Genomic DNA, 144,179 nt, shown 5'->3' on the forward strand with positions numbered 1-144,179 from the left:
TGGCAATCATTAAGCCTCAGAGCAAAGGCGGAATGATTTCCTGGGGTAAAGTCTTTTGGGAATTTTTGTGACTTTGTGTGTGTGATTTTCTCTGACCAACGAATTCTCAAAGGAGGTTGGGTCAGTCGGGGCACTAACACAAGCTGGAATGTCCTGCTTAAGTGTTCTCGTTAAGACGTTCAGGACTGCAGAACAGAACCTTCTGGGATTTAACACAGGGGCCATTTCACACCCAAACACTGCAGCTAGAGAAAACCAGAATGTTGACCAACAGAAAATCTATTGTCTGCGCTTCAATGCGAGCTGTTCCCCCTCTTCTGTGCACCAAACAAAGCGCTCACCAAATGCCATCAGAGTGTCTAAAACGATTAAATCGGGACACTTACTGGAAACAGGCGCTGTGCCATGTGTCCTGGACCACTTTCATGTGAAACGAGTCTTGGATTTGCCCTCCGCAGCCCGCACACAAACACTCTTCTGTACCTGGAAGGGAAAAAGCACCTTCATTGCATCTTTCACGGTTGATTTCAGCTCTGATAAAATGTAGAGGGAAAGTCCAAACAAATATGAAAATGAACTAAACAAGAGTACGACACATTAGCAAGAACTGCATAAATAAAGTTACTTGAGGATGAGTCGGGACATTAGCTTTTCCTCACCTTTTTGTTCCTCCATCTACTCCGAGAGCGTCGTCGATATTCAGAAACTTTTACAAAGTTTTCATGCTGCAGGAAGAAAGATACGATGCGCCGCTCGGAAGTTTCATTCCTCCGCGGACTCCCAAGCTCCAGTCCCGATGTTTCCGAGCGCGAAAAGACACCAACAACAACACCGAAGCTCTTTAAGAGTTCTCAGAGTGAGCGAAGTGTTTTTTGGACGAAGCTGCTTTCTTGCCGCTGGGAGGACAAGTGACGTAATGCGGTCTGAATTCCTGTATGGAGAGCGGAAGAGCCGCAGCACCTGGAACGCAGCGCGAGGCACATATCTGAGGAACGTGCGTCAGGGGTGCCATCTAGTGGCAACGTGTGTATGTTACAGCAAGGAAGAGCTCATTTCCACAGATTGCTGAGAGCTGCAGTGGGAGCGTCTCAAATGTCTCCAATGGCTCCTCTCCTCTCCTCTCCCTTCCTCTCCTCTCCTCTATGGATCTTATGAATCATCTTTGCGGAGCCTGGGAGGACTCAGGGGGAGTAATAACAATAATTAATTTGTAGGTTCGAACAATTGGTTAGTTTTTTCAAATCAAATGTCCTTTATTTGTATAGCCTAATATCATATACAATGTCTCAAAGGGCTTCACAGGCCCACAACAAGCCCAACAACAGCCCAGAACTCTCTAGGAAGACAGGGATAATAGCCCAAAAACCTTGTAAGTGAAAAACGTATAAGGAAAAGAGAGGGAGAGGCAATTCAGACTCCCTTTCCTCGAACGACCAGGTGTTCAATAGGAACCGTTGGAGGGTGAAATGCAATACGGCAGAAGATGAATAATACCAGTCCTGAGAGAGAGAGAGAGTGTGTGTGTGTGTGTGTGTGTGTGTGTGTGTGTGTGTATGGGGGGGGGGGGGGGGGGGGGGGGCAATCCAGGCTCCATAGGCCAGTCCAATAATTCATTAAACAAAATGCCATTTTGTTTGAACAAATTGATTAAATTGTTCAAAGAAATTAAATCATTGATCCAAACAAATTCATTGGAATGAAATGTCGTTCCTTTGTTCACTCCCGGGCTCCATGCAAATAACACTCTTTTTGACTTTCTAGCTTTCTTCTATCAAACAGAAGACAGAGATACTCTCCACAGCCATATGTATTGAATGAAATACAATGCTATATCTCAATATTCAAATATCAATGGTGATCATTTCAATTCATTTACCTGATCCTGTTTCTGTGCTGCTCTACTCACTATCGATTTGGCACTGACCCAGCCTTGCTTGAGAGCACTTGGGCAGACAGGGCGTCCCAGTGGTCGCACATGCACATGCTTGGTTTTGCCACTATATACCGTATATATACACAATATCAAGAATGCATTACCTGGTGGGATCCATTGGGTTTACTGTAATTACCTCCTTTGGCAGCAATAACCTCATACAAACTCTTCTGGTAGCTGAGGAACTGACCTGCACAGCATTCAGTAGCCTCTCACACACAGACCAACAAGGAGCAAACAGAAAAACAAGGCATAAACAAAAACATACAGGCTTATACACAGCCAATACTAATTTCAGGCATTATTTTAAAGGCATTATTACATTAAATCATTAGCGCAGTTACACTGAAAGACGCAGTAAAAGCAGTGATAGTAAAACAAAGCAGCACCTCAAAGTTTCAGGTTCAGAATTCAAGTATTGTATTACCAAAGTGTATTTATGCTGTTGTGGCACAATTTGGACTTTCCAGACAAAAATGTTATGAGGCTCTTTTGTCTTCATGGGACAATCCTTGGGAAAAGCCTTTCTATGTAACAGATGATACCCTCTACAGAGAAGAGCATGTTTATGCCTCAGGTTACAGCCTTACTTCAAAAGACAGTATCCAGATGATCTCACCTTCGTTATGAAGCTTATATAAATGATGCTCTGATCGAACCTTCTGTATTCCTTTCTGTTCCACAAATACTATTTTGCATGATCAAACATACCTGGTAAGAATTAATCAAAAGGGCAAATAGTACAAGACATATAAATGTTAAAATGTGAAATTACACCTTTCACATTCAAATTAACTAGTCTGTCTCATTCATGCATTCATACACACACTCACCGACCAATGGCAGAGGGACACACATGCTCAGCAGGAATAGTAAGGGGGTTCATTGTCATGCTCACCTTTAACTTTGACCCCATAACTTTGGACACTGTTATATTCTGACACAGAGACTAAACTGGCAGCAAAACGCGTATAGGGGAAATAGCACCAACAACATTGGTGTGCCATCTTTAAAGCTTCATGTTTTAATCAATGACAGGGACATGTGTGTTACAGATGTATTCGTGGAGTACATGGAAAGGGGCACAGAGAGAGTGCCCAGCACCAGTGACATAACTGGACATTGCTGCAAGCCGGCAGTGAAAAATAAAATCCGGACATCCGGTTTAGAATGTTTCTTCAAAATAAAAGTACCAGAGTTAGAGATGTGGAGTCAGCTGCATTTTCTCTCCACACAAATCACTTCTTCGGGTGGTGGGTCTACTCTACCACAAAACTCACACTCTCCCTGTCTGACATAGGAGCTCTTTGAAATACAGTCTATTCAAATCAGATTTAGGCAGTTTGTTGGTCAGGAACAGCAGTGGTCACATTCAAATAAACAAGAAGGCGAGAGATTGAGAACATATCGTCTTTTGAAAATATTCTAGAAGCAGAACCCATCTCACACAAACAAGGAGACTGGCCACTGTAGTTGGACAGTGAGTATGTCTGTCCGTCAATACAACGAGCGCCGAGCATGGGGTATGTTTAGGCAGGACACACATCAAGAACAGGACACACTCAATCATGCATACATAAACTGTCATAAACATCATCTGGAACTTCTGCTTCTTTTGAGGAAACAGAGTAAGTGTTGCATTCTTTCCACAGCTGAGATCCTCTGACAGCTGTCAATAACAAACCACAGTGTCCCTGCTTCACAATACAGACGATGATATGGGCTATTTAAAACAATCTAAGGAGCGAATAATAATCCCTGCGACGAGGAAAAATATGGGTATGGATATCTTGGGGCATTCTGCAGTGATATACAGCAAATTCCCGCTTTAAATGTTCAATATCTCTTTTGCTTTTATTTTGTAGAGCCCATGTATGTGTGTATGCCTGCTGTGTCCGTCTGTCACATTACATAAGGAGGAAGGAGGAGCAGGCCTTGTCGGCTCATGTGGCTGCTACCCGCTTATTGAATGAGTGGTAAGTGTGTGACAGCCGCACACGCATCATTAATTGTATTGGCAATTAAGCCGAATATACCGAGGAATTCATACGTTGCGTCTTTTCACACAAGCCTCGATCGGGGCTGATTCGACTTGATTTGTCTATTTGAATCAGAGAGTGTTCTGTTATTTTCAATCTTCTTCTTTTAGTGGAAATACGTTGTCAAGGCACAATGGGGGTCGCGGGCGAAAACGATACCCACAGTAACAAGCCTTGTTGCGGGGAGAGAGACAGCGATGGGAGAGCGTCACATGTGAGGAGGAGCGGGCATGCAGGCGCCGAGAGACCCACATGGAGCGGCCGCCTGGAGTTCATCCTGGCATCGGTCGGGTACGCGGTGGGGCTGGGCAATATCTGGAGGTTCCCCTATCTGTGCTATAGGAGCGGCGGAGGTAAGAGGGTGACAGGAGCAAGACCCCCCAACATGTCTATACACATTCTCACAGTAGAATATGATGTAGACGCGTCAGAGGTTCATCAAAACTCTTCCCAAACACGATGTATAGGTGATGGTGTTAAAGCAGCTGTTGGGGATGTTTTGGACGCACAGAGAATGTCGTCACCTGCGTTAAAAAAAAGTTGGTGGGAGATCAATGAACGCATCACCTATAGGTTATTATGGGGCGTTTCGTGAAGGATCATCAACTTAATGGGAAGGGTCATCTTTAGTAAGTGGGTTTCGGGTCTCAAATCCATCATTACCGCATATGATGATTCTAAGTTTGACATTGAAATTGTATTGAATAACGTTGCTCACAAGGAGACGATTACCAGTTCTCAACCGTCCTTTGTTTTGTTTTTGTGCTGTGTCATGGTAGGCATAAATGATTTAGCTGGATCTATTGTCTAGCTGTAAGGAAAAGTTTAAGTTTTCACTGTATAAGCCATAAAACTGACAAAACGTACATAATTACTAATTGATATGGGCCATGCCAGATTCATAATATATAGGAGTACATGGGGAATTAAGGTATAAGTGGTGAATAGTTAAAGTTGCCCTTTAAAGCTCTGACAAGGGTTAAACCGATCGTCCTTTATACTTAAGGGTCTGGCTAAGCCCTTAAAACCCTTAAAGACGGTTTAAAGGTAATTAAACCCTTTAGAGAGGAAGGGGAAGTTAAGAGTTGTAAAGTGGTATTTTTTGGCATTATTACACATTCTGGATGCACTCTGGACGGACCAGGATGTAAAAAAAAGGTGGTTATTTGCTGTCTATATGTTCTTTTTCATTGTTCCCATTCAGGTGCCTTTGTGATTCCCTATATTATTATGGTGTTCCTATGTGGCATCCCTCTGCTCTTCATGGAATTTGCCATTGGGCAGTACACACACTTAGGGCCGGTGCATGCTCTTGCCAAAGTCTGTCCACTGTTCAAAGGTGAGTTAATCCTGTGGTCAAATATTGGCATACTACATTGGAAAATGTGGTCTGGTCTGTGTAAATCAAGAGATAAAGGAAAGTCAAAACCAGTCAAGTCAACTTGAACTTGAACGGCTGCGTGTGCAATAGGAACTTTGAGAGAGAGAGAGAGAGAGAGAGAGAGAGTAATGCTTTGTCTGCCATTTGTTTGGTGAAAAAGTAAATCTGTGTGAAAAATGAATTGTTATCATATGATCAGTTGATGGCTGAGAACTTTCAATCAATTAAAATGTCATCAAATAAAAGAATTGAAAAATCAGAATCGATTACGTGGAAATCAGAACCGACACATTTTTCTGTCTGTTTAAATGTGTTTATTCACTCGAATCATATCAGAGCTTTATGATGATGGAGAGCTGTGCCTTCATATGATGGCTGTGAATTAGACAAGAGCCCAGCCATCAACAATCAAACACTCATGGGTGTGAATTGAAAATGCTCTCTGTCCTGTCTAACTTCTTATTTTTCTCCATAGTTTTCTTATCTCCTTAAAAACAGAGATTATCTACCCGATCAAAACGTAGGGGTCCATCACTTGATTTATCGATCATTTCTTCCTGGTTAATGCTCTGTGCTAAGCAGGTAGTTTTTCTCTATATTCTTCTGAATCATTTCCCTGTGCCTATTAATTCAGTCTGCTGATGTACATATCAGTAATTTTAGTGCCGACCAATAAATATACTTTATATGCTACAGGATGCTTAATCATACTATGACTCTACTGCACTGTACAGGATTATCATGGTCCTGTAGTCACATTTGCACATTGTTGAATAATTTCATGAGGTTGACAATTTCAAGGTTTGGATAGAGGTGTTTGAATGTTTTAATCAACTGATCACAAGGTATTTGGTGTACACAGACAGTGATCAATCCAAACCAACATTTTTACAGTTTCTAAAGTTTCTTCATTCGCACAACCATATAAAGGTATAGTATTGCCAGACAGACAGATGTTACAGTAACTGGTGAACCAACAGAAAACTGCTTCTCAAGAACTAATGCTAACTTTCCAATGTCCACACAGATGAAAGAAGAGGGGAATATGCCTCTTCATCTTTTCATGTTTATTGCACCTGTCAGGGAGACATTTATAGCTCTAAAATCCTTTAAAGAATTTGGATTTTGGGGACTTCAGCAAATTTCTGCGAAAGCTCAACCCGAGAAAAGGATTAACAAGCCAAGATAATTGACAACACATGTGCGGTCGTCTAGGGACTGTGCAAATTCTGAGCTGGAATCTTTACCCGAAAGCAGACTGGTCACATTACAGAACATGTTGTATAGGCGCACAGTCAACGTAAGACAGAACGATTGATATCTGAATGCAAACAAGCCATGCAAACAACAGCAATATGACAACAGACGGGAACAGGTGCAATAAATTGGCGAGCAGCCATGCAAAATAGCGTAGATGAGCGGTTTTCACTCCCTGTACATCATGAGTATCTCTACTGTGGCAGTCAAGGACCAGGATTGGGATCCACTACCTTAGATGATGTTACAGAAGGAGAGAAAACTGCCCTCTAAACAGTGTGAACTAAGTGTTGGTCGTGAAAGTGAAGTGAAGTGAAAGGTCGTACAGGCAGGTAATGAAGTCAGATGTCCTGTAGGACATCCAGCAGGCAGTTACAGCGACAAGTAGTTCTACTTGTCGCAAACATATTTCTATGATTTATTGCTTCCTCTGTCAAGACAAAGCTGTAGGTTTATACAAGTTGGTAGTAGCAAGTGGTAGTGGTTGTTACCGTACAACTGAAGCGCAACCTTGCCAGATAGGTGTGTAGAATTATAGCATTACATTACGATCATTTGGCAGACGCTTTTATCCAAAGCGACTTACATTCGTTACCACCCTGCGCAGAGGGGGAGCAATTCCAAAGCGACTTACATTCGTTACCACCCTGCGCAGAGGGGGAGCAATTGAGGTGTTCGGTGCCTTGCTCAGGGGCACCTCGGCAGGGACTCGAACTGGCGACCCTCCGGTTCCCAAGTGGGAGCTCTACCCACTGAGCTACTGCCTCCCACTTATAAGTACAACAAAAGAATGGTTGTGTTCCATGGAGCATGCACAGTGGTTCTAACTGATCCTGGAGCTCAGTGGGTTAACATACCAACCATCCGTGTTGGTTTGTTCACAAAGCTGTTTTTCAGCATTCTACCCAACTGCAGTTGCGTGACATTCCAGCATTTATCCACTCAATAACTTTTTCTGGTAAACATGGACGAGCAAGCCACTGTTGACTGACGCCGTAACGCACTTAACATGTGAAATTACTTGTAATTTTACCTGATATGATGTTGTCTTCGCTTTGACTCAGATCTTCATTTTACATGTTGAGGAAGCAGTAAAACATAGAAGTAAATATGTGAGTTCCTATATTCTGTAAACAAATCAGCTCGTTGCTGTAACTTTTACCATTAAGGGTGTCTCGAGTCCACAATCATGTTGTCAGAAATATTATATGGCGGCACTTTATTATAACTTTGATATCAGAATATTAAACATTTTTTAGTTCTACATTTCAATCTTTCCAGAAGCACAGTTTACTATAGAGAAGCTTCAGGGTGGCTTTCCTCCATTTGTAACATCTCAGACTTGATCCATCTAACTGAAGAATGAAAAAGCAGCAAAGCTGTACATTTTAAGTGAGCTTCTGTCGGACTTCCCTCTGGAGGAGGCAGGTAAATCGAACAGCAGAAACAAGGAAGCTGAGGAAGCAGATTTTATATGTGGCATAAAAACACACCATGAAAACTGAAAGGATCAGTAATATGAAAACCTCACACCCGACCTCACAATCACAGGTCAAATGTCACAGTGGAATTTTGAATGTTGCTCCCCGGAAACCAAAGTTTTAGACTGATTATTATTAAAAATTATTGACTACTATATTTAACATATGGTAAACAAGAGCAGGTTAAACATATATGTGATGTTAGAGTGTCATGTCTGCAAAAACTCTCTAATGTGTCCTCTCTCCCCTCCGTGTCGCTCTGCAGGTGTGGGCGTGGCAACTGTTGTTATCTCCTTTATCTTCTCCACTTACCACAATGTACTAATGAGCTGGGCACTCTTCTATTTATTCAACTCCTTTGGCGCAACCCTCCCATGGCAATCCTGTAACAACACCTGGAACGCTGTCCTAAACTGTTCCACTGGTTTCCCAGGAAACGCCACGCACCTGGAGTCATCCAGTCAGCAGTACTTTGAGTGAGAAGTGTTAAACAGAAGATTACATGATGCCTTTTCAAAAATCCATGATATTTAATTATATTATATTTAAAAATACAATAATAGGATACATTTGACTTTGTTCCTCCAGTCACAGGCTTCTGGAGAAAACCAATGGCATTGAAGACAACGGTGGCCTTCGCTGGGAACTGTTTGGCTTCCTGCTTATGGCCTGGGTCATCGTGTATTTATGCATATTCAAAGGAGTCAAATCCACAGGCAAGGTCAGTGCAAGAGAGCAGTGTCTGCTTATGGTTAATGTATTTCCCAGTCACTTTTAATCCTCTACTGTGACAACTTGTTCTCAGAAGAGATTCATGAGTTAATGTTTGTAGCCACAGTTTTCCCTTAATCACATTTTACACAGACATGATGTTTCTCACTGAGAATCTAAGTATTCAAGTTATTGCTTCCTATCAGGCTGCAATTAAAATTACAGGAAATTCCACCAAAAAGTGTTTGTAAGGTTACTTTAATGAAAATTCAGACTTGGATCGTTGAAGGTGCAATCGATGTGACAAGGTATCACACAGCACTAACACAGATTACCCACTTACTCACTGATAAGCCTCTGCTTCCCATTGTGTCACACAGGTTGTGTATTTCACCGCTTTGTTTCCGTACTTCATCCTTTTCGCCCTGCTTATCAATAATGTGCAACTGCCTGGAGCCAGAGATGGTATCCTCTACTTTGTGACGCCTGTCTGGAGCAAACTATTTGAAGTTAAGGTGAGTTGGTAGCAGCAGCAGATTCCAGAACAAAGATTGATGAAAAGCCAAAAAGAAATTGATCGAAGATGATGATGATGATGATGATGTCTTAGAACAGCTTAGAAGTTTTGGAAAAGTTAGAATAAATAGTATCAAACTTCCAAGTCCAGTAAACCCCAGATCAGCAGTTTATATATTCCAAGTCCCAGTTTCTCTCCATCTAACCTTATCTTCACCACAGGTTTGGGTTCATGCTGCTGCCCAAGTGTTCAACTCCATTGGAATAGCATTTGGCTCCTTGATTTCAATGGCAAGTTACAACAAGTTTAACGCCAACATTCTCAGGTAAAGAATTTATTTGTACCAACCAGAGACAGTAATTGCGAAAATAGGGATAATATAATGTAGCACATGGCCACACAATTGTAAGTCAGACTAAGTAGCTTGATTGTGGAATTTATTTAGGTGGAATAGGCTAATATTAAATATAAAGCGCATGAAGCGCACATATTCATATCGCTTCATCTGATGATATTGTTCATTGGATATGAGACTCAAGTTATTGTAATTATGGCACGGTGTCACCGCTCCTCTTCTGTAGTTTGCTGCAGCTCTGATAGAAAATTAAAAACTAGCCTACACATTTTGTGACTGAAAAAAATAAGATGTGAATGTTTCTTGTGTACAACAAACCAAGGGCTCATTATTGGATAAACTCTGTTCCACTGTGAAAATGCCGAAAACTTCACGTTCTGGATTTCAAATTTGTTTTACAACCATTTCTCTGGAAGTAATGGATTAGTGTTAAATGAGATAATTTTACTCAGCTGCCTCAGTGTTTGACAATGAGAGCTGTGAAGAAATCCATTATTTTGTAGTCCTGTTTTCTCAGGGATACTTGGATTGTGGCGCTCACTAACTCCCTCACCAGCGTCCTGGCTGGCACTGTGATCTTCTCAGCTATTGGGTACATGGCTCATATACACAACCTGCCAGTGGACAACATAGCGACAGATGGTAAGTGTTAAGCCTGGGAATTCCCTTTTATGACTCTTTTGATTTGTCTGTTTTTACATTTCATAATATGAACATAGACATTGTGGATATGGGATGTGATTAGTTAAATATTGTTGTGAGGATGTTTGACAGAAGTATAGATGAACATAGAGACGGTACCATTGACCAACCAAGGCTAAAATGAGCCTATCTAAGCCTAAACTACTCACTCCCACTGTGCTCAATCTAAGTACGCTTTTAGTCAGGATTTAAAGATCGTAAAAGACTTTGCCTCTTTGACTGGAGCGGAACGTGACACCTCCATTTCCTTCACATGCTATGTAATAAGGTGATAAGGGAACATTAATCCCAGTGTGGGGGCACTTCTCCATTTTGAGTGAGTGAGTAAATGAGTGAGTGAACCTCTCGCTTCCTTCAATAATTTAGGAGGTGAGATCAAGTCTTAACACTTACGGGTGTTTAAGCATGAGATTCATTCTTATTTCTAAGAATAAGTGCAAACCTAAGTCAATCTCAAAATGTCACAGATTTTTAAGACCAATGTTTTAGTCTGAGAGGGTGGACCTTATTACAGCGGCAGTAATAAATAATGTTTAAGTTCGAACTGATCCAAGTTTTATTTAGCAACAAAGATAACAATCTCATTGTTGAGTTGGACACTTTGTACCATTTAAGGCTGGGAGACAGAGACGTTTCATATTCAGCACATGTATAATGTGTAAACCAGTGAAAGACAGAACTTCATGGTCTCCAGTGTTGGCAGTGATGTGTGACGATGGGGTTTTATATTACCCGAATGAAACTGACAAGAGGTTTGGCTACAGTGACGTTATGTTTAAAGCAGTTTTGCCAATTACGTGATAAAATATTCAAGACACAGGCGTACCCTAAGCCAGGTGATCTGCCGCATTGCACAGAAATCCACACCTCTGAAGTGTTTCCTGTTCGGCTCTAAACAAGCCGTAACACTGACGGACACTTTTATCCCTTCTGTCTGTTCACTTTTGTCAGCATTGATTTTGATTTGTGTAGTGATAACGGAACACTAACTGTAATCTGTCAGCCTTGGCAAGGACGACTATGACTTGCTAATCTGTTGCCAGTAACTCATACACTGAAGGCTTTGGAAAACACTTAGTGACAAATTACTTGGATGGCTAATGATTCATCCAAACTTCAATTTTTTAACATAAATCCAACTGCTATGAATTAATGTGAGCCTTGTGACAACAGTACAGTAACAAAATGTTTACAAGCATACTAGCTTTACATATTGGACTCATTTTTAATTGTGGATTTGTTCTGAAATTATTTCTTTGGTTTCGTCTACGTCGATTGTTTTTTGAGCGCCTGACCTTTGGTAGACATAAAGCGTCATTTATTATTTATTGACCAAAGAGCTTAACAAAGGATTCTTTGGCCTCGTCATATTGTTCTTCCATGAAATTGTACCCTGTGTTGCTCAGCCCCTCTAATCTTACACCAAGCCTTATCTTATCTCTGTCTTCTGGCTGGGATTGTGCACGCTATCGTAGTAACGTTACCGTGTTTGTATGATGTTTCAGGTCCTGGTTTGGTGTTTGTTGTGTACCCGGAAGTCCTCTCTACCATGTCTGCCTATCACTTGTGGGCGCCGCTGTTTTTTTTCATGCTTCTGTGTCTAGGTCTGGACAGCCAGGCAAGTAGCCATTTGCTGACTGTCACAAACTGTGCCTGTAATGCTCTGGCTCTGTGTGTGTGTGTGTGTGTGTGTGTGTGTGTGTGTATTCACTGGATGTTTTGCATGTGATATGCAATACGTGTTTTGAATGTTCTGCTGACAGCGTGCAACTATGAGCAGTCAGTGTCAGTTGTCTGTCACAAGGAATCTCAATCCATTTATATGGAGAATATCTGGATATGACACAGAGACGGAGTTGGCAAAATACAAATACAATAAAAGACCATACAAAGAAAGTCTGCTATATATAATATAACCTACTGATATTATTGAAAAGAGAAAAATACCATAAATTCACTATTCAGTATGCACAACAGAAAGTAAGTTAAATTATGTTTCTAAAGTTTCCTCTCAGTCAGTAAGTCCATGAGCACAATAAACTCTGATTAAACTATAATTATTTTTTTTTCTCACCCAGAAGTCGACATAAATTGTAGTATTCTTATTCCAATTAACTACATTATTCAACTATAAATGGATTTATTCCGCAGGCATTTCTGAAGTGGGCTGACTGACTCTCATACTGTGATTATATCCGTGTATATTACTCACATTTTAATCAGAGTGTTGAATGCGTGTAAATGTGACTTTTGCTCATTTTTACATTTCTGCTTATGCATTAAACCTGATAGGAGTTTGCTGGGAGCACAGCTTGAGATCGCAAACTACATGTTACTATTTCTCTCTCTCCTCATCTCAAACATGTTAACATTTACATTGTGTTTTGGTATTTGTGTTCCTGGCACAACACAGCTCCAACACATGCTGGTAATACCACTTTCATATATCATAATTGGTTTAATTTGGTATGACAAGAAAGACAAATGATCTCATATCAGTTCATGATTAGACACTCAGCACCATCTGGTCTGTGTGTATCATTTTAATATTTGGAATTCAGGTTTTAGGAGTACAAATATTGGCCATGATTGAGTCACTGCAGCAGTGAGGCACAGACCTGATGACTTACATATGGTTCTTCCACAAACGACCCATGCAGCTCATTATTTTTAATTATTCCACAAGTCTGTTACCAGCTTAAGTGATGCTGCCAGTAAGTAAGGTGTTCTCACTGTAATTAGAACTACGTGTGTGTGTGTGTGTGTGTGTGTGTGTGTGTGTGTGTGTGTGTGTGTGTGTGTGTGTGTGTGTGTGTGTGTGTGTGTGTGTGTGTGTGTGTGTGTGTGTGTGTGTGTGTGTGTATCGGGTGCATTACGTATCATGTTATTTTTGCTGCAAACTCTCAGCTCAAAGTAAGCAACGTGTTTAAATGTTCCTCTGACTTACAGTTTGCCACAGTTGAGGTGGTTGTGACGTTCATTAAAGATGAGTTTGGCTCCAGGCTTCTACCGTTCATAAAGAGAGAGGAGCTGCTGACTCTGGCTGTGTGCGTGCTTTGCTTTCTTCTGGGGATTCCACATGTAACTAAGGTAGGCACCAGTGAAGCCTTGTTACCCGTCAGGGAAACATGCACGAGGAGGCTCCAGGTGACGGTTTGCTAGTCATCTTGGTAATCCTACACCTTTCCCTCTGTCAGGGAGGCATCTATGTCTTTCAGCTGATGGACCACTACACAGCTGTGGTTTCTCTCATGACCCTGGCTTTCGCTGAAGTGGTAGCAGTCTGTTGGGTCTTTGGTAAGATCTACTGAAAATTCTTATGTGTCATTTTTATTTATTTATTTAGTTTTGGGCTCAGACCAGTTAGGATATACATTTTCACCAGCATGTACGTCCTCCCTAGGTGTCATTTCCCTAGGTGTGGCACCCTCAACAGGTGTTTCTCATAAGATCTCCCTAACATGCTCTCTAAGGCCAATCACACTCTAATCCAGTCACCCGAAGCAGCCATTCCCTCTCTAGCTCCCCTAAAACCTAAAAGGCCTTGTACAATGTACTGCACCACGCATTTTCAATAACCGCTGCACAAGACTTGGGGAGTTATCAATGCTGTTCGTTCATGGAAGCAATGTCTTTGTCCGTTAGGTGTCTCGCGTCTGTCTGTTATGATAAAGACAATGCTCGGAAAACCACCCAACATCTATTTCCGTGTCTGTTGGGCTGTGCTCTGTCCTCTGTTGGTGCTGGTAAGGACCATTTTAACTGCCTTTAACTGTCACTTATTGACTTACCTCAAAATACCTCATTTCAGAAGAATTAACCCTTTCATGCACGATGTCCACTTGAGTGTAGTCCACTGTAGTGGACATTGCGCGTCAGTGACTACAATTCATGCAAGAATTTTTCTTCTTGAAAATGTTTCATCTACAGTAACTTTTTAGGATATAAATAAATGTTTTCAGATTTTATTAGAATAACTTAATTATAATTTATGTATGTTGTAATGTTTGTATCAAAAAAATTATCATTTTATTCATTGATTTGTTAAATACACACGTTTTCTGTTTCTGTTCCTCAGATGCACAATGTCCACTTAAGTGAACATTTCAGTAACTCCTTAAATAATTGGTGTAAAAAAAATAAATAATAATAATTTGTTCTTTTTATGCCTAAAGATAAATAAAAACACTTGGGAAAAAAATCCTGACTGGGGCTTTCATAATTCGTGCATGAAAGGGTTAAGGATTAATGACGCCTGCTTTACTATATGAGTAAATGCGATGTACTGTATATGTTCTGTGCAATGCTACTGTATGTACTTTTTGATAGTTGTTTGTACTTTGTTTTATAATCAGACCTGATGCATGGTTATATTGTTACTCTTTTTCCTGTAGGGCATACTGATCACCAGCATCATCCAGTACAAACCTGCTCACTATGGAAAATATACATACCCGCTGTGGGCAGAGGCTGTAGGCTGGAGTGTCTGTCTGTTCTCTATAATGTGGATCCCTATAGGAGCCATCCAAGAGATCTGTAACAACAAAGGCACATTGCTACAGGTGAGTAAGACACATTATAGATGCAACAGGCGTAATGCAATTCTTTTTCTTAAGGCTTGTTCCTTATTTGTCTTAGCTTGAATTCTACTTTATGGCTCTGTCTGCCTGTAAGGGGATCAAAAATCTACACGCGGACATTTGATTTGCTGAGGATAGTTTCCCAATTTAATGAGTGGAATTTAATTTTGACCTTGATTTGCCTTCTTCAATCTGCAGAGACTCAAAACAGCAGTGACTCCTACCATAGATCTGGATGTAGAGGGTCTGCTGTCAGAAAAGCAAAAACTAAACAACACAGAGTCTGAAACCTTGTTTACCACAAATATATGAGCAGAGATTTAACCAAAACCATCAGTGTGTGTATATGTATCAAATACTGAAATAAATTGGGGGGCTTTGGGAAACAGGGTATTGTAAACTATAGATATAGAATATGTTGGTTGTTGACATGAACAGTGTTAAGTTGCTATGATAGTAAGTAAGAATTTGTCCCATATGTTCTACCAAACAGATCAGAAAGTAAAAACCTGTGGGCCATGTGATGTTGAGGATGCAGGTTTTCATTCAAACCAAAGATTATACACAACATCTTTTCCTCTGTGGTGGATTGTGTGTTAATCACTGACGTGTCCAGTATTTTGGAATCTTAAGCAGAAAGATGGCTCCCTGTCTGCCTGATTGACATGTTTGACATGTTGGTTAATTAGTTAATTTACCAAATCATATATTTATCTTATTTTTATGAGCTTACATCATAAATTATGTGACGATGAAGTCAGAAATGATTTTTGTAACATAATTGTAACGTTTTAATTATTGCTTTAAGAAAAAAGTCAGTGCTTTTGCTCCCATATAAGCAATTTCTGTTTAGTGCCTGCACATAATTGTAAATAGATTGCACTAAAACAACTGAACCTGATCCATGAAATGAGGTTTAAATTACAGATATTTAAGGTCAGAACTGCAATACATTTAGTGTTTCTTTGCATTTGGTTGCACGACTTACTTACACCATTGTGTACATAGTGTTCTGTGCACTGTGTGTAATACAAAAGGGAGCATTCATTGTATATAGGGAACAGATAGACGTGATCAGAGCACCAGGTTATTATTCTCTTACCAACTGATACTGTGCTGTAATGAAGGTGAAATAATGTGTGCTTACTTGCTTTCTCCCTAATTTAATCTGTGACATTTGTGAAGTGTCTTGGAGCTGGGAACTCACAGAGAGCTTTCAAGATAAGTAGTGGTGCCTTTGATCTTCTGCCATAGAGCTGAATTGGGCTAATGAGAGCTGATAGCCTTTAGAGGATCTCCGCTTCCTCAATCTGGTAATTTTCCATTTAGTAGTTTTTCATATTCTAGTGCACCAAAGCTCTTTATCTTATGCTCGTCTAGAGTTCACTTCCTCTTCTCATATGTGTGAGCCAAGCTCCAGGAGGAATTGAGTGACAGTTGTTTCAACTGGAAAAGTTGGGTCATCACACAGTGTAAGAACTGAGGTAAAAGACCAGATTGCATGTTGCTGTTGTAGATTTCCCAACATGGTGTGAGAGGCACCATGTTGGGAAATCAACAGCCACAATCGTCAAGTGCCTTTGATGAAAGACCATATGTTGAGATCTGTATTAAATTAGACAAAGGAAATGCAGCTAATCAAATTTAATAATTTACAATATGCACAATGCACCATCTCTGTCTTAAAGTATCACCTACTTGAATGTCGAGGAATACAATTTTAAAACACCAGTGCAGTTAAATAGGACAGTTTAGTATCTGGATTTTTTTGAGCAATCTTTATTGCGGATTTTGGGTAAACAGCCTGAGTCACATGCTGGAGGACCCGGACTAAAACACTAAAAACTAAAAAAAAAAGAACAACATACAGGGGACTAATCACAAGTTCCTTTTCTATGGCAGAACTCCTTGTGTTCAGCTGCTACATGATGTGGTCATAATGAACCCTGCTGTCCCTGAAACTTTGCCATTACATCACTTAGCATTTTGTGCAGTATTTGTGTACATTGGTGTTACAGTAATGCTCACAGTCGCACAATCAACAGCAAATTGTGGTGTAATGTCTTGAATAACACCACGTAGCACCAACAACTTCTAGTCTGCCAATGAGCTTGAACAACAGCTCACACAGCAAGAATCCCAAACAACAGGTTCAGCAACCTTTCATTTGATTTTACAGTAATTCATGGCACTAACATAATGTCAGACTAACAAAGTGATGTCATATACTACAATGATGCCATGGAATTAACCGTACTCTTTCTAATATACAGTATATTTGTTTTGACATGAAGGTTGCCTGGTGCCATTTAACTAGCTGTGGACTTCACATGACATCGTTCATGGAAGCATCAACATGGAATTATAGTCTTTAACAGACTATGCAGTGGTACCACTTAACACTGTCCCAGGCTTGATTATGTTATATTATAAAATTACAGATTTTAAAATTTGTCTTACTGTATTCATTGCATATCTAGCTTTATTTGGATTTTGATCGTATAACATGCTGTATTTACGCTTTTTTTGTTTGTAAAGATTGCCTTATAAAGTCACTAGATGGCAGCATAGCACAGTAGGAGTTCAACTTCTTTGCACATTGGCGAACAGAACAGCTTTGTTTCATCACTCCTATGAATGATGCACTTGTGTTTGTTGTTTGTTTTTTCTATACTTGTAAACTAATTTGAATAAATGCTTTCTCAATGACTGATCTCATGTCGTATCATTAGGATGTAATAGGATGTGTGTGCATTGCCAAAGAATTTTGTGGATGCTTTGATCCAAGCCGTGTGACTGCACCATCAGTCGATATGTGTGTCAGAATGGATGGGGCCAGCAGGGAACTGAGGCACATATCATGGTGCTGTTGGTGCAACAGTCAACATGCTGAGCTACAGGAAGGCTGCAGGCTAAATACAGTCAAGCCAGAGGACAAATTTGGATGTTATGCTCAGAGGTTCAGAAGTTAATTAGACACTTGTTGTTGTGTACTGCAGCATCCAAGGCAAAAGCAAAAGCTAAATGTATGTTAATCAATACGATCTTCCTGCAAGAGTCATGACTAAACATGTCATGGGCACTAAATTACCGCTGGGAGCATTGTTTGATCAATACGCATGGACAGAGCAGCCCGCAGGCCAGTAAATTAATGGTTATGCGTGCCCGATGGGAAGTGTTTGTCAGCCTGAACGGGCAATGAAGGGGGTGATGTGTGGCTGTCTGGCGTCTGTTCTGGGGCGTGAAGACATGTGCATGTGCCAGGGGAAGCCAACCAGTTAAAAGGCAGCTCAGCCTCGTGATGGAGCTGTATGAGCTCCTGTCAGGCAGCAAATTGTGCAGCGAAGCAGGGGAGTGAACAAAGACATTACACGAAGAACGCAGACATGTCTGATCAGCAAGCAGAACAAAAAGTGCAAAAGAACAAGTGTTAAACAAGCTGTACAGCCTGTTGAAGATAAGATAATGAATAACAGGAAATGAATCTCATCTCCCCACTCAGTTAGCAGCAGCAGCTGTAAGTGTTCCAATGTTTTTTTCTCAAGATGGAAATATTCAACATGTTCTGCTTTGGCTGTTTTAATGTATACCAATCATACAAATTGCATTTTAAAACATCCACTGCATTGCATTCACAGACGAAGCGGTTCTTTCCTCCATCATTCATGCCTCTGATGGATTTCATTCCTTTCGCGGCTAACAAACTCAATAAACAAATTGAATTAGTTGGACTTTAATGGATGCAATATATCAAACATATGAGCTGATGATGATCACTGGATCAAAAACATCCACAATGCCCTGAGAATATGTGAATAAAACCACAATTCCACATTGCAGAGGAATCATTCTTCAAATTTCTGTCACAGACGTCCAACATACTGAAAAAATAGAAGAAATTTGTACTCGCTGTGTGATAGCTCACTCATAATCTGTCTGATGGTTTTTTTGGAAGGCCCTCACAGGTTTTTATGTAACCGTTCGTGGGCATGAAAGCAGCTCATTCCAAACACAGGCGTGTGGTTTTACTCCCTGCGATCCTCAATTTGTCCACCATCTGATTCTTCTCTCCGGTTTCACTCTATGCCAATAGTTTAAAGTGTTAGTGTGTGAATATATGCAGGGTAGATTAGAGTTCAAGGTGGATGAAATTGTGCTTCATCTTGTGATGGTTTAAGAGATAGCATGATGGATTGAATAGATTAGGTAGATTCCCCACATCATTAACCTAATGATTCAACACGGAGTTCCTCCCTGAAGATTGACAAACCTAGAGATAAGATGCAAACACTTGTGGCTGTGAATTCCTGTGTGAAGGCGACGCTCTGGTTGCTGTTGCTGACAGTCACACATAGCTGTCACCACCACATATAGAGATGAGATGCATATCAAATGTGTTTGAAGGGTAAAACACCCAGAGCTGCACTGTACGGCAGGAGACATTGACATTGACGTTGATTTGAAAGACATAAAAGGGAAGCTGCTGTTCAGTAAAAACACTATAAATAGTTTCACATGAAGAAAACACAGGGACTGGGGCAATAATACTGCATGTCACCTCCATTAGAGAGCATGAAATGGAGTTGGCAACCGAAATGGACAAGCCGCATTTTGCCAGTGCATCACCGTGAATTATGAATCAAAATATACAGGAATTACAAATGTAGTCAATTGAGACTGTTCAGTGGATGAGAGACACACACACAAACACATGCACGCATGCATGCACGCACCCGCGCACACCCACACACACACATACACACACAGACCAGCTCATTCACATTCATACCGGCGGGTAATTTGCAGTTTCCAGTTCGCTCATGACTCTGGACTTTGGGAGGAATCTAAGCGCCCACGGGCAAAACATGCAAACTCCACAGAGAACACACGGTCGCATTTTGTACATCAGTATTCCACATTAGACTGTTTACTGTGGCCGACCCGGTGTCAGTGGGTCTCAGCGACACCAATATTTTAGCATACAAACATCATTTAGATGACTACATGAGGTGCATGTAGATCTGTTTGTTTTCTGTCCAACGGTCGACAATATATTTATGTATTTGTGCATTCATTCCTCTCATTTTGTTGAACTCCACTCCTTTAAAACCATTTAGAACACGCATGAGTCAAAGTAGGGCCTGTGAAGTTTCCAGCCTGATTTGTTGTTGGTTTTGATGTGCGTTTAGCTGTCGCTTCTCTCCGCAGAGCTGGTGTGTTTTGGCTGCGTGTGGTGGCAGTCACCTATGGGGAACACGTTTCCAGTGCAGTCTTCACAGAAAACATGTAAAGCAAAGGATCAAAGGTTTCTATTTACAAAGCAGAGGGCGAAGAAGCAAGCTGCTGGTGGTTTGATTCCCGGTGGTTTGGAATTCATTCAACCTGTATTGTGTGTTGATGCTCTTGATGAGGTTACAAGGCATCCTTTGTATTCCGTGGATGCAGGTTTCATCCAGTATATCTGAATAATCATACTTCTTCATTTATGTTTTCCGTGACAACTAATTAAAATGCTAATTAATATATCTTGGCAACGATTCATATGTAGATAAGAGCGTTTGAGCCTTGGATACGACAGTGCACCCCGCCGCACGGCTGCGTTTGTTTAATGAGGATTTGGGGGCTTCGCTTTCTGGCTATTTGGAATGCGCATACATAACAAGCCTGTCCTTAAACACAGCTCGCCTCCTGCTGGGTAATGAGGCCCCAGCTCACAGCGAGGTGGCCTTGCTCACAAACACCAAGTACTTTTATATCCTCGTGGGGTGTCAGTTTATTGTTTATTTCATGGGGTCTGTGTGATCATATTTCTCCCGGGAAATGTATTTTCACAAGATACAAACTCATCACACTTCAGATAAATTCGGGCAATAAGACGTTACTGCGTTGTGGAAACCTATTTATGCTTTGAGACCCACACATTAAATAGACGTCTGAGTAGCGTTCCTTTAATAGGGGATAGTGCTTTGCCCCGTACAATTGTTTTTAATGAATTGACTGCTTATTAATATTCATTCAGATTTGGTAGATGCATGTTAACAAATCCCCTGACTGAGCTTGAGGTTGAATCTGGGGGAGTTTGCGCTGGCGTCTGAGCTGATTGTACTGAATATGCATGAAGTCCACCGCTCAGAACTCAGAACTCAAGGCTTTTCTATATAATGACTCTCTGTATACTGAGCATGTTAATGTTCTGTCTTTGTGTATGCGTAGGAGGAACCTCCAGGGTGGGAAGTTTGGGATTTTGGATGTATATAGCTGTAGAAATGCATGGAGTCAGTCGTTTGTCAAACCCTTTCCTTTTTTGGTCTCGCATATTTTCTTCATTTATGGAGGCCAGCGGTTTGTTTCCCACACACAATTACAGAATGTTCCCTTTTGATAATGAAATCAATTTAGCTCTACACCAGAATGGAGGAATAAACAGGTTCTTCCCAGCTTACCTAATGAGCTCCTTCAGAAATCTCAATATGTCTGGTCTGCTTTCATAAAGCTGGCAGGAAATTCAATTTGGCCTGCGGGTTGGTGAAGACCCTGCTCGCCTTACTACATTTGCACTCCTTTTAACTTGAGGGTGATGGTGGTTTTGTGTGTGTGTGTGTGTGTGTGTGTGTGTGTGTGTGTGTGTGTGTGTGTGTGTGTGTGTGTGCTAGCATGCCTTTATTCAATTTAAATTGATTCTTCTACCACACTATCTTTGCTCATTCTGTCTTCTTCTTACCCGAACAATTTTGACTTCCCCTTTAACTTCTCCATTTCTCTTTCTGTGCCATCAATTCTTGTTTAGCACAAATGAAAAACCTTTTGAAACTCACAGCACATAATAACTTCCCTTTTTTTCTTTTACAGTTGCAAATATGCTAATCCTGTATGCTTAAATAAAAGATTACATTTATGGGATTTATTTATTTATAAGAAATATTCTTTATTTAATCTTACTACACTATCCTGGAAAAATCCAGATATTTCAGTCATTGCAGGACTCTCGCACACATCATACTACACGTCCACTCCCTTTTGTACGTATACATTACATTACATTACGATCATTTGGCAGACGCTTTTATCCAAAGCGACTTACATTACATTACCACCCTTCGCAGAGGGGGGAGCAATTGAGGGTTCGGTGCCTTGCTCAGGGGCACCTCGGCAGGGGCTCAAACCGTCGACCCTCCGGTTCCCAAGCGGAAGCACTACCCACTGAGCCACTGCCTCTCTATGATGTATTACGTATGATGCTATTATGTTAAGGATGCAAACTCAGGCGATACCTGACCAAAAATATGAAGCCTCCTTTTCTTTCCTTTCAAGAGAAAATGCAGAGAAAACAATAAAGGTCCAAGAATTGACCCCTGTGGGACACCTCAAGTCATAAGATGGATTTGAATAAGTCTCACTTTTATGTTAACATATTGCCACAGGATATCTGTGTGAGCGCTGTGGTTAAGTCAAGCGAACCTTTGAATGAGACACTCAATAAATGCACATCCTCAAAGATGTATTTTATAAGATGATGACACAGATTGAAGTGAAAAGACTCTTTGCCAGCGCGGCGAGAATTACAGCTGCCTACAGATGCACTCTAAAAGACTTTAACAAACACACTTTATGTACTATTCTGTTGCCCTATCTGCTCATTCCCCTTGATAGCACCATGTTTATTCAAGCTGTACTGTTCTCTCACATATTCTCACACATAGACATATTCTCTGTCCGGACATCCTGACCCAGCCTGTCTTTCTAACCTGTCACTCACTTACTCTAGCTATCATTACAGGCAAGCTCATGTTTCACTCTAGTTCTCTGCGACATTTTGCCTCAGACATGAAAAAAATTAAAAATGGCAGAAAATCTAGTCAGGGGCAAATGTTTGTGGCCTGTCAATGTGGATAGACGCAAGGTCAGTGACTCTGCATCAGGCAGTGGAAATGAAGGGGCTTCTTGGATCAAACAGCAAGTCGAGTTGCGTTTGATGCCATCTTTCTCGACATCCAAAGATATCTATTGTCAAGTATGATTAAATCCATCAGCATCATCAGTGACACCAACCCAGTTTTCAGTGTTCAAAATCTCTGCTAAGCTCTAAAATGAATAATAGAGCCGACAACAACGTGCTACCAACTCACTCTGTCAACATTAGTATTGAACTTGTCCAAACAGACACAGCACCTAAACTGATCATTACTGATCAGTTTATGCAACATGTCTGTTTGGACAGTTGAACCCAAAAAGTAACGTTCTTTCTGTATTGAGGTCATCTGAAATCCTTTATGGTGACATTGACAGAGGGTGGCAGGGAAAGAGAGTAAGGATGTCGCTGAGACATATTACACCAAGAAGTGGGTCAACTCTCATGGGCATGCTCAGAATGGATGATGATGACACAAGTGAGATGCCATTTGACAGATGCTCCAACGTCCATATTTTTCATTCGGTGTAAATAGACAGGAAACGCCAATACAGACTGAAAAAGAAAGTGAGAAGACCAAAACTGTCGTGACTTTTATGAGTCACTGAAAGCCATTTGAAAATTAAGAGAACAAACTGAATGAAGTTTATTGGACACCAGAGTGTGTGTGGGTGTGTTTTTGTGTGTTTTTTCCAGCGAGCTATAATTATCAGTAATGGGCTGGTGTCCTCGGCCAGGCTAAACAGTTTGACACCCTGCAATTTCCTGAAGAGACTCAAACCAGCATTTATCAGAATGAGTGTTTGTTACACAGCATTCAAGGGCAAACAAAAGCTGTGTGTGGGGGGGGGTGGAGGTCGGTGGGGGATGCACTAAAATCTAATTCCGCTGTCTATTGGTTTACTCAGGAGTTGGCAAATGTGTTAAAGTCAGTAAATTAGTTTTGTGTAGTGAAACAATAGAGCCTGGGAACACTGGAAATAATTAGAATGTATTTTTCCTCAGATGTGGATAATGCTGGAATAGCGCCCGGTTACGTGGATTTATGCCAGAATTGACTCTGGAGGAAAGAAACTTCGGGGGAGGCGCTTTTTAAACTTAAGAATGTTTATGTGCGAACTAACGTGAATTGTCAGTGTAGCACGGATATTGAGAATGATCTGTCTGAATCTGCATCTCGGATCGTTTAATGGTAGTAGCTACATCCACAGGCGGTTTGGAGAGAAGTTTAACAACGGCTGCACTGGCTGCAGACAGTCTCAGATGGATCCTAAAAACACGGGTACGCAGAACATATTCAGCTTCTGAGGAGCTGTAGTGATATTTGTAGTAATACTTGCAACAGTCTCTACTCCAGCAGCAAAATCTGATGGTGATTTTTTTTGACAGAATGAATATATCCCATTATCTCTTGCTTTCTCTTGCTCACACATACATAGATCTCCATGCATTCAAACACACACACACACACACACACACACACACACACACACACACACACACACACGCACACACACACACACACACACACACACACACACACACACACACACACACACACACACACACACACTTCTCTATAATTTTCCTTTGCCTTTGTTGTCACTCATCACCCAGGCTGCAATCATTAATAATACAGAACAGGCGTCAGTGCAGTCATAAGAGAGGAGGTGGAGCTTTCACTCTGCCTGGCAAGTATGAAGCGCTGGAACAAAGCCGCTTGAAAGCCTGGGTCATGTTTTAGTCATTCTGGTACGCCTACAGGAAATAAGTAACCAAGACGGAAGCAGCTGGGTCTGCTCTAAACTTTTGCATAGTATTATTTGAAGTAGTAGTAATAGAATACAGGAATTGTAGAATGTTCAGTCAAGCTCCTCAAACAATAGTGGACACATGACGCAACGGTGAAAACACACAGAAAGGACAAAAAGTCTCTAGCGACTGCCTGGGATTAGGATGAAGAACTGGTAGCACAATGCAGGAAATGAGACTGGTGACTGAAACGTCTGCGTGTGAAACTGTGTCACCTAGTTCTAATTAGAGGGGAAACACAGCAGAAGCCAAAGGATCAAATGGAACTCAATGAAAAAATCATTATTTTTTCATGGTGACTGAAAGATGGAGGTCCTCTGTAGTGCCACAGGCTGCAGCAACGACATTGAGATGCTTCTTGAATAGCAATTACAGCGTGTAACATTTAGTTTTCTTGTTTGGAGATAAAAGTAAATTTCATTTGTTGATTGCTACTGCCGGGGATTTAAGTTGAATGCTTAGGATAATCTCATTATTAATTCACATTTCTAATTAATTCAATATGCCCTTTAATAATGCAGGCTGTATTTTTTCATAGTTCTCAGAGAGCCTGTTGCATTATTAAAATCAGCTGCCTTCACTGGGGTTAAGAGACGATCATTCTACTACCTCTGTAAATCCTAAACCTTCATTACCTGCTGCTACTGGACTGTGATAAGAGACAGACGGGCCCCAAAGCTGCTTTCTTTGACTCAGCAGCCTAGTTTACATGGTAAAGCATTCACTGTTAATGTGGACATCTCATCACCATCTGTTTCTCTACAACCCAGTGTGTCACGCTGTCTGAAAGATCGTTAATCATATTTCACAGCGTCATGTGTACGTCTACTGTCACAGATCTCCCACAGTAACAGTAACACCATGTATGGAAGAGGCCGAGTTCAGTTCAGGTCAGGATTTTAGATTCACTATACTTTGTTGAATACACATTGAATATACATAAACATGGAGATTCGTCTTTGGCACATCAGGATGAATCCCTGTACAGAGACATGCACACAGTGAATACAATAATAAAATTGATCAGATAAGTTCTTCCGTTATTTGCCGTACGTCGGTTAATCAATGCTCCACCATATTGCTGTACATCACAGAGGAAGGAAGCCGCAGGGCGTGAGAGGGAAATGCTACAAATGACTCTCTCAGACCAGAGGTGGTTGTGAAACAGCAACAGAAGTGAGAGAGGATTAGCAGCAGAGACACTGTGGCACTTTCATCATTGACACCATGACTGTCATCGCAAAAACAAGCTCGGGAGTTCTTAGAGTATTTTATTGTTCTGTGTTTTGTCTCTTAATCCCTGAGGCGGCGACAAGGTAAGAGCAACGATAGACTGCATGAAGCCACAGACGAACGTTTCACTTATTGACAGAAGGAGTAAAGCTGGATTCTGTTTTCTTCTTTTGCTTTTATACTTAAGATTGAACAGATTTAAAGATGACTGTGTCACAAATTTGTGGAACTGAACAATCGTGGTGATGTTTTCTTGCAGGATGGCAGCGCAAAAACTAATCTTGTAACATAGGAGTGACAATACTCAACATTTTCTAGAATAGTAAATTGTTAGTATTCGTGAAAAGCAATCCTTTCTTTCTTGGGATCTTTCTTTCCGTTTGCCTCTAAAACTGGAATTCAACTACATTTATCGATGACGTTAATCCTGCATCAGAACTTGTAAGGTTAATCATGAGTCAGACACACACACTCCTCAATATAAGCCAACAACACGTCATGTTTGATGCGTCAGAAAGGGGGAGGTTGGTCAATCTGAGGGAGGATCTCTGATTGGTCCCTTGAGGCAGATGAGAGAGCAGGCACATAATGAATCACTCCACCGATCGATAAACACGACACATGATTATCAGCTGATAGACACGCGAAACCAGCATAATCAGCAATATCCCAGTGGAAAATGAAAACCCGGAACTAAATCAATGAGTTCAATTTGGTATTCATGGTGGCACTCCAGTTGTATTGATACAGTTGGGTGATTAGTTAACTATGCACATTAGAGTTACAATGAAACATTTTACTTTACTGATTTTATTGTGTTAGGAGTAAAGATCTCAGTAAATAATCATTCTGTTTAAACATATACAAACAGCTTCTGTGTATATCCGTGTGTGTCTATGTGCTTGTTCCCAAATACAGCTTGTATCCTCCTCCGAAATGCAGTTTGCTTGTGAATAGAAAGGTTTTTTTGGTTGTCGCCGAGCTGTTAAATGATTTTCACGAGCTGCTCGAGTGTATTGACGACAGCAAAGCATCTTGGGGAGACAACACATTCTGTTCGGCTTGTGGCTCTCTGTTACCAACGTGCACGTGAAATAGAAACACCGTCTAAAAAAAGGACGTGCCTTTAAAGTCTTCACAGGAAACTTGGCTCTCAGCGTGATGAGGTAGAGTTACCGCTCTGACAGGTCTTTGTTCCTGCCGTGCCTGAGGCCACGTCTAAGTTCCCAAGTGCACTTTATGGGCATCTGATTTCATGTGACAATTAATGGTGGCTTGGAGCTTCAAAACACGCTGTGAGACAGACACAAAGCCTCTGTGAAGACGATGGTGGTGTCCATTGAGAAATGTGAACCTGCGTGTTGCTCAGTGGCAGAGGCGCGCATGTCTTCACAAATATCAGGTCTCTGCGGGAACCTTTTCTTATAATTTTCTTTTGCAGCACAATGGCTGTTGCGTAACATTTTAGCTGGCATATCATAATGGAAAGATGTGGTGCGACAAACAAGTAGGCACCCTATTTTTCTTTCTATTTGAACTGTGGCTCTGGTGGAATTCTCACGAGGCTCCGTTACAGCACAGAGCCTAGATTAGTCTCTCGGGTGAGACGGCCCTCTGAATACAAATAGGTGATGCGGGGGGATTATGCATAAAATTCTCCTTTGATAAAATTTGACTTTGCTTTCTTGCTTTGTACTTGAGAAATGTGGCGCTGTGCTGCGTGCAAAAGATATTGCAGTGAAGGAAAGGCAAGATGTAACAGTACGATTTCCCATGTGTGGCTGACTTCAGATCATTTGTTGAATTGCTGTCTGTTCGCACAACGCCCATTTGTCAGATCATGACACCAAGCAGTTGTTTGCTGAAAGATTAAATCGGTCAGACTGAGGAACACTTTCTCCATCCTCCTCCATACTGCCGCCAACAGAGCCCCATGAGAGAGAGACGACTGTACACAATGAGCCCATTATTATCTGTTTACTTCTTTCTTTGCATTCGTGGGAGAGATAAAGCAGCGCCGGCCAACACGCCACACACACAACGCAACTGCTGGCTTGTGATGTAGATGTATGAGGGGTTGACGTGCTGCGGCCTGGAATTTTATCTCCTGCACCACATGATTTAGCCTTCGCTTCTAACCTCAGCCACAATCCAGTGGTGTATGACCCCTAATAGTGTGTGTTTGTGTGTGCCAAATCTTTCTGAAAAGACAATAGACAAAGAAATGGTGCAGATGTTTTGCAGCTGATATAACATATGACTAATTTGCAAATGTATGAGCATTATGCAGTAGAACTGTTTATATGAGTACTATTTCATGGAAATCTCTTATCAGATGAATTGTTAGGAGAGTCCCACAGAATCATTTGTGTTACCAGTGTTTCCTGTTGTGCCTTCTAATCCTCCTGGGAAGTTCAGACTTCCTCATAGGAGAGCCAGAGTAATGATGTAATGTGTTGTTTAGTGGCGCAGGTCTAAACGATGAGGATACTGTGGGGAATTGTGCACATTAGGGGTTGTAATTTCTGTTTTTTATACTTGAGAAAAATGATACAAAATAATACAAACATAAATGCGAAAATATATAAATATTGGAATTTTATTTCTTATATACTGAAAAAAAATTATAAAGATAAATACCCTTTCCCATTTGCAATTACGATTTCATAGGGATGATCAGCTCCAGCTCATGATTATGGTACTCTAACCGAAACCCTTCAACCGACAAAGGACAAGACTTGACAAAATCTCGCTGCTAGGCCGACCCAGCTTTGATGACCCCTAGGTCGCATGATTTTCATCATTTTTTGGATGTGACTTTGGCTGATTATCTGAGACATTTTTTTCCGTGGTGGATCTTTATAAAATTGTCTTATTCAGATGAAGTGAAAAGGATTTTATTTCCTTCTGCATAATGAAAGATAATTATATGCTAGATGTGAACATCATTGTACTGCTGTCTTCAGAGTGAGGTACAAGACGCATATTTATAACCTACTTAACCATTCAGACTTGTAGTCAGTGACCTTCTGCATGCTGTATCTGTTAAAGTCGGGGCGTTGAATTCTGAAGTGATGGAAGAGTTATGGAAATGCTTGGTCCCCGCCAGCCCAAATACACTCAAGGCTCTTTTTAAACATGACACTCATGTACACTGGCGAGCAGATTTACAGAGTGTAATACATTTCTGAAAGTGGCTTTATGAAGCTGCTGTTTGGACACTGTCCCGTCCTGCCTGGATGATTCAGCATGAGTGATATCACCAATGCAAAGTGCTGAGGTCAAGAGTATGCCTCTAAGTTGGAGTTTCTTGCTGAGTCACCATGTAGAACAGAGTAATTGTTGGTGGCAGCACCATGGGCGGCAGCACAGACAGCATCCAAACCCAAAATCATGCTGCTGAAATATGCACAGTCATCTCTGTAGTGTCAGCACACCATTCCTTTAGGATAGTGCAGCGGTATGCCTGTAATAACTGCGTGGTGCATTCAGGGTGCAGGTGTTGGCTCTATAAGGGACCAAGCAGACATTGACTAAACAGAGGAGTCTTTCATTAACATCTATTATTTCAGTTAAACACCACTCCCATACAACAACAACACCCGGAAATGGAGATTCTGAATGGAAGTAGAAAATTCGGACGTTTAGTAATTATATGTATTGTTCCTTTTATATATACTGGTACAATTATATATTCAAGTCAATTGAACACTCAAGCATTTCAGTGAAAAACATTTATGAAGTGAGAATAAAGCCGAATATATAGCATTCAATTCTATACAAATCCATCAGAGTATATTGGAGTCCCTGAATGCACCAAAGCCCCCTGCCCTTTATGTTATTGGTTCAGGTTTTCTCATACAAGCTGTGAATCCCTCTCATGTGTGATTGCATGTCAAAGCACACATGTTTTCTATAGTATTTCATTTCCGTTTGTGTGTATGTGCAGACGGGCTTGCATGTGGATGTCTATTTGTGTGCATGCCCTTTAAAGATCTGTGTAATGCAGTTGCTCTAAGCCATTGATTTAAAAGTCGTGACTGTCAGGGATAGAACGATAAAACTGATTGAAGAGCACAGTTTACACACAAGGAGATTTGCTGTTAAAGAGAATGGATGATCATTCCAATCTGACACTGGGAATACTGTGTGCGGCACGGATGCATACGGATGCAGAACATCTGGAGGTGTGTTTGAGAGGAGTGGAGCAGGAGCGATGCTAGTTTCAAAAAGGTCAAATGGAGTAAATGCAGAGGATCAAATAATAATAGGAGTGGAGAATTATTCAAGACCATATAAAAAATACAGTGAATGATACAAAGAGAATGCAATGTGTTGAATGTTGTGTTTTGGTCCAAAATAAGCAAAAATACAACAACCACTGAGAACTACTGTGACTGTAGGCACACATCACATCACCTCTCCCTCTCTCTGCATCTTTCACCCCGCAAACACACACATTCATATCCACTATAGCATCCCCTATAACAATCTCCTATATCTCAGGGCCACACGCACGCACACGCACACGCATGCGCGCACACACACACACACACACACACACACACACACACACACACACACACACACACACACACACAGCAATAACATTCTGAATGCATGGTAACGCAGAATCAGCTCGGCACTGTGCAGACCTGATGATTAAACTGTAGAATACTTTAACAGTCCTAACAATAATACTGCACATAATAAACCACTTACCACATTCTGCCAACAAGCTGTGTTTGCGACCCTTCCAATGTTCTGTCATGTAGTCACTTCCACACATGTATGTTGTTGTGAATGTGCTAATTTGCTTTGGCGAACTGATCTGCACTCACCACGACATTAACATGCAACAATAATAGGAATACTGTTGTAGACTTAATGCTCAGTGATGGGTTACACAGCTCTCAAGGCTCAGCTCAAGAGTCTGGTAATTGATTTTCATACTGTGCACAAATGAATGGAAAACAATAGCTGCGGGAAAGAGGGGAAAATGGTTTGTGGAGATGTAAAGTATACACATCACTTATAATTACAGTATCTAGATCAAACTTGAAAAACATATTCTTATCTTCTGTCCTTTAACTCTATATTTGATCTCTTTGAATTTAAATACACAATTGAAGGACGCTTCTTCATAACAAATGACACAATTGAAAGCCTGCGTCCTGATCCAGGAAGCTTACAGAAGCTTACTGAAACATGTGGCTGCATTAAAAACTGGAACCGCTTCAAATCTGGAACACACACTGATGTTCCAGATTGTTTGCTGCTCATTTCACAATGTTGCGGACTCAAACCACTAAACGGGTTCAGAGAATCACCAGAGGATATGAACATAGCGAGGTTTTTTGGCATTGAGAACGTCAGTATAGGGAGTAACAGCCTTTGTTTTGCAGTTTTTGGGTGGATTTTCTTTATTTCTTTACATATAAACGACATATCACACCGTCAAGCGCTTTACATACAATTCCTGTCACTTTCTAGCTAAACTGAACCGATTCGACGCGGTGCTTCTAAGCGCAAACTCGCCTCTCCAACTACCCCATCATTGTGCATTGTGAGTAAATAACGCCGGAGCTCGCAGCGGTCGGTCCGTGGGAGTGTTGACCGGGTCAGAGCGCTGCCGCGTCGGCCGGGGAAGCAGCGCGAAGAGCGGCGTGCGTCTCGCCTCCTTCTGCTGTGTCTCTTTAAGCACAGCAGGCAGTGCTGTTGGTCCGTGTGTGTGTGCGGGGGGAGAGGGAGGAGAGGGGGTGAGAGAGCGCAGGACGCACGGAGCCGCCGCTGCCTCTCCACACACTCCAACTAGCCCTTCTTTCCACATCGGGACGAGAGAGAGAGAGAGAGAGAGAGAGAGAGAGAGAGAGAAAGAGAGCGAGAGAGAGAGAGAGAGCGAGAGCGAGAGAGACAGAGAGCGAGAGAGGAAGAGAGAGAGAAAACACACTCTCGCCTGCCCACGCAAAACACCCCACACACATCGGGGCCACTCTGGAGCTGGACAGATGCGAAGGAGAGAAGAAGGGAAAGAAGAAGGTCCAGCCCGATGTGAAGTGCCGAGGCTGGAGGGCCATTATCATTATCAACACCGGCAGGAAGCGGAGCAGCGTGCGGGGGGCATCTACGGACGCAGTGCACTAGATTATTGAACAGCGCTGAAGGTATTACGGACTAATAGGGTTGTGGAAGTGACGCTGATGCTGGTTGTCCGGGTGAATAAAACAGCAAAAAGCAGCTCTTTCCCCCCTCTTTGGCTGGATGACCGTGCAGGATGAGGAGCGTGGAAGAGGAGATGACCACCTCTCCTTCCTCTGAGTCCCGTCCGGTGAAAACTGCAGAGCCCGAACCGACCGAAGCTCTGATCTCCACTCAGGTCTGAGGTAAGAGGAAGCAGAGGGGGGACAGGGGGAGGGTGGTGGGGAAGGGGGGGGGGGGGGGGGGGGGGGGAGTCAGTGCACATATCGTCATGGATCCGGATCCGGAGGGGGAACATGAGGGGAACATTTCTTTGGGGTGGGTTGGGGGGGGTGATGCATGCAGGATCCAGTGTCAGTAGCGGGAGGATGTTGGTCACAGTGGTTGTTAGAGAATTCACTACATCTAAGTCTCTGACCTGGATATTGCAGGTAAACATCAGTGGGAAAAGTAGACCGGATACTCAGAACCCCCCCCTCCCCTCCTCCCCCAGCAGTCTGCTAGTCATGTTTAATAACGTCAGGGACCATTTTGTGCTTGAAAATGTGTTGCAGGGTTTGCCCACTTAAATGTTTGTGTTTGATCTGCCTGCGTCTCTATAAGTGCGGAAACTAGACTCAGTGACTTAATCTAACACTGCATTGTTTAATCCCACTTTATTGCTCTGTTGGTTTTACTAATCCTCGCCAGATGTTGCAGATCTGCATTGTTTCCACCTGTGGTTAATGCAGTGATGGAGGCAGAGTTATGGATGGTAGAGGAAGAGGGAGAGGGAGAGAGAGAGCGAGAGAGAGAGAGAGAGAGAGAGAGAGAGAGAGAGAGAGAGATGGATTGAGTGTGTGTGTGTGTGTCAGCCTGTGGCCCCAGAGAGTGAACGACTTGCCAGGCTCCTGCTTTTCCCATTTCTGTGTGAAGTCTCTTGGCTTCATTATAACCTCCCTGCTAATTTTTAACCAGCGCTCCAACTCAGCAAACACACTGAATCCAAACCCTCCTCCTTCCTTTCTTCCTATAGATGTGAGACAGATGTAATTCCACTGTTTCATCTGGATTTTCCCACACTCACTTACTCGTGACTTTAATTACAGTTATTAATTTGTCTGAGTGCCGTCTTTACACACATGCAATACATCTTCCCCGTGCTACTTTTCTAATTGTCATATGGTAATTTAATGAGCTGATGACTTCTCTCTTCGACACTATGCAAATTCAGCATCATCCGGGCCTGCTCATTGTTTCTGATGACCTCAGTGTGCTGTAGATCACTGTATCGAGCCGAACGCTCAGCGCTGAGAGGAGAAGAAGACCATAACGGTTGTAAAGATTGATCACAAAGCTGTGGAAATCAATTGATTAACGGGGACTAATTGCTCATTCTGCTGCTATTTCAGCACATGGCACCACAGTAAATAAAAAGCACAGAGTATGACAGGGGCTTGTTATAAACCGCACACCGCACAGAGTCTCACTTCATGGCTCCTGAATCGAGACCGAGCAGGACTGATCGATACAATGAGCATGACTGTCAAATATAAAATGAAGTCGCCCTCACTGCGTTAAACCTCAATTTAAGCACTTTGTCTTATATCATTAAAATAACGAGCTTTTAGCAGTATAAGGTAGAAATCATTTAAAAGTCAAATCTCCTTAATGTGTGTTGATGCCAGCAGTGGCTTTGCCGTCCCATGGGCTCACTTTCCCTCAGGCAGACGGGAACAGACTTCAGACAAACAAGGCAACAGAAGGGATCTGTGCCAAAATGCTGCACTTCATATTTGTGCTCTCTTTGACTGAGAGGGTGCTATTCACGAACCGCTGGGACTCATGGTGTGTGTTTGTGCCGCAGAGCTTGAATACTGAAAGACAGAAAGAAGAAGAAGTTCCTTTTAATTTGATGTTGAATTTTAGAGGAGTTTATCGGAGGAGAGCTCTGTTGCAAAGGAGAACTTCAGAGGGCCTCAGATATGAAGTTGTTTTCTGAAGCAACGGGGTGCCCGTCAGCAGAGCGAGAACGCTTTGAATTCCTCCAGAGCTTATCTCTTCATCCTCTTGGCGACCTCTCAGGGACGAGCCATGGCTCTCGTCCAATGGCTGAGGGCTTTGAAGACCTCCAGAGAGAGGAACAGACAGGAATTAAGAGTTTGGATCCTCGCTCTTGTCTTACTCGTGGAAGAGCACATATCACTGGTGTGTTGCTGCTGCTGCTGCTGCTGTGTGTTGGTTGGTTGGATGGTGCACTGGTGTCTCCTTATACATCATCATCAAGCAAGGATGTCAAGAACCTTGTTAGAACCCATACAAAAATAGCTTTGGCATTAAAGCCTGTGCCGACTTGGTCAGTGATGCGTTGAAAATGTCAGTGTTTATAGCGCCTGCAGTGTGCATGGAGTTCAAAAGCTGAACAGCAATTTCACAGTCAGCGGCATTATATGGTAGTTTTATTGGTGTTTTACAAGATCGTATTTCCACTTTACAAATACAAGATGGTTTTAGGAAAAGAATCTTTAAAACTCCCACAGTGTTACAGTCACTCAGGCTAAGCAGTGGGTCAGTCCTGCTGCTTGCACCATGTCAGACAGCTTTTCAGCTTATAGGTGGATTATGCACAACACCGGACCTTTTCCATATAAGAATCACAGCCTGAACAGGTGGTGAGTCAATCCTCCATCCCAGACATCTGACTAAGCTTGGGGGAACCCCAAACATAAACTGAGCCTGGAGTCTACAGGTTCTATTTAGAGATATTTATGGGTCACATTGATTTTCGGGGGATATTATGACTGATATTACATAATGATTCGATCCAGGTCGTCCGTAGCAGGAGAGGAGTTACCAATGAGGTAGGCGAGGAACTTATAAATCCAGAACCTAAACTCATCCTGGATGCACCAAATAGTCTGACCTGTGGGAAAACACACCTTCCTACCAAATGAGCGCTCCTGTTTTTTTGTAGTACAGAATGTGAAGGCGAGTTTGCAGTCGGTCCACATACAGTTAGTAAAGATCAAAAAAAGGCTAAATGGCCAATTAGGTGAACTCAGACCTGCTGTTTTGTCTTTTCTTTCAAATGGAGGCAGACACCCTGCTGGGAGCACGCCTACCTTTTAGTCCAGTCCAGGCTTTGTATTTGATGGTGTATGTTCAGTGTGTGTGTGTGTGTGTGTGTGTTGGTGTGTAAGGTCGCGTCGTCGTGTACATGAAAGCTTTAAAAATATGGCCTGTTCATGGACACAAATTTTATGGGGCATTAAGATATCCTGGAAAATTCAGAGCTATTTAATCTCCGCAATGAAAGTGTACGTGAAGGTGAAATTGTTTATTTGGTGCAGTAAACCAACAGCGTGTTTACATTTAACAATTTAAAATCCCCAGAAGATCCCCAAAGCGCGTCGAGATCAGCGCATGTGAAGGAATGAAACAGAATTTAACTGGATGGTGGAGTGAGTTTCCCCAATAAATGGAGCACGATGGCAAACATCTGTCATTACCGCTCCAGTTCCGCCCGAGTCCCAGAAGTATGCACTTATGTATCCGATCCGGCTATATTGATTTAGTCATTTATGCTGTCAAAAACATGGACTTCACCACATATTTTAGAGTCATGGAAAATACATATAGGTGTCTAAATGACAGTATGAACATTTATCAAGCAAACATGGCAGTAAGCAAGGTAAATATGCTAAAAGCGGAGGAGGGATGGGGGGGGGAAGCTGAGCCCAAATGTTGGCAACATCGCCTATATGCAGAGATTTTGAAGCGAGAGTTTGTTGCTTTGAGCCGAGCAAAGTGGTTGTAAGGAAAAAGGAAGCTGAAAAAATCCTGTAACACACAGCTGAGAGTTGGATTTCTCTCCTCTCAATTCCACTCAGCTGCCCTGGTGGAGCTATAACTACCTAGAACAGAACAGCTTTATTCAGCAGTAACACTGAGGTGCTTTAGCAGCTGGATAAGGTCACTCGGGGTCTCAGGTGTGGCGTCAGTTCACCCAAACTCTCTGTTTGCCCTCTGGACTGTAACTGAGTCCGAGTCACACAACTGTGTGAACGTCTGACACTAAATGTTCAAGAGGGGGGCCGAACGCTCGACTTTGTGTGCGTGTCAATGAGACACAGACACGAGGAGAGAAAAAGCCATTGAACAAGAGCAAGGAAGAGAGCGTGAAAGTGCTTGAGACAATTTAAAATGACGAAGATAAGGAGGAAACAGAGACCATGAAGGCACATTCTCTGCATCTGACCTTGAGACAGTGCCAGTCAACAAGATTAGCACATCATTGCCGTAATTGCTCACCTTGAGTACCGGAGCCCTTTGTCCTTCCTTCAACTTGATCCCAGCGCCACAAAAAGGCCTTTGTTGGTGTTAAACTGCTCGCAGTCTTTTTTCTAAAACTGTGGCACCAACAGTCCTCCACCTGGAAACAGCCAAGCCTGTCAACACAGACGTGCAGTTCACTGACTCCACTTTTCCCAAATTGCAGCACGGAAGGCCTGAGTGCTGCCTTGTGTGGTATTCCGAGAGTCATTTATGTAAAACTCAAACCAAACACGCATTCATTCTCATAAATTAATCCCCACATTAGACTGGTTTTCAGTCTGAGTCAAAGAAAAGGGGATAACGTGCAAAGAAGTAGTCATTTGACAGGGAGTCAGTGGAACAACGTGAGAACATACTTCTCTGTATTCCGACAGCGCGGTGGAGAAAAAGACAAGGTGTACTTTAGAGCGAATGTCGTGAGATTTTGATAAGCTCAGCCCTAATAATACTCCAATACAGCAGCTGGAGTCTTGGTGATGAAGAGGCAGACGGAGTGGAGCCCCCTGTGGGTCTGACAGCCCGTGTAGTCTGTGTCAGGAGCGCCTTCTGATCTCCTCTCAGCGTGCTGGTCCCTAATTGGGCTGTCACACACGCTGGAGAAATTTGTCAGGTTGCTGTGAAATGAAATACTCGGTCAAATCAAGATGTGCATCCCTCAGACTCCCCAGACCGGCAGCCTACTACTGTGATTATCATTGAATAACAGGATATGCAGCCGTGGAAACAGAGGTACTTTTGGTTATGTTCTGTTGGGAATGTGCCATTAAAGGGGAAATGTAGCGCATTCTCATGATAGTTTTGCAGTCAGTAATTGCATCTACTGGGATTGTATCTGGGAGAAGTGTAGCAGTAACCAAACCTTGTCTATTTATATATACACACTTAATGCAAGGACTTGTTATTGTTCCGCGCTCAGTCCTACATGCTGTTCTATTAATTTTCAACAGTATCGACATCAAACAAGACGAGTCCCTGACTTTCCCCTATTATCAGCTACTTTTTGAATCGGGTTAGCAAAGCAAACACATTAATGTTCTCCCGTCCACCAGCGAAACTGTCCGTGTGACGGTTGGACCTGTGACACAGAGCAAATGAAGCGTGTCTGTGAAGCCACAAGTCAGTCGCTGTGCGGTGTCAATCCTCCTCAGCTGCTTTCAGGTTGCTTAGGGGGATGACTCAGCACGAGCTCCCATTCAGTGCTCTGCTGACTCGGGGTTCAACTCTCTTCTCAGTCAATTAAGAAGCATAAAAGAGGTCGCGCTCCGAGCGGAATGAGGCCACAACACTGGGCGCATTTGCTGTGAGCCCCCCTCCCCATAATGCATGATTTCAGGAAGCATTACCCACCCTATAACCCCACGCCTGAGCCTCCTCCAATAATGGAGAACATAGAGAGACAGTCAAAGTTTGTTTTCTGTGTAAAGCTTAAGTACATGCAAGTATAACTCAGAAAGAGTGTGTGAGAACACAGAAGCTGGCGATCTGTGCACAGCCCACCCCCCTGCTTTCTCTCCGCATCCTTTGTTTTAGCATTGTTGTTCCATGTTGCATCAGAGCAACACTGGAATTCTCCTGTATGTGCACGTCATATTTTATTCATGACAGAGGCTGCAGCACTGAGACTCGCTCATTCCTGCGAAACCAAAGCACGGCTCGGCAGCTGTCATAAAGTCTGTATTCCAAGATGCAGCCTCCCCCACCTCCCCCATCTCTGCTACAGCACACGAACACGCACACACACACACATGCACACACATACACCCACCCACACAATTGCATACTACAGTGCTCCCCCGCGCTTACACATAAACGCACCATCAATTCAGAAGTGTCCATTTTCCAGTTTCATTTGATATTTGGTTCGTGTGGCAACTGTTGTCAACAGTTTCAGTAAGGAGGCCCTGCAGTGTAACATGCAACATTTCAGGAACCGTAGCAGAAAGACACGGTGGTACTCAAATCATTTTTTTAAGTGAAAGATCAAACACCAAAATGGAACAATAGAAGAAAGTAAATGTGTTTTAGCAGTAAACTGCACTCAAGTGTACGAGGTAAAGGGTTTGCTTCTTGACTTATTGTCATCGTGCCATTAGGTTGAAACATAAAGAACAATTCTCTTTGTAAAATAGTGTCATATACGTATTTTTTCATATACAACATATTTGAATTTTGAACTTCTATCATGCTGAATTGGAGGTGTTACATCTGCAAAGTCACTTGTAAGACTACGTACAAACAATAAAAACAACATTTGAAATGAAATGACTGAAATAAAAAAACAGTAAAAATTGGAAACACTCAAATGATGCAAAAGAACCTGAAAATGTGCTTAAGTACAGTGCATGGTAAATTGTTCCTCTACAGCCACCACAGAAAGCACAATGAAAATGCTTTCTCAAGAGTTTTTGCACGTCAGGGAGACTGCGCCGTCAGATTGTACAGTCGTCTACTCGGAGCTCCAGCTGTTATAGTGATGCAATTTGATGGTTGTTGAATAAGAAGGAATCAAGCCTTCCTCTAAAACCTCAGAGTGCATGATCAACAATACAGTACTGTCTACCACAGGTTTCAACATGGTTTTCTTTTTTTTGTTGCAATTTGTTTTTATTGAAGCGGACATTGTACATGACATTGTGCATACAGGTGTAGGATATTTGGAGATCATTTGTTTATAGAGAAAGAGGGGAAAGAGGAGAGAGAAAGATAGAGAGAAGGGAGGAAGGTTGTGTTATCCCTACTATTGTTGTTGAACTTTATACGTAGATCCTGAGGTACAAGTTGAACATGGTTTTCTTTAACAGATAATGAAGCAGACATAAGGACCCGATGTTAACTGCATCAACAACGCTTGACTGGAGTTAAACACATCGAGCAATACGGACTGTTCTGATGTTCTTATTAAAATTGCAGAGATGTGTTGACGGCGCACCTGTGGTGCTGCTGGCCCTTTGCTGGCCGATTTGCGTGATGCTGACGTGGTCGGTGGTTCACTGCACAATTCGCGAGGCAAGCTTACATAGCACGCACCCTTCCAAATGAGTGCATCCAGCTCACTGCATCCAATTCACAGCCTGCGTGATTGTGCACATTGAACAGCTAACGAGTGTGTGTACAACAGCACTTACAAACACAGCTCTCATGCAAAGCTTCTGCGTAAAGGACATAAGCAACCTTAGATACTTGAATGCGGTGAGGGATCAATCAGTGATGTTCACTGCATTCCATGCTTTGTTTTCAGATGAATTGTTGCCGTCTCCCTTTTTATTTGTACCCAGCACTTTCCTATAACCTGCCTCATCTACTTTTACCTCAGTTAGTGACGACTGTGATTTACCAGACACAGAGTTACGACAATTCACAGAGAATGAGCATGAAATTGTTGGATTTAGCTGCGGGGTACATTTGGAGGTGGTAGAAGCAATAATGACTCCGATTTAATGCATGAGGGTGCGTTTTGTAAGCGAGAGAAAGCAACATTTGTGTCCATGAGCTATATTAAACCGAGGTCTATAGAGGATTTGGTGTGTGGATAAATTCAAATCTCTCGTTGTTTTTTAGCAAACTGGTAAACCAGGCAGAAAGCCCTCCTTTCTCAAACCTGACACTAAACTCAGATGTCTGCCAGCTTAGTTTTTATTGATCCCCACACATCCATGGGGAAATTCATTCCTCGCGTTTGAAGCCTCGTAACTACTAGGAGCAGTGGGTGGCTATAGTGCAGCGCCTGGGAACTAATTTCAGGTTTACAGCCTAGTGCCTTGGTCAAGGGCAATGGCACATTAACCTAACGCTGGACCACTACGTCTCACACTGGTAGCTGGATTCCACAGAGGAAAAGCACACAAACCCACACAGAACTAAATGTATCTGGATCTAACATCCCACACATGCCAGATTCAGGTAAGAATTGAGAAAGGTTCAGCTTAGATGGATTGGCAAACACATTGAAGGGGCCATGTCGAGAAATTGTATGGAAATCATTAAAATGGAACTGTTTTAGTATTCCAGCACACAATCAGTCATACAAACAAACATGGAGACATGACCTCCACGGTGCAGGCAAACAGGAAAGCTTCATCACAAGGCTGCAGGAAGATTGAATTCACATTTTCGTTCTGTTTGAAGGATGTCAGATTGTTTTTGTGTATAATGCTGTAAAGTGCAAGAGCACACGCTGAATTATTTATCTTTTGTGCTTGTTTTGGAAACTAATATTGCAGTTAACTTTGCTTTATGATGAGACAAGTGTCAACATGTCTAAGCTGTATTATCTGATGGGATCTCAGCATATGGTGCCATGTGCAGGATCATCCCTTTTACTCCAGACATCTTTACCCTCAATACCTCTAATCCTCTTTTTTCCTGTCCATGAAGCCTGCAGACTTGAGTCTCAAGCATATACTTGCTCAGAGTCTTTAAAGTGGTTAAGTTCTCTGCTGAATGCAGCGATGGAGGGCCTGCAAAGGGAATGATTTTCTGGTTGAAATGGCATCACTTCTGTTGGATTAGCCGCTGAGAACACACTGTGGCTGCTAAAGGGAGGAAACAAATGGTTGTATCAAGAGGGAAGTGAAATTCTGTCAATACTGATCACTTCTAATACAACCAACTTCATTCTGACATGATCTCATTCCACCTGAATGGCTCATCAGGGGATTTCCTACATGGTTCTGAAGCACATATTTCCACTCAGGGTGCCTTTGGACACTTAATGATTCCAGGCTGAGCCATTATTCATTATATTGCTTTTAGAATAAATCTGAAACCTTCATTTCTCTCCTCTCCCACAGTGGGTTGTCAGAGTAGACGGTTAGCTGTGGAACAACACAGCTGGAGGATTCAGCTTGGTGTTTTAAGGACTCTTGAGAGTCAAGAGGTGCTTGTTTACTTGCGGAGCTTGAATCTGTGACCTGCAGTGGAAAGTCTGTCTGCTTATGCAATGCACCAGTGTACGACAATCACTTTCTTTGTATTTGCTCTTTGTAATACAGGGAAGCTTCAATTCCAGGACTACAACTATCAGTGTACACGATTATGAGGGGATGATGCTGTGTTCTGTGCCAAGTGAACATCATCATTTTGGCATTTTAAAGAAGAAATGCTGTTAGACCAGTTGGTATATTATTGATTTTCTGTTGCTAGCAGTAGGCCAAAAATTTGAGTGGAAAACAAAGCGCGCTCATTAGACCTAGGGCCGAACAAGCCCAGACAACATTTGTCTCATTCTAATAATGTACTGGCCTAGAGAGAAAGGAACAACTGTAACAATAATAGGACTTAATTGCTCCATTTGTCACAAGAAACGATAGTTGTAAAATCCAGAGCTGGATCCAGGCCAGATCTGAATGGTCAATAATAAATATATCTTCCTTTTTAAACTTGTTTTTACATCGTCTAAAAACACTGTGGGAAAACAACCTGCCTCATCCAGCTGCATTTGTTGTTTCTCTAATGTGTTTGTGTTGTGCTTTCACGGTTCAACTTAACGATTTGCTCTTGCAAATTGCCCCAAGTTGCATACGGAGCCATCTCTTATATCCCTCCTTGCCCCCCCCCCCCCCCCAACCCCCCACCCCTCCTTCTCAACAAACCAAAGCTTTGCTGAAACCCTCTGCAATCCCTTCTTAAGTCTATTGGAGCAGAAAGGACCAAGATCCACAGCAAAACCGTGCAGGGAGAATTCATTTTTAATTAAAGCAGATCTTCTATGCTCAGTGAAGGTGGGAGAGGAGAAGGGGAAAAAGCTTTTTCCTCTTTAAAAAAAAAGCCCCGCAAATTCTGTTCTTCTGAATGAGGAGCTTTGTTGAGGTTGGATAGTGGAAGACATCATTTGATCTTCTATTGACAGCGCCTCTGTCACTAGCACTGCAGAATAATTACTTCTTTTATGGAGCCATTAGAGGACCGATTCAAGTGATTGTTCCTCAAATATCCCTCTATGTTGCCGACTGGGATGTAGGAGTGGCAGTTATTGAGTCCCTGAACCTCACAGGGTAGGAATCTGAGCTATTTCTGCCTGTTTTGGTGCTTTGTGGTGACACATCATTAGTGCCTGGAGTGTCTCTCCCGTTGGCATCAGTGCTTCTCTCTCAGAAAGAGTGAAAGTTTTCTCTCCAATTTCCTTCCCTCCCCTCATTCCCTCAGATTTTCAGATTCGCAAACACGCCATATTTGACTATGACAGCATTCATTTGCAAGAGGAGCAGAGAGTGCCGACCCACATATTGTGAAAAGGTTTCGTCTGTCTCTACCTCTGTGCGCTCTGTGTCCTGCTCCGTCCATAATCACAGTGGGGGTGTAATTTATTTACTCCTATTCTCCTCTTAACGATGGCGGCTGCATATCCCCACATACTGGGACATCAGTCTGTCGATAACAACACTCCAGCTTAACAATATTGTGTCCCAGCTGAGGAAGAGGATTATATTATTTTTAGACCCTGTAATTTACCTCTTCCCTTACACAGTAAAAGGTTTCCACTGAGCGTAATGGACCGTTCAGTATTATAAGGATTACAATAGGCATTTTTCTTACCATCCTGGGCTTAATTTTAATCTTAAAAGAATGCGCTTAAAACCCTTAATGTAACTGGTCTGTTTGAAGCCAAAATCATGGTGTTTCACAATATACTAGCTTGGGATGTTTGTCCCAACAGCACCAAAGCAAGAGCAAAGCAATCCACTGTGACCGATCTAGAGCTACTGTAATTCTTTATTGGTCTAAAGAAGTAAGAGGCTTTACTTTTTTCTTTTTTTTTTAAATGGCATCAAATGAAAAATCCCTTCAAACTTTTGCCAGCCCGGTTGCATGTTTTATTCCAATGCCAAGTCAAGTTCATTTGTGCAGCTCAGTATCTCTTAGATTAGATGAAAGAAGCCACGGGAGAGCAGAGAAGTTCGGGTAAGATACAGCCTCAAAATTGTTTCATAGGTCAGGGGCCCCTGTCGATCACGGGCCCTTAGAGTTGTCTTTATTTCCCCATTCCCTTTCTTACACACAGTGGGAAAGAGGATGGGAACTACTAAACTTTGTTATTTTTAAAACTAAAGCAACCACAGCAACTTTCATGCCCTTTAATGCCTTTAATGCCACTAAAATAGATTTAGTGTTGGAGCTATAGGCTGTGTGACATTTTAACTGTTCAGTTTATAACAGAAGGTGGGAGTTGTTGATCTCCAGGTGATTTTGTCATTTATTCATTCTGCATTTTAAACCGGCTGACTGATCTAGAGATGTTCAAGTTTTATCTACCTCAGGTCATATTGTGTGTGTGTGTGTGTGTGTGTGTGTGTGTGTGTGTGTGTGTGTGTGTGTGTGTGTGTGTGTGTGTGTGTGTGTTTGGGTGTTTGTGTGTGTATAGGCGATGGTGCAGAAATGTATTCTCACTTGTGTGATATAGTCAGATCCCCACTGTGTGTATGACTAATTCATATGGAATTAAACACATATTACTCTAAATGATGCAGTACCGTGGATTAGTTGTAACCAGCATACATCTTAACTACTGTGTTGGATCAAGTCACAGTCACAGTCTGCCGAATTTTATCTATTACAAAAATGTAATTTTCATCTTGGATGGTTTGGGAGAAAATAATTAGCATTTTAAAGCAAACGTCTTGTTAAAAGTTTCTTATCCTGCCGTTATAATCTTTCATATAGAGTGCTTCTCACTCACATCTTTGCTGATGAGTTTCCTTTGAGTGGCCACCAGCAAATAATTGAGCTGGGCACTGAGCCAATCCCTAATGCAGGCACACACCGGGATTAAACACCGGTTTAATTAAAATGGCTGGCATGAAAATAGGAGCCAAAACAGTAACACACATAATGTGGTTACCTTTGACAGACACACAGCAGAGGAAAATGCTTTGGAAGTGTCATTCTGTTGTTATTGGAGGGAGCCATGTTCACACGCACGCCTGTTTTCTGGGGTCATGCACTTTTGAAAGCTGCCATCTGCAAACCGCTCGGTGCTCTACAGAGGAGGAGGCTCGAGCGGCTCTATTTGGCACATTGCATTTTGACTGTATGAATTACACTGAAAGTCATTGTCTTATTATTATTTTGCCTGGTACATTGTTTTTTTTGGTGGTTTGTTTTTTGCATTACAGCAATTACGATTTATTCTTGCTTAATATGTTACATGAATACCTGAAAATGTCTTCTTTCTTTCTGGTGGTCTGGTGTATTCATGCATCAGGACACTTTACTCAGAAAATCTTGCTGTTAATTTAAAAATAAGCAAGGCCCGTGTTATCACCAGGGAGGAGTGTGATCTTTACTTTGATTTCATTTGACAACCGCAGCTAATGTGAGCTGGCAGGCCAAAAACATACCAGGAGAGAGGAAAGAGGGGCCCCGGGGTGAGGGGAGGGTCAGGGTCGCTGCAGCTATGCTTTTAACCCTTTTTCTGCAGGAGAGTCCTGAGTTTTTAGTGCAGAGCTGTTGCACCTATAGGTCCAGTGTGCACATAACACACAGAGGGGAGGATGTAAAAAGATCGACGGCGAGAGACTGAAGCGACTCAAATGGTTTTCTCTCCTGCTGAGTGCCAGTGCCAGTGCACCGGATACCCTCCTGTTCCTGGCGCGGTTAATACTGATGATTTTAGTGCTGCAGTAATGTGTCTTTCTGACCTCAGCACTGTCTTTATTGTGGACCAATAGAGCCCCTGCAATGACACCGCAAAGTTGATTTAGTGGTATTGTGGTTTTTTCTCCTACTTTCACATTGTGAAAACACAGAGAGGAAAGCTGACTTCAGAATATGGGAGGATACACTTACATCTAATGTATCTCAGCTGGTGCTGCCTGCAGATTGTAGCGGTTTCAGAGCCTCACCCCGTTTGACATGAAAAGAGCTTTTTTGTTGGCACTGGAAATACTAAGGAATGGAAATTGAATACATCTGCAGAATGGTCTTGCTGCGCTACATATTTCATCCATTCAGCTGTGGGAAAATATCCACCCCTGTTCACCTTCAGTCCCAGAACAGGAGATAAGATGTAAATCAAAAACATGGTTCTATCCTGTGTCTGATTTGTGCCACAGTCTCACTCTGTTCACTCTTTGCAGAATGTACGCCGTTAGAGGAGCCTTGTAGCGTACAACCGTCACTACATCGCCTCACAGTTTAGCTCTCTGTAATGATTCCCGAAGACGACTCTTTGTCAGCTCACCGTAAGCGATGTTTCAGAACCTGTGCTAGCAGAGCCTTTGCTGCCTGCTCTTCCTGTTTAGTGGGTCCCAGAACAGATATGAAGAATATTTATGGTTTGACTTTCGGAGCCTACAGCACAAGCTCAGCTGCTCGGCAAAGATTAACTTTGATATTTCCTCCCACAAATCTGATCTGATTAAATATTTGCCAGCTCATTTAATATGAGGGTGAAATTAATGGTCAGTCAGTGAGTTCACATCCACTCCATTTGAGTAATTGCCATGATTTGACTAAAAGACCTCTATGGCACATTCTGTCCCTTGCATCTCTGCTTTTATATAAGTGCCATACCTGAGTCATGCTGTTATGAAGTTCACCTGCTTTGGCTCTTAGCAACGCCATCATACTGTGCTCCTCATGGCTATAGGGTTCCATATAATTGCTGTCAGATCCTTTCACACATGTGACATTTGAACCTGCAATTAGTCATGAGTAGACTCCAATTTAATTTTGAAAATTGTGGAGGATATAAATAATAAATACAGAGGAGTAACCTATACGTGCCTGTGTTGCACGTTGTGTGTGTGTGAATAATGTCTAATATGCAAGATGCAAACGTTAGTGTCGGGTCATTTTCTCCACGCTATTCAAACACTGTGTGCGGTTGCAGTATCAGTGTTGCGTTGATGTAAAGTGAGCACTCACTCACAGGCCCAAAATGCTGTTGTGCATATTTGCTCGTGAACTCAAGACCTCGGCCTCACCCGGTGTCCACGCAAACATTTTTGGGACTAGATCAAAGCGTTCTTCAGGCACTGTATTGAAAAATAGCTCTCTTTCCTCTGGAGAAGGGTGTGTAGAGTTGACCTTGAGCGAACACAGGCTGAGGAAGATAGATGCCAACTCGCCCGTCTCTTGACCCATGACCTTTGTTGAATGTTACAGCGAAACCCAGTCAGACAAGGAACTGCTGCCTTACCAAGGTGAAGGTAAGCTCATTATTTCTGTCATGGTGAGGAATCCTTGACCTGTTAGACCCTCCAGCAATCTCACACTCAATCAACCCGTCCATCATCTGTTACACCACCACCATCCTAGTGCCGTACTTGAGGGTTCGATCAGGACCTGCTTGCAGGTTCCCAAGCAGCATGACAGGAGGAAATACTTTCATTTTCATTTCATGGTCAGGTATTCCAGAGGCTGTCAATGACTTAGGGACAGGGTCAACAGACACGACATCCCATGGTGATTGTCTTACAGAACTGAGTCTGCTGAAAAGTACACTTTACCTTCCCCACATTCATTTCAGGGTCACAGAAGGTCTGGCAATCAGAGTCTTCTGATCCTTCTCCCTAATTTTACCATCCCCCAAATCAAGCAGATGGCTGGAGAACTCCTTTCCAGCCTGCCAGTCCTCATGTTCACCTTCAGCTTGTGTTTGTGCTTGAGAGGATCAAGGCGTGGAAGTTAACAACTGGGAGTATCTGTCTAGGTAGTCACCAAATAGGACAACATTGACTTCCTAAGGTTGGTCAGACTCGATCAGTTGTGCCTGAATTCTCTCCACACACTCGACATTAAAGCGCTGGACACTGAAGAGCTCAACCCAGGTGATCGATCTGTTCTCTTTGCTAATCTCAGCTACTGAGGACGGATGTACCTTTGATGGTACAGACAGAATTTTGGAAGATTGGGATCAGGATCTTAAACCTTGAATGAGCAGCCCTACCAACCTCAAGGTTCTGAGCAGCAAAGCCTGTACAGCCAACACACACCAGAGTACCATGCTCTGCCCTTATCTTAGCTGACATTACCTCAAAAGTAAAGGTCTTTCTGTAGCCTCCAGGTGAGTTCAGAATGTCATCTGTCTTGTGATTTTGTCCTCTTTTGGTGCAAGCACTACCACATAAACAGCCTCACAGAGTTCCTTCTGTTCGGCGTCCCGATTAGGACAAAGCAACTCTACGATCTTGTGTGGAACCTTTCAGACATGAAGATTTTGACAGCTTTTTATCCTCTGTCCTCTTGGCTGTGGCATGGCATTGCACTTGGACAGACTACCTCCCATTTGTGATTGTTCATCCTCAAGCGCTGACAGCATCTGATGTTTGATAAGATCCACATCTACATCACCCCTAGTGCATCTCTGCACACAGCATCTCTTCACGGACAAAGTCATCACTGAGCTAGTCCCAGAATCTTTTAAAGAGGTCCTGGGGTTTGGCAATGGAGGATGATAGCAAAGGTTTCCGTGACTTTCATTGAGGATGCGTCGCTTGAGACCTCATTTGTTTATCTGATGCCATGTTGAGGATGTGTCGCTTGAGAACTCACCGTCATAGCAGTAATCCACTCTCTGTTGTCCTCAAGCAAGCCCATGTCCTGAGCTGTCTCGTTGAGAGTCTTTACTTATTGCCCTCAGACATCTTAAGGTTCTCATAGCTCTGTGGGCCCCTGATATAAGCAAGTAGAACCTTCAAAAGGAATCTCTCTCCCTGGACAACTGCGAGTTGCATGTTCTTCCTATCATCGTGGGAATCTGTCCTTCTTTTGGCTGCCTCACTCTCTCTTTTTTTAATCCCGCTTCTGCTCATTCCATGTGTCGTGCTCTTGAATCTCAATATACAGCTATTGCCTTGCCTTAGGGTCGCTCCTGTTGAGCAATGAGCACAGCACTGAAGTGTCTTTGGCTGCAGCCAGGGCCTCCTTTGCATGGCCTTCGCTGAAGACAATATTCTGCTGACCCAACATTGCTGTATTTAGTTAGACCTTGTCACCACAAAGGGGAATTTAACCTCAACACTATTGTGATTAATATCTTAACAATGTAGAGCTTGTTTGAGTCAATATCAGATTTTTACCGTCAGGGCGGAAATTGTTGTGTAATGTAAATGTGATATTTGCAGACTGCAGGAGTCAACTTCTGTTGTTTATCGGGCGTCAACCTGTAGAAATATAATAATAATAGAAGAAATGATAGTATTGTCCTATCTGAATCCTTCCAGAATAGAGGATGTTCTTCTCTTCATATTTCATTTTTAAATATGGCTGTTAGATCGTTGCATGTATTTGTAACTGAGCATTTTCTCATATGAATCATACTGAAACAGGCTCAGACCGATTTTGATGCAGAAACTCGTCCTTGTCCTCTGTAGAAGTCAGATCAAAATGGAGGGGCAAAGGTTTTAGCCATCAAGAATGTTGTGGCCAGATGGTTGATGCCAATTAACAGAATATGATCTGTTTCTCCTTGAGGGTCCCAGACAAACCAGAGGGTAATGTGGAGCTGAGGGGATCCACAGAGGCGGTGAGGTTTCAGGTGACGAGTGCTCTGCAGATTGTTCTGGGGCAGACGGGGAGTCAGAAGGGCGAGCGTCTTGTCAAAAGTTCTGGCAAGTTCCCTGACCCTGCAGAGTGTTGCGTTACCTTCCCCATGTGTAGCTTTTCAGGCTTGTCCCAGAACAGAGGGTCCTTTGAAAGAGATCGCAGAGGATTCAGAAAGTGGCGATTCAACACTCCCATTGAAATAAGTGACAAATTATAGGGGGAGTTGTTTCATTCTTAATTTAAAATCAGGCACCGTGCAGATTCAATGAATTTGCATTCCTGCCTCACACTGATATAAATCATCATCACCCTGGATCATCTTGAATACTAATTTTTGTTTAGTTTGCATGTTTCTTCATACGTTTAAAGCTGTATTTGTGTTTCTCCTCTCAATTTATCAGAGCTCAGAGCTTGCTGGAGTGTGAGTGACACTTTCCGCTACATTTTGCCTGCATGGTCACACAGTTGCAAAATTTCAAATGATTCATTCCATTTTTTATTATAGTTTCTTTGTTTTTCTGTCCTTGTTTTTGCCACTTGTGTATTTCTGTCACACGGTGTGCAGACAAATGACATGACAGGATAATTCCACTTGCTTTTTAATTATAAATTGGAATTCTATGAAACAACACCGTAAAAATGCACCTTGATTTTACTTTCTAAACATTGTTGAAAATGTGTGACTAAACATCGGAAAGCTTCACAACAGAAAACTGTGTTTTTATTGCATCTGCTGCACTGTTTCATCCTTTTGTACCCTGCCGCCGTTTCTTTATTTCCATGTGCAACAAAGCTTACTCAGGTGTGGACTTATTCCTCTGTTTTCTTTGTCTTTTTTTTTCTTGTCCTTCTTGCAGATGGCGAGACACACCCTCTCTCCCCGCTTGTCTCAGTGAATAGCCCGGCGCACAAAAGCGGAGGGTTCTCAGCTCAGCCTGTAAATAAAACCCTCTTCCCTCTGCACAGTGTGGGAGAAACTAACACTGTGGCTCTGGTGTGGCAACTCTGTAGGCTGATAACTGGACTGAAAGCAGTGTTTAGAGATCACGTTCCTCCTGGAGCCGCTCACCTTTCCCGCTGTGGCCCCAGAGCAGGATCTCAGTGCTGCCACGGGGGAGCATAGAGACACGATCCCTTGCACCACCAAGTGCACAGGTGTCTGCCTCATGAGACTGAAAAGGCAAATATGAGGATAAACTCACGCGATGGTTTAGACGACCTTCCAGAATTGGATTAAGATGTTTTACGGACATTCCCTCCGTTTCAGTTGTTTCTCTTTGGGAGCAGGCAAAGCTGCTTTAGTTTCTTCTACTTTATGACTTTTCTCACTGAGGGAGGGTGATTGAGCAGCAGGGGACCGCAGCATGGCCAGACCTCTGCTGAAGATACAGCGCTATTTCCGCCGGAAACCTGTGCGCTTCTTTTCCCTCATCCTCCTCTACCTGACTGCTGGGAGCCTGGTGTTCCTTCACTCTGGCATTGTTGGGGACAGCGGACCTGGACCCGGCAGTGGGACCAGAGATAAAGTCGTGGCACCAGAGACGGGGAGTCGGGCATCGGCGCCAGAAAGTCGGGGACTTGGCATTATGAGTAGGGTGTTCAAGGAGAAGCGGAGATCAGGCCGCAGGTATGGTACTTCATGGATGAAAAAGACACCACAGGAGGGCCATGAGGTCGTGCGCAGGGGGGGAGACTACACTAACAACTGGAACCGAGCACTTAAAGGACGCAATGCCAAAGACACTGATGAGGGAAGAGGTGAGTTTTACTGGACTTTACCAAATAACTATTACTACAAGTGTTTCACATTAAAATGTTAAAGGAAACCTTTCCAACCATGTTAAAATTGTTAATCATGGTAAAATTAAGTTTGTAGACTTGTTCAATCATTACACATCTGAGCTGACTTGATTGCACACAGTGGTAGAATTATGTTGTTGCTTCTCTCACAAACCAAATCATCATACACAGTTAGTGTAATGGTACAATGCAGTACACAGATAAAAGTGTTTAAATAAAATTAATGCTGCAATGAAAAAAATCTCAAGTGAGAAAATAATCACAAAATGTTGCAAAACAATTACAATGTTAATAAGAAGTCGTTGTGAAAGAGTGATATCTCATTCATTATTATTATTATTAAGACACCAAGATCACATTTTTATTGCTGTAGTTGGTAATTATAATATTCCACTCCAATTTCATTTCAATTTAAATATTCTACATCCACCGGAAAGCAGCCGTTCTTCCTTCAACACTTCTTGTTAATGTGAATTTGATTGAGACTAATCTCTGATTACAAACTGCTCCATTATAATGATTGAGAATTTGTAGTTGTAATTGGCTGTGTTGCAAATCTCTAGAGAGATGATGAGTATGATTAAGTCCCTTGTTTTTTCCCCTGAGAGTCCTTCGGAAAGTCCCCCACCGAGCAGCTGCACAGAAAGTGAGATCTACCAAGCACATGTTCATCAACACTCACACTCTTAAAATGTTAACTGCTGGCTTGCAAATGACGGATGAAAGATGAAATCATGTCTCAAAAAAACACCAGCGTGTGAGGACTGGAAGCATAAAAAAGAGAGATAGCATTTGTAAGACATCCAAAATACAATAAGACATCATTTGCTCCCATCTGTCAGCTGTCAAATGTTCCCTGAACCAAATCCTACAGTCTCAAATATGTATTCATCCTTACGCCTTGTGATCAGGCTCACTCCAGTCTCCTCAGTGCTTATAACGCTGGAGGAAACACAGCAGAACACACTCGTCCCGCCCACAGATTCTGTAAATAATGTAATTAACATTCAGTACATTACATACATTATCAGGAAAGATTAACATTCGCTATTGAAGCCTTCTTAATTGGAAATAATCACATTTATTCATACCATTTCCAAATAAATCATATATGGCCGGTGTCCTTGAACACACCTGGACCTTACTGTCAAAATATATTTTTACTGTGGTTGTGTGGGAATCTGGTTCATCCAAACCGCAGAATAGCAACAAAATCTAAGTTGCTGGGAGTATGAAAATAATTGTGCGTGATCCCTGTTATATCTGTGTCAGTGCTGTCAAAGTATTTTCTGGGATTTGCTCCAACCCCTATGAGCCTGAAGAGGATCCAGCAGCTACAGCAAAGTGTGTGTGTGTGTGTGTGCATTCTAGTGCAGCCTAATGAAGAGCTATTTCTTTTTTTTCCCTACGTAAGATTTCGAAAACAAACATGTTGACACTGTACATTCCACCCAAGGGTTATCTGATTAGATGAGGGTCTCTCAGTCTGGCATAGTCTTCCTCTTCCCTTCCTCTTCCCCTCCCGCTCTTCCTTTGTTTAAGCTCTAACCTCACAGGACATGATGGATAGTCATTAGTCACTTCAAAGTGTTCGTTTGCTCTCCTACATCCAGCAACACTCATTATACAACAGCCTCAACCATCTTCTGGACCCGGCCATGTTGGGAATAAGAGACCCCCCGGCCCCCCTCTGCACCTCCCCCTCGTGCTCCAAATGCACGTATTCCCTCTTGCTTGCTCTGAAAATTCATTTGGAAGGAACATTGCGGCACAAGATGCATATCGCAGCACATAAACCCATTCCCACAAGGTTGTTGTAGAGTAGACCTCTTCTATATTAAACGTGTTTAGAAATAGATCGTATACAATGTGCTTTTTAGCTGCATCCTCTGTTACTCTCCTGTTCCATCCGCTCCTCTATCCTTCACCGGTTCATTGGATTGATTTGAATGTTTTATGTCATATACATGAAAGGGCATAGCAACATTCAAAGTGTAATAAAAGTGCAGATGCATTTCAATGTCATAAAGCAGATTATTCCAGCTCAACAATAGTTAGGGGGGAGATTACTGAGTCCTCCAGTGCACCACATGCTGTTCAAATGCAGGCCTTTAAACCATAACAATTAAAGTAATACAGCACGGCTCGGACTCGATGCTTTCTCCATTTAGCTATTAACCGGGGACTCAGAGGGGGAATGGCAGAGCGCAGATGGTGAGAGGCTTGTTTGTCAAAGGTAAAGCAGAGAGGAAATAAAGGCTGCAAGGTTCTCTGTGTCCCTCAGTGTCTCCTCACAGTGCCACAACCCCACCCCCATGTGAAAAATGCAGATGAGTGCCACTACAGTTACAGGCCACTAGAAGGGGATGTGTGTCTTTATGAATAAATAAAGATTCCTGCCCTAGTTTGGGCTCCGACAATGTTACTCCACTGGGTAGTCTTTCTAAGGAACACACTGTTGCCGCACGCAGACATTTTATGTAAATGTTATGTTTTGAAATTGAAACTCAAACTCTCATTTCAGACGCATCCTTTATCAAACAGGATGTACCGTCGGGGTGTGATGTTTGACCTGGGATGTGTTTCGTGTCTCTGCACTAATTTATGTTTTACTGTCTCTTCCTCAGCGAAGTATATTGGATGCTACATTGATGACACACACAAAAGAGCACTGAGAGGAGTTTCCTTTTTCGACTACAAAAAAATGACCGTTTTCCGTTGCCAGGACAACTGTGCAGAAAGGTATGACAGCCGGGGAAAAAACAACCATTAGCAATCCCTCTGCCTTCCTTTTATTTCCTCATTTTTACTGTCAGCCTAAGAAATACTTCAAGTGAACGCCGTAAATACGAAAAGCTGACTGTGATAAAAGTTAGTTTATCATTTTTGCTGTTTCATAGAGCTCGACAGATACGACCAAGGAAAAGATTACAGCACACGCGGCAGAGAAATGGTTTAAATGATGAAGAAATGTTATCATGACGTGTCCAACAGAGTCTTGTTTACAATACAGCAGTGTGTGAGGATCATATCTATACTGAGCAGATGGCAGTGTGGAAGTCTTTAGAATATTTTTCAACTGTGGCATCAATTCATATACATTTGTCATAACGCTCTTTACAAAGTGGAACGAAAGGAATCTGAGCTGATAGATCATTGCCAGACTTTTAAAACTAATACCTGCAGTACTGTTAAAAGGCACGTATGGGGATTATACATGAAGCGATGGGCCTTCTAAAGGCTCCCTCAAAGCTTTGTCACCTGTTTCTTCACACCATGTCCTCCACCCCTCCTACCTTCGCCCACTCAATTCTCCTTTTTCTCTCTCTCTTTCTCTGTCTCGCTCTCTCTCAGAGGAATACCTCACACAGCTCTACTGCATGCATTAAATTACACCCATCACTGATTCGCACATAGCCGTGAGGAGCTTGTTTTCGGCGTTTCTCCCCCCCTAGCCTGTCCACCTCTCTCTGTGCCGAGGGTTAATAAAAACAGACAAATAAATGAGGGGCAACAGCACATAGCAGCACATGGAGGGTTTTGGGCTTGATTGACATCCCTGGGGATTTGGCCCGTGTGAAGGGTGTGTTAGCCTTCTAATTGCATTCGAAAGGCCTCTTGGGAGTCAGATTCTTCTTGAGGCGACAACAAGCAGTCCATAAGCGCGAAGAGGCCGCGTTTGATGGATTCAGTTTTCAAGTATACTACATTGATTTGTAATTGGCTTTGCCTCAGTGCCTCAAGGTGTGTACAGAATTTCTCATCTTCATCAGTTGTATTGACTAAAGGTTGCCCATGTTTAATTTCATTGAGTATAATTATAGAAGTCATCTGCCTATAAATGTATTTTTATTCTTTATTGTTTTCTGCTTAATACATCACAGTCCGCCCACAGACTGATTTGCCCTGTACAGGATACTCGATTGAACTTTGTTTTCCTTTGCTGATGATGGAATTTTTTTTTTCCATCTTTCGGTGTAGAGGTTACATGTTTGCGGGGCTGGAATTTGGTTCAGAGTGTTACTGCGGTCACAGGATCCAGGCCCCCAACGCCTCAGAGAGTGAATGCAACATGGAGTGCAAAGGAGAGAAGAGCAACCTGTGTGGAGGAGCCAACCGACTGTCCATCTATCGGCTGGAGCTGAGCCAGGAGTCAGCACGCCGCTGTGAGTCCCCACTCAGGTCCAACAAAAAGCTCCCCTGGGCTTCACAGGGACCACATGCAGGTCCACACACACACACTGACAAAGCTGTCAAGGGAACACATGGCAGCTGTTTGGAATCACAAGTATTTGCCGTGTTTAATTAATAAGACATGAATAGAGATGTCACTCTGTAAACTCATATTCCTGGCGAGGGACATTCTTTGAGATTCTACTTCAATCCAAAAATGAAGCCGTCTTCGTGTTTGGAGGGATTTGTTTAAATTTTTGGGGGGTTAATGCCATAGTTGGGAGCAGACAGCTCTGTTGTGTTTACTGTTCCCCGGAGAGCTGAGCTACCTAGTCCAGCCAGTCGTGGTCTGCATCCTAAATACGCTCTGCCTGCCTCTGAAAACTGAAATGAAGGAAGGAAAGGCTGATTATCAGAAGTGGGCAGGAGACATCAAATCCCCACTGCCAAAGTGGGAGATTTCTGTGTGTTGCTGTTGTTTATTTAAAACGAGATTCTGGCTTCTTGTTTTCTCGTTTTTTTCCTGCTTTGAAACAGCCAACCGGGCCACAATAAGAGGCATTTTTTTTCTCTTCCACACTTTCTTCCTCTCCCTCTCCTGATCATGAGTGGCCGATAGATATTTTAGTACTCTTGCATCAATTCAACTCAGATGCCTCTCCTCGTCCAGTTCAGCGCTGTTTTTTTAGCGTTTTCATTTCTCTTTTTCCATCTTTCAGACTGCTGAGCACAGCTGTAATTGTTTGTGTTTTCACCTATGACCCTCATCTATCATGTGAGTCCTGCTGAGCGCATAAAACAGGAAATGCAGGGAATGTGTTAAAGTGGCCCTATGGTGGGTTGCCACTTACAAACCATTATCATCTGATTTGGCCAAGCATTTCCAGTAAATCATGACTGCTGTGATTGCGCTGCATACAAAATAGGGTATTGTGCAGTACTATTATCCTTTTGTTATTCTTGGCCTACAGTGCTTTATTTTTACACACGCGTGTTAACATGTTACTTGACTTCTAAAGCTCTTGTGTGTCCTTGCGTGCAATAGATGGTGAGTGTACACACATGAGTGCTGCTCGTTGTCTTGTCAAAGGCAGCACAAAAACGCATTTTATTATTAAGATAAAAGGAATTGCCTCGTGGAGGAAAGGAGGGATAAAAGACAGGAGGGTTAACCAGACTGAGAAGAAATGTCAAATAAAACATGGTGTATATACATGGTTACTGTTAATTTACTTGCTGCATTATCCTAATGCCTTTGAGCATGACATTATTGCATTCAATAAAACAGTGCAGAAATATGTGTTGTGGATATTGGCAGCGTTAGCTTATATCGGACTCTATGGTCCATTTGCATTTTTTATTCACCGTTTCAACAGGCAAGCTGTCTTCATCAGTTTACCTGTCAGTGTAAAAAGCTTCCAGTGTTATTGATGCTTAACATTTCACAGTCTGTTGACTGCAGAGACAGCTTCATATGGATCAACATGGCTGTCATGTTGACAGAACGAAATAAATATGAAATAGATGCTCATAGGTTTTTCGTCACCAGTGGGACCATTCAAACAAACCAAAAATGTGGCAACGTAACATGAATGGGTTCTTTTTCAGGATAAAGTCAAAAGTAATTGAACGGTAAAGCTGTGAATAACATCCTCCACTCAAGGAGCGCTGGTTGTTTCAGGAGAGAGATTCCCCAGATAGGACATCACTCTTCTCCGCTGTGATATGTGATCTATAGCAGAGCAGATTGAGCTTGTAGTGTTAAAGGTCGTCATCACAGTGCAGGAATGTGAGGAGCCCCTGTAGCGGTGGTATTGGTTCAGTCCACTGCCAGGTCAGGGCCTCAATAGACTGTAGGAGAGCCCCGGCGGGAGCTCTTCATCAAGGGTCAGTGGAAAGAGGCCAAGCTGATGGGCGTTGTGCTCAGTATCCATGAGAGTGGAGTTTATATATAGGTCTCCTGTAGCATTCTCATTTGTTCTGTCTGATGTGTTTCAGATGGGAGCGCCATTTTCAAGGGGTGTTTCCAAAGGCCTGACAATGTCACCTTGGCACTCCCATACACCGCAGTCATCCAAAACATGTCTGTGGATAAGTGTGTTGACATGTGCACGGAGAAGGTGAAGGCTGCATTCTTTCACAGCAAATTTATTTCTACATGCACACTTCTGAGTCTCTAAAGGCCTTCTTCTCTTTGTCCATTTCCTGTCCTTCAGGAGAAATCTCTGGCTGTCCTCGCTGGAGATCGATGTTATTGTGGGTTCCCGACTTCTCTGTTTTCCCTTCACGAGCTGGAGGATGAGGACATGTGTCTTAACCGCTGTCACGGGGAAGAGTTTGAGAGCTGCGGAAACGAAGAGTACTTTGTGGTGTATCAGACTCAGGTTCAAGGTGAGGAGTGGCGGCTCGCTTCCATCCACATCATCCTGTGACATCCCTGCACCACAGGCTGACATACGCTCATATTTAAGCACTAGTTTATGGGAGGGAAATGCCATCCTTTTGACTCCACTACGCTCATGTGATTGCTGGATTTACTGTGTAGATTAAAGTTTTAAATGAATTAATATTGGAAAAACCTGACATATTTTGCTCAATGACACAATCCATTTTAGCAGCAGAGTTTTAGAAAGGAGCAAACAGTTTGATAGGTTTACTGGAGTGCAGAGAGGCATGTAATCCTTCTTCTGACCTGGAAAGCATGATAATCCTCAAAATTGAAAATACAACGCAGTGGTGTTGTTAGGGTAGAACCATGAGAGATAACCAGTGGGGCCCGAAATCTCAGTTTGTCCCTTCCAATGAGATACATTTTGATTTAGGTTTGATTTTCATAATTCCTTCATAGTATTTTCATTATGAAGCCGAGCAACGATGTGCATGTGTATTGTTTTTACTGTTTTCATGAGACTACAAGATCATTTTCTTGAGCATTTGAGAAAATTAAACAGTGTTATGTTGTTTGCTGGAGATTTTTCCCCAAAATCTGGAGAAAACATCTCCTCAGATGATTATTGCAGTCAGTGTCAAGCTCTGATTGAACAGAAATGTGATGTGCTGATTAATATATTCTTCTCTTCTGCCATTGCTAATTCCTGCAATGATTTTACTGTGGCTGAAATATCTGCATATTCTTTGGACATTTGTTTGACCAAAATGATCTTGTTGTCTCTGGAAAATAATAGCAAAAATAAAGATATTATACATGTTAACAGGTCACCACAATGTCACCAATGAAATAAATCTGTTAATACTGGTTCTGTCACTGCACACGCACACATACACACACACACATGAGCAGCCACTGGAGTGTGTATCTAGTGTGTAGATGCGTGTCTGAGCTCAGTTCACACTGTGTTCACCCTGTTTCTTTTTCATAACCTTGCACAAACATCGTGGTAAGCAAATCTTCCCGAATGCACCAGAGAGCTTTGACTTGAATCAGCAAAACTCAGGGAGCCGTAAACAAAATCTAAGTGTAACGCTGTGAAGCTCGTAGCAGAAAGCAAGAAAGCTTAGGAACTCATTTAAGGTTTTATTAACCCATCAAAACACTGAAAGCTGTGATTGGTCGTTTTTGTGATGAAGATGAGCCATAATGTGAGTATCTCCTTTGACCTTTTCTGTTATGGCCTTCTTCCTTCTTTTAGCCACAAACCTCCACTGTTTCCACATCAACATAAACTCAAATCCTCCTCTGCACCATCGTCCTTTCGAAATGCTATTAGGCAAGAAGTGACTGGACTCAGATCCTATCTAGTCACAGACACATCCAGTATTAGTCATGGATCTCTGCCACATACTTCAACCCTATGACATCACATGTTTAAGCCTCTGCAGAGGTACAGTTAGAAATGTGCAGAATACTATGCTGTACTTTGATCTGTACTCAAAAGGATGCAGCTCCAGTGACAAGCTTCTGTCAGCAAAAAGAAAAAATCCCAAACAAATCAATAATCCTGCGTGTATGCTCTTTGTGTATTGCCCGTCAGACAACCGCTGCATGGACCGCCACTTCCTCCCAACTCGCTCTAAGCAGCTGGTGGCCCTCGCCAGTTTTCCCGGAGCTGGAAACACCTGGGCCCGGCACCTCATCGAGCTGGCTACTGGCTTCTACACAGGCAGCTACTACTTTGACGGCTCCCTGTATAATAAAGGTACGCGTTCAGCATTCACCTGGCACCATTCTACCTCCAGACTCCTCCAGACGTACAGAGCTCTGGGAATTCACGCCTCATCTCTTGATAGGATTTAAAGGCGAGCGAGACCACTGGCGGAGCGGGAGGACGATCTGCATTAAGACACACGAGAGCGGCAAGAAGGAGATCGAAACCTTTGACTCCAGCATCCTTATGATCCGCAACCCCTATAAAGCCCTCATGGCTGAGTTTAATCGCAAATATGGCGGCCATATTGGGTTTGCTTCACAGGCACATTGGAGAGGGAAAGGTGAGCTAATCTCTATTTAACATTGCAACATTGTTATTATATTGCATTCTACAGTTTTTGGTCTATTATTTTCCTAATAATGACAGATGAACTTTTACACCGCTGTGCTTTTGTGCATCATTAGCATTGCCTACGTGTCAGGTTTCCAAACTGAAAACTGGAATCACAACATCCATAACAACTTCCCATTGTCGCATTTCACAATTTAAGTATTAACTTGTTAGTCTAAATATGCTCAATACTAAATATTTGTAGTAGCAGTAAATGTCTGTGTGAAATGACTTATTTCACTCATGAGTAGCCGCAGATGATAATACCTTGATAGATATTAGCTGAAGATGTGCCTCATATTCAGATTTAATTCATTACATTCATTTTTAGAAATTCCGCATAATATTATAAAACTGACAAAGAAACCGAGAACTGTGAGGGAATGAGTGACAGGTCCTCATTATTGCCTTAATGACAGAAGTCATCAACATGGCTTTCATTGTGTAAATGTTGTCATCCTGCAGCAGCCTGGTGACTGAGGCTGAGCTGTTGAGTAAAGAAATGAATTGCAATTAGCCAACTAACCACTGGTTTACGCCTCTCCCCCTCTTAGTCGTTGCATCTTTTTCCTTATGCTTCATTTAATTTGCTGCATCAGCACATACAAATCTAATTATTATTCTGCACGGATCCCATGTGCTGTATGTCTATCATAGGAAAATGCACTGAGAAAAAAAACCAAATCTTATTCGGACACATTTCTGAATGATTCAGTAGCTTCTGTATTGATATTGGACACTTGAACGTGCTTCTTTCATTCATCCTTTGGTGTCTATTGTGCCATCAGGCAGATTGTGACATTTTGTGCTGCACCCTGCGTCACCTTTATATTGTGTCACCATTTTCAGGTGTCAGCACAAATTAATCTACTTAAATTCCTGGCGGGCCTGCTCGGTTGATAGAAGAGATTTTTCGGAAAGGTCACGCGTAGAATGTAAGGAATAAAATATCAGGTCATGTGACTCAGACTTCATGCCTGTTGCTAAGACATCTTTATATTTCCTTGAAAATATACTTTTCTAACTACATCCACCCACCATAGTGTGACTCTGTAACCATGGTAACTGGCCCTGTCTTATCCATGAAACGTCCCTCTGACTTTTTCTGTGGTTTAATCAATTTTTTGCAGAGAGAGCGGTGAGGCGGTGCCCAGCAGTTGTCTCTCCCTCTCTTTGTGAAAACATCAGCACATTTGTCCTGCCTTTTCCAATCACTGTTTATTTGCTCTGTCAGAAGCAGATGATGCCATGACACTAGTAAGAGGAAGTATTTTTGACAGCTGCCACTTCAAATATGGAGACAAGCTCCCAGTTTGAGAGCGAGCATGACAGTGTGCACGGGGCCCAACATGAATGATTGGAGGCACTGACTCCTGTCAGGTCTGTGCGGCTCAGATGACGCTGCAGACACTGACACCTTCTAGTTTAGCCTCCCTTCAGCCCGCATGTCTTTGTCCGTGTCAGTATTATCTTACACAAACCCCTTTATTACCACGTTCTCAGGTTTCACAGGACAAACCTCTAATGAATAACATCATCTCCACTACATTTGACAGTCAGTCAAACTGGCAGCACGGGGATGTTTTCGCAATTATTTGAGTCTCACGATATTTTTAAAGCCCAGTTTTTCATTTAGTGTGTCCAGAGAGGTAGTTTCTCAATATTACTATACAGCCAGTAATGCTTTCACATTCAGTCCATAATATTCTGTCCTGTTCTGGTGCTAAAGTTGCCTCCCTCATTGGTTCCCGTGACAGCGCTGCAAACTCAGCAGGCTTTAAACTTTAACGACAACCTCTCCTAACAGTAAAGATGTTTGCTAATGCAGCATGGATCCTGCCAGCCGATGCTTTTATAGCCACGTGGATTATCAGTGAGTGAGAAGTTGCAAGCAAAGTATATTGCAAAACAGAATCCAAACAGTACAGTTAGACTGATGTCAGTGTATGATCGCTTCATTGTGACAAACAGCTCAGAGACGACAACAGCGGCACTCTTACGTTTCATAGGTTTTAATATATTTAAATCAATTCTCCGTCCTTGATTTATCTTACCTACAGTGGGAAGCCCTAATGTGGTGCCCAGTAACTATCTCCAGCTCTACAGAGAATAGTGCCTTGGTCAAATGTAAAGGCAGGAGCTTTAATCTAACACACATGGTGTTTGATGGCAAAATTGATTGACTATCATAGGCTTAATATGTATGATTGGTGTGAACAAAATATCAAAAACTATCCTCCACAAAGTCACAAAAGTTTAACAAATCTATGGTTCCCCTAAATATGGGCTCCACTGCAACCTGTAACTGTTCCGTTCCTTTTGTTTTTGCACAATGCCAGATACAGATACATCTGGAAGCATAACTTCCTTAGTGGAGATAACTATTCACAGCAACTGACGTCAGTGGGTTTGTTATGACTCACTTCTCCTTTTGGTTATTCTGTGCACACACTGACATTTTATTTTATTTCCCTATATCATTGATTTGTTGTAGTTGTTATAACAGTGAGTCATTCTGTAGCAACTGCAGTGACCACAGGCGATAGGACTGAGCTGCACGTCTCAGAGCCACAAACTTGGAACAGAATCTGGCAAGGAGAAGGCAAAAGGCAAGGTCCAGGGAAACAAATTAAAGATCGAAAAAACAGGAACACTAAACAGGAAGAGGATTGCTGGAACGCCTGAAACATTGTACAGAGTCAAACTGGCACAGAGAGACAGGAACGCACAGACTAAATACACCAGAGAGGGAAGGCTAATGAGGGACAGCTGACACTAATCAAGACAGGTGAAACTAATCAGGACAGGTGAAACTAATCAGGGCGGGGCAGACAATAAACACACAAGGACAGGAGGTGCAGTATCTGAAACGTGAGGAGAGGTGTAAGATAAATAACACAGGAAAGGAAGAAGGAATGAATGACACAATGACAAATATAACATAAGGAGCAGGGCGGGATACGTCACCATCATGATGGGGATTCATCATGATGGTGAATCATCTTGTTATTGATGGAAGCAGTCCGACATATAACTGTGTTTAACTTCTGGTGTCCTCATTTGTCCTACAGAGTGGCCTGAGTTTGTAAAGAACTATTCCCCTTGGTGGGCGTCCCACACGCTGGACTGGCTGAATTATGGGAAAAGGGTTCGTGTGGTGCATTTCGAGGTCTTGAAGAGAGAGCTGTTCTCCCAGCTCAAGGGAATGGTCCAGTTTCTAGGTTTGGAGGTTTCTGAGGACCGCCTGCTCTGCGTGGAGGGACAGAAGGATGGCAATTTCAAGCGTTCAGGGCTGCGCAAGCTTGAATATGACCCTTACACTCCTGACATGCGCACTAGCATAAATGAGCTGATCAGAACGGTTGATTCTGCCCTGAAGAAAAGAAACATGTCCGGGGTTCCAGAGGATTATATGCCAAGATGATATACAACATCTCTTTGTTTCTTTTGTCTCCTTTTATTGGACTACTATCACCTTGTAGGGTCATATGAATTTATTAGTTTTTCTTTATTAGTTTTTCCAATTTTTTTTCACATAGGTTGAGGCTACATATAGATTTTTTTTCTCTGCATTTATAGACAGAGGTGTGACTGACAAGGTTTGTGATACTCTTGGGCTGGAAATATTAAAAGCACTTCTTTTCCCGCTCTATGCACATGTGCTGTGTAAGCATGTGCACATGCCTTAACATAGAGAAGGTACGACACCTGTGACTCTGGAGAGCCACGTCTGTTTGTGCTTGGTCACTTTTTTGCCAATGGAAAAACATTTGATCCAAATGGTTTAATGAAATAATGTAAAGGCTGTTATATGAGCTTATTTTGTGCAGAATATAAATCATGATTTCAACATTCTGCTGCTATTCAGATATAGAACAATACTCTTTTATATGTGAAATGAAGTTCACCAAAACTTTAAAATGTAATATTTAGCCTTTTGCTATATGGAAAAATGCAATATACAGGCGATGACTACATGTTGAGGATGTCGTTATTTAACTCGCATTATGAAATTAATTAAGAGGAAAAGAACTCTCAACCTTTGGCCTCATATTAACGAAGATACTAATTTCTGATGGCACTGACTCAAGGAGATCTACAGCATTTATTTATCTGGTGTGTGTGGTAATTTGGGTGTGCAGATGTTTTCTTAACACTGGACTAAATGCAGAAATCCAAAAAGCATTTCACTGTGCAACACTTACCCCAAAGATCACTGAGGACCAGGCATTCTAATGTATCTTATAGATCAGTTGTAGAGATTCTAGATTTATTCATCCTAGTTTTATGTTAAACTTATACCGAATGTGAAAACACGTTTTTTTTTTCCTTCTTAAAATCTCCTCAGCCCTTGAAAGTGTGAAGAATTCTTATTTTGAAATGATCAAGTCTTATTGCCGTCTGCAACGTGCTATGCCATACGCTTAGACATACACCAACCAATAAAATAATAAATTAACAGAATTACTGGTAAGTGAGAGCAAGGAAGGAGAGCTAACTTCCATTTTCAATATACCATATATGAATATTTTTATAGTGTGTGATGAATGATCAGAAATATTTGGAATGCAAGAAGTAAATGGGAGAAGCTGTTTCTATTTTTAACACATGCTTTAATCTTTATGACTCCTGCTTTCAGTGACAGGCTGGCACTTTCTGAATATGGGTGTCACATATGAATGTATTTTCTATGGAATGAATGCAATGTGATATGGCCCAATAAATGAGTAAATAACACGAAGCACTGTGGTGTACATTTTTCCACAAATGGATTCATGCATGTTCTAAGAAGTAAAGGCAGAAAGCGACAGTAGCCATGTTTCTGTGCGCAAAATGTGGGCAAATCTTTTTGATGGCAAAGTTCAACTGTGAAACGGCAGAGTTTCAATGAAGTGATATTGTGCTTTTCTCATCCCTCATTAATTACTAATCATTATATCCTCGAATCTGTCTGCTTTTCATGCAAAGACAATTTTTGGGCTACAACAAAACAGAATCCTGTCATCACCTAAACTGCTAATAACAGAGTTCGGTGACGTTCCTGTCGGCCGCTGTCTTTCATCGATTGGGTCATGGAGAAAAGAGATTTCATCATCTTCCAACATGGCTGCTGCACAGCTTTGCTTGAGGACTTTCCATCTAGATCACAAGACTCGACACAGTTTGTTATGCATATCCCCTTGCGGTTTATAATAAATTATTGCTGGTACGCTGTAGCATTCCTTTTTATAGATGTAATTTCTTTTTCTCTGGTTAAACTAAGCAAAATGTCAGCAGTCAAGAAGGACTCTGGCTTTACTCCTACTGGGGATATTGTGTGTGTTTGCATGTTGCTCTGGTATCTGTCTGGTTTTCCCTTCTACAATCCAAAGCCATGCAGGTTGACTGAATTGGAAACTCAAAATTGCACATAAGTGCATATGTGGGCATGAAGTTGCTTGTATTTGTGTGTGTGTGTGTGTGTGTGTGTGTGTGTGTGTGTGTGTGTGTGTGTGTGAAGCCCTGCAAATGCCTCTTGACCTGTCCAGGCTGTACCTTACCTCCTAATGAATGCTGAAATAGGGTTTTGCTGCTCCATGTGACCCAGTGCAAGATAAGTGCAGGAAGAGAAGGAATGGATGAATGTGAAAAATCAATCTAAATTAAACCAACCAACCAACTCTTGAGGTCTGCAATCGTGAAATATGCACACAGGCCAAGTTAAGTGCTTCCCTGTATGCTGCTTTGGTCATTTCATCAATGGTGAGCATTGATGTTGAGATAAAGATGAATTTATAGATATTGTCAAAATATTGTTTATTTTGTTGGAACCCAAGTTTGGAGCCTGCATGCAACATTTTCTGGAACACAGTGTGCTGCAAATTGCACCACAATGTTGACATAATTCAGTCAAATGTTAATTATAGCCACAGTGTAAGTTCTGTCTTTATATATGGTACAAGACGTGCCACCACTTCATTATATAACATGTACATTTACATTATCATTAACATTACAACAGCAACATTAACATCACCGCTGTCAGGTGGAGAATAAACCTTCACCTTATTCTAGTCAGTAATGAATGCAAGAAATATAAGCGACAGAGCACACACAGTTATGAACACAAGACCTTTCAAAGGAGACATTGGCATGGACTACAATAACACAACACTAAACTCTTATACAGGAACTTTCCAGACATCATTTTACCCTCTCTAAACTTTGTGCTGATCTCACACTTTGTGGAAGGCTGCAGACTATATTTGATTTAAGGTTGGACTTGGATTTGATTTGAAGGCCTATTTGAGCCTGCAGCTTTGTGGGAGCCAATAATTCACTGATATAGGACACAGCCAGACCATTTAATGTCTTACAAGTAATTAAAAATATCTTTAAATCAATATTTAATTTAATAAGCAGCCAGCACAAGGAGGTAAGGAGAGAAGAAAGGGGGATATTGGATGACTGTTTTATCTATAGACTGATTAAATGTAACCGTATTATTTGTAACCGAGACCCTTTATCGTCTTCCGCCCTTATCAGGCACGTCAGCGTTTCTTTGCCATGCATGCTAAGCTTCTAGTGGATAAACGTACACAGCAGCGATTTCCTGTAAAACACAGACATGGTTGAGCAGGCAAGAGACATGAAATGTGACTCTCTGGACACTCGGGGCTTGTTGAAAACGAATGTCCTGTCAGTTCACACTGTAACTAACAGTCAGTGCTCAGGAGCAGTGACAAAACACAACTGAGGACAACAGTGACAGGAAAACTTTGTTTAATCCAAGATCAATTTTGCATCACTGTGATTGTCAGATATTCACCAATTCTATCTGAGGGAGTCTGGGGAAATTAACTGCACACACACAGTGGCAAACAAAATAATGGGAAGAAGTGGCTAAATGTGTTGACATGCAAACAAAGAGATGAAATTGAACAGAAAGAGCACAAATGTCTGAGAATCTTGTTACCACGATCACCATTTCGACTCAAGTGACCTTTGCTCCAGTGATCAAATGCCACTGTTTCAAAACAACCAAAAGTCACTGAACACGAATTTCCTTCTCTGGTGAGAACTGTCTTGTTACTGATCTGAAAGTAAATGAAGCTACGGGAATTCACAAACTGACTCTCACATTGGACAGTCAGACTTGCCAATGCTGCATCAGCAAATTAATTTCTTGGGAAAACATTAATGTTTATGTTTGATGTGTTTGGCAGCAGATTTGTTTTTTACCCTTGAATTATAACAGAAAATGAACTAATGAGACTGACATTCCTGTGTCAGTCTACATTTCACCGATCTGCACTTAGAAAAAAGTGACTGTGGTGATTGAGCTTGTACACAGTGTCCATAGAAAGCTCAGAATGTGCTGAACATGGGTGAGCGGTAACTGGCTGATATATCAAAAACTGTGGTACATGTACCACCACAGGTAGATGTCCTGCATGTCGTGTTGATTTTTGCAATGCATCGGAAACCTATGGAAATTATTTCAATATGGCTTGTTGTTCTCAAATAATAACATGGATTTTGTAGCAAAAATTGTTTGTTTAATTTTTTTATATAATTTTCATTCAAATTTTTTACAATATAATATATCTGAATTCTGTCATTGAGGTTTAGGCTCCCTCACACTCATGCCACTATGCCAACCATGGTGCAACCACCACATGGAGGCCCTAAGTCCCCATCCAGACCTTTTGGTGCCGAGGTGGTGGAATGAGTTACTAAACTCCACTCAATATACTGAGTTGAGAAACACATTCATGTCTAATGTCTACTGATGTCTACTGATTAATTTAGAAGAAAAAAGGAAAAAACCTTGCCACTGGGGTGGTATTGTTGTTTTCAAATCGATAAGTACGTCACTTTAGATAAAAGTGTTCCAAATGACTAAATGTAAATATAAATGTAAATGTATGTATAATTAATACTATTATGAATACTTTATACTTAGGTTTTACTTGAGTGTCAGTTAATTTTCCCTCTCATACTGTGAACTTCTTAGTTTCTGGACAGAGCACACAAACACATTTTTCAGTGATTTTTAATGATGTCTGTGGCTGTGGGTGTTTTGGTTTACTTTGAGGGGGCACTTGGTTGAAACAGTTTGGCAACTGCTGCTATAATAAGTACAGTATATGCAATAACGTCAATATCAAAGAATTTATTTTTAATGTCAACTTTTTTTTAATTGTAAATAACTGCAGATAAAACATTTGGCTTCCATATACTCAAGTGCAACTTAGAATGAAGTTTTCAGTGCCTGGTTTTCATCATCTGCAAAGTGACTGTTGTATCACAGGCATCATATTCCATGATGATAAATTACAAATAAATACATTTTGAAAGAGATTCATTAATCTTAAAGCAGATCTTGACTTTAGCTTCAAAAGGGTTGTTTATATCTAATTCAACTTTGCTCGCATCAAACTAAAATGAACAGAAATCCTTCTTTTTGAAAAACATGCAAGAAATGGTTCAATATCCACTGACTAGGAGTACACATGACAGATTTTAAGAGTTAAATCTTTATTTCAAAGTACAGGAAATGTGAGAAAGACATCACATCTATTGCACCAACCTCATTCACATACAATACAACAATAACAACTGTTTTTTCTTTTCTTTTTTTCTAGCAATTTCTTACTGTTTTACATTTCAAGAATTCTGTACTGAGTTGATCAAGATGCATTCACCTCATCAACATTTGTAAAAGACAAACAAACAAACTGATAAAAGGTATGAAGGGGAGATAGGAACAACGTAATCACTCTGCTTCTCTAATTCACATAGAGAATGAATTCTAATCTCCAGTCATTAAGCAGCAGCTGTTCTACTGTATATGTGAGTAGTACACAGTACATAAGCTCAAACAAACATCCGGACATACTGCAATACATTGACAGTCCATTCTTGTACAACATTTAAATGCTGCAGTACATACATTGTCAGTGAAGTGCCAGAAGACACAACCGCATAAAATTACGTTTTGAATGACAGAAAGGCTCAGATATTCTCATGAAAGCAAAATACTAAATGGCAATCACCTCCTGGATTCTTTCCCTCCACCAGTGATTTTCATTATCCTCTATTCATTTCCAGTTTGAGGTCGGAGGTGATGAAAACATCCATCTGTTTTCTGAGTAATTCCGACTGTTCCAAACAACCTAAATAAATCAATTCCTCTGCAAACTATCATGAGTGAAATCCCTGTCAAGCCTGAAAGCCTGAAAGAACAGTTTTCCTGCAGAAAAGGGCAATGGAAATGTGTTCAAACATGCTGGTTTCAGGATTGCATTTAAAAATACAATTCTTCAGCAAGATCTACTGATCATCCTTTCGGCAGGAAACTAAGTAATGCTCATTTTTGCAATAAATCTCGACTATTTACAAATGATTAATGTGCCTTTTAGCATCCAAGGATATATCTTACAACCATCTGGTATACACAACTAATTGTGTTAACATACTGTAAATTTCAGAAGGAAGAAGGAACAGATGGTTGCAAACATGTCTGGACAATTTGTCTAGATGTGTGTTGACGCTCTTTGGTCCCAGGAGCTGGACCTGGACAGGTATCTGCTCATCGTGCGGCCCTCCTCTCCCATTGCATTTTCCATCTTAGAGAGCACAGAACTCTTGAATGTCTGCTTGAAGTCATTGCCCATGAAAACATACAACACTGGGTTGAGCAAGCTGTTTGCTGCGGCTGTCAGCGTTCCAACTTTAAGACCCATGGTTAATACTGTACTGTTGTTGTGATGGTCCAGCTCGAGTAGGATAAAGATGTGGTATGGTAGCCAGCAGATGAAGAAAGCAGCGATGAGTGCAGTCATGACTTTGAAGGGTTTTGAGGATTTGGTCATCTTGTTGGTACAGAGCTTGACAATGATGATTGAGTAGCAGATGATGATGAGGAAGAATGGGACAACAAACCCCCCAATGAAGCGGCTCACTGCAACGGTCATATGGCCGTACGGATGTGATGTGTAATTAGTCACGCAACTGGTTTTCCCTAGATGGTTGCTAACATCACGAAAAACCACAGCAGGTATGCTCAGTCCGACGGCAAGAACCCAGGCAATGGAGACAGCAGCAGTGGCCTTATTAACAGTGCGCTGGTTCTGAGCCCAGACTGGAAACACGACTGACACACAGCGGTCAACACTGATGATGACAAGGAGGAAGATGCTACTCAGCATGTTGAGGAACATAACAAATGATGTTACCTTGCACATGACGAGGCCAAAGATCCACTCATCCATCACTGTGTTAGAGATACTAAATGGAAGACAGGCACAGAAAATGAAGTCTGAGATTGCAAGGCTCAGGTACCAGGTGGTGTTAACGGTCCTCTTCATCTTGAAGCCAGAAATCCAGATGACCAGCCCATTCCCTAAAAACCCAAGCAGAAAAATGAGCACAGTGGCCACCACAACGGCAGCACATGAGATGTCCTCGGAACATCTTGATTTGTGTTTGAAAACCGGCTCATCGTGAAAAGTGTGGTTGTCGTTGTAGTCGTCGTAGTTGTAAGTGTTGTTTTCCGCGTAGAGATTGTACCCAAACAAGTCAAAATCTGCAATAAAATCCATTACAACTCAAAATTGGATGAGTGACTTTGAAACTCCTGAGAAAAAGAAAAAAACATTTAAAATGACCGAAAGTTGAACCTTCATTACGCATGGAAATTGGACTATGTGTTTGAATATTAAATAATAGTATACAGTACCTTGAACTAGATCATCCACTGCTGTGGACGGGATGCTGTCCACGACTGATTGTCACCGGAGCTTTGACGTTCCTTAAAATGTGGTATCAGCACTACGTAACACTGCTAAGCAATCAATCAGCTGATGGCTGTTTCCCAACATCCTGTCTGGACTTTCAGTACTGCATTTTCATGACTAACATCTTGGACTTCATGGCATTTTGGCTCAAAGTTATTTTTTGTATAAAGAATCCCAAGCAGGTGATTAAAGATACAATAATATGGCTAAGAAGTGATTAAAAAATCTCTTTGGCTGGAAACAAAAACAAAACCCATTTGGCGATGTAAATGTCATGACAAACATTTTAATCTCATGTACTATGTTTTTTCAGTAGTTTGAATTAAGTTTTTTATGCCTGTACAAAATGTTGAGCAGATTTAATACAAAGAAAATGAAATAGGTCTCAGTATTGACCCATGAGGCACTCCAAACCTAATTTACACAGAAGAGACATGATAGACGTAGCTGTCCAGGTCGAGAAAAGCAGTTTAGAGTGGTAACAGAGATTACAAACAATTTCATCCTCAATTTAGAGTTATTCCGGGAACTACTTGTTCATTTCATGATGGTGAGCACCTCAGGATATTGAGTGATATTTTATTCTTTCTAATCTATTTTGTCCATATATATTTCAGGACTTTCTTGTATTTGTTGTGATCTTGGATAAGCTTTGCAACATTGCTCTGATAATGGCTTTATCTGGGTACATTTCCATCTTCCCTGTCAGATTCATATCATTGACCAGTTGCAACTGTTCAAAATAGACAGGAGTTTTTTTATTCATGGAGCGATGCAAAGCCATGAGCAAAATGAGCAAGGTCACACACAATGAACACAGTGATTTCAATTTGATATTACAACACCAGCTTTTGATGCAGATGTCTTAAATGCACAAAAAAGGCAACAGCTGCCGTAAACATAAGCTAGAGAACAAAGCTTGTATGATCATTCATTAAAATCACCTCTCTGCTTCGTACAGTCCTAATTACCTTGGCAGCTGCATCCATCTAGAATGTTCTGGGTCCTGTTCTAGCATGAGACAAACCAAATTGTTCAGCACACAAATGGCAATGTTATGTTATGTTTGGAAGCTTGTGAATGAGGACGATAGCAACGTTCCCTTGCATAATATTAGATTCCAGATAAATATGTAAAATTGTCTAGAAGACATATTTGGCATGTAAATATGAATTAGAGATACTATTTCAAAGTAAAATGATATGGCTGGATGAGTTGTAGCGATAATATCCTTCATGAGTGAAGAAAAAAACCTTTGTTGTAGTTTCGTTATGATGCAAATCCATCAAGGCACTTCTCATTTTTTGGGAACAACTTAGAGATGGAGTGCTGGTATCACTGATTCCTTAGGCGTGGCTTTGGGTTGGCAGATACTCGTCTTTGCCAATATAAAGTTGCTAATATAAGCATTCAGTCCATACAAAGTTTTCTCGGACAAACACGATTAAGTGTGCAGTTGTATTTCCTCTACCTGCATACAGCATGAACACTGTGCGCAAGGTTTGACAAAGAAAATGGGACGGGAAAAATGAAACGCAGCGAAAAATGCAGCGAGCGAGAAATGGCCTAAGTGAGCTATGAAAGTATTCAATGTTCTGCATGTGGAGGCACTTTGCCCAGTTCACCTTGTCACAGCTGATGACAGTCATTGCTCCAATCCTCATTTTATCAGGAAAATCCTGGCCAGCTGAGGAGGAAGTAAGGAAGGAAAAGCAGAAGTTTTCAAGATGGTTGATGGTTCATGTTTGACGGTTACTGTGGCTCTAAATCACGTGCATGCATACATGTGCACGTGTGACAGAAAAAGAGGAGACAAAAAAGTAAGCTAAGTAATGACTGACTAATGACTTTATTTATGTCGGTTTTATCCAATAGCAGAGCTTCTAAGCTTTCAATTGACATGTTTGCTCCAAGTGTTTTTTTTTTCCTGGAGATAAGGCGTGAGCATGTTTAGGTGACAACCCAAAATTGGAGGGGCCAGAGGTCAACGGACCAAATGGCTGGTCCATCTTGAAAAGAAAGTTCCGAATTCAGGTTTGGAGCATTGATTCGGTACAAATATGAATTATAAAAAATGTTTTTGCTTCCTGAAGAGTATACAAAATAAATGACCACACCACCACCAACCATTTGTTATATAGTTTCTCATTGGTGTTGCTCAAATTTGGTACCAATTTAACCAGGAGTATTTGACTCCTGTAGACACTTATTGACATAAAAGTAAAATAATTGAATGTGTGTTTAATGAAAAACATGTAGCCTGTATTTTCATTTATAATGATCATTTTGTGATTCAGCACACGGGATCTCATGGTGAAGGTGTTTACAACAATTGTGAACTTTGCTGTGTTTCTGTGATGTGCTTATAAAGAGTTATAAGAATAAAAAAGCTAACAATACAGGCAAGATTAAACATTACTCCTTTATCAGGTCCGATTTTCTTTGCAACATTGCTCTGATAATGGCTTTATCTGGGTGCATTCTCATCTTCCCTGTCAGATTCATATCATTGACCAGATGCAGCTGTACAACAAACAGTGGTGTAAGCCTGAACAAAACATTTTGCAGTTTTTTTTATTCATGGAGCGATGCAAAGCCATGAGCAAAATGAGCAAGGTCACACACAATAAACACAGTGATTTCAATTTGATATTACAACACCAGCTTTTGATGCAGATGTCTTTAATGCAAAAAAAGGCAACAGCTGCCGTAAACATAAGCTAGAGAACAAAGCTTGTATGATCATTCATTAAAATCATCTCTCTGCTTCGTAGAGTCCTAATTACTTTGGCAGCTGCATCCATCTAGAATGTTCTGGGTCCTGTTCTAGCATGAGAACAACCAAATTGTTCAGGACACAGATGGCAATGTTTGGAAACTTACGAATGACGAAGACAGCAACGTTCCCTTGCATAAGGTGTTGGATGGATGTTTTCTCAGACAAACACGATTAAGTGTGCAGTTGTATTTTCTCTACCTGCATACAGCATGAATACTGAGGACAAGGTTTGACAAAGAAAATGGGGCGGCAAAAATGAAACGCAGCGAAAAATGCAGCGAGTGAGAAATGGCCTAGGTGAGCTTTGAAAATATTCAATGTTCTGCATGTGGAGGCACTTTGCCCAGTTCAGCTTGTCACAGCTGATGACAGTGATCTATAGCATTGCTTCATAAAGTACATCACCGCCCCCTATCCTCATTTTAATCAGGAAAATCCTGGCCAGCTCAGAAGGAAGTAAGGAAGGAAAAGAAGAAGTTTTAAAGATGGTTGATGGTTCATGTTTGACGGTTGCTGTGGCTCTAAATCACATGAATGAAAGAGAAGAGACACATATACAACTGTGCATATTGGTAGTCTGACAAAAAATGTGCCCGCTGAAGCTAAACCCTCCACATCGGCAGAGCCCAAAGTCACTCAGCCTGTAGGAATATAGTATATTATATAGCCTCTGACTGCAGATTAGCCATGTTGAAGTTAATATAGACAAATCGTCTGATTTAGGAAATTGCCGGATTATGAAAGATACTATTAGTCCTGAAGTGAACTAATAAATTCTTTCTCTCTGTAACTAATAAATTCAGATTGTCTGCGACTCCTGCAACTACACTCATTTCCCGCTACTGCTGTTGTCCTACCAACAGCTCTGGCTGCCACCGTTTGATCTATAGCCTGTTTCTCTAACCAGGAGGCTTCCACTGCTGCTAGAATTCAACAGTCACTGCAAGCTGTACTGCAGTGCACTGGTACCAGTAGTTCCACATGTGTAATTTAGCAGCAATTGGGATGGTGGAGTGGTTCAGAAGTGAGGATCCGCACGCCCCGCTCTGCTTAATTCTACATAGTAAAATAAAAATGAAAAAACATAACTTTAGAACTTCCCCTATTCATATCTGAAATAGGGGAAGAGATGTTTCCATTGAATTCTGATTAGAAGAAATTCCCAGCACGTAGGTGGAAGAGAGTGTGTTTCCGATAAACAGGCAACTTGTACAGGAGGAAAAGCCATGCTGGGATATAAACACTGTGTTTTATTATTTCTACACAACAGAGCAGAATCACATGAAAGACAAACAGCACGGTACGTTACAGTGGCTGTGTTCTGGTCTGAGACTAAATCACAGGCTTTCACCTGCTCAGTAATATGAACACACCAGCGGTCCTCTACACTGTATTATGCAGTGCTTACTTTATCATAAGCCTATAACCTATAATGTCTTGGAACCTATTACATTATACAAGCATAACACCTCCCTCATCATTTCCCAATAACAGCTACTGTAGGCCAACACGAGCATGAGGCAGCATAGAATGCAGTTTAGACATAATGTTTGCTTTCTGCTAGATATAACTCTCTCTCCACAAATTTAAGAAAAAAAACTCATCAAGGGCTTTCTTTTGCAATAAATCTTGCAATATATACTGTGTATATGTGTGTGTTGGAGTGTGTTAATAAGCAAGAGCTTCGAGTCATATTATATCATTTATCTTCTGTCTCTCCTAACCAGATGATATTGCACCTAATGGTATTGCAGGAATAATTCTGTGCAGCAAAGGCATTTTCAGCCCCCGCACACCCATACTACATAATGTGATTGTCTTTTGAGTTTTATGTCTTATTCTACCATAACCGTGGCTTGCAAGACAAACAAGTGTAATTCTGATCTGAGATGGAGAAATTGTAAGCAACCTGAATTTAAAAGGATTTATAGATGTAGATTTGTGATTTAGAATAATGGAAGGTTTTGCTGAACTTTTAATGCACGGCCTGGGAAATGGAGAAGTGATGGATAACAGCTGCTGTTTTATGTTACACACACTTCTGTCAGCCCGACAATTGTTAATATATTTATGATATGGTTGTGAGTTGGTGTAAACATGCCTTCTTGTCAGTTAGACATATTTATGTAAGCACAATCATAACATATTCAATATTTATTTTTATGTGTTAATTTATTACAGTGCATATTGAGAACACAGTTGCAACACAAAGCAGTGACCACTGCAAGGTTAAAGTCCCTCTTTTGAATCTTTGAGGAAATTGGCATCTAACTAGCACCGTAATCCATCGATCGAATTAAGAGGAAACAGGTTTCACATGGTAGATTTGAGCATCGATCTCATTTTCAGTCACCAAACTCGTAGTTTTTTGCCATATATTTTCATTGAAGATAGCAACTGAAGACACAAAAAGTTAACAGTCAGAGTATTTTTTTATACATAGAGAGGGGAAAACACTAATGCTGAGGGATGTGTAGTCATACACATAGAACTGGGTGAAAACGGAAACAAAGCAACCGAGAGCAAACTCAGACAGCTATGACATCAATGTGTCCGTTTCATGTCTTTATCCACTTACATTGATCCCACGGTCTTCAGTGTATTTTCCTTTTGAATTCCATGTCTTGATGTGCTCTTTCATTCTCTATCCCTGCTTTACTCTGTGCAAACTTGCCGGGCTGGAGTAAATCCCAGTTTTCACTGGATATGTTGCCAGTGTATCGCAGGGCGAAAGGCCCCAGTGTATTTCCAACAAAGTCGAACCTTCAGGGCAAAACGATGTCTTACAATGCTCAAGAGGCAGCGATTCAGGCTCTTTGGGTGTTCTTTGTGCAGGGCAAGGTGAGCGTTTGTCTTTAGTGTTTTCATGCTCCCAGAGCGAGTTTCGCCTCCTGGCCTCTTAGCAGCGATGCAAACAGCCATGTGTTATTTGGACCAACTACGGTCAGGGAGAGGAATCAAGAGTAAACTGAAAACAAAACACCATTTCTACAGACTATTGTGAGCATGGTATTCTACATGGTATTTAACACAGAGCAGCATTCAGCCCCCCCCTCTCCCCCCCACCCCAGAGACAGGTTTGCCACATAGAGGGCTTCCTTAATTCCTCTTTTAAACCATTTCACTTCTCTCTCCAAAACATGTGCATTGTTGTCATAAAAAAAGAGTTCCTTGTTTTGTGGGTAGATAGTCTTGGCTTGAAGAGTTGGTGGCCCTCAGGATAGATACAGTGTATAATGTATGGATTGGTTGAATTCTCAGGATGACTGAGATCATTCATAGATATAATTGCTCCACACAGAAAGGCCCAATCTTCTTGCTGTGGAGCAGTAGTTGCAATATAAATCTTGGCTTGAATGTTCTCTTGCATAATATGATGAACAGGCAATTACACAGTGTGCCGTGTATGTGTACCTTAAACTGATGAAACTCTTCTGTAAATGAGGAAATATGAAATGACTAAATGTTGTACACTAGAGGCCCAGCTGACCAATATAGGTGCAATTTCACCCCAGATGACTCAAAAGCCCGTTGATATGATATCATACAGATTAGATATCCCAACGGAGGCCGAGGCTATAAATAATAAACACCACACAAAACACTCCGGTATCATCTTTTCTTGGGAAATTTATGAAAGCCCTTTGAGGAAATGTGACTTCCTGCTTTCTATGTGAGAAGATGCATAACAAGTACAAGTACAGATGAAAGAGAGTTAACTTTCTACTTTCAATGCCATCCGGATACTTAATATGGTAAATTATCCATGGTAGACTTTTGCATTTACTTTTCTTTATATAATATAAGCTGTCTTAAAATGAATGCTAATTTGACTAATTAGTACATTTGCAGCATTACACAGTGTTAAAGGCTTTGCGTTGATCCCAAGCTTTTTGTGCAGCACAGCCAAGTTAGAAGCATCTCAGTGTCACTGACACTCAGTTGAGTGTCCCACTAAAAATGAGGTCGCACTCACACGTCCTGCTGAAACGTCCCTGAGAAACCTGCAACTTATCTACGCTAAAGGGAGAATAGAAAAAAAAAATCCCTGTGGGAATAAATCAAGTTCCACATTATCATGAATTTTAATACTCTCGCAAGGGTTTACAGTAAAGTGGGGGAAGCACATTTCTGCTCTAAGCATGAACTTATTAGTTTTTAGAGTCGCAGATTTTTTTAGTTTCGGCATTTGATGGACACAATACCAGCTTCACAAAGGTCTCGGTGCATTCCTGTTAAAGTGTGTCAGGAAAAGATATAAAATAACAATGAAAGAGTGACTTTCTATCTTGGCAAGGAGAGACTGAGACAGGCTGGTTTGAAAAATACAGAAAAACTGCAGAAAATATCCATAATTCAATAGTTTTCAATAGGAAGATTTGCTCAGAGGCAGGAAAGCAAACAACACATAATTAATAATAAATGATATTTCTGTGCTCTGCATTTTTATATATTTGATAATTAATTTCAGGTATTCTAATTTTATTACACTCAAGGGTATACATATAGTAATACTAACATTAAAATGCAATAATAAATCAATTATTGTAGTGACTTGCTTTTGCAAGACCAAAAACCCTCCAAGCCGCTCAGGTGCTGCTGTACTAGGACTTGCCTTTTTGACGCGCCTTTGTGTAGCTTGTCGGTGGAATAACACACAATGTCAAACGTCCGTTGCGACGGAGATCTTTATTTGTAGCACATCGGGTCTGTTTATTGTATACAGAGATCTACAAGCACTAAAACTGGTAGGCAAACAAGTCTTAAGGCTTAAAGCCTCTCTTGATCTTGAATAATGCTGTCATTTCCCATCACATCTCTATCCAGATCCAATTCCTTCACATCCTTAGCCCTGTGTTCCTCTGCAACTGTCTGCAAGACTGCCCGACTTGCTGATCCATTTTGTCAGAGTGAAGCCAGCTATCAGTAAGAACCTTGAACATACATCGGTTGTTGGGATTGCCCCAATTTAAGACCCCCATTATCTCCTTTGTGAAGGGGACCATTAAACATCCAACCCAATACAGTTTTTACAGCATATGGGCCGTTTTCCCGGCTGCTGACAACCTCCCAGGTTTCCAGTACCTTTGTGCCGTGGGTACCAATCAACTCAACCTTGGCACATCAGAGCGGTATAACCACTTTGCCAGCTCTTCCTGTGTGACAATCTTAATGGTGGTCAGATGCATTTTCCTTTGTGTGAGCACTTCTGGGAGACCAGATACCTTAAAACCTTTCAGGCCGTAAGTTGAAACAACCCTTTTCTGTCCAATAGTGCGCAACAGGAAGTTGGTTATTCTTCCGTTAATATTAAATCTGTGCATGAGTATATGCATAAGTATCTTGAACTGATACAATGGGCAGAAGGGAGTCATCCTTTCCAGTCCCTGTACGACCACAAGTTTCTGAGGAGGCTGGTGTGACACCTGTTGTTTCCTTGGATTGTTCAATGTTTGTGCTGGCTCTTCTTTTCCGAGGGATACACAGGCAGCCAACAATCCCTTTTCCCTTTGACGAGAGAATTTTGTCCAGATGCAGAACTGTGGACACTCTTCCAGAGATTGGAAGAGTGTCCACAGAGAGTTACCCCTAGAGCAGCACAAACAAACTTTGTCAGACCTTTCCATGGAATGATGCCCTTTTGGAACCGACATGAACTTGGATTGGATTCCTTGATAAAGTCAACAATCATCACACTTGTAGCAAAGCCGTTACCTCTGACTCTGTTGATTTTGGGCTGAGACTTGCACATGTCAAGAATCCAACTGAACCAAATAACAGGTCCTGAATGTCCCCAAAGACTGGGTCAGAAGCTATTTTGACTTTCGTTCAATGACTAGAACTAGATGTGTAAACAAAGCTCTGTGATTATATCTCTTCAATACATCTTACACTGTTGTTCTCCATTTTAAGTTTGAATGGCAAATTCTAAGGTCTAATTCTTGCAGGCTTGTAATGCCCTCACATCTTATGACTTTATTGCAGGCCATGCCAGGGCCAGCTCTATATACTGTAAGTTGCAACAATCCAGTAGTCATTTCTGAAGTGTTCTTGTAAACCACCAAACTCCCAGATCTGGGCATCACAGCTCCCACCTGCAACTGGTTACTGGACTTTCTGAACAACAGGCCCCAACATATCCAGTCAGACTACCACTGCTCTTCCAGCCTCACCCTAACACTGGCGTCCCACAAGGCTGTGTGTTGAGCCCGTTCCTCTACTCGCTCTTGACCCACAACTGCAGACCTGGACATGGTTTCAACACCATTATCAAGTTTGCGGATGACACCACGGTGATTGGCCTCATCCCAAACAATGACCTACAGGGAGTAGGTGGATCGCCTGGCTACGTGGTGCAATGGCAACAAGTTGCTGCTCAACAACATTGTGTTCTCATTGTGGCCTTCGGGAGAAATGCTCAATGAGAACACATTGTGGAGCTCCACTTCCTGCTCTTGAGGACACCTTCAGGAAGCGTTGTCTCAGGAGGGCGATGAACATCAAGAAAGACTCCTACCACCCAGCACACAGGCTGGGTGGTAGGCTCTCTGCACCGGCCCTCTGGGAGGCGCTACAGGAGTCTCTGCACAAGAACCAACAGCTTTTTCCCCACAGCTGTCTCCCTGCTGAATTCTGCCCCCCATCACCCCACCCTCCTTTACAAACACACGCATACACATTAAACCCCATCCCCCACCCCCTCACACGTACACTCACCAACCCACTCCGGGCTCAACCGACATGGACACTACTGCACTGTTGACTGCACTCTCATGTTCACTGTACTTTACATACTGTTATACCATACCAATACCATTCTACTGTATATACTGTAAAATTCCCATTTTATAGATCACTTCCTTTGCCTTTCCACGACTGTATACACTGCTCTTACTTTAAATACCCGTCCCTATCATATGCTTAATCAATGTAACATTGTATTTAACTATCGCTTATGCACTTCTGGTTGGATGCTATCTGCATTTCGTTGCTTGTACCTGTGACATGCAATAACAATAAAGTGGAATCTAATCTAATCTAAAAACTCATTTGCCAATGCCTAACCTCTGTCAGGAATCATGTGCTGACAGCTCCACACCGATTCTCTTGGCTGTCCTCTTGTAAACTGCTCCCAAAAAAGCAGTCAGCTTTGTTAGCCTTTAATTCCACCCCATGCTCAAATGCTCTGATGAAGTTTCTGTACTGAAAAGGATCCCCTTCAAATACTGGGAAGTCTCTAGTATCTAGAGACTGTATATATAAATTGTATATCCTGTTTAGGTTGCACATTGTTGGCTGGTATAGAATGAATTGCTTGGTGTTGTGTGGCTCCATGCATTTCCATCCTGTCATAATGGTCCTGTTAACCATTGAGTCTTGCCTTGGTCCAGTGGTGAAAGGTTACCTTGCTCCGTTGGTCCACAGTATTGGAAAAGTATGAGTGGCAATGAACTCCTTCACAGAGGGTTCATATGAGTGTGCAGCAGGATTGAGCATCTTAGATGTTGTTCTTTGTCTAGTATACTTTTTCAGATAGGAATTCATCCCATTTGATTGTGTTTGGGAGTCACTTAGACAATGTGAGGCAGCTTGTAAAACAGCAAATTTAGCAGCGAATGCAGCTATTTCAGCATCCAGCTCCAGTTACTGCCTTTTTCTTCTCAGCTGTTGGTCCTGTGCCTTTCCTTTAAGGCTGCCGCACAAGCACACAGTGCAGCTCCGTCTGCCACTGCTGCAAGTGTGCAGAGGATGTATTTTTACCACTTCTTTTACTGCATGAACTCTTTTTATTACAGCGTTTACTGGCAACATTTGATATGCTGTCATCAGGGTTAACATCATCAATCACATCACTAAGAACATCACTGTCATATCAGTATTTTCCAACCATTGTTTCACATCCATCATGAAACCCTCCTCAACAATCGTTTTTGCTCCAAACCATATGTTCTGTTTCTCCGGAACCCTCAGGAGGCATTTAAAGACACCACAGAATCATGCACATCCTTTGCTTCCACACACAGATTGAACTGTTTTTTTAAGTGTACATTTTAGCTCGGCTACATCCCTGTTTTCCATAAAACCTTTCATCATTTTCCTTAAATTTCTTTTATTTCCTTGCATTTTGTAGCTTTTCTAACTTTTCACCAAGTAAGTCATTTTAACAACCCTTTTACTTTTTACAGATTTTGTTTCATCAGCATTGTTCCCCTCATTAGACCCGGTCAGGCCCCAAACAGACTCCCCGCCGTCCATGTCCATATTGTCCTCATTTGCGCTTTAACGAGCCGCAATATTAAACCAACGACTAACACCATAGTCACACTCGGTTGGGAAGCTTATTTCAAACGGCCATTAAAGACACACACACACACACACACACACACACACACACACACACACACACATTTGTAGCACAGTGGGTCCATTTATTGCACACAGCGATCTACAAGCACTTATACTGATTCATATGTTGCATGCAAACAATTAGATACTTCAATGCTACGATATACCTCACGTGCTGCAGCTGACGGTGCACCTGCGCGCTGATTTGCTGATTACAGGCTCACCTACATGCACTTTCCCCCGACTCCAGGTACCACTTACTGGGCAACAATGGAACTACAAGTGAACGCGAACATTTCGTACACACACAAACACACACACACACACACACACACACACACACACACACACACACACACACACACACACACACACACACACACATAATGAACACAAATTCAACCTAGCTCCAACAATGATATTATATGAATGTGTATAATTGGATTAACCTAATTTTATGCTAAAAAATACACTTGGTTTTCCCAAAGTATGTGCCTTGCTTACTGACACTGGTAACCAACAATGTAACATTTCCTCTGACCGCTTATAGGCCACCTTACCAACACAAGAGGATTTCAATAAAAATTAAAAAAGGTCAAAAATAAGCAATCCAGTCACTTATATAAGCAGTTGTGTCAGACATTTCGGTGATTTTTTATGGGTGTTTCTCTGAGAGCAGCGGTCTTTCTGTCTCATCCTTCAAATGAGATAAGAACATGAAATTTACTCTTCTCTCTTTTATGGTTTTTCATAATGGAGATGTGTTTTATAATGGAGTCAGATAACTCACTTCCAAGCTTTTCCTAAAAGCTGCAGAATACTTTAAACAGTCCTGCTAATCTGATAAGCACCTCAGGAAAATCATTCAGGGCTTCACAGGCTTCTTCACGAAATTCCAGTCCAGTCTTTCCTGATTAGAACCAATAAATGATAGCTCGGCTTTAAATGTCTGCAGGAAATGAGAGTGATCTTCTCTGTTTTTATGCATTCTGACATTATGAGCTTATCCAAATCCATTGTGTTTATTTGGTGGATTATGTGCACACTGGGATATGAACTGCCTCTAAGACAAAGGGAAATAAGAAACTAATCCAATTACTCAGCTCCCCCAATGAAAGTCTACTCTTTGCACGCATTACTCATCCATAGGCGGATTTAATGCTGCACAGAATATATCCTCAGGCTGAGATATTGAAGTGACAGCAATATAGAAGCATAATGAACATTGATTGCAGGGTGTTGTGTCCTAATTTGCAAAACTTTCCAGAGCGAACCGTCTGCGGACTCAATCAGCCACTCTCTGTGATGCCTTTCTGCTGCTGGAGCGAGCCGTTGACCGGCAGCCCCCGATGCTTAAGATTATTCTAACAATCAGGGTTTGGTTTACCCCCTCCAGGTTGATGGAGGGTCCTTCTGCTGTATCGACTTCCAATCCTGTCAGACAGTGCCTGATTTCAATTGTGTTATAAAGTAACTTGAGCATCATCGCAGCATTAATGTCTTCTGCTCGAGATCCATTATTTAGATGAGTGTGTGCCAGAGATGCCCCAGTCAGCGGCATAAATGTGCTTACCTGAAATCCAGCTCAGCAATGCAGATTAAAATGGAGGCATATTTGAATCAGTAGTATCAGATAATAATCCTGAGACAAAGCAGCGGCATTAACCTCAAAATGTGTTCTGCACATTGTGGCCTCACTTTAAAGGACCGATACGCTTCCCATTGCAGATTGCTGGAACACATTACAATTTGGACGAGTAGTAACAATGACTACATACCACAAAAAACTTCAATCAGTTTAATGTATTTGCTTGTAAACCCAACGGCCATGTATTTGTTAAACCAAACAGAATTGATCAAGAATTGGCTTTATTTGCATAGATGCATTATTTCACTCATGTCTGACTGCCTGTCCTACTGGCTAATTAGAGCCTGTGGCCAACACAGCTACAGAGAAGCCAAGCAAGTCAATAACCTCATCCCACTTCCCTTTTGACTGCATAACTATTGATTTCTTCAGACTGTGACACGGGTGTCATGTGCAGTAACCACGCTCATGCGGAATGGCCTGAAAAATGCTCCTCTATGGGAAAACGGTGGAGCTTTGGCGACTGTGATCAGCTTTTATTAGTCACCAGAGAGCCAGGGCCACGGGGATTACTGCTCTGTGGCATCGTGGCTTGGCTTTGATGTGAACGTGTCTGACAGGAGAAGTACGGAAGAAGCAGTGAAAGACGCAGATTAAATGTAACGTTGAAAGAAGGAGGGCCGTGAAAAAATGGTGGCAGCTTTTGCAGATTTAGTCGTGTAGAAGTAAAGTGTTTCCTGGACAACATACAGATTTGTAACATGTGATAATGTATTAACAATGTATTTCTGAAGCTGATAAAGGAGAGGATAATAAAACGTTAACTTTAGCTTTTTGGCCACAAAAGGCGGACAGAGACAGCAGTAGGATCAGTGCTATATTATATATTTTTCCCATTATTTTCTCTTTTTCATTCCTTTGTTTTGATATATAAATGGCATACATACAATAAATGCAGTTCTTGTCAACACTTGTTAAAGCTGCAGTTTATATCTTTTTCTAGGGTTTGCTGAAATCCGCATTACATTGTGACAGGAAAATCCATATATTAATATTAAGTGCACCATGACCACCAAGTGCAATCACGTCTCTGTAGCGCCTCCTACTGACACAAGCTGTTTGGCGACCTCTTACTGCCTTTTTCACTGCAACAGACTGTAAAGCTGTGTTGACAGTAGGAAAAGCCGCAGAGAGTAAGAGTGAAATAAAACATTGAGTGCAGGCTGTGTGTCACAGTAACAGCTGAGGAGAAAACCTCAAGAGCATATAAAAGCTGAAAAGAACAGCAGCTCTCTGCTCCACTGGACTGAAGTCTTTGACCTCTTACATACTTCAGTCTGTGCTGCTGCCCACTGTGGGCTTTTCACAGAAATATGACTTTGCCTCTGATATGCGGCCCAGTGAATTCTAAGTGACAGCGAATTAACACCTTCGAGCATGTAAAACGCTTAAGAAATATTATTGCAATAATATAAAATGTCACTCCACTGTCAGCCTAGTATTAGTGACAGCGCTCGAGAAGACGGCGATTAAAGTCTTCCAGTGCTGTGATTGCTGTGGCGTATTGAGAGTCTCATTGTCATCTCCAAACACATTATTGTTGTACCATTGAGAGGAGACTGTATTCTTGTTCAAACATGTAACATGTTGTTTTATTATTGCCTCCTGTGTTTGGTAAAAGAAAACAACCAGCAGGAGCTGCATCTTCTCTCGTGTTGAAAAAGGCACTATAGTCTTATACAAAGGAAGAAACAAAGGAACAAAAGGAAGCAGTGGCTCATTGCTATAATGAATTCAAACCAATCATCTAAAAAGGCTGAAATGTCTTGACCCCTCCACACTATATAAACCTTCGGCTTTTCATTTGTTTTATTACATCTTTTCATGACTTTTTTTTCAATCTCTGCCAGTAGTAACCTTGGGTTGCCTTTATGCAGGGAATTAGGTCAATTTGATCAACCCATTGTAGTGGTGTATACTTAAGACCTGCTGACTAAAGTAATTGGGCCATAATGACAGTTATCCTATTGAATGGAAAGACTGTCTGCTGCAGCAGCTGTTGTTAATTCATAAGGTAACAGACTAAATATATCTTCTACATAGACACCATGTATAAACCATTTGGATTAAGGAAACGAAACTAACAGGATACAGCAGGGCAGACCATAAATAATGCAACTTTCATAATCCAATATGACCCTGGCTCTGTGGGTTTGTTTGTGGTTTTGTGCTCTCAACCATCTTAAGACTCATCAGAAATGTGGCACAGATCAGGTCAATTATCATCTCTAATCTACAGTGAACCCGGGAGGAGATTCCTCCTTGCTACTCCCAACTGCTCCCAAATGATGCATCAATTAGAAGGTTATCCTCCTAGCACGACATCACGTATAAGGCAGAGTCATAACATTTTTTGATATGCTTCAAATAATCTGGAAGAAGTTGGAGCAAGTATTAAAGAAACTTTTTGTAGTTTTTTTAGTTCATTGCATTGCACAGCAGTCTGGCAGCTGGGTCGAGTCCACTCTTGTGTGAAGCATACAGGGCTGAAATAGCAGATAATGAAGCTCTGGCACCCAGATTCTGGAAATCTGACATGCAGGCCTTGCAAATGTGAAGCCGTAGGGAACGGAAGGTGCCGCTGGCTGTTTGTTTCGGTACGACATACTGAAGTCAATCTCCAGATGGGAGTGTTGTATAATTACCATATGGGCCCATGATGAGTAATCAGATGTCACTGGCATTAGATGCCCCTGGCACACAACTACCACCTGCCAGCAATTTACACACATCATTCTCTACCAATCAAATGTGATAGGCATGATGTGAATTCAAAGGATGTGTGTCTTTGGGAACACGTTGGCTTTGACAACTTGTGAAAATTTCCGAAATATAATGTGTTTTTTCTTACATTCTTTCACACGTTTTCGGGCCAGGACAGACAGTACCACCAGGATAGATTCATATGTAAATATGTCATATGATCAGAGACCAGTCATGGGTGTAAATGTCATTTAGAAGTTCATGTGAGAGAATGATAGTGTATCTTAAAAGAATTGTTTTGAATTTACACATTGATTTCATGGGTGTATGCATGTATAAAAGTCATATCTGCAGCTGCACAAGCAATAAAATGAGGAAATAGTCAAATAAAGTGAGTCAGTAAACCTGTCATTCTCAGTCCAGCTCCCGGGGGCCCACAGCACTGCAGCTCTCTGGTTTCCTCACCCTGCTCCCTGTTTAGCCGAGCCTGATCGGGGAGGCACAAACACAAGTGAACACAGCTAATTAAACTAATCAGGTGTGGGCAGAGCAGGAAGTGATACAATATATGCAGTACTGAAGCACCGGGATTGAGAACCACACTGCCGTTTATATGGACTAATCATAGAGCAGAAAAATGATCACTGATTCATTAGCTTTATTACTGCAGGCATTAAATTCCTAAATTGGAAATAACCATAACTAAATATCTGAGGTGGCCCAGACGGACTAAAATGTTTACATTACGAGTAAACCAATCTCATAAGCTCGGTCTGTTAGAAGAGCAAACTCCACTATTAGACACTGTATGCAACAACAATTGTGTTTTGATATAAGAGGTATCGAGATTGGCTTTTTATTATGGCTTTTATTTTACACTGGAACTGCATAAAAAATGGCCCAAAACTCAAACATTCTTCCAGAGGATTGAGACAACCCATGATTCTTTGTGACAAACTCCTCCATATGTGAATTTGTTTCAATTAAATACCTGAGATTTTCATGTGTTTTCAACTGATCCGAGTAATTCTGCAGGAGAGTGGGCGGTTTTATTCACATTTTGAGCACTGATATAAACTTAAATAGCAACAGCATCTCCAGGTAACAAACAGCTGAGAAAAAAGACCCTGAACTTGGATGTATCAGGGCTCCCAAGTCACCCAGTCCACCACCATCTGTGTTGCGCAAGACTGATCAATCCCCACCCCCCAAACCACCACCGCCCCACCCCATCCCACCCCAGCCCCAATTCACAAACGATTTCAAACAGAACCTATTGTGCTGAATTTAATTATCCTGTAAGATGTCAGTGGGTATTTTCAACACCCTCTGTATGTTACCAAAGAAACCCAAATCATCAGCCAGTCATCTCCCATCCCCTCTAGGCGGATGAGGAAAATAATGAGCCACCCACAGTTGCTGAGTCATCCCTGCAAGCTGTAAGACGTCCCTGTTAGTGTTACATTTGAAAGAGCTCGCGGCTTTCCCACCCACTCTCCGGAAAGCGCAGGGCAATGTGCAAGTGAGATAATCAGTGGAACAGCAAGAATCGCCTGAGGGACTTCTATGGTAATGGCTGCCCCTCAGTGGAGACCTGATCATTTCTGTTTCCTGTCTTTTCACCGCATCATTTGTTCACCTGCTGGCTCCTCTGAGGCCCTGGAATAAGTGACCAGCCTGCAGGAAGGCTGGTTAAGTCTGCTACAGCTGGAAAACAAACACAGAAGAGAGCGATGAGCGCGACGCCACACCGATCACCAAGAAAAAGTCTGCAGACACAAGAAATGACGGCGATGAAACCGAGCCAAAACACATTCTTTATTTCACGCGCGTAAACAAATAATCTATGTCCCATAGCTCATAAAGGGTGCTGCTCTGTGAAATGCTTCCCCTTGGGGCGCCATGTCAAAGAGTAAAGACAGATAAGAGCAGAAGGTGAATTAATCATATCCAGTCTCTGTAGATGACGTGCGCTCTCTCCTCTGCACCAAATTGCTTTTCTATTCATCTAGAATTTAGTACGGTTGGCACAAACAAATTCTCCACATTTCCACGCTTTGGGTTCATGTATAGGCAGCATAAGCTTTCAAGAAAATTAATTAACCGTGTTCTTGGATTTTGTACCGGTTTCTTTTATGAACACACTCCACGTTTGGCAGCTGAGCTCGTCCATAAAAGAGGCAGAAACAGACCCGAGTCAAGGACAGACAGAGAGCAACTCAGAACGACTTCAAACCGCCGCCTTTCTATCCACCGCCTTTCTATCCACTTAAATTTCAGTGAAAAAGAGAGGTGATTTGTGCTGGAGGAAGAGGCCCTGAATATTAATTAAGGCCTTGAGGACAGAGTTGCATTTTGGCTTCACCTGCAGGAATAAAACAAAATAAATAAATGTTTGATGCCCTTACAGTAGGAAACTACATCTACTCTACATCTGCTGCTACAACATGGACGATTGTTTGGGGGTGGGGAGAGCGACTTCATTAGTTTGAGGCTTTTCTCAAGAACCAAAGCAGAGTTTAGCTTCACACTGTGTTCTGTCCTTCTTCCCGGTGTTAGGAAACCCAGGCACAGCTACTGTAATTACCTGCTGCACTCCTGGGGGGGAGAAGGGGGAGGGAGTCGGGTGGACAGGGGGGGGAGAGGGGGGGGGGTGTTGGTGGTAGCGACCACAGGTGTGCTACATCCTTTCTCTTTGTGTTAACTACTCTGAGGTCCTTCGCAGGGACAGCAGAGGGTAGTCTCAGCGTGAAAGGAGCCTCTCGGGGAGAAGGACGTGCCGCAGGATAACATGGCCGCTCTCTTCATCACTTTCCAGCTGTGAAGTTAGACGCCTTGACCCACGCCCCCCTGAAAATCAATGTGTAACAGCAGTTGTCAGTATTTTGTTGTCAAAGTGTGGATGTTGCATTTTAAGGGGCAAACCCACCGTTTAGGTTGGTATTTTGGATGCTGACAGTTGAGGAGACTCTTGTTGCTCCCAGTGCAGCTCTCCTTCACTCTGTCATCCATTTTACAGCCCACTCATCCCTGAGCCATCCATACTCAGAGAGTGGAAAGAGAGCCACCATCCCTCTCCCTCTGACTGTCTAACGAGATCCTCTATCTCTGACACCCAGCTCTGTCACCCAGAACAAAGCCTCTACTCAGACAGACAGCCGAGCAGACTGACGGCTCCAAAGCCGGTCCGCAGAGGCTGGAGAGAGGCGAGCGCGTCAGGGTGGGGGGAGGATAGGGGAGGGGGAGCGTTTCTGCCAGAGGGATTTATTTCCTGGCCTGACAGCTCCCTTTTTCTCTCCAGGTGGGCAGATGGATGTTCTACCTCTTGAAGCACAGTACCCGCAACTAACCTAAAGAAAGGATTGTATTTTAATGGACTGTGACAGGTCACTCTGTGTTTGTGAGGCCTCCTCCGTGGAAACATCTGTGCAGAGCCCCGTGAGTTAATGTGTCGTTTGGTCCAGAAGGATCGGCTTGATAGTGATCCCGTCTTTTGGTTTCACAGAGCTTTTTAAGGTTCGGGGGTTAATGAGAAAGCTTATCGTTGATGTTCCATGTATTCCACAGTCATTTAATAACACTGATGCAGGAGATAAAAGCAGAGGAAGTGAGCGTATCAGGTGTCTCATTCTCACAAGATTGGTCCATTGTGATAAAAATCGCAAAGTGACATGAAGTATTTAATCGCATCAACGCGGCAAAAGTGGAATTAGTATTCTTCAGTGATTTTATTTCAACACACAGAGTTTAACATATTTCAGCAGCTGCGAGGTTTCAGCTGATATGAGCATATGCCAGATGAGAATAGAATGAGTCACAAGGGTCATTCGCTTTCATGCCATCGTTTCTCCTTCATCAGCTGCTCATTCCGCCACATTCACACGTCCTCTTCAATTAAAGCGTATGTTAAGCTCAGATGTTGCAGGTTCTTGTGTGGGGTAAGAGCGTGAGAGCTGGACGGCAGCCAGAGGACAGAAGGCACGAGCGAAACATTTACAGATCGAGTCGCACAAACAAACGGTTCATTCGTTCAATGGAAAATACACGGAGCCGTTTAACTATTTCAGTGCAGAGAAATAACAACTGTCCAGCGTTTGGTGGAGGAAAGAAGTGCAGCTAAACACCACAGAACTACATTTTCACACATGCGCACGGAAGCAACAACACCTTCACCCGCGGGATGGTTGTCAGGGCTAGGCAGCAGTTCAGACTCTGCTTGTAATGTATTTGTTTTACTGACACTATCATTTAATATTCAAGGATGGATATTTGTATCCAGAGTGAAAAAGTAATTTAAATCAACATATTGTGAACCTGCAGGTTGATTAAAATGTCTTTGTAGATTGCCCAGTTATCAGTTCTGGGCCCTTTTTGTGAGGTTAAAGGTCAAAATGAATGATAACCACATCTATCAGGGCGCTGCAGTCTTTCCATCTTCAAGAGGGATCCCACCAGAGACTGTTCTGGAAAGGTTGCTCATATATTATTCAGTGATAACATTATTTAGTCCACTCCTCTTGCTCTGTGTAGTCTCCTTTGAAAGGAGATTAATGGTGCACTCTCTCCCCATTTCACATTAAAAATGCTGTGTGTCCAAACCTTTAAACAAAGAGCTTTGGTTTATTTTGACCACCATACATTTATGAGTTGTTTGACAAATGATGCCTCAACTCATTAAAAATACACCTTTTGCTCATCATATGCCGCAACTTCCCACTGTTTGTTGCATATCTATTGTCAGATCTCTTTCTGCTGTGAAGGTTTGCTACATGTCTTGACATATGGAGACATAATATGTAAACAATAACATCAAATTTGGAGGACGGCCCATAAATGTCACAATAAATAGACACTGTGGGCCAGACATTGAGCTATGAGTCACGGTGTGAATATACAAAAGTGAAGATTTCTTGCCTGCTGCTGCAGCCACGGGCCCGATTTCATGCATTATGGAGCAAACGCTGCTTCCAAGACAACTGATAGTAGTAAATGTGTCCTGGTGCAGTGGCAGTATTAAACAGCAATGAGGCCACTTTATCCCGCAGATCCACAGAATGGAGCACTGGTATCACACAGGCAGCAGTTAGCTGTCCTTCTCTATGGCACAGTTGATAATTTGCAGCTTCTTGATTAAGTGCCTCCCCATGATACGTCTCTCTCTCTCTCTCTCTCTCTCTCTCTGCCTCTGATGGACCTCTGCTCCCTTTTGAAGGAAATCCAAAAGGAAACGCACACGGCCAACTCAAGTTTCCCACAGCCTCCGCACAGCTCCTTTAATTTTGTGAGAGAGGTGTGAATAACTAAAGTGAAGAAACGATAGAGCTCAAACCCACTCAAACATACTGCTCCATTATCAGCCTAAAAAAAATGGACTGAAGACCAGAGGAGGTCTCTTTGGTGGTAAATGATGCTAAGCTGCTGCTTCAGAGACATGGAGAGTGACATGAGCGCTTATATCCTAAACCCAGCTGAATTTCGGATCACATAGGAGTCATTAGTCATAACCTTCTGTGGGCGCTGTGCTTTACCAGACATTCCCAGGCAGCTACAGTATTTGAAGCTGATGGGCCGCCGTGTCCATCTGTTGAAGATACGGCTACTGGTGTTCGCTTTGGCACGCTGCCATGGATCAATCAGGTGGTTCACAGCTTGTGGTCATTTGCGTAAAGGGAAAATCTCTATAAATAGGTGAAGCATAAAAATAGACAGGCTATGGAAAAACACACTACAGCCAAGCAGAGCACAACGTGGAGCAATCAGAGTGAAGCGTTCGGACAGAACATTAAACAAAATGCTTTAATAATTTAATACAAGACAGTGGGGATTTTGCAGTAAAATATAAATCCTGCCAAGGGCTTGAATAACACTCATCCAGACTAACTGGGGGTCTCGATCTGCTACAGTCTACTGTGTGTGTGTGTGTGTGTGTGTGTGTGTGTGTGTGTGTGCTGACTGACTTACGGAGCAATGCTGCCCTCTTCTGTGCGCTGTGCTGGTAAACACAGTGAAGGAGGGAGAACAGACAGCAAAGCTTCTTTCTGCCTATAACCAAGCTAAGAATATGTATCAGCAAGTTTTCTTTCCCAAGGTTACAGGGATATTCCCAGAAGAGCTGAAATGAATGTTCCCAGAAAGTTTACCAGCAAAGTCCTCCAAACTTTCCTAACGAGTTTTATTTTGGTTTGAAGAAAAAAAAAAGAACTTGTCAATACATTTTTACATTTTTTTCGTATGTAGGTCAAAATCTTTCTTTTTTAGTTTCCACACACTGCTCATTAGACTCACACTCAGTCCCCAAAGAGCTCCATTAAAGCACATCTCCTTTGTTAGAATGAGCAGGATGAGAACTAATATTATTTTTAATCCAATATAAATTACAAGAAATAAGTGAGTTGTGATGAAAACAAAAAGAGGCTGAACATCACGTCAAAGCTTCTCCTTAAATGTGAAACAGTCTAATCAAATAACAATGACGCCATGTCAAAATGCGTTACATCAACACTGGTTCAAAGTAGGAACACCGAAATGACGCAACTGTCACTGAATTACTCATTAAATGTGAACTGATTCAAATTAAATTCAAAACAGATTAACACTTCTTACTAAAGCTAGAGCAGTTGGAATTAAAGAATGTTCTTCCTTTGACAACATCTTTTGAAATTTCTTGTAATTCTAAATTGATAACATTCTTAAGACCGTTATATCATAACCGTCAGTCCAAAGCATCCACGTTTACAGATGTGGCTGATGTGGCTGAACCGCTGCAGATTAACCTCCTGCAAGTCAAACTCTGTGTCAAATAGCCCGCGTTCTATCCAATCACAAACAGCTACGAACCCTTTCTAGCTAAGTTTTCAGCCAATCACTGTCGCTTTTTAAAGTCCCGTGGACCAATCATCTTCCATCATGTTTTGAGGTCCCGCTCGAGGAAGCCGATGATGTGTTGTTTTGGGCTCAACTTCAGTGTCGCTGTAAAGAAGCCTCTGCGGTGTCAATGGTGGATTCAGTCGTTATCACAGTTTAAACAAAACGAATTACGGGGTATGTTGTTATGACAAAGCCGCTCCGGGGTTAATTTGACCGGCAGACGAGCAGTTATCGCGGGTGACAGTGTAGCAGGCTGCCAGCTGTTATGTTGCTGCCGGGCGCCGCTCGGCTCTGCCCGCTGGGGGACTAGATGGTGGAGCGGCCCACCGGAGGATGAGACATTTAACCAAGGTTCATCATGGCTGCTGTGACGGTGTGGTTTAACACCTGCGGCCGTGTCCTGCGAGGATGGGGCCCGCTACTGTGCGTCCTGCTCGGCTCCTTGGTGGCCCTCTTGTTGCCCATGGTGGGGGTGGAGGACCAGTGCTGCGCCGCCCTGACGGGCATGGCTCAGCTCCGGTGCCACCTGTGGGGAGGCTCCCAGCAGCCGCCCGCCGCGCACTCCACTGGCCTCACCGTGCCCTTCACTGCGCTGGACGTCCTGCCGCAGAGATCCAAGCCCAGCAAAGGTACACGTGGACAGCATATGCACCCAGATAGATCACGATCTGGTGCATGTTCGCCACAACAGAAACAACAGCCACCTGGAAATGTTACTTACAAGTCAATTTTCGGTTTGTCAGAAAGTTAAATTATTGAAAAGTGTACTTCTCAGGTAAAGAGCAGTATCTGACCCATTTTGGTTTCTCTGCATGTAACACCAAACTAGGTTTATAAATACCCATATTTGGCTAAACCAGTTCAATAAAAATGTCAATAAACCAATAAGCAACCCTACACATTGATTAGCTGACACCAGAAAGAAGTAATATACTCCCTGGTTAGTAGTATTTGGTAAAACGTTTACATTATCCTGCAGATATCATCACTTTTCCTAGCTCTGTACATGTTGGAGATGACACTGTGTTCCATCTTTTTGCAGAGATGGAGCTTGAGGCCAAAGCAGCGCTGCTCCAGGCTCAGGAGATGAAGAAGCTGGGGAAGAGGGAGAAGGCCCACAAGCTGCTGGTGCACGCACTCAGTATGAACCCAGACTTTGTAGATGCCCTGACCGAGCTGGGGACCATTTTGGAAGAGAAGGATGTTGTCCAGGCAGACCACCTCTACACCAAGGCCCTGGCCATCTCTCCGTGTAATGAGAGAGCTCTGGTCAGTCGAGATAGAACTCTTCCCTTGGTGGAAGAGATTGACCAGCGTCACTTTGGCATTATTGACAGTAAAGTGCGCAGGCTTATGTCCATTCCTAAGGGCAACTCTGCGCTGCGGCGTGTGATGGAGGAAACGTACTACCACCACATCTACCACACGGTGGCTATTGAAGGCAGCACGCTGACTCTGTCGGAGATTCGCCACATCATCGAGACGCGATACGCTGTCCCTGGCAAGAGCTTGCAGGAGCAGAACGAGGCCATCGGCGTGGATGCTGCTATGAAGTACATTAACACCACATTGTTGTCCAGAACTGGAACCATGACTGTCAGTGACATCCTGGAGATTCACAGGCGTGTGCTTGGTTACGTAGACCCGGTGGAGGGAGGGAGGCTCCGCACCAGCCAGGTATTTGTGGGCCACCATATTCCACCACATCCTCAGGACCTGGAGCGACACATGCAAGAGCTGACTCAGTGGCTCAACTCTGAGGACGCCCTGCAGCTGCACCCTGTGGAGTATGCGGCTTTGGCCCACTACAAACTAGTGTACGTGCACCCATTTGTGGACGGCAATGGACGCACGTCCCGGCTGCTTATGAACCTGGTGCTCATGCAGGCGCGATATCCCCCAATTACTATACGCAAAGAGCAAAGGGCTGAATACTACGCAGCTCTAGACACGGCTAATGAGGGCGACGTACGTCCCTTCATTCGTTTCATTGCCAAATGTACAGAGATCACGTTGGACACGCTGCTGATTTCTACTACTGAGCACGCTGTGGGGCTGCCAGGAGGCGGGCAGCACCAGCCCTGCCTCGACTGCAAACACACCATCCCAATCCACAACTGACCTGCAGATAAGAGCAAAGAAAAGCACAACCAAGTAGCTGTGCTATGTTGCTGAACAGACGCTGCTCGCTGGACCACATTCAGCTCAACATGCGTCTGTTTTAAATTGTTTTCAACTGCTGAATCTGGTCAAATGCGTACAAATCCAAACAGTTGGATTTAGTTTTTACCCCCTCTTGTGTGTGGAACATTGTTTATCTGTTAATCTGTTTTTGCTCTTTAGGTTTAACTTAAACATATTTAATGTGCAATGAATAGAAACCATTTGTGGTTAGTGCCATAGGAAGCACCATCAGACTCTGGTGTTCATTTTGACAATCTGACTTGTGGAGCAAAGTGAGCTTGACATTTGTATTATGATGGGGTTTCCTCTGAGGAGAATGTGTACAGTGAGTGGACATTTTAGTTCATGACCTTCGTCTCTGGGACAAAGTCTGACACTGTAAAGCACTTTCATACATATTTGATTATTTATTTTATTACAAAAAATAAAATGGTTCCATTAACCCTCATTGGTGTGCGTTTAGGTCGCTATCCTGCCTAGAAGAAGAGGTCAGAGAGCGCCTCAGAGTTCAGAGTGACATCTGGGGACAAAGTTGATTTACGTCTTTATTCAAACGATTTTTTTAGACAATGAAAAATCAAAGCAACATGAGATGACTCGTTTTTCACAGGACCTGACACAAGGGTCCATTATGGGACAGGAAGTACTCAGTTGAATAAAACAAGTAAAATAGACATTTACTTTCCTGTATATCAAATTGAAAATAAGACTAGAACTGACTTAGACACCAATGCACGCATACACACACACACCACCATTTAGTTGGACATAAAACGGAAGGTGAGACTGAAATATATACAGCATATAGTTGTTTTTAGAGTAGGCCACTGTGGTGATAGCAATACATATAGCTTGTATTCCCTCTATTCTGAAAGTATTCATTTGTTACAAACTACAACAAGAGAAATCTGAATTCTTAACACTAATAAAACCTTCAACCAATAAGAAGTGAGCAGTAGCAGAGTAACATCAGTGGTTGACTCAACAGGAGTGTGTGCAATTCAAAGCTGCATTGATGCTTGGCTGTTGCAACTTCACACGTTACACTCAGTATTACAATGATGGAGACATGTAAAGTAACCTTACACACGTTTCTGTGAAACTAAGACGTGCCAGGAGAACTGATACTTACCCACATGCCAAATAGTGCTTCACATAACCAATATACTGTAGCTAGTTTGATCATTGGAGCCCTGCTTCAGTATGTAAAGGAGAGCAATAACATCATTCTCTGGACCTAAACTAAATCCTGTTTTTTTAATATAAATAAAATGTTTATTCTCCATGATGTTTTTAAGTAAAGCTAAACATTAAATCTATGGTAATACCAAATACACAAAGAGTCTCACGTGTATGAAAATACAGAAAGCAGGGCGGCAGTGAGTGAAGTGTATGTATCCATACATGTGTCAGCAGTGAGAGCTCATATTTATACCCTTATGTCCTTAACAAGTAGCTGAATGTGCTGTGTGATGCTGATGGATGTAACACATTGTTTTTCCGTGTCAGTCATTTCTAGTATTATTAGCTGTGTCCTTAGCAGTCAAAAAAAGTTACACAACAAGATTCCCAAGTTTCCTACAAACACCTGGAGAATGTTTTCCCCCACCACTGCAACACAGTCCACTTATGTACACTCACTAACTATATTACACACACATCTGAAGAGCCAAACGCTTGCATATTCACCAGTTTGGCTGTTCAAAGTTTATAAAAATACTCTTCCCCAAGCGTCTGTCTTTCACCCTTTCACACGGTCGACACAACAAAAGAGCACACCTGGCAACACACATTTACCAACAAATAATACACTTTATAAAAACGGTTTGCCAACCAGTTTCAAACACAAGCAAGAAAAACGTTTCAAACTGGACAAAAGTTCCTTCATGTCAGAGGGTTTAGGGATGAAGGAGGCGGTGATGCATGATGAGGAGACTGGCTTAAAGGGACGTCGGGCAACCAAAAATCACCATCACATAATCGCAGGCTGACAGGAGACCAGAATCGTCTCTAGCTCGTCATCTCACTTATTGAGAAACATTTTGGCAAAGTCTGAATTTGACAGCGGTTTGGCCTGAGGCGCAGATCCGCCGCCTGCAGGTGCTGCGCCGCCGCTGGCTCCGGCTTTCGACTCGGCTGCAGTCCCGTTCTCACATTTGTTTGTTTGTCGATGCAGCGAGCGAGGGACCATCGAGACCTGGGTGCGTCCTCTCCCTCTCCTGAGGATGAAGAGGAAGAAGAAAAGTTTAATTTACAATATCAGCACGATTAGACACAATACGGTCGAAACTTTTTCACTGGGTGTTTGCAAACTTACGCTCCATAGACCTGGCGGGACATAATGTCTGTCATGGACTTGCTGGAACCGGCCATGTTTCTGCGAGGAGGGTTACTTATGGCAACGGTGATTTTGTTGTCCTCTACATCCGTGCCATCCATCTTGAGGACAGCCTGAGAAGCCTGGGCTTCATCTGCAAACTCAACGTATGCCAGACCCTGCAGACACACAACAGCACAGTGTCAACACGGCCTCACTTTCATTCCCCATTCTAATACAATCATTTGCATACTGCATGACTTTGCCCTGTGGACAGACATCTGGACACTGTCCTCCCTGTTTGAGGCCTCACCCTGGGTTTTCCTGAGCGATACGTGACCAGACGGACGTCTTTAACGGTGCCGTGATCTTTGCAGAGCTCCCCCAATTGCTCCTTGGTGAATGAGAACGGCAGCCCGGTGATGAAGATCTTGTGTTTCTCCAGAGACGTGTTGTATTTGAACACCTGCAGGGAAACGACCATGTGATGAGGCGACTTACAAGTTGGACTAATAAAACTAAACTACTCGCCTCAGCATTCAGTCTTTTGTATTTACCTTGAAGTCTGGGTTTTTGTTTTTGTCTACACAGGGCGATACGAACATGGGCCTGCCCTCCACCTCTCGCCTGTCCAGTTTCAGGGCTTCAGGGACAGACACCATGGACTCAAACTGTACGTAGCCGTAGCCTTTGAAGGTTCCCTTGTTGCTGACGACAGGACGCACCTTGGAAGAGCCAGAGATGAATGAGACCATTAGTATCTCAGAAGGTACATATTAGTCTGAAATACATCATTTAGTAACATTTAAGATAAGAGAATCCTTTATTCGTCCCTCAACGGGGAAATATACATTGCTACAGCAGCAAAGGGGATAGTGCAATATACAAAACAATAAGGGCATTAAAAATAAAATAAAAAGTAGAGTAGTACAACAATATATAGATAAGAATTGCAGATGGAATAGGTTCCATATTGCACATTGGGATATTGCAGTGTTTCTGTTTTGAGAGCGACTTTACTGGGAGCTTAGACGATGATGTCACTGTTGTAACTTGTTGTTGGATGACATCACTGACAGAATCATGACATCAGCACAGAGGGGACACCCCTAGGCTGAAGAACATGCATTGTAGTGTCACTACACACCTGATTGATTGGCCCGCAGGTCTCAAACAGCGCCCTGAGCTTGGCCTCGGGCTCCTCCAGCGTGTACGCCAGGTTGCTGATGAACACACTCTTGTTGTCGTCTCGCAGCTCGGGCTTGTCGTCCGTTTGCTTCTGACCGGTAGCTGCCGCTCCCCGCTGGGACGTCTTGGCGCCCGGCGGGGGCTTGGAGCCGGAGTTTGCTTTGCGCCCGAACAGGCCCGACTCCGTCTCCATGTCCTCTGTGTTTGGGTTTCCGTTTCCTCTGTGCCTCTTAGGAGCTTGTCCTGTCACAGAGGGAGACACAGGTTGGATAACGCACGCTGAATAAAGACATCGAGGGCCAAACAACGTTAATATTCACACTGTGTAATGCATCTGTCCTTACCCGACTCTTTGTTCCATTCATCCTGATAATCGTCCTCCTCTGCTCTCCTCTTCTCCCCTGCTCGAAATCCCTTCTGGCCCTTCTTCTGCACCTTCTTCTCCGACTTGCCTTTCCGTCGCTGGTCTGCCCGATCCCCATCTTGGCGAGCCAGGTTGGCTTCCTTCTCTGCCACCTAGCAGATGGGCAAAAAGACGGCGACGTGAGCCAACGGCGGCACGACCGCACAGCTGCGCGGCACAATGCTGACGCGCTCCTACCTTGGCCCGTTGTTCATTAACCCTGTTCAGCCTGGTCTCAGTCTTCTGCACTGCCAAATCCCAATCTTCCAAAGAGCCTGAGCACGAGGAGTGAACACAAAATCAGAATTACTCCTGAAAACTGTCAATATTTCCCATCTATATTGTAACCGTGTTCCGCAGCTTCACTCACCTTCGACCCTCTCGAAGGTGAGCAAGACTTCACACACGTGCTCGGGATAGTCTGTGGTGCACTGGACCGCCCTGTGGAGAGCTTTACGGCAGTGGATGGGATCCCCGTAAGACCTACACACGACAACAGACTTAAGTGTTTAGACACAAAGGCATCGCGGCAGTGGTTTCACACTTCCAATGGAGCCGGACGAGCATCGACTGACCTTTCCAGATTATAATACTCCAGCCACATGTTTGCGAATTTGGCGTTCCCTTTAGTCATGATACTGTCCCACAGTTCTCGGGCCTTTTGGATGTTCTTGCAGTGGAGAGCCTTGAAGGATGAAAAGAAAATATAAGATACTGTATTTATGAAGAGAGAACAAATGAATAAAGGGTTAGGTTTTGCACAATTCGAGCACAGGAAGGACAGGAAGTAGGCGAGGTCATAGGAGCGACGCTTACCTCTATTCTTGCCCAGATCTGCATTATAATACAGGACGGATCTCCACTTTCCCCAAACCCTGCAGAAGCACAACAATTAGTGAACTGAACGAAGAGAAACACCAAACTAAAACTCGCCAGAGCTGGAGTCCACCTACTTTCTTCCACGTCTTGTTTCATGTAGTCCAGCGACCGAGCGAAGGTTCCCCGCAACTCCTCCAACTCTTTACTTGATTCTACCAAACAGAAACACTGTCAGACCTCTTTACTCCGCCGAAAACACAATCGGCTTTTGTATGCAGACGCTCTCACCTCTGCTGAAATCCACGCGTCTCCTCAGGTAGTCCAGATACGCCTGCCAGATCTCCACGTAATCTGTGGCCTGAATGAAACCTGCATTCAGTGCTTTTTCAAAGACGTCTGGGGGAAGACAAAGATACAACATCAAAGAATTAAGGCAATCGGTTCAGGGACAAACAAACCGCACACAGTCAAAGACTTACCACCGCAAATATAAGAGCTCAACATGAATCCATTCCAATCTTTTTTTTACTGACAGCTGCTTCACTGGGCCCCACATTTCCCATCAGAGAGGGGACATACATCTCGTACCTGAGACAGTGTGATGCTGGGCTCCGTGCCTCTCCAGGGCCTGCAGGTAGCTCTTCCACAGCCCCATGGTCCACGGGCAGTTCCTCACAGCTCGTTCATGCGTGGAGAGCACCAGGTCCTTGATCTTCAGCTGACGGTCCTGTGGAGCCCAGAGGAAACACGGAGGCAAAACGTTAGACGGTCCCACGCTAGATACAAGTTCATTAAGACTTTTTTCTTACTGATAATGTTACTATAAACAAGCAACGCTGCACAACACTCACCAGATATGTGTTGTATTTTGCCCACATGTCTGGTACCAGGCAGTTCTCTCCCATGGTTCGCTCGTAGATCATCTGGATGCGTGCTGGGTCTCCCTCCTTTAGCTCAAAGTTAATGTAGGCCTGATACTCGGCCAGCTTGGGAGGCTCTGCTACCAGCTGCAACGAGACAATGTAATAACAATGTAATAACAAGTCACTGACTGGACAAAAATGAACAAATGTTAACAGTGAGACATGATTTCAGCCACTTGACTTTAAGACGGTTACCAGTGTTTCTTCCAAAGCCCGACACTTCTCCATCTGCTGCCGAGCCTTCTTGTATAGATGCACGGCCGGCTCAGGGACCCCCTGTTCAGACCACTCCTCATACTCTGCATACGTGCCCTCCATGTCTGCAACACAGCAAAGTTATGTAGTTTACATTACAGTAGCAACTAAGTAGTACTTTGATAAATCAGTCTGTTGATTTTTTTCAGTCGATTACTTGGATAATTTGAGTATATTTCTATAAAGATTTATTTACAGCACTTGAATTAAAATATAATGTGCAGTGCTCACTCTTAACCAATCAAGCTGTTTGAATAAAACGGGAACAGAACCATGTACATTTTGCATGGGCATGCATAAGATGTGTACTACATTCATCTTCATCTTTTATGTACATTCCTGTGATCCAGAAAACAAACTTAACACTGGGAATAGATGTGCAGGTGTGAGGAAACCTGAAACAACCTTTCACAGAGAGAGAACCAAGATTAAATCCTTCTCCTCTGCTCACATAAGCTGTTTTGCAAACAGCATGAAGCTGGTAGCAGTAAAGTAGCAGCAAGCAATGGACAAAGTTGTGTTTAACCTGATATGCTGTGCTTAAGTGTTTCTGTACCTGATGATATTATAGCCAGAAAGGAAAATGTTTTATTATTGATTTTGTAAATCAGTTGTTGCCGCCCGACTCTTTATCGAGTGAGGTGAAAGCAAACATTACCTTATGTTTTCATGTATACTACCTTCTCTCAAGGCATACTTCCAATAAGTATGTTCCAGAAATGCCTCTGGTATCCATTTAGCTGGGCAAGAAACAACCTGACACAAAGCTGCACTATCCATGTGGAGTCCAGTCCAGCAGTCAACTGAGAGACCAGCTGGACTTGGAGAGAAACATTCTCTTGGTGGACCTTTTCAAGGTGATTGTGCTTCAGATTCTCCCACAGTAATCATTTAAATGGGGTAATTTATTATTTCCCCAGTAAGCCATAATATGCAATTGCACACCACAAAAGAATCACTTTGCAGCAAACCCTGTGGACAGAGGAGGTGGCATCCATACCCATTAAGGGGAGGGCCAGCTGGCGGCGGAACAATTTGTGGATGCGTTGAAGCTGAGTGTTCATCAGCTCCTGCTCGTCATGGCTGGGAACTCTGCCAGCTGGAGGCTGAACGTGAAGGCAGGAGAGAAAATGTTAAAAAAAAAAAGAAGTCATGCTTGCGAATGTTTCACGCACTGTTCTGAAACCTGACTTCTCCATTTCATGATCAAGCTTTGTCTGGCATTTGAATTGAAATCGTGTACAGGAAGTGTGTGTAAGTGATGGCTTTCAAACCTGTAAAGTGGACAGAATGGCATTCTCAAACTCTCTGTACGTCTCCCACACAGCCTCTCCCTTGGTCACGTGAAGGCCTACGGCTGTCACGGCTCGCTCAAAGATGGATCGAACCTTCTCAATCCCGCCCGGTGATCCCATGCCGCCAATTGAATATTGTGTGTATTCAAGCCAGATATCGGGACCTTAGCACAAAGACAAGTAACTCAATATTAAATTCATGCTGTAACTGAGTGTGAAGTCCAAAGTAGTAATAACACGGAGCGCTCACAGATGTAATCTTTCACAGCCTTCTCAAACAGCTCGTAGACTTTCTCCCTGTTAGGCTCCTCCTCAGTCAGACGGATCTCATCCTTGAGCCAGTCTAGCCAGATCTCTGGAAGACGAATCAGACTAGGTTAGAAATTCCGACAATTCCGAAAGAAATGCTGAATTCCAGCAGCTGTTAATAAAACATGATCAGATATGCACCGACCTTCAGTCAGAGGGAAGAGTTCGCTCATCTTCTGCCTCGCCTTACGCAGACGAAGCAGCTCTCCCTCCTGCTTGAGAAGCTTGATGAGGTCCACATGGCAGTTGTAGTCAAAAGCATTTATTGAGAGCTGAAAAGAATCACAGAGATGAATTTGATGTGAGAAGCTGAACAAGATGACAAAACGTAAATACAAACTTAAATTATTACTTTGTGGTTTCGTTGGTTTTATTTGGCAGCAATTCAAAATCAAATTAATTCAGCAACTACTATCATACATAATAACATACAATGATTAGTTTATGAAGGTACAGATCTAAATGTTTAAGCAACCTGTAGCAGCCTGCTCATTCACGAGCAGGCAAAGAGCTGCACATTCAGGGGTTCAGGCTCTTTAAGGGGGAATCGAACCGGGAACCTTCCAATCTCTACATGACATACACAACACACTCCACCGTGACAAGTTTAAATCCGGTCTAATGTGTCCCGTTTGAGTCCACAACTGTACCGAACATACCCGGTACAGGTATATTCTTTAGCTTTGCATTCTGCAGTAAAGTGGAGAAGAAAGAGCGCGCGGGGAGTAGGAGGAGACGTTAGCATCCACAATTAGCTCAAGAGCTAATCACAAATGTGTTGTAGCTACTGCGCACTCATTTTAATTTTTTTAGTTGGGACAGCTACATAATAAATTAATATTCAGACCACAGGATGGAGTCAATTGACCCGCCGGTGCTGATTAACTATTGCCAGTGTGTTTAGCAGCCATTCATTCAGTTTTACCTGACTGAGCTAATGTTGGTTACGTTAACTTCGTTGAGCTAGGTGCTAACTAACTACCTGCTCCTCGAGTCGTTGGATTTCGGCTTCATTTTCTTTCTCGTCTTCCGATGAATCGTCCTCTTCCTCGTCGGAATTTTCGACCCCAATGCCTTCTGCCTCCTCTTCGTCCGATTCCATCTCCCGCTCCTCCATCCCCGCATCTTCATCCTCCATGTCTAACGACTGCGTTGGATCTGCGTTGCTTGGCGCAGCCATGTTGAAAGGCTGTGTGCTAGCAGCTAACATGCCCGGATGGAGGGGGGAGGAGCTCACCGTGGGTGTTTACAACAAGCTGCTTACTCGCGTTTATGAATTCATTTGTTTATTTATGTGGTTGGCTTGTTATTTATTTAGTAATTCAATTATATTTTTGATTTTTAAATTTTAGATTTTTTTGAATCGTTTATTATTTTGAACGTGTAAATTATTAACCTTATTCCGACAACAAGTATACATGTTACATAAAATGAGAGATAAATATTGTAAATATTGTATATGAGATTATTATGATTGAGTAGTTGTTAATACATTTATTAAATTTATGTTTTCACACATACATGATTACACTGCATTTGCTTGCATGTTGTACGCATAAAGTGTGTTGTGACTACACGTTTTACTTTGCATTATACTACATTTACTGTTGTAATAATTCCGCATGTGTTGCTAAATTTACGTTGATCTCACCTGAGTTGGTAATCAAACTATGGAAACACGATTAGTAAAATAAATGTAATTCAATTGAGGAAATTTTGCAAACGCCGAAACACAAACAAAACGAGAAATGCTCCAAAGAAATAGAATATGTTGTCATGCCAGAGTACACATATTAAAGGTAATATATAACGAACACAGCGGCCTTGTCAGGTTGTGTTTTACGCTTTTAAAGTGGGTTTCCTTCAGTTTAAAGGGTATCAGAAAGCGAGACAAAGAACTAAGCAAATATTTTTTTACACAGCGGTATGGTTTGCTCGATATAAAAATAATACTATATGCGTTGTATATCCATAATGTTTGTGTTTTCGTTCGTTTGCAAATATACTGTATATTGCCCAAAAAATTGCATGGAGAGGATATGCCCGCTAGGGGGCTGTCAACCTTTCCGTGAAGGTTTCCTCCTTCCTCCGTGATTGTCAACAAAACACGTCGTCCGTGTTCACTCGGCAGTTTCCGTTCATCACCGTCCAACATGGCGGCGTTGTCTCTCCAGAAGTCCGCGTCCTCGCTGTTGTTATTCAGAAGGTTTCTCCGCCCGGGGCTGAATGTTCTGTGTTCTTATCACGAGAAGGTAAAATACTTTCACCCTGTTCTACATATTTAACACATAATCGTAACAAAGTAAGTGTAGTGCGTTTGTAGCAGGTGACGGTTTGGTAGTTAGCCGCCGTCACCATATGCGAGCTAACTAACAACAACAACACAGAATCAAACATTGGCGAGCTGTATTTTCTGATTACGTGACTTTTCTTGAAGGTGGTGGATCACTATGAAAACCCCCGGAACGTTGGGTCTCTAGACAAAAATTCCAAAAATGTGGGGACCGGTTTGGTTGGCGCACCAGCCTGCGGTGACGTGATGAAGCTTCAGGTATGGAGGTCATCAACCTGGATACATGAAACACTACATCCGGTCACCTTGTTACCATGCAAACAGTGAAGATTCCATCACCATGGTTAAGTCTTAACTAGAATTAACAGCTGTAGCAATGGAATTGAACCTTTGATGAATGATTTACAGGTGGAAGTGGATGAAAATGGAAAAATAGTGGATGCCAAATTCAAGACCTTTGGCTGCGGCTCGGCTATCGCTTCAAGTTCTCTGGCAACTGAGTGGGTGAAGGGTAAATCGGTGAGTTGGTACACAAAGACTGAAAAGTAAACATTGCTACTGTGTTGAATTTTTTGAGTTAGTCTCTGTTTCTTTGTTTTTGTTTTTGTTTCATCCTGCAGGTCGATGAAGCCTTGAAAATCAGGAACACCGACATCGCAAAAGAACTCCGCCTTCCCCCAGTCAAGCTTCACTGCTCCAGTAAGTTCAAGTCAAGGACCCAGTTATAATTATCCTGTACAAAAATAAACTTAATACCACTTCTGCGTTGGTTTGGCTCATGGTTGGTTTCTTTCTCACAATGTTTGTACAACGTCTCTCCTTTTCTCGCAGTGCTTGCTGAAGACGCCATCAGAGCCGCCCTGTCAGATTACAGACTGAAACAAGACAAGAAGGACGAGAGCATTAAAGCCAGCAGTTAGTTTACACGCAGCTTAAACTGGTGCTTCATGTATCGAGCTGAAGCATCAAACTTAATGGCTTTCCTGAGGGCTTCCTCTGCTTCACTGAACTGTAAATGATATCGCTTTGAGTTTCTAGTGTTCAGACTTAACACGCAACATGAGCATGTCAGCCTGAGCTCCAGTTGAGCTTTCAAAACAACTCTTTGGACAGCTTCTATTTTAAATCATCAATCAGAACCCGATCAGGACTCGATCACTAATATCAATCTTTTAAACCCTAGCCAGGATTCAGGCGTATAATGTCTGCATTTGTTTTGCACCAGATGGACAGAAATGGTATCTTGATTGATGTGAGTTTGGACTTGTAAGACAATTGTGATCCTCGATTAAGCTGAACACATGTAATATATTGCCTTCATTAAGTATAAATCAGATGTAGTCTAAATAAGCTGAGGTGGATTTGTATTTTTTTTTTTTGGCATTTAGACTTTATTTGGCTTGATATATTGTATAGAGTCATTGGTCTTTCAGTATGACACAGGACAGAGTGTGAGGCTGTGCATGCAACTGACTTATTTTCAATGAAATAATAAAAATATTTGGAGTTGACCGTGTTGAATTCTTCTATTGAATCCTTCTTCTAAGATTGTGGAAGTGGCGCCACCCTCTGTTGATGCAGGAGTACCTTTTTCAGCACAAGTAGCACAGTCAGTATTAGTACAGTTACCAACACACACAACACAGCCAGCAGGGAGACGAGTGCCGCAGTGCTGTGCTGAGTGGGGGACCTGGGAGGAAGAGTAGGCAAGGGGACGTCTCTGTTTGTAGAATGCAGAGACCCCGGTCCCGTCAAAGTGTCCTCTGAGGCGGTGATGCTCTGAGGGTCCCTCCCTGTGGTCTCTGTGCACTTTGTGTCCTCCTTATAGGTGGATGTGGTCTCAACATGGGGCAGTGATGTTGTTTCATTTAGGGACAGACACTCCTCATAGCTTATAGTCTCTAAAGAGTAGTGTTGGAGTAAGAGACGAGTCTTCCTGGGGACGTCCCCATGAGTGTTTTGAGCTTCTGACGTGTCTCCAGCTGTGGCAAATGTTTCTTTCATTTGCTGTGAAACTGCCAAACTCTTCATCTCAAGTGACTTCTGGACTCCTGACGCTGTGGGCTTTACTGTGGGCATCTCCAACATCTGCTTCCGTGTGGAGGAGACTTCCTGTCTGTGGATGTCATTTGGCCTCAGCACTTGAGGACAGATTACCATGACCGATATGCTGAGGAGTAGACGGTGAGCGAGATGGACCGGCTCAGAGCAGACCAGGTCTGTGGCCATCTTCAGCCGACCGCCCAGCAGCCAGCGGTAAAGATACAAAATGTCACACTGGCACGCCCACAGGTTGTTTGTGAGGTCCACAGAGCGAAGACGCGGTAAGCTGTCAAAGGCCATCTCAGGAACCGAACGCAGGCAGTTGCTGTTGATCTTCAGGACCTGCAGGTTGACCAGTGCAGACAAAGACGGCAGATCCAGGGCTGAGATGCAGTTAGCAGAGAGGTCCAGGTGGGTGAGTGAAGGTGGAAGATTGGTGGGCAGATTGGTCAGTTTGTTGCCCTTCAGTGTCAGAATCTGCAGCTTCCTGAGGCCCTGCAGCGCCCCAGGCTGGATGGCACGGATTCTGTTGTCCTCCAGATCCAGGCGAGTGAGGTTCCCTAGTTCCCGCAGAGCCCCAAAGGTGATATAGGTGATGCGGTTCTCTTGCAGTTGCAGTGACTCCAGGCTAGCAGGTAGCCCACGGGGGAAGCGGGCCAGCTGATTATGACTAAGGCTGAGCTCCTGCAGGCTCAAGTAAGGACGGAACAGGTGATCCACGTCACAAAGTTGGTTTCTGGCTACCGACAGGGCAGAGGTGCTGAGGGGGACCGAGCGAGGAAGAGACCTGAGCCCCAGGGACTCGCACATCACCAAGAAGCCGGGGCGGGGACAGCAGCAGCCAGGGGGACAGGAAGACATCGCGAGTAAGACTAGTTGACAGACTTGGAGAACCAGTAGCAAAGGACGCCAAGGCATGACTCACTGTGAGAGTTAGAGGAGGAGAGATCACAATCCTGCATGACTGACAGCATCCAACACAAGCTGCCAGGAGACTGATAGCCTCACCTGCTGTCTCTCAAACACAACTCTGCTTCTTACCATCCTCCTACGCCTTTGTTATCGTCTTCCTTCACAGAGATTGGCAGGTTTGTCGTCCCATTGTCCTGACGTGATCCCCCGTGTCTCTAAAGATAGTCACGGTTGTCAAGAATCCCAGGCAGATCCTCATTAATGTTTCATGATAACCTCCAAGGTGCAGGATTACTCATTCTGGATCCTCCCGGCCAGTTAAATTGACAAGGAGCTCCTCCTCTTTGCAAGTGGGTTAGGGTTGAAACTCAAACAGCAGGAACATCTGGGAAATTCAATTCGAAACGATTCCTTTATCCTAGCTCGAGGTGGAAGGTGGAGTTTGCTGCGGGCCTGCGGTGGAGCTCAAAGGGACAGATTTAGCGTCCGGGTGTGTGATGGAGCCTGGCCGGGTGGTCCTGTGCTCATGTGATGCCTACTACCTGCTGGGAAGAGTGAAAGTGAAGGGCTTGTGTTTTCTCGAATTATTTAGAACCTTGTTGAGAGAGCAAAAGAACAGGGAATCTGACCCCAGCGCAGGACTCCGGCCCAGCTCACGTTTCAGCCACCGCATGGTTCTGCTTGCCTCTGAGCTGCTGGGTCATCATCTTTTGATGTTTGCTCTTTGACAAACTGACACGCCTCAAACAGCTGACAGAGCGTTTTATTCTTAACCGGAAACGTGCTCAAGACACGTTTACACCATTTCAGCCATTTTCAGACATTTCTTATGTAGGAAATAACTTAAAATGAAAACTTTAGGTACATAATTACATATAAAATGATGGCAAATCAACACTGTCTGTTCACACAATAGTAATATTAAACTATCCTCACTTATTGTGCAGAGATGTTATTTCACTTTTTATTTTTTACCTCACTAAAACAAATCAGTGTCTCTAAGATTTGTGAAAAGGCGACATCAGGTCATCACGTCATGTTTTTGAGCAAAGTGTTCATGTTTTTGCTTTACTGCTGCTGAAATATTTACCCAATCTTGTACGGTGGCCAGTGAAGGACAAAGGGTCTCTAATAACTTCTGCTCTTTGTGTTTGGGTGGAACATCACATTTGACAAATATGTGAAGGAGACGTGAACACAGTGTACATTGTCTCCACTATACATAGAAATGCGAGCGAGTTTGTCTCCACACAGCAGATATCACAAACCTGACAGTTGGGTAATTACCTCTAAAATAGCCACCCATGATTCTCCAGTGGACATGGCTGAAAATTACAGATTCCACAGTTATAATGTGCACGTAGCGAGAATCTCCTCTTATTTTTGACCTTCCCTGCATTCCTAATCGTAGGTTTCCTCTAAAGGGCCGAGGCCGGCGTACGTCTGTCATCTGGAATCTGTTCCTGTTTCCAGCAGCTCCGCCGTACAGCTTCAATCACGACAGCTCCGCCAACTTCAACCGTTTTATTAAATATAAGTAAAGAGGAACAGTCGTCTTGTAAACAGTCAAACTCACAGAGGAAGCATCTATCTCCAAAGATCAAAGGACAAACAATCTGAGGTTACATGAGAAAAAAGCATTAAAACTTCAATCTGACCCATAAATTTAATACGACACATTTGCTTTGAATAATCATTAACATAAACAATGGGACAGTGAGTTGCTCTCCTCCAGTGTAATATCAATCAAATTAGATAAATGAGTAAATAAAGAATTCGATGTAGATGTTAGATTTTAGGTAATTAGAACAAGCCAATGACGCAACAACACTCCATCCCTTTACTTATGTTAATGACTATAGGCAAGAAAAAGAATTCTGTTAAAAACACGTTCCTATAAATTATCTTAGACACGAGTTTGCTTGTTACGCTTTCAAATAAATTCCAACACTGATTCACAAAGAACTGATTAAAATAGCTTTTCATAATGTTTGAAATAAATATTTAGACACATAAATGCTCAGCACGTACGATTGATGCTGAGTTTGGTTCTGCTACCTAGTAAATACACAGTAGCAACACTTTGTAAGGCTAAGGTTGCAAAGTAAGATACAAAATGAGAAGAAAAAACAGTACCAAAAAAAGGAAGTTAATATGAAAGTAAATATGAAGAGATTGAATTTAACCACTTGAGATCAATAAATCAAGTTTACTCACATCATCATTTCGGCTTATTTACAGCACCATAGATTTGATTGGACAAAACACAAACTCCCATTAACAGCTGTCAGCTTTCACAGAAGTTTCACGCTGAAGTTTCTGTTTCTGAGACGTCTGTGTGGGACGAGATACAAGATGCAAAAGCCGGACCAGGGATAGAGAGAGAGACACTGAAGCCTGAAATGATTCAGACTCTCAGCAGCAGAAGATGCTGGAGGAGATTCATCTGTCAGATCAGGGAAATGTGTCATTCAGTATTCAGTATTTAGGTAGTTCCAAGTTTAAATGCCCTCAATTTTCCGGTGACATCAAGAATGTTAAGGATAGTTTGCGTATTTTGTCATTTCTCTTTCATAAACGTTGAAAACTTGAAGTTGCAGGCCGCTGCAATTGGATTTTTTTAAGCATTCTTCTTATTTTCTCAAATGTTTAAACAATGCCAATAACAAAAACATCTATATAGCTACATAATGGTCCCTCACCAACACAGTGGCATGATCATCAAACCAACTGCTTTAGCCCCAACTACATCACTGACACATCATGAGGTCCAAGCCACATCACCTGAGACAAACAGGCCTCCAGGTGACCAGCAAGTGATGCATGAAGAAAGAGGTTCTGAGTGCTTCTCAAACTGAGTACCATCTGTGAATAAAGCAAAGCGTCTAACTGCCTTCTAACTACTGACACAATTTGACTTGGACTGTTGACATTGACTGCAGGAATTTCTAAAGTCATTGGATTTGGCCACCAGGGGGCGCTTCAGGTTCCCCTGTTGACTCACATACTAAGAGGTAAAGAGGTAAAGATTCAGGCACCTCTGCGGTTATATGAGTCAAACAACTGAGATGTGAGGGACAATTGCAGTCACAATTGTAGTAGAGCTTTAATTTACTTTTTGAAACTTTGTTTTTGTTTGGTTTTGGATGAAACATTGGCTGTACTTCACGTGTTCATAGATATTTAGATTAACTGATAGATTCTATTTCACGTCTAGTTCACGTCACTTAAAGTCATTTGTGCTGGGAGCTATAAAAGTTATTCTAATTTGGATCATAATGCATTTAGATATTATTTAATGTAGTGTATGTATATCTAATAGGTTGTAATTTAGTTGCCTGGTCCTGGTGTGAATCTAGTGGTTGGCCCTCTTCAGATGGCAGGTGCAGACTTGTGGCTGACTGGAGGAGCCGCCGGACCTCTGCTGCTCCTCCTCCCTGTGCTTCAGCTGCGCTTTTTGCTTGGGCTCCTCTCTCCTCTCTCGCTTCACCACCACCTCTTCTGCCTCTCTGACATGTCTGACCTCCTGGCGAGGGGATGACCTGACGTCTCTCCCCCTCTCTCCCACCAGGGCTTTGGAGGGCATGCGCAGGTTCTTGGGGGAGGCCACGCTCTGTGTGTGAGTGTGGACCCTCTTGACGTGGTCCACAGCGCACGGCCTCTCGTGCATCTCACCTGAATTCTTGCGTTTTGTAGGCTTATCTGCCATGTTCTTCTTGGGCGGATGAGGAGGCGGCTTGTAGGCCTCCAGCTTGCGTTTATGGCTCATAGCAGAAGCACAGCAGATGATAAAGACCATGACGATGAGAAGAGAGGTCACAACAATGATGATGAGCAGATTCTCCTGCAGGAAGTCCACCACCCGGCTGAAGACAAAGTCCTTCAGGCGGATCATGGTTGTGGTGATGGTGTCAGTGAGTGTCGGGGCGCCAGTTGCAGAGGGGACCGGGTCAGCGGGTGTTCGGGTGGAGATAGAGGTTGGAAAAAGGAGCTCCAGCTCTGGTTCGGCACCACTGCCGTCCATGGATATGTTGTAGAACATGGGAGTGGCACGGCAGCCGCCACACCACAGCACAAGCAGGGTGACACATGTGATGTGGAAATTCATCTTCTTCTCCAAGTCCTGCAACAGCAGCAACAACAAAAAGGATATTTAGGAACAAAACATGATTAAAAGTGTTCTTTACAAGACAGCGAAGAAAACGTCTGCTTGTCTAAGTTGTTTCACCATTCGCCATCATGTACCAGATCTATTTTAGCAGCCAGAGGAGCAGCCATTACTTATTTGGGGTGGAGACAGAGAGTTTGGTGCTGAGGAGCTTATAATTTGTCGAATGGAAGGAGGCCACCCATCCACCACACCAAAGCACGGAGGAAACTGTATAGCAGAGGGAACACAGAGGCGTGGGAGACAAGCGGCCGCAGCCTCTATATTTACTCTGGGCAGCAGACCACAGTAGCACAAACCTGTTGAAGATATTTCTGCTTCCAGGAAAACCTGCATTTACTTCCAGCAGCAGACGTGCCTGGATACACGTTCCTACACAATGTTCACGCTCTTCCTATTATTCTCTGTATGAAATCAGGATTTCACAAAGGCAAAGTTTTAATTCTTCAGTGCCGAGCTAAATCTGTTGGAATGTTAAAATACTTTATCCCAAGATATAATATGTAATTACACAGTGCTTAGCTGTAAAAACAAGCTTGTAATCAGTATGTTGCTGCAGTAAAGTGAAGCTCCTCCTGCTGCTCCTCCTGCTTCCATGTTCAGTGTGAAAGGTCTGCCTGTGTGGTCATACATGTATATATGTTTGACCGCATGCTAGGCAGGGTCATAATGTACAGCTGCAAGACGCCAATGTCTTCTGAATCACCATATATACTGTATATATTTTACCAAACCAAAATGAGGTTTCCTAGTGGATCCAGGTTAACCTCAAGTGAAGGCCGTCCACAACATTTGAGGACATATAGACATTTAGATGTGCCCTTAAATGTCCCTTAGGTGTCTTTAGATTATCCACATTATATGACAGAATCACTTATAGACTTGGCTTGTTCCAGCACTTGAACAATGTTGGATGATGCAACACCAAACACAGCCGACACTCTGATTTACTGTCCTCATTGTTTGCTAATTTTCTGGGAATCATTTTGTTAAGATTTCCCCAAATTCTGACATTTAGATTCTTTGGAACTTCGTTTCAGTTGCTACAACATGAGTGTGCAAAGATGGAGCTTCTGACATGATTGCAGCTTATTAGAAGCTGAGCCTGATCAAAATCATTCATGGTCAACTATTATTTTGGGATAAAACTGAATTAAGTATTTCAGTCATTTGAATTTGAATCATGTTCTTGTTCTCGCAAGCCCAAAACCACTTTAAATACCAAGTAGACTTTAACAACTTCTGCATGTCATTGTAAATACAGACTATACCTGAAATAACCTGAGATATTTAGCTGCACCTTTCTTCTTTATATCATCTTTACATGGAAAAGAAATAGGGACGTATACTTACAGAAAGCAATGTTTTGGTTTTGTCTTCTGCCCGAGACAGAGGGGAAGCGAGGGACGGAGAAATGAGAGAAAAGCAAGCGTCCGTCCTCCCTGCAAACTTAAAGTGAATGGATCAGAGCTCACTGCAACACGAGGTCCATCCCTCTAATTCCAGCTTCTCCTCCCTCGTCCCTCCTTCCTCTACCTCCCATCCTCAGTCTTCATCATTCTGCCCATATATGATTCATCCCCCGCCACACCCCCAGCCTTTTCTAAATCATTTATTTGATTTGATAATTTGATATTGCCCCCTAATCATCACGTTAAAGACCAAATATACATTAGAAAGTGTTTTCTAGTGACGCATGCATGGTGATTAGATCAACAACAACGCTGATTTGCAAAATCACAGACAATCTTGCAATAAATTCCAAATTGTTGAAGTTAGATAAACCCATGGCTGAATTTTAAAAATGAAGATTGAGATGTTGAATGGTTTCAAGTGAGTAATTTAGAGGGCTTTAATTTCTAATACCATCACATTCAGTTATTAAATGAGTAAATTATCCCGGGGGCTCTGGGCAGCTGCTTATGTCGCTCTTTATGTAGGGCCGGCACTGGTAGTGGGTATTTCTATACTTTCCAGGGCGAGTCCCACAACTTCTCTGCCTCCCACTGAGACCTCTCTAATTAAGTCCCCTTGATTACAGCCTGCGTCCATAGGGGCACACGGGACCAGCAGAGAAAACACGCCTTTCATCCCAAAGTGTACAAAATGAACATGAACTTATCTCAGCATGCAACTCTTATACACGGAGCATCTATTTGGGACTCGTCATGCACATGTTGCATTATTAGATAAGTGGGTGTTGCTGTGATATTGGTGGCTGTTCCAGGCTTCTTTGTACATTTTTGAGGTGTAGTTTTCTGTAAGATTCATAAGAGTAAAATGGAGTCAGATTCTTTGTCTTTAGCTGCTTTATAACTGGGATAAATGTATAGACAAGCTATGAATGTATCAAATCCTAAAAGGTAACTTATTTCTGTAATATCAGTAGCATAGTACATCTCCATGGGTAAATCAAAACATTTTTAATTCCATTTTAATGAAGATTTAGGCTTATTTGCTGTCTTGTTTAGTTTCAGTGAGTAAAACCTTAAGCTGAAATGATTTCTTTACCAAAATACTCACAACATGTGGGCTCAGTATGAAACACATTTTCACACAGCAGCACATTCACCAAATCAAAACTAAACAAACAGTCCATTTTAAAAATTCTTTATTAATTTTTCTTATACTCAATGTTTGATACTTGAAGCAGGAATAATGAAGAAAATGCCGAGCAGTCCTCCACATGAGGTTTCATCCTGGTTTGTTTTCTTCCGATTTTCTCACTTGTGATATTGATACCTGCAGCTTAATAGAGGCTCTGCTTTTCTCATGACGCTTTATGGCAAAGGTGCAGGGAATGCAGATGAGGGGAAGCATTTAAAACCCACCAGAACTCAGCTCCCACAAAAATACCCTCTTTAGCACAACCACAAAACAAAAAAGGAAGAGGAAAAAAAAAAACGAAAAAAAAAAAAAATCTTGTCATGTTATTTACACAGCTTTCACTCAGTTTCTACGCCTTTATTACAAACATACATCAATCGATCAACTGCACATTTCTCCAACCTACAGTGTCCCTTTGGATAGCTATTCACTACTATTCCTCAACTCCTTGCTTGTGCCAACATTGCTATTAAAAATCCACACTATGGAAGTTTGACTAATACCCATACTGTTGTGGAGAGTATCAAAGTGTGCGAGCGCTTACTATGAGATACTCGGGGAAAGCTCCTGACAAACTCAACCACAAATGCTGCCCAGTGTCCTTTGGGATGGGATTGGAGGACAAATTGAGGTCATCCAGGTGGCTTACACAGCTTGTAGACAGAGTCCATTGATCAGTATAGCATGTTAACGGGATGTTAAACACAGGCACCTATCAAATCTAAGCCTATCAAACTACTCACGCACTCCCTTACAAACACTTCCATGGTCACCTCTATGGCACTTTCAGGTCTTTACAGTGGTAACAAATATTAAAGGCAAACAACAGATTGAACCATTACCCGTCTCACCGTCCCTCGGGGATACAATAAAAACTAAAATCTCAAGGAAGCGGAGCCGGAAGGTCCGTCAGCTCAGCTTTTACTGGACCCAGCCACCGCTTCCTCGATTTACAAATTGATTAAACTGATCTGAGGGATCTGAGAAAGAACCATTTAAAATCCAAGATGTGGTAGTGCTAAGAGGGATATAAGCACAGCTGGAACAAGAAACAGGCGAAACAAGAAACCCAACTACACAATTCATTGAACTTATAGGCAAGTGTTGGACATTCTACTGTGAGTCCATTTCCTAACCAACCCCCACAAGAAACAAAGCTGGAACATCTTCACCACAGACACACAAAATGCCAAAGACGCGAGGGCACATGTCTGCCCACACTGACAGCCTTCAAAATTCAATCGGGAATGTTTTGGACACGACCTCGCACGGAGTGAGATTATTCCACGTGATTTCATATTCATTCCTGCAAAATAATACCACGACACTTTGAGCGCTCAGTGTGTAGCAGAACACATGCCCACGGACACAAACATTGAGGGTGGTGGCCGGACCTCTCGCAACATCGGTTCGAAAAGACATTTTGTGCAGAAATGCTGGAGAAGCGGAGTATTGGTTTGTACAAGGAGAGCACGTAGATGTCACTGACAACCAGCCACTACCGGTTGTGTTTACAGAGAGGAAATGCACTGCAGTAAGTCCACAGTGTGTTTTGTTAGAGTGCCATTGATAGGAATGCATGTTTTCAACTACAATTGTTTCAGCTGGAATGACTAGAAGGGAATGTTGTAGGAATACGTGTGTGTGTAGCTTCAGCAGACGGCTAGAATTGTCATTTAGTGAGTGTCTGTGAGAGTGAGGGCTGCAGACTGTGGCAGCTCAGTGTTACTGCACACTGCAAATCAAGTCAAAATTCCGCTGAAATTCCTCTCCTTGCATAACCATAACCAGTTTCACCATTGGCATGTTGAATCTTCCCATTAAGAGAGAAAGAATACTGTCAAAGACGTGTAAACAAAAATCTAAATTTGGCAACAGAATATATTGGGCACAGGGACATGAAATACTGACACCTATTTAAAAATCATTTGGGCATAGAGTGAACGGGGCTTCTTCACATTACTATTTTCTGGACCATATTTCTAAAACAACAAAAAATGTGTTAGACAGATGGTCGTAAGTGTAAGTAGACAACATCAAAATGAATGACACGGAATAAAAAGGAAAACAGTTCTTTTGTCGACAAAAAGTAAGAATTTGGTGAACGTTGCCGCTCGTGCTTCTCATTCCACCTGTGTTAACTGAGTGTTAGGGGCTGGCTAAGAAAAAGTTTGTCTGGAATGTTGCTAGGGATCGTTGCTAGGCAGGCCTCAGACGTCATTGATATTGGCAGTGACTGGTCCCGCCCACCCCCCAGCCAATGGAACGTCCTGAATTGTAGTGGGTTGGGTAAAGGGTCCTTAAATGGCAATTTTGGACATCTGCTCTTCAAGTTTGATGATTCGCTTCTCTTGACTGCTGACCAGATCCTTGAGGGATTTGATTTCTTTCAAGATCTCCTCCAGCTTGTCTTCAGATTTCTGCGGTAAAAAGGCACAAGATATGTCTATGATAAACTGATAACACACACACCTACAGCCACATTTATCACCATCAGTATCTTTGTGCAAAGGTAAACGAAAATGTCGTTCCCCAAAGACACTACCAAGAGTCTGGACGGTTCATGCCATGTGGCAGGCCCTGGTGTTCTGAGGGGTTAATGCTCCACCAGCAGGCTGCTCTGGAGCCCAGTGGGCCGTGATTACAGGCTAGAGCTGCGCGGAGACAGATGCATGGGTTGGGTCCAGGGGCGGAGTGGCTGTGTTGTGGGCGAGGTGCGGCAGGACGCCCAGCAGCAGGCACCCGGAGCAGCAGCAACGGACCCAAGTTTGTGGGTCAGAGTGGGCTGAACAACATCTACAACATCTACAAACCACCTCATGAAGTCAGCCAGCAGCCTGCCATGGTTCTTTTTACGTAAATATACAATCTGTCTTCCAAACACTGAATGCTACATAGAGACACGGCCAGCAGGGAGCAGAGGTAATGACAGAGAGAGGAGGAAAGAAATTAAGCTGGATGTCACAAGCAGAATCAGAGGTATGTTGGTGTCTAGTGAATCCATAAATAAAAATAAAAGTGCTGGGAGTAAAATATCCTGTCTCTGTAGCGACCCCTACTGATGGAATACGACTTGGGCTACATTTGTCACTGCTGCACATTGAGTCAGATCATTAGTACCTGCCAGCAGTACATTGAGAGTCACTCCACAAACTTACAATTGATGGTGTCGGAGAGGCAGACTTGTTGGCAGGGGTTGTTTTCTCTGTGTCCTTGGGGACCTTGTTCGAATGAGGCCTTCTGACCACCTTCAGGTCGCGGTTTTTGCCCGGGACGTAGCCGTTTCTGAGGGAGATGAGAATGGGATCCCCGTTCTTGCCCTCGAACCACTCGTCAGCTTCCACAGCAGGGTCCGGTCCAGCTGTGTCTGGGTACAGGTCATCCTGGAACAAGTCCGACTGAAGGGGAGGAACAGAGTGACAGCTGTTAGGGTAACACTGTCTGAGACACAGCCTGAGATTCAACCAACTGATTCAAGACCGAGAGTGTGAAGTTGCCATTAAAGAGGGCTCACCTTTCTAGGAACGGTCATGATGATGGGCTCACACTTCCTTTCCTGCAGCTTAAAGAACCTTTTAACCAAATAGAATCAAATTAGAAACCAAATTCACACTGATTTTCACAATTCAGAAAATGTTTACACAAGAGAATCAACACATGCAAAGAATTTTAGGGTTTATGCCATGAATAAATACCTCCACCTAGAGGTGAAGCTAAGAATTACACACTAAAAATGGTTGCCGAAATAGACAGAGAATGCAATTTATTGTAGCTATCATGGCCAAGGACATACCATTCACCTTGCTAAACCTACCTAGAAATTTCACACTTATTCACATCAAGGCCTCTCTTGGGCATGTAGCCCATCCCCCGCTGGGGCTCCTTTGTGGTGAAAGTTGAGAGGTAGTGGACAAACGGAGCCTCGTCTGTGATCTCGAAGTAGCGGATGCTGCTATCACCCTGTCAAACACCCAAGAAATACTGTCACAGAAATCCAAAGAGTATATTGCTTAATGGTTGTGCATTGACATTTATTACCTTTCCACAAAGGTAGACCACATTGGTATCTGGGTCATAGAAGGGCAACAGCACTCCGTTGCTGGTGTCCATCTCATGAACAGTAATGGGCTCTTCCATGTTATCCTACAAATGAAGCACAAGGATTAATCACACATAAGGAATCATGAATCCCCGAGGTTATGAGTCTGAAAAAGGAGGAAGTGATCATTAGCTCAGATGTTACAGTGGTTATAGCAGTAGAGTTTCTTTCACTGCAATGAACAAAGGTTTAATCTTAATTTGTTATACTGGTGTAGTACGGTCACCATAGGAGAAGCTGCTCACCATGTTCCACAGGGCCAGCTGCCTCTCACTCATGCGGCTGAAACCTGTTGTGAAGATGTTCCCGTTAGCCAGGAAAATGGCCCTCGTGGGTCGAGCACCGTCGTGTGCCTTCTCCCTCTCCTGTAAGGCAGTTTGAAGGTCAACACAACGCTTGTGCTGTCAAGTCACAACTGCCAAAACCACAAGCATCAAGGATTTCTTGTTTTCTTTCCAGGGAAAGACTGTACCTCCATATCGGAGGGACTTAAGCCAGTTCAATTGAGCTCTTATCATAGAGTTTACAGTACATTTTCATTTTGACGTATTATCGTTATCTTTTGTCGTCTTTTACACATTCAAGGTTTCCCTTTGTGTTAGATGAAATTTGAAAAACTGTGTAAAAGTGTTCCCTCACTGTTTCCTCATTAATTTGAAGGTGACAACTTGGTGAGAACTCACAGCAACAATCTTTTCCTCGCGGGGGTCGATGACACGTATGGCCTTGTCCTTGCAGGCAGTGCAGATGAGGCTGCCATTACGGTTCCAGCTCACACTGTAAATGACATCAGGATGCATGTCCTCCAGGGTGATCATGGCCTCACTTGTGCTCACATTCCAAATGATGATCTGGTTGTCGCAACCTGGTAAAAGCACAATGTTTAACAGAGCATGAATGCAGATCCAGTATGCCGCCTTGATGAAAACACACATTGAAGTATCACATAGGCTGGTGACAACAGGATTTCTGAGACTGTATGTTGTAGAGCAGAGAGAAGGCTCTTACCCGCACTGAGCAGGACGTCGCGTGCTGTGGGGTGCCATGCGATGATGCCCACCCGCTTGGAGTGGCCCTGCAGCACCACCACCGGCTCAGACATGGCGGTGACCAGGCCATTCTCAGGGATCTGCCACACCTATCCAACATATGAACACATTCAAGTATAAAGATAGAAAACAGCCTGAATTTCACTAAATAATAAATTAATAAATAACAAATTAAATAACAATTGTGGAATCTGGAAACCATTTATTAAAGTGTGTTCAAAATGAACCTTCGCCAAATGGCAGTTACTCAAAACAATCTGATGGGGGCAGCAGTGACTTAGAATGCAGTAGTAAATTACAGCAGATGATTTACTGACAGTGTAAGCATTGTTATTATCATAACTGAGCATTGCTAATTCATTGACAATGAAGACTTCAAAAGTTGGGAGATAGGGGATTTGACAACCCAACACACCAGTAGCTTGGAGTGACTGTTGCTCCAGGGTCGACACACATGACACATGACACATGCATCATTGCTTAAGGAAGAATGACTAGACACCATTAAGAAGAGAAATGTCATTGGAAACAGAAAGCCAGTAATGGTGCCTCTGATCATTTCCTGACTAATCTCTGCAAACATTAAATAAAAACTACACTGATTCAGGCTCTGTTTAACAGAAAGATAACCCTTTCAGGTGAGGAAGTGGCCATAACATACCCAAATAGGCAACATACACTGATCCCCCTTTCATAAACCAAATAAGGACATATGAAGGAAAGTACAGCAACAGCCTCAAACAGTGACCTCAGCCCAATAAAAACAGCTAAACCACTCCCAGCTCTGATTTGGACAACACATATTTGAGCCTAATCTAATCCAGAGGGTATGGCCTGCACCAATCCCTGGCTCCCAGGATTCATTGTGATTGTCTGTATTCTGAGACGAGGTTTGGAAGGTGCAGAGAAACTTACCATCACTGTGCAGTCCTCTGAGCCACTAGCAATGACATTATCATTGTGGGGGCACCAGTCAATGTCCAACACAGGGCCTGTGTGACCACACACGGTGGGGTAAGACTTGTCAATGCGTCCGGTCTGTAAAGACAAACGGCACAGAGTAATGAGATTAGCCTGGACCTGTGCAAAGGACGTCATCCGTGCTGCAGGAACACACACACAATCTAAAAATGGGGAAGGGGAAAATGTGGGTTTTGTTAGTCAGAGTTAAATTTGTTATATCACATTTATCACTCCTAAGATTTCCCCCCCCAGTCCGTATTGTGTATGTATCCGTTTGGGTTGAACTGCACAAATATCTGCACAAGGAACGAGGCTCGTTTTTGTCATCGGCTTTAACGTTGCACCCCGGCTGAGAGCAGAAGGCTGAATCCCACTAAACCTCAGGCCAGTGCTGCGGACATGCCAAAATTAAATTTCAGTCTTATTACACGGCCTCTTAAGAAATTACAACAAGATTAATCACCCGAGGCTAAAGTCTGAGATTCATCCGCCTGACTTTGTCCCTACATCCCTGAGCCAGAACAGGGCGAGGGCGGTTATGTGTATGATACAGAAGTATGTGGAGATTAGATTTAGCCACTATTGGAACACACATAGTAATTAAAGAATGATGTGGTGACATCATTAAGCATTTGCTGGCATACAATTTCTGTATACTTTACTTCAATGCACACACAGAGAGAGAGAGAGAGATAGGGAGAACACATAGGACCCTCCATACAAATATCTGTTGTTTCTCTAGAATATGTCTGCAATTGGATTTGAACTCCTGCGAGCAAGGAGCATCAGGTGATCCTCCTTCATGGTGTTTGAGCAAACTCATTCCACAGTGGACGGGGTGCCTGAGACACACCCTATTCTTTGCTGTTGACTCCAAGCACCACCGCAGGTCTGGACAGATGATGTCACCTACTGTGGAAAGAGTCCGGCCACTGCAGCCCTATTTAAAGCATAATGGCTTCCTAATAGAAAAAAAGAACAGTCACTGCCCACAGCTATTCTGTCATTATACAGGGAACAGTGCAAAAACTGTATCGCTCAGCTGTTATTGTCAAAGTTTCATGAGGAAGAAGGAATCACTGATCCAAACAGACCCAATCAAGTACACTGGACAATCCTGCAAAGTCACACAGTGAGCTATAGGTTCATGCTGACAGTATGTTCTGAACTAAATCAAATTTGGCGTGTCCACACAGGCAAAATGGTCTGGTCTGTCTGTGCAAGCTGGTCAGCTGAACTTTAAATTGAACTCTACTTGAAATTGTCTCTTGTTCACCAATCCAAAACACAGTCAAGAATGGAATTAGATTCAGCATTATACACGTCCTCTGGGACAGAGTTACCTGCTGTTTTAAAGACACTGTGAGTTGATAAGAAGAAGAAACCCCGAGTTCATTTCGAGCACACCGTTAGTAGATGTATCTGTATGTGAGTCAGTCACAACAGAACACAAGAGAAGAGTGTGCGAGTGTGTAGAAAATAACGGTCATGTAAAGTTGTCACAGGGGAAAGTCTGAGATTCATCCGCCTGATTTTGTCATTACATCACTGAGCCAAAACAAGGCTCGGGGGTTATTTGTGTACAACACTGAAGTATGCCGAAATGTATCCATATTGGACCACACGTAATAATTAAGGATCGGGAATGCAGTGGTGACATCACTAAGCACTTGATAGCATACATTTACTGTGTAGTATTACACAGCTCCTTACTTTAACTTAGAAAGAGTGAACTGTGCTATTTAACTGTTCAATCCTTACTGTCATTTTCCTTTTCCCCCCTGAAACCGATGGAGCAGATCCTGCTCACTATGACTGTTCTGGAGAAAGTTTGAATGGAACCATTTTAATGTGTACTCTGTGGTTGAATACACTTCAGTAGGGTTTTAATACAGTAGGTTGAGGTGGAGAGACAGCACGTTGGTCTACCCTTTGGACGGTTCAGGATATGAGCGCTATTCAGGATTTCCATCGGAGTCATTTCTCTGCCACAGGGGAACTTCATGCCAGCTGCCATGACATCTGCAGTGGTGTGTTTGCTATCACCAAGGAACATGACTCACATCTCAAGGGTCTGTCCATATTTGGTGAGACTAAATACAAGCTTTAGCTTACTTGGTCAAATCAGGCCTATGATGGCTGTATAGTTTTACAAGTCGTAGTAAGACCCAAGACGGTATAAAAACACCTGACTGCCGAGCTGTGACACATACGCCAACTCCCAATTTGAACGATTAAAGTCCAGCTTGTGAGACTAAACAGTGAGAAAGAAAAAAAACCAAACACAAACCTCGCCCTCTCTTGAACACACCTTGAACATCAAGTAACATGACTCATATCTATATCTACAATATGTGACATTATCTGGTATGAGTCACCTGACACAACCTTTAAATAGGAGGTGGGTGGATGTAATGTCTGATGCATTACTGATTTCCCAAAGCGGCTAGCAGAAGGATGTAGAGCAGGAAGGACACGGAGGGATGAGCAGGTGCAGCAACTAAATACTTTAAACCTGAAATAAACAACATCGCTGACAATCTGCAACAGTACTTGTGGTTCATGAATGAAATAAAGGAGTGTGTGTGACCTGGGTGGGCCAACATACGAGATTATCACTGTTGATCGTAAAAGCACAGCTGCGCCTTAGAAAAAAAGCACAAAACATGGGAATCAATGAAAATGTCATCTACACCTAATGATATAAGATTATTAAGAACATTATTGCTCTCTAGCCCATACATTAGACCACAACAATTTCAACATTCATGTCTTTTATGCACAAATACAATCTATTCTCCAACTTCACTGCCCCTACATTTTAGTTCTTTCTCTTCATTGCCAAAATAAGAATTTCTTAAAAAAGATACAGTATGTGTCTGTGTTTTACAAAACACACCACGTAACTTGTCTTAATGCACAACAGACAAACGCACAATGTGTGCAAGAATAATCAGTCCAACATTGAGTCTGGTATTTCCCGCTGATGAAGGCTGTTCTCACAGACGTCTGCTCGACAGAGCCCGCCAAGATTAAGACCATGTGCCCTACAGGGGCCGATCGCTGCGGAGACCTCAAGGCTCTGAGTGTTTGACACTTGTAAACACGTCTCATACTTAACGCCATTTCAGACCTGCTAGAAAACATGTACGGTACCCTTAATATTCACCTATTTCTAATCATCCACTTCACATGAGACTGAAAATATAGCCAGAAAAATGTTGACTTTTACAGTTGGCTGGTGTTAATGAACCGTGCAGCTCAGTGGCACTGCAGCTAAGCTCTGAAGTCTGACCTCCTGGTCAACCTGAGCAGAGCGAAGCAGGTTAGGGCAGAGCAGAGAAGCGTTCTGGCCACAGGCAGACACTTCAGCAGAGAGCTCGGCGTTCTTTACATTCCACACCTCTGTCCAGGCAGCTCTGGTATGGCTATGACTAATGAGAGCAGAGGGGCTGCCAGGGTGTCAAATATTGCACCCTTGGAGGTGTTAATGGTGTCTGTGTCTTATTTACACAATTAAGGATTCCATCAGTTTGAAGTGGATCTTGCCTCAAGTCTACTAGCAGGAGCTGATAACATAAAAATGACTCTATCCAATTCCCACTCACTTCACTCTTCACTGTATAGCATCACTGAGTTCTGCTACTTCATACTTCATAGTTTTTACAAATACAAAACCTATGCATACATTCTGTGACAGTAAGATGGAGAACTAGCAGATCAGGGTGATACTGTACGCAAGTGACCAGTGCAGTCAATGCAATATTTTAAAGTAAGCTAATGTTTAACAGTCTGTCCATCACACTTTCAAAAGCTACAAACTACTAACAAAGGGTTAAAACCAGCAAGGCAACGTGACCTGTGATCATCACCAAAGCAACACACCTAGAGGAGATGTCAATGTAAGATTAGGGACTGAAGGAGTGAGGCAACTGTGATCAGGTAAAGAGAAAATAACAGCTTCAGTGAAACACACACACCAACAGAGGCGACTCTCTCAGCAATCAGATACCTAACATGTCCATAACTACAATACAGAAATTTTATCCCTCGAAAAGAATGCCTTACGCCAAGAGCACAACCAGTTGCATAGCAACCAGTAAGGCTACACAAAATAAGAGTGAATCACACAGCTGAAGATACAATGCACATAACTACAACACTGAAGAAAAGATGATGGAAATGGAGCACATTCCAAAAAGCCAAGAGTGAGCCCTCTTTTCATTCACACAAGGACGGCACACTTCCTTCCCTTGGAGCCCAACATGTGATTCACACATGCACACCACTCAAAGGTCTTCCATGCATGCTGGCCAGTGCTGCTTACGGCTCCATGGAAATTTCCACTTTTACAAATCACTTCATCTGCACGGTCGTGACAAACAGCCGAGGCTGTAGTGGCAGCAGTGTTGTCAAACCCGGAACTTTGGCCTATGATTTACAACCTCAATGACAGGGGAGGGACAACACAGCGCAGCACACAACAGGCTGATTGTGTGACAACCTAGAGATACTACAGCCACACTATAGATGAAATGCAGTGCATCTCTCTGGTACGTGGTGATTGCAAAATGTCTATTTAATGGAGCAATTGAGGATTTACCAACAGTGTCAGCTCATTCCTGAGACGAGCCCAGCATTTCCGAACACGCTCCAGACAGGTTGCTCAATTGCCATTATGAAATGTTTGGAGCTGCTGAAATTGTAAGGATCATTTCTTGTCAATATAAAATTGCAGTATAATTAAGTCATCATTTGCCAATAGACTACTCAAAGACAAGGTGTTTCCCTTCAGGCTAAAGGGATCATTAGTTGTGGTATTTGTTCACAGCCGATGACACAGGTAGAGCCCAGAGTGATTAGTATGCAAATATTGTTGTCCTATTTACTTCTGACCCGTCCTGCTGTAATGAAGAAAATTCCCCTCCTGCTTGATATGGTGTATCTTATCACAATCTTATCAAGGTCAATATCTTATCTTGCCTCTATTAAAATAGGTTTCGTAAAAAAAACAAAAGTGCTAAAGGTTCCCGTTATCTATCTTCATGCCGTTTCTTTGGAAAAGATCCTAAGCAGTGGTTGCTGCAGGGACCTAAAAATACATCTGCATTCTTTTGTGCATGTATGAACTTGGCTAGCTACTATGCAGCTAACACAGAGCAGATCTACAGGATACAGAGTCATCACATTCAACCATGGCCTAAAAAAAACACACAGATCTATTGTCTGGTCAGCGTAACCGTCCTTGCAGTCAAGCCCCTTTTCCTGTCTCCATACCTTCCTTGTCTTTAGTGTACGCTGGGGTGCAGTCCAGACCCCGCAATTATTTGACAAACTAATAAATGACCATTGATATTATAAGGCAACCATTATCATTATATATAGAAATACGTATGTTGCTATTGCTTTAGGACACAGTGAGACAGCGAGCATGTATGTGACAGAGACAACATTTACTTCAAAACCAGTTCTGGCAGCTCTTCCTATTTCGGCCTATCCCAGAATTCACATGTCTACCGGCACTGCATGAAGCAACCAATGGCAGGACAGGGAGGAAATGGTCTTGGAACGCTGTCAGGCAGGGAGCAGTGAATGACCATATATGGTAAAATCTGCAGTCAGCAGAGTGAGCGGCAGAAAGTGGCAAAGGCAGAGGCAACTAAGCAGTATAGAGGTTTTAGAGCACAATATGACCAACGTATAAGGAAAGACCCCTTACACCCAGCATGGCCACTGTGTTACTTGTGTGTGGAGAGGAGAGCACAGCTTCACTTGCAGCCAAACCAGTGGATGAGAGAAATTATGTGCTTCTCCCAGCACACATACACACACACACACACACACACACACACACACACACAGAGATTGCTATGAATGGGGGACTGAGGGAGAGAATCCAAATCAAACACACTCCAAATGTGATTGTGTTTCTATACAAAGTGTTTGAAGCTTATTTGCCCTTTACACTAGGCAACACACAGTTTGTGTATCATGTGTATGTGTACAATCCATCTAATAAACAAATGGTGAAACAGTTTTCACAGTGACTTAAGACAAGCGCTCTGAACAGAGACAAAAATATGTGGACGGCTTGAGAGGCACAACAGACACCGAGGAGAGTATAACAATGTCATGCTTAGAGCGATCAAATAGGGGATGTACGTATGGAAAAGGTATATAAATCACAACTGTGCTATGGCAGACCGAGGGAGAGGAATTATCAGGAGTGTTTCACTGCACACTTGCTGCATTCATTCCCACAGCTTCCTTCATATGGAAATCAGGGAATAAATTAGCGGGCATCCAGCTAAGAAAAGAGAATGGAAGGAGACCGAAAGCATGAGGAAAGGGGATGACGTGTTCATCTGGACATCAGATGACCTCTCTACAAATCCCCAGTTTCTGACAGGAGGAAGCAACAATACGCAGGGCTGTGCTGAGTCACGCTGTCCTGCCGCACTAACCTCACGCTTCTCAGTCACACAAAGAGAAGACTCCACTGGTTGACTACTCATATAGAAGACACTCAGATCTGGGGTCACGTTACAGATCCTTGCCATCAACCTCTGCTCTGAATGTCCAGATGCATAAATGGGACAAAAAAAGGGGGACACCTCAACAAGCCAAAACATCTTTACAAGGCCTTTGGACATTTCAACATGAACATTCTTCCATTTTTAGTAATACTGAAACAAAGGCAGTGCATTTTCATATGGCTTATTTGTGAAGGGGGGAAGGGGCATCACACTTTTACCTCCCCCCCCCAGCCAGAGTGTGGTCACGACAAAGGGCTGGGCTGGGAATAAGCACGGGACAAAGGCCCCCCGAGCAGCTGGTTCCCCATACAGACTCGGACCAGCACAGCATGGCAGATGGGTTAGCCAGCCAGATGCACCCTCACATTAGGGATGGATGGGGAGGAAAGGGTGGGGGGGGGGGAGTTGAGAGCTTGCAACAAAAATTTAATGAGACCCAAATAAATCAAAGCTTCCTTGCGATCAGGTAGAGATCTAGCAACAGAAAAGGGCTGAGTGTGAGGCAGAGTCTCAGTACAAGGGCAATGATCCATGGAAAAAGCAGAGTGATTCCCTGGCTTACAACTGAGTAATGCCCATCAGAGGCAACAATACTGGTTTATTTATTTAATCAATATTTAATGTATTAAAAATGTCATGCTGTCTGCAGGAACAGACTGACCCCATGTAGGAGAACTGAACAACCTGCTGAAGCTATCTGGAGATTTCCATGAACCTGCGTTGCTCATAAAAGATTCATTCGAGCATAGCAAAGGCAAACTTCAGTGAAAACCACACAAATAATTCACACAATGCCCCAAAGTTAAGCTCTGAAAAGTCATGATAAGCAGTAAAATTTCAATGTGGAAACATCCACAGGGAATCATGTTCATAATGTGAAAATTATAACTATTCTGAATAATTTCCTACATTTTGTGATTTAAACAGATGCTCTTGCTTATTTTTTTTTACAGCTTTCAGAAATTCTACTTGTGGTATACAGTCATAATATACACACATACATACACAAACAGCATACTTCAGAGGTAAAATGGAATTCCCCATTCATCAAATGCACCGACTGTTAAGAAGAAGGAAATACTCTATCTCGGCCATTAGTGTACGTCACGCCTGCCAGCGTATATGTGGGTAGATCTAAAAGCTAAAATAAAGAGAGCTTTTTTCAAATCTCTCACTTAAGGAAATTGCTCGGGCTTTGATCTCCACAGTAAGATCTCAGTCTCCCTCAACTTTTAATTTAGTGTTGAAAGCACACTTTGTTCCGTAGACACACCATTACTGTACTGCAACATGGCAGAAGGAGGGCAGCTCATTGAATGTACAGACACAGAGGGGGGGGGGCATGAAGAGTGTGAAGCCAGTCCAGTTCCCAGTCCACTTCCACTACATGCTCTGTATTGAATGAGGCGCTGAGAGGCCTGAGCTGTGTGATGACAGGCCAGAGGATCCAGTGCCCCATGCCAGAGCCTTCTCAGATGACACGTTTGTATACGGGTGTGCACTAATTACAGGCCCAGGTTGAGTATGTCAACAGTGTTGCAGTACTTAATGTCACTCTGAGTGTCAGGACCTGCCACTGCACCCTGGCTGGGACGGCTAAACCACTGGACTCCATAACGCCCCCAAAGGGCTTCTGCAGGGACATGCCAGAGCCCCTGATGGATTCAACGAGTCTCCATCTATTACGCCATAATTAGGCCGATCATGACAGTGGGGTCAGAAGAGGAGGGGGCAAGTATTCGTGCAGCTAACATGTTTACGATTAAACACTCGTCCACCACTCGCCTACACCGAGAGCAATTGTAGTTGGAGTGGAGCAATTCAGAGCCCTTATATGGAGGCAAGGATCAGAGAGACTGTTCACTCTGGGGCTTTGGTGTGGTTTCTGTTGCAACATGCGGGTGTGTGAAACGGCCCTCTGGCAAATGTCAATCCTGAGGTACATTGAGTCAGCAGGCCTGCATGTAATGGAAATTTGTGTTTACAGTCAACAAAGAATGAGCAAATACGCCGTTACTGACAACAAGCACAGAGGTAACATTTGCACCATAACTCTCTCTCTTCCTTTTATGGACAATGTTTACAGACGCGTCAGTCCAAATAAAATCTCTTTCTTTCATTATCTTCATTCGATTACTGACCATAAGAAGATGGAAGAAGATTTTCCCCTCTAAAATGATCCCTACAGAATATGATATTCTTACCATCATCATCTGGAACTCCACTATTGAGAGACTTTTGAGGTTTGCTTTACATCATTACTTTTCATTGCACTATTTTCTACATACAGCATCTAGTTTATCCATATCTAGATATAGTCAATGGCAAATTATCTTAACAGGTATTTGTGGATGTTGTTTTATTTAACTGAATTCAATTTATTAAACGCACACTGTCGTATCACAATTGGACCTCAAACTTACCTTTTGCTGAGGGAGAACCAGGAAAGCTCCGCCCCCGCTGGCCTCAATAATAATGGCAACAAATTTGGGGTTAACTGCACAGAAGGAGCTGTCCCATGTGACTCTGGACACCCGGATATCATCGTAGCATTGGTCATTCTTCACCGCCTGGCCAAAGACATGACGGAACTTGCTCTGTCGTACAACTCGTCTCGACGTCATATCTGTGGGAGCAGAACAGGGAGGAAGATTTAGCGTTAGTTGGCAAATTAAATGTAGACCATTCATGGCACAGGTAACGTAAACGATGAGACAACGAGTATGTGCACTACAGTTTAGACATAAACATAGATAGGTCTGCCCTACTTTAGAACTTGTGACTTTAGTAGGGCAGACCTGAGACCATGTCAGCTTTTTTACAGAACACATTTCCTTTGTAGGCGTGTTTGTTCAAGGTTGTGTTTTGTGAAAATACACACAACCTGTAGCAAACAGGTGCTCTGGTGGCTATCCCTTAGCAAACTGTAACCTGAAGGTTCCTGGATGCGTTCATGTTTACTACCAAGAATATGTACAGAACTAAGGTCCGGAATGAGTAAAACGATGGAACTGGAATGAACTTTTTCTACATAATGTGCACTCCTGAATCTGAACATCTGCACTGATGTGACTCGAGAGACACATTTCATATTTGATTTTAATTATCTGCAATCACCAGTGTGCCCACTGAAGCTGAAAATCACTTGAAGCAGAGAAAACAAACAACTACAGTTCAAAATTACAATCTATTTCGTAAAGGAAAACAATTGTCCTTTATAAACATTTCATCATAGTAATGTATTCATAGAATAAACAAAGCCTCACAGGGAGAAAGTTAAATTAATTTTTCTACCATTAACGCCCCTTGTACTTGTCTCGCGATATTGCTGTATTCATAGTGAATCCAGCATCATTATCTGTGTCAAGTGTGAAATATGTCCCAATAATGCCCAGCCTGAGCAACATCTGTAAATGATTCCACTTTAGTCCAAAGGAAACACATTTATCACCCATATTAGAGTTCCTTCACAGGCATGATCATAAGCAGTGTGTCTTCCCTCCCTTATTCAATTTAAAAATGGCTGCAAAGTGTGCCATATTTGAATGGAATTATGCAAAGGTAGAGAGGGAATATGGCAACACAACAAACATGCATGATTTGTTTCCATGTTACCTGTACCAAATATTACACGAAACACTGAAAGAACTCTTTGGCTGTGGTATATTTCCAAAGGAAAATAGACAAATCCTTCAGCTGAACATTTTGCCAAAACAAGAATTTGCTGGCAGGCACGAGAACTTTGGGAAAACAGGCATTTCAAAAGCAACAAGTCCTGCTGCTCAACTTGTAATAACAAACCACTTCCAAAGATAATGGAAACCTGTCCAAATTGAGATTGATGACCAGAGCGGGAATCTAACCTGCGACTTAGGAGAATGCAAAAGCTCCTCGCTGGGCGTTGTTTTGTGATGCTCCAATCGTTCCTGGGCCGTTTTGACAGGACATGACAACATTCCTTAGTCAGGTTTACACATGAAAGCACAGCGTACGCAAATGAGAGCGTGTGTCAGAGTGTATGAGAGGGTGAGCGGCATGTTTCCGGCAGCACAGGAGATTCAGCTGAAGCAGGAAGCTCTTCCTGTAGACATGTGGGAGGCTACTAATCTTCCAACTCACCCTTAAAGAGATCAAATGATTCCCAAGCCAATTATTTTTACAATCTCCACAGTCAAGGTCAAAGTCTCAAATAAAAAGTTTCAGTGATTGATGCATTTATTGGGCCTTTCTAATACCATATATTGTAACAACTCAATGCTACCAATCCTCTCATAAACAGAGCAGTGTGGTACTACATTTCCAGCTAGAGTCAAATCCCGACTTTCTGTGCTTGCCGATTCCTCTTAACAGGGCTTGGACACAACAATAGCTTTTTTACATTAAGGTGGCAAGAGATAATATTCTTTAGTTGAGTGACAGCCAGAAAATGCGCAAGAAGCAACCAGGATGATTTTGTGGACATCTTCGCTATCATACAGTATCACTAAACTTGGTTGGAACACAATCTACATGTGAACAGACATAAATACACATAAATCAGCTATTTTTATCTGACCTTTGCAAACCCTCAATGGTCTTTATGCAGCTTGGTCCAATGCTGAAGCTTGGAAAATAACAGGACACTGGTTTTAATCTTTAATTATTTAAAAGGGATTATAGCATATTTCCTGCATGTACTGACAACCCTACATAGGTTGTTAAATACACACTTCAGCCTCATCTGTAATGTTAAAACAACTGCATTGGTCCTGTATAACGAGTAGAAATCTCATTATGGTTATACCTATAACCTTTACCAAAACGTTTGCTTGAGAAAGATGAAACAAGACGGCATTTAGGAAGGAGGGGAACTTAACTATTTCCTCATGATTTTGTCTGTTTATCAATCCTGGGATTTTCCAAACCGTTGCATGAGGCAGTGGAGAAAAACCTGCCAAATCAAAACCCCAAAACAGATAGTGACACAAAAGATCAGCCAGCTTGGACCCATCACACCGCCTTGTTAAGACAGACCACCAAGAAGAACACAAAGTTTCCTCTTAGTGGCGTCTGATGTGTATCAAACAATCCGATTTGACCAAATTTTCCTTTTCCGCAGATTCTGTCTTAACAATGCAGTGTCAAAAACATTACCAGTGTGGCCATATTTAGCCCATTTCCACTCACAATTCTTAAGTTAGTGATGGAAATTCTGTCCAACAATGATGTGCCCGACCACACATCAAGTCCAAAAATAAGTAAATAAATCAAAGAAAGAAAGAAAGATTATATGAAAGAAAGAAAAGAGGGAAGGGAAACTTTGTTGTCAGGAGAACTAAATGCAACTCCTCCAACAGCACATTCATTCAGTCATTCCTTTAGAAAGAATTCAGCTCTTTCTTCCACCGGATAAGCGACTCTTTGCTAATCTAGAAACGGGATTCTTTTGAGAAACTGTTTTACAAGTTTACAGTACATGTTAAATATATAGAAGTATTGAAGGGTAAGGGTAAGTTGACTGTTGGCTACAGTAAATGGACCATTTGAGCCCTGTCCTTACTGGTTATTTAACATATTCATAGGTTGTCGATTATTTACACATAGGTTGTGATCAAAGTAAAAAGTAACTAATGACACCTCTAATAATTTATTCAGGAGTGGAAAAAGAATTAACTGACCAGTCTTCCTCTGATGTAGCAAAGGGCCAATATAGGCCATATATGTGGCTGGCTAGTCATTATCTATGCTTGTCAAACTTCGGCCCGGGCCAACGTTTTGACCTCGGCGCACAACCAGAAGAGGTAGCACAAGTTACAACTCCTCTGCATGCCTGCAACAGTAGAATGCCTAATGGCTTTTTTAGCAGGCCTCACTACAAGCTCCTTATTTCCTTTAGCTTTACAGGTCTCCAAAAAGTTCAATGAGTCACAACAGCAACATTAAGGCAAAAGGCCAGCGTGGCAAAAAAAAAAAAAGAATGCAGCACAGTACCAGTAGAAAATGTCTACTCAAACACACCCCATGTTCACTTTGATCTCTATCCGGTAATTCCTGCTTGTTTAGTAACAGTGACATGCTGCTTAGCAACATTATAGTAATACTAGCCAAGGAAAGAAACATTATATTTAATGGGAAGGCATACCCAGAAACATAAACTTTTAATGGTGCTTATCATGTCAAAAAGGCAAACACCTGTTAAACTAATTTCGTATCTGCAGGTTTAGGGAAAAAACAGCTCGTTTAGCAAAGCCAGTCAATATTTGTAAGCTTAGGGTTCCCGGAAGGATTTTAGCATGAAAAATAACCATTGACATTACACTGGGCCTACCAGACCGATCATCCAACTCTGAGAAAACTGCAGGGGTGTATTTAAATGATGAGGGTGAGGATGTTAATGAGCAGAGTTGTGTTGGAGCTGTGTAGGAGAGGAGTAGGCTCTACATGTGACGGGTGCAAAGACAAAAGCAGAACAATTCCCACAATACCATTTTAATGAGAATTCTTAACAGTGGCCAGTGTGAACTATGCTGCTACCACACTGCCAGGGCCATCGGTTCTGTTCATCTCTAACTGAACTGCACATTGTTTTTTGTAGACGAGCTTCATGTGTTGTTGGGTTGTAACAATAGTTATGTACCTCAACGAAACAATCCCTGCGTTTCTGAGGTCAACGTGGGCTCACACAAACGCCCCCGTCACACCATCCTCATCTCTACCATGTGCTGCAACCAAGACTGCTGACCAAGCACTCTGACAGCAACAACTACTAAACATTTCTGAAAGTAAAAAGTGTCACAATCCCTGTTTATGTGAAGCACACAAATAAGAAATTAAACTAAAATATCACTAGCTGATATGCATTACCACACACATTTCACAAAGTGCTTGTTGGTCAACAGGTTGCAAAATGTTGGTTAAAGACAGTCAATAAAACAATTACAAATCATTAGGAGATAACAAATAAGTTGCACAGTTATTCACAGTTGTTGTGAAATGGGTGTTATCTGTACCGAGAAACCCATAAACAGGTGGGGTCCTGGTGCATGGAGATAAAGGAGAACCAAGAACAACAGTGAGTGCAAAAAAAAAAATCAATCCGAAAGGAGATTTCATTTGGTTTATGCAAAAAAGCAACTGGCTTTTAGCACCAAAGTAATAAAGATTAAGTCATAAATTGCTCCATTGATTGTGTAACCTAGATACTGAATCCGCTATGCAGAAGGTTTGGCTATACCAGTATGCACATGTCAGATTTCATCTGGTGAGGCTGCAGCTGATTATGCAACAGTGGGGCTTGGAGAGCGAGCATGTCTGGTCCTGTGTATCCTGACAGAGTTCAGCCTGTTTCCTGTTCAAAACTTCTGCACCCTCAGTACAGCTACCAGTGCAGATTCAGCGGCGAATCATGTGCGCTACATGTATCCCAGGAGCCTTGCATCTGCACATTAGACCAGTGTTAGTTGTAGTAGGGGAGTGCTGGATCTGGGCTCAAGACTAAAGAATCAAATCCCAATGCTGATAACGTGTCCCAACACAGACTTGGCATCAAACACAATCACCAGAGCTACACATATTTTCAGCATGACCATGAATTCGTAGTGTTTACTTAAGACCACCTGGTTGGTTAACAGTAGACAAATAATATGTGAGGAGAACATCACAAGTTGGGATTTTAAATACAATGATTTAAATGTTCAGTCAGAAGGTCAGATATACTGTAGATCATAGAGGGAGACACATCCTGAGGGAAGAATACTGTGATGACCAGAAACACTCTCCTGGGACCTGGGCTCACAAGACCAGTGTGAACTCAGACAAAAAGACCTCACGAGCCCATGGGGCACATGTGAAGAAAGGACTTGTGTGTCTAATGGGCCCGAGCCACCAAAGCTGACCTTGACGTGCAGAGACAGAAGGGGTCAGACCAGAGAGCCTGAGGAAATGACCAACGAGAAATGGGACCAGTGTGACATGGTCTTACTCATCGTTCTCTACAGTGCATTCCACATCTGTCACCACTGACCATTCTGCAGGCGAAAAGTGGGTCTCTTGTAATGATTAGCCTGACACACATTAAGGCTACAAATGTAAATGGTCCCATATTTGCCCAGCTTTGTGGAAGAGACTGGAAAACTGAAAGTGCCAACGGTGTCTGTCATTAGACCAATCCTACACCGACTACAATAAGGACTTGAAGTGATAAGGGAAGAGTTTAGATCATCATACTTATGAAGTTGGGATGGGTTCACCACTCACCTATACCTCACGATGGAAAGCACAGGCTTTCCAGGAAACTAAAGGGGGAATTGTTTTACTCGTACACGAGACAGATACAGAAGGGGCACAAGTGTGAAAATGCAGCAAAGGCTGCTACTGTGTTTTAAGGTGCAAGTAAAGATGCTGACAGCCTGCTAGTAAACCAGCTGGTTTGTTATTGATTGAGCTCGGGGCCGATGACACAACACCACCCTTGTAATAAAACTAAAGAAAGAAATGGCTGTTCACAGACGGGTCAGAAGTCAAGAGTGTGTGTTCAGTTACTTTTAAGAAGTAACTCTGGCCAACAGCTATTTTTAAAACTAGCTGTTGGACTATTCTGTCTTTAAAATACCAAAGAATAATGACAAACATTACAAAACTGTTACAAAAGTGTCAATGTAAAAAAAGGAGAATAAATTAAACTTTGGGAGTGAAGCAAAATTAAGGGAAACACAATACAAATATTCATATTCTACAGTGACTTTGTACACAAGCATAGCAGCCATTAATGATGACAGCCTTTTCCCCCTGTTTGCCAGCCATATCAGCCAGTCACTACGACTCAGTGCTCTCCATACACTGGCCGTCTTTCGCCTTTTGTCACTGAGGCCGCATGAGACGCCATCCAAATCCCCTTCCTGTAACCTAGGCCACGCACCGCCATTGTAATCAGATTCCAGCTACATTCCACTGCTTTTTGAAACAATGAGATAAGGTGCCGTGTTTTCACCTCTCCACCCCCCAGTGACTGTGCAGCCTTTACTCTGCTTAATTCAAAATACTGGTTGAACACAATACAATTATGCGGTGGTGTGAGAATGGAATGTTGAAGTTTTTTACACTTGGTAGAGTGGGAAAGTGTTGCAGACGCACGGACAGACAAAAGCCATCACCAGATCTAATCAAACTCAGTAATCTGGGAAAAGACGGTGGATGCCTCTCAACAGTGTGTAGCGCGTTTGATGTTGACCAATCGAATGATTCCAACATTGCTAGGCCAAGGTGAAGGAGCTGCCCTCGTCATTCCTCAAACCCAAACAGATTTAGCCTAAATATTGTTGCTTGGAGTCAAGATTTGAATGAGACCATTTTGTGTGTGTGTGTATGCAAGTAGAAGAGATGCTTTTGTATCTAAAAAGCGTCTTCCAAAGTCTTCCCGTACCTCTCTAGTAAAACCACTCTGGCTCAAAATGAACAAACTGTGAAATATGACGCTATGTCATATAAATATGAGCTAAAAAACATCCTCTTCCTGGTGAACGAGCTTCCCCTCCCCCAGCGAACAACACATGACCTACTGCTTCAATTCAGCAGATGTTGGCAGCTGTGGGTGGGAGAGACCAATGGAAGAAAATACTTCTCGTCTTTGCATCTGTCTGGGTTGCTAAATTCGAAAAACACACATAAATGGAGGTTGGAGAAAATTAAGGAAGGCTATCCAAACTTCATCTGTGATGTCAATTCCAGACAAGCCTCAAGTAAATATTTTTGATTTGGTTTGTAACTTTATCACAACAGAAAGAGAAGCGATTCTGAATATAGACAAAATTAACATATTTAACAGCTTATTGTGGTTTAACAAATCGAGGGCTGATTATTACTCAACAGTAAAGTGCAACGTACTGTAATTAGGAAAAGGTAATTCTGTTTACAAGTTGTATTTGCATGTTTGTGTTTCCGCTTCGTAAACCAGTAACAGCAACGCTGATCTGACGCACGTGATCCTCCAGGTACATGCAAACAACCCCTGGCTACGCTGAGCACGTCATAATACTCTCTGTACTACGGTCCTGCAGGATAGCAATCTGAAAATCTAAGCATATTCAAGCTGTAGTATTTGAGGAACAACGATCCTGGCAGAACATTTTCTCGAAATGCGGACCGAGATAACATCTTACACTGACAAGAGCTGACAAACACACACACAAGGTATGGCAAACATGTTAAAACAGGAATGCCATGGCTGAATCCAGTCAAGATGTCAAGTCAAAACGCTGGTGGAATATTCACTTTTTTCCTCAGATGATGATTATTCAAGCAGACTGAAAAACCCTTAAGTAGATAAATATCGCAATTGAAGCTACAATACATTCTGATCATTGATAACCAGGACATTGCTTAGTCTACAAAAAACAATCCAATCCAATATGTTATCAGCAATTACATTCATCAAACATGTTGCAGTGCTGAAAACAACTGGATACCAAGGCACACTAGTGAATCATGGCGTGAAAATGGGTTATGCAATGGTACAAGGCAAACGTATACGCTACCACTGAGGTTGAATATTAGATATATTACATTTAAAACATATTTGATCCTCCTTCATATGTTTAAAAGACACAACAGGGTTTATGTCCACATCACCATGCCTTGCTGGAGTGTTTATGAACCACACTCCCTCGCATCTCACGCTTAATTTCCCCGTTTCCTGGCCCACTTCCTCTCTGAGCTCAGCCATAGGAGGTCAGGCTATGCAAAGCTAAAGAGCTTGCCAGGCAGCACGACCAGAAGCACCACTGCAGGGCGGCTGGGAGGAAACCCTTAGGTTGGTCCTTCACCTGCTCGGCATAGCACTGCGAGTCTGGGCGAGGGAACTCCCACGACTCCAAAGCTCATTACACACAGGAGCGAATAACCTAGTTAGAAACGGGGGGCAAAATGTGCAAATCACATTGCCCTTTTGGCACACTTACCATGGACGTTACAAATCAAGCTGCACTATTGTCATAAGTGACCAAATGAGCCAGTGTTGGCATGCACACATACACACACACACACACACAGGGGTCAGAGAGCAGTCTATTTGTATCACCACCCGCCCAGTAAAACTGAAGTGCAGAGGCGAGGGGAAGGAGTACGTTTTAGATTTATTGATTTCTTTAACTTTTTAATTCAATGAATTCAAAATCTAGGGCTTTCCCATGAGTATTTCAGTGTAACATTTGCTGCATCTCTGATGCGTGAGGTTTCCTATTTTCAACAATACATGTATAATACACTCAATAATTAACAACAGCAATCTAATCAAAATAGATCGTCTATGGTGCAACGTCTTCTGATTTAGTTGTCTGATCCCACACATTACATCTGTATTCACTTCATTATGAAATGCATTTAGTGCAGTCTGGTTTGAAAATGCTGCAATCCACTGTCACACAATAGTGTGATTTACTGTGAACTGCACAACCCAAGAGGCATCAACTGGCTGTTAATACAGTACAAAAATGAATGGAAAACAAGGCTAGTCTGGAATATGAGGAAATTATTTTAATCTAAATTTCAGCTACAATCTCTAACGGTAATGTTAAGTTTGCAGTGCTGTGCTTTAGATATTGATTTTCCAGGTTAATGGGTTAAAAAACAGACCCTTCCTGAAATTAATATTTCATATTTTGCTCCTAAGTGCTGCAATAAGAAGCAGCAGCTCTCACCACAATGCAGCAGTGCTCTTTGGGTGCAAATGCCACCGAGCATAGCAGGTTTCCTTATTAACTGACCCTCAAGCTAAACGTGCAGAGCATGTTATGTCACCTGCACAGGTTCTGAATCATTTCATCACGACAATTCCCCACGTGTTACGTCCAAACACGCAAGCCGGGTAGGGCTAATGGGAGCCTCTCACACACAGCAATCCATGCAGCGGTGTGCAGGAGGTTTTCGGACTGTGACCCTTCTCCATATGCTCTCTATACCACTGTGTTACTGGGTCAAATACAAACCCTGGCAGCTGGATGAAAAATCATATTAATGTTTATTAGTATTAGATCTGGATCAAAATGGATATGGCCAAACACATGCTTATCTTGTTGAATTGCCTGACCAAAGCCTATAAGCTCGGTGAATTATTCTCCCTCCGTGTGTGAAGCCCACATTAAGAGAAGAGGCCAGGGGACAGGGCGCGGTTGTACCTCCGTGTATCCGCCTATGTGGATCTATCGGAGATAAGTTTTCCTTCCGCACTATCGTCAGCTACCCCACCCCGCGGGATACAACATGACATTTCATTCAACGACCTGCCAGCGAAAGCAAACCAAGAAAAATCTCGACTGGAAGCACTGAAACCTTCGCTCGGGGACTTAGAAAGAATTTGTTCTGCATTGCCGGATAGCCAGTGTAGCAGGCTAGCGCTCGGTTTGCTGAATAAGAGCCAATTCACACAGCGGACTATCCTGTTTCATTTTAGCTAGCGCGTGCACTTTCCTGTCTGGATGGCCGAGATGGTGGGTAAACCCGGAGCTTTGGGAATGAATTCGTGGAAATTACAACAACCTGGCAGCTTCCAAACAGAGCACGTAGGCCGTTACGTACCTTTTTTGAGAGGAAACTGAGAGTTATTCCTGAAAGCTGAATGATATAAGTGAAGCCAAAGCTTTTCCTAGATGGTCCCTCGCCTGCCGGAGCCGCTGCCAAGCTGACACAGCTCGCTCTGTGTGCTCTTTCCCCACTCGGCCCTTAACCCCGCCCCTCCCTTGGCATGGCGATTCCGGTGTGGAGCAGTGGAGGATGATCGACAGACAAACTAACCAATCACTGCAAAGGGCGGAGCCAAGTGAAGTCGCGTCACGCTCCCTCGCGTCAGGAGCGCTGTCACCATATTCTGTCCGTGTTTATTATTTATTAATGTGCAAATCTTGACCAAATACGCGTTTGTCCTATATTCAATCTCTCCCCACCCGTGATACAAACAGCTTCGGTTGCGTGCAAGCATCTGACCGCAGTTTGTATAAGGGCCTTAAAAAGAAGCTATTATGTTGTATATTATTATTATGGATTGTATTTGTGTCGCCCTTTCATTGCAACTGATTACATTTTGCCATTGTTGTTTTTGAAAATCAATATCATTATATCATTTGCGCACTTTTAATTCTACTGCACTTAGAACAACTAAATTATTCAAGACGTGTCATGATAAATAGTCAGCCTTTCTTGATGTTTGCATGTGTGCGTGTGTTGATTGTGATTGATCATGATTAAATTTCTCCGTCATAAATATCCGTCCATAAATCAAAGCGTGCGCAATGGTTGAATGTCTCCATCCATTTACATTTTTCTTTCAGAAATACAACCTTCAAGTACCGCCTCTATAGCATATTAAAATAATACTGGGAAATTAGTATATTTCGGTTGGATATTAGTTAATATTATATATATAATATTTATCATATAAAAATATATCATGTAAATTCTGCTATAGAACAAAATGTATCACAGGGGCTTTGTAACGCCACAAGATGGCGTTAGTTCACAAATCCATGTGACTTCAGACAAAAGAAAATTGCTGTATTCTGTCATTCAGTCTGCCATCCAATTTAGCACTCCTTCAGTTCTTTAAATGGGGATTGATTCACTATATTTTGCTGACGTAATATGACTTTAATTAATTCATGTCATCCTATACATACATACATCCATTACACACAGCACTGCTCCCAGTATCTCCTCATTGTAACGTACTGCATAAGATGCTGTAGTCTATATTTGAATACTCTTACCTTTTCTCACTGAAGGCTTCCTCTCTAGTGCCTTATCTTGGGATTTCTGAGCCGAGTCAAAAGCCGCCTTCATCTGTGCCACCTTCACAGAATGGCCTGGCTCAGAGTCCCCATCAGCTCTGCCTTCAGGTGGCCTTGGTCGATCCTGCTGCTGCAGCTTTTCGTGCAGCTGAATGTTCTCCTTTATGAGATCAGAGAGAGGCCTAGATTTAGGACTGCTCTGGGATTTGTCTCTTAGTGTTACACTGTCATTCCTCTCCTTGGAAGTTTTTTTGTCAGCTTTGCCCTGTGTCATATTTTCAGCATTACGTGTCGTGTCGTGCTGGCTTTCTTCTGAGCTATCCAAACCCAAGCCTGGTCGTGAAGCAGACTGATCATCTGAGTTTGGAGAGTCACACACTTGAGGTGCATTTGTTTTCTTATTCTCATTGTTCATCTGTAGTGATTGGCTCACAGTACTGGTATCGATCTTCTTATCGGTAAGCAAAGAGCATATCCCTGCAATCTGGCCATGCTTCTGCTTTGGTGGAGACTTTGCATCAGTGACAGTGATTGGAGACACTGAGGAAGGTGCAGATTCCTCAGCAATCACGCAGCTCACTTCACATGACATTCTTTCATCTGAAACAGCTGATTGCAGGTCCTCTGAGGGGAGTGTTTCTGAGGAAGCCGTGTTAATCTCTAACTCCTCCTTCATGGGAGCATCTGCTGAGCTGATGTCTCGCCCTGAAGTCTGACTGACAACATCACAACAAGGTGATACTCTCATTGATGCATCATACGTATTTCCAGTGACTCCAGGCCGGAAACGATGTAAATCTGAAGCTTTACCAGCAGCGATGTCAGTCTGTTTCATAACCAGGTTCTTCCCGTGATGATCTTCTGCTTCAAGGTTTGGCTCAGTTGTTTCCTCTGTTAAACTTGAACTGGAGGGCCCAGTCATCTCGTCAGGGTTTATCTCTGCAGCTGCATCCATTTTGTCCATCTTGTTGACATCAACCTCTCTTATTTTTGACAAAGCTGGGATGGCCTCAGCTCTATTTCTCCTCAGTAGCTTCTGCAAAATAGAACTGGTTTCAACAGGCAAGACTTTAGCCGATGCTGGAAGATAAGAGGGCATCTCTGTATTTGAATCTGTTTCTCTTACATGTAAAGCAGTCTCCTCCTTAAGCTTGTGGGCGGCGAGAGGAGATTCAGTTTGGGTGGTGCAGTCCTTATCATTTTGTACAGCTCCTGCTGTTTGAACAGTGAACCTCACTGACTCCCTTTGTACACGAGTGTCTGTGACCTTTGGTTTTCTTGAGTAGTCATTCAAATGTGGCTTTATCTCATCCAAATATTTTCTTTCCTGAGCATGTGTGAGTGCTTCCTCTGATGTATTATTCTTTGCTCTCTCTTTTGCAGGACTACAGTCAAAGGTATCCCTCATGCCCAATAAAGACTCCTTCTTCAGACTGTTTTTCAGAGGAGGTGGGTATTGAGCTGTAGGCGGGTACCTCTTTTCACTCAAGTGACCCACTGTTCCAGCATAATGTTGAATATCCTCATCTTCATCTTCAGCCAACATGAGCTCAGTTGGATCGCGTTGAACAGACAGTAACTTGCTTGTGGGATCATCATTGCGTCCACTTAATTTAACCATCTTCTCTGTCACATAGCCTTCTTCCATATTTGTGTCCATTGAGTTACTATCCACAGGTCGACCAAACGTTCCATGTGAAACTCCAGATGAGAAGGTTCCGTCTTGGCTCTCCTCACGTGGGCCTCTTCCTTTGGCCAGATAGTCCATCTTCACCTTAGAGGGCACGTGAAGTTCCTCCTTACTCTTCCTCTCTCCCCTGATTTGATTGAACGACTTATACGTTCTGGCTCTTTCTTCAATCCTTCCACTGCTCGTTGGGTTCTGGCTCTTGTCGTCCTCCTGTGGAACCAGTGGAGCGGTCCTGCCTCCAACTTCTCCTCCTCCCACCTCTCCTCCCTTTTCTGCAGCCCCTCCCTGTCTCACCTCCCTTGCAGTGAAACGAATCACCCGCGAGCTTACGAGTTCCTCATCAGAAGGTGTTACCGCCTGGTTGCCAGGGCTCTCATCCAGACTTTGAGCGTCTGGCTCTACGTCATTTCCCCCAGTGTTACCAGCCTCCTTACTGGAAATTTCCTCCTCCTTGACACCGTCTATCTCACCGCCTTCACCTACGGAGTCAGAGCAGTGACCTCTTTCCTCAGATCCTTCTCCAAGTTCCTGCTCTCCCCCATCTACTTTGTCCAGGTTCTGACCCATCGTGCTCTGAAGAGAAAAACACAATGTTGACATCATAATAAAAAAAACAGCATGTTCAAAGCTTGTTTTGTATTTGGCACGCCAGTCAGGAAGTATTTTCCTTTGTCTGTGAACAATGACTCTAGCTCTAGCACAGCTTCTTTTCTAATATGCAACCCAAGCCCATCTTTAAATAACAATACATCAAAACAGGAAACAAAACAGATTCATTCAACACAGTTTGTGTGGAACCTGTGCGAGGTTTAACATATTGAGACAAGCCGTCATTGCAGTTGTTATGTATCTAAGTACCTTATGACCCTTGTGACCTGTGTGACAGTACACACTCAGTTGGGTTATTCATTCACTTGCAATGCCCATGCGAGCTCAAATTGGAGTCATAAGATTTTGCAAACATACAAACATAGTGAAAGACTGGTGACCTGTCCAGTACCCTGCCTCTCCTCTAATGGATGCTGGGAAAACTCAAGTGCACCACAACCCAAACAAATTAAGCAGACACAGACAATCGCTGCATTGATAGATGGTTTTTGCTGCAATATCACCTATGAATTTAATCCCTATGAGGGGTTTCAAAGGTCACGTTAAGAAAATATGACAGCATGATATGATGTCTTCCTCTGACACATTTTTTCTAAACATACAGTCATGTTTGCACTTTGTATAATAATGATACAGTATAAAAAATACAACTCCCCCTTTAGGTTTTGCAGAGTTCCAACATCTTGAGGCATTTAATGTTTAAACCCCCCCCCCCCCCCCATACATACACACACACACACACACACACACACACACACACACTTAGGATTTCAAAAGCTACTTCAAGTTTTCAGATTCTTTTGGATTGGTTTTGTTTTCACGCAGCACACTTTATAGCAGCTTGCCAGTCAGTCCAGCCTTTTAGCGCCTCCACGTTCACATATGTTTTGTATTCAAGAGGGCATTTTAAAATATTCTGTTCAGTACTGCATTGCTCTCACAATAATGATGTTGATGGCTGCGTAGCTCACAACACATAATAACAGTAATCAAATTTGTCATAAGAGATGCAGACAGCAGATGCATGAGCACCAAGCTGAACACAAATCAATGCCCCAAGCAGCATAATGCAGAGTCATACTGTCCCATGAGCTCATGTCTAATTGCCTATCGTGCTTTTCTCCCACTAAACTGCAGAAGTAAGCAAAGACAATTGAGGAGCACAATGAACAATGATGTGGCGCTTTAGTCTGTTTCCCGTTGATGGCCTCATGCCCTCTCTCTCTGTGACAATATAGGACTGTTATTTTATCATCTGG

The 144,179-nt window shown here is 42.6% G+C and overlaps 8 protein-coding genes across 12 annotated transcripts in view; 4 read left to right on the forward strand and 4 right to left on the reverse strand.

The window, feature by feature from the left end:
• The window catches only part of limk2 (LIM domain kinase 2), a 12,734-nt gene extending 11,811 nt beyond the window's left edge, over positions 1–923 (reverse strand). Inside the window, exons 1-2 of the mRNA XM_076150784.1 lie at positions 660–923; positions 387–483 (exon numbers count right to left, since the gene is read on the reverse strand). Of these exons, the coding sequence (XP_076006899.1) occupies positions 387–483; positions 660–675 (113 nt within the window). The 5' untranslated portion in view covers positions 676–923. The remainder of the gene's footprint in view (positions 1–386; positions 484–659) is intronic.
• Positions 924–3,834: 2,911 nt separating this feature from the next.
• LOC143001300 (sodium- and chloride-dependent GABA transporter ine) lies at positions 3,835–17,665 on the forward strand. Of its 4 annotated transcripts, none has more exons than XM_076150821.1 (14): positions 3,835–3,909; positions 4,083–4,325; positions 5,177–5,311; positions 8,357–8,567; positions 8,680–8,812; positions 9,183–9,317; positions 9,541–9,644; positions 10,192–10,316; positions 11,882–11,994; positions 13,326–13,466; positions 13,574–13,673; positions 14,022–14,122; positions 14,771–14,938; positions 15,155–17,665. In XM_076150821.1, the coding sequence occupies exons 1-14, from the start codon at positions 3,903–3,905 to the stop codon at positions 15,266–15,268; spliced, it is 1,830 nt and encodes a 609-aa protein (XP_076006936.1). In that variant the 5' UTR covers positions 3,835–3,902; the 3' UTR covers positions 15,269–17,665. The 4 variants fall into 4 exon arrangements, with proteins under 4 accessions (XP_076006936.1, XP_076006937.1, XP_076006938.1 ...); XM_076150822.1 differs by having other exon boundaries at positions 15,450–17,665; XM_076150823.1 differs by lacking the exons at positions 3,835–3,909; positions 4,083–4,325 and adding an exon at positions 5,829–5,935 and having other exon boundaries at positions 5,223–5,311.
• Positions 17,666–25,833: 8,168 nt separating this feature from the next.
• wscd2 (WSC domain containing 2) lies at positions 25,834–63,127 on the forward strand. Of its 2 annotated transcripts, none has more exons than XM_076150994.1 (9): positions 25,834–25,993; positions 49,766–50,666; positions 53,336–53,450; positions 54,690–54,874; positions 56,880–57,001; positions 57,098–57,272; positions 58,874–59,038; positions 59,130–59,330; positions 62,452–63,127. In XM_076150994.1, exons 2-9 carry the CDS (start codon positions 50,273–50,275, stop codon positions 62,802–62,804), a joined length of 1,710 nt encoding a protein of 569 aa, XP_076007109.1. In that variant the 5' UTR covers positions 25,834–25,993; positions 49,766–50,272; the 3' UTR covers positions 62,805–63,127. The 2 variants fall into 2 exon arrangements, with proteins under 2 accessions (XP_076007109.1, XP_076007108.1); XM_076150993.1 differs by lacking the exon at positions 25,834–25,993 and adding an exon at positions 31,679–32,293.
• A 4,751-nt stretch (positions 63,128–67,878) lies between these two features.
• Positions 67,879–70,193, reverse strand: cmklr1 (chemokine-like receptor 1). Its single transcript, XM_076151009.1, has 2 exons — positions 70,104–70,193; positions 67,879–70,001 (listed from the first exon to the last, which is right to left on the reverse strand). The coding sequence occupies exon 2, from the start codon at positions 69,964–69,966 to the stop codon at positions 68,899–68,901; it is 1,068 nt and encodes a 355-aa protein (XP_076007124.1). The 5' UTR covers positions 69,967–70,001; positions 70,104–70,193; the 3' UTR covers positions 67,879–68,898.
• Positions 70,194–92,541: 22,348 nt separating this feature from the next.
• ficd (FIC domain protein adenylyltransferase) lies at positions 92,542–95,136 on the forward strand. Its single transcript, XM_076150773.1, has 2 exons — positions 92,542–93,133; positions 93,547–95,136. The coding sequence occupies exons 1-2, from the start codon at positions 92,863–92,865 to the stop codon at positions 94,623–94,625; spliced, it is 1,350 nt and encodes a 449-aa protein (XP_076006888.1). The 5' UTR covers positions 92,542–92,862; the 3' UTR covers positions 94,626–95,136.
• A 168-nt stretch (positions 95,137–95,304) lies between these two features.
• Positions 95,305–103,406, reverse strand: sart3 (spliceosome associated factor 3, U4/U6 recycling protein). The gene is made up of 20 exons (XM_076150772.1): positions 103,180–103,406; positions 102,343–102,469; positions 102,139–102,243; positions 101,868–102,052; positions 101,594–101,699; positions 100,534–100,658; positions 100,267–100,422; positions 100,004–100,142; positions 99,704–99,811; positions 99,550–99,627; positions 99,413–99,471; positions 99,172–99,281; positions 98,967–99,079; positions 98,795–98,871; positions 98,538–98,709; positions 98,153–98,436; positions 97,563–97,730; positions 97,319–97,471; positions 97,006–97,184; positions 95,305–96,907 (listed from the first exon to the last, which is right to left on the reverse strand). Exons 1-20 carry the CDS (start codon positions 103,375–103,377, stop codon positions 96,712–96,714), a joined length of 2,838 nt encoding a protein of 945 aa, XP_076006887.1. The 5' UTR covers positions 103,378–103,406; the 3' UTR covers positions 95,305–96,711.
• Positions 103,407–104,298: 892 nt separating this feature from the next.
• Positions 104,299–106,001, forward strand: iscua (iron-sulfur cluster assembly enzyme a). Its single transcript, XM_076151179.1, has 5 exons — positions 104,299–104,449; positions 104,635–104,748; positions 104,899–105,009; positions 105,111–105,189; positions 105,322–106,001. Exons 1-5 carry the CDS (start codon positions 104,351–104,353, stop codon positions 105,408–105,410), a joined length of 492 nt encoding a protein of 163 aa, XP_076007294.1. The 5' UTR covers positions 104,299–104,350; the 3' UTR covers positions 105,411–106,001.
• An 8,716-nt stretch (positions 106,002–114,717) lies between these two features.
• coro1ca (coronin, actin binding protein, 1Ca) lies at positions 114,718–139,568 on the reverse strand. Its single transcript, XM_076150769.1, has 11 exons — positions 139,417–139,568; positions 129,291–129,493; positions 120,284–120,406; positions 119,328–119,457; positions 119,003–119,184; positions 118,565–118,684; positions 118,259–118,363; positions 118,035–118,180; positions 117,735–117,792; positions 117,379–117,618; positions 114,718–116,640 (listed from the first exon to the last, which is right to left on the reverse strand). Exons 2-11 carry the CDS (start codon positions 129,489–129,491, stop codon positions 116,521–116,523), a joined length of 1,425 nt encoding a protein of 474 aa, XP_076006884.1. The 5' UTR covers positions 129,492–129,493; positions 139,417–139,568; the 3' UTR covers positions 114,718–116,520.
• Positions 139,569–144,179: the final 4,611 nt, after the last annotated feature.

This window comes from Genypterus blacodes, unplaced genomic scaffold, assembly GCF_046128005.1.
Source record: "Genypterus blacodes isolate CSIRO-AG114 ecotype Tasmania unplaced genomic scaffold, CSIRO-AGI_Gbla_v1 ptg000053l_1, whole genome shotgun sequence".
In the NCBI taxonomy this organism is placed as follows: domain Eukaryota; kingdom Metazoa; phylum Chordata; class Actinopteri; order Ophidiiformes; family Ophidiidae; genus Genypterus; species Genypterus blacodes.

Excerpts from the sequence above, each read along its gene's own strand:
- LOC143001300 (XM_076150821.1), top strand. Across the intron at positions 4,326-5,176 it reads GTGCTATAGGAGCGGCGGAG|GTGCCTTTGTGATTCCCTAT; the intron begins GTAAGAGGGTGA and ends GTTCCCATTCAG. Across the intron at positions 8,813-9,182 it reads GAGTCAAATCCACAGGCAAG|GTTGTGTATTTCACCGCTTT; the intron begins GTCAGTGCAAGA and ends TGTGTCACACAG.
- wscd2 (XM_076150994.1), top strand. The coding sequence starts at position 50,273 with ATGGCCAGACCTCTGCTGAAGATACAGCGCTATTTCCGCCGGAAACCT. Across the intron at positions 50,667-53,335 it reads AGACACTGATGAGGGAAGAG|CGAAGTATATTGGATGCTAC; the intron begins GTGAGTTTTACT and ends TCTCTTCCTCAG. Across the intron at positions 53,451-54,689 it reads CAGGACAACTGTGCAGAAAG|AGGTTACATGTTTGCGGGGC; the intron begins GTATGACAGCCG and ends CTTTCGGTGTAG.
- cmklr1 (XM_076151009.1), bottom strand. The coding sequence starts at position 69,966 with ATGGATTTTATTGCAGATTTTGACTTGTTTGGGTACAATCTCTACGCG.
- ficd (XM_076150773.1), top strand. The coding sequence starts at position 92,863 with ATGGCTGCTGTGACGGTGTGGTTTAACACCTGCGGCCGTGTCCTGCGA. Across the intron at positions 93,134-93,546 it reads GAGATCCAAGCCCAGCAAAG|AGATGGAGCTTGAGGCCAAA; the intron begins GTACACGTGGAC and ends ATCTTTTTGCAG.
- sart3 (XM_076150772.1), bottom strand. The coding sequence starts at position 103,377 with ATGGCTGCGCCAAGCAACGCAGATCCAACGCAGTCGTTAGACATGGAG. Across the intron at positions 100,143-100,266 it reads CAAAATACAACACATATCTG|GACCGTCAGCTGAAGATCAA; the intron begins GTGAGTGTTGTG and ends TGGGCTCCACAG. Across the intron at positions 99,812-100,003 it reads CCAGCATCACACTGTCTCAG|ACGTCTTTGAAAAAGCACTG; the intron begins GTACGAGATGTA and ends GTCTTCCCCCAG.
- iscua (XM_076151179.1), top strand. The coding sequence starts at position 104,351 with ATGGCGGCGTTGTCTCTCCAGAAGTCCGCGTCCTCGCTGTTGTTATTC. Across the intron at positions 104,450-104,634 it reads TGTGTTCTTATCACGAGAAG|GTGGTGGATCACTATGAAAA; the intron begins GTAAAATACTTT and ends CTTTTCTTGAAG. Across the intron at positions 105,010-105,110 it reads AGTGGGTGAAGGGTAAATCG|GTCGATGAAGCCTTGAAAAT; the intron begins GTGAGTTGGTAC and ends TTCATCCTGCAG.
- coro1ca (XM_076150769.1), bottom strand. The coding sequence starts at position 129,491 with ATGACGTCGAGACGAGTTGTACGACAGAGCAAGTTCCGTCATGTCTTT. Across the intron at positions 118,364-118,564 it reads AGCTGGCCCTGTGGAACATG|GATAACATGGAAGAGCCCAT; the intron begins GTGAGCAGCTTC and ends CTTCATTTGTAG. Across the intron at positions 117,793-118,034 it reads AATAAGTGTGAAATTTCTAG|GTTCTTTAAGCTGCAGGAAA; the intron begins GTAGGTTTAGCA and ends TTTGGTTAAAAG.